Source organism: Callithrix jacchus, chromosome 2, assembly GCF_049354715.1.
Source record: "Callithrix jacchus isolate 240 chromosome 2, calJac240_pri, whole genome shotgun sequence".
Classification (NCBI taxonomy): Eukaryota; Metazoa; Chordata; class Mammalia; order Primates; family Cebidae; genus Callithrix; species Callithrix jacchus.
This window is the reverse complement of record NC_133503.1, coordinates 24917858-25062036: the sequence shown is the minus strand read 5'-3', so window position 1 is coordinate 25062036 and position 144179 is coordinate 24917858. Positions and strand designations below refer to the sequence as shown.

The 144179-nt window shown below is 35.2% G+C and overlaps 1 protein-coding gene across 4 annotated transcripts; it reads right to left on the bottom strand.

Annotated features, from left to right (window-relative positions):
• Nucleotides 1-34913: 34913 nt before the first annotated feature.
• Nucleotides 34914-134329, bottom strand: GABRG2 (gamma-aminobutyric acid type A receptor subunit gamma2). Of its 4 annotated transcripts, none has more exons than XM_078365740.1 (10): nt 134100-134329; nt 102010-102161; nt 99409-99476; nt 97100-97320; nt 93607-93689; nt 90936-91073; nt 47975-48127; nt 41253-41458; nt 38707-38730; nt 34914-37368 (listed from the first exon to the last, which is right to left on the bottom strand). In XM_078365740.1, the coding sequence occupies exons 3-10, from the start codon at nt 99448-99450 to the stop codon at nt 37093-37095; spliced, it is 1143 nt and encodes a 380-aa protein (XP_078221866.1). In that variant the 5' UTR covers nt 99451-99476; nt 102010-102161; nt 134100-134329; the 3' UTR covers nt 34914-37092. The 4 variants fall into 4 exon arrangements, with proteins under 4 accessions (XP_078221866.1, XP_002744181.1, XP_078221867.1 ...); XM_002744135.6 differs by lacking the exon at nt 134100-134329 and adding an exon at nt 127426-127760; XM_078365741.1 differs by lacking the exon at nt 38707-38730.
• Nucleotides 134330-144179: the final 9850 nt, after the last annotated feature.

Genomic DNA, 144179 nt, shown 5'->3' with positions numbered 1-144179 from the left:
CTAAGAAGGCATTTCACTCTTGTCTGAGAAGGCACCTCACTTTTCTCTGAGAACGCAAACAGCCATCTAGAAAAGTAGATTGGTAAAGAGAATGACCAGACTCTGAGGATCAGTGTGTAGTTAGTTACCTTTGAGCTCAGCTTTCTCTTGTAGTTTTGAAAGCCACATGATTGTTTTACCCACGGCTGATCAAAGACCAAGTCCAGCCTTAAGCTAACGATGGTGGGAGAGAGACCAGATCAGTGGAGTCTGCAAAATGTGTGGCTTCTGGAAACTACGGTGCGTTTCGTTACCAAGGAGTTGTCTGCCCATGGTATACAGCAGAAAAACTTTGACTCTTTAATGTTTCCTTAAAGCAATTTCAGAAATCATCTCAGTCATTCATCCACACCAGGCAGAAATTCTGTCAGAACTTGTCACTTTTATTTAAACAAGGCCCTGACATCGAGCAGCTTTATTCTAATGATGTTCACATTTGATTTGACAGTTTCAGGATATCTTCTGTGTCCATTGTACATGCTCAGACAGAGCATTTATCACCAAGCATTTCTCTTTTGGCAACTCTATAGCTTCTCACCTTCTTTTAGCCCAATTTTTGGGAAACAAAAAAGCCCATATTAAAAATATCACAGTTTTTGAGTTCTCCGGAGATAGTGTGAAAAACATATTACAGAAACAAATACAATGTATTATGAGGAGGGAGGAAAGTCAATGAAAAATATCATAAAAAGATAAAGAATCCACAGAGAATTGAATTTTAAATTTTCTCTTTGAATCCTATTTTCCCAAATAAACAGTTTACATTAACTCTGTTGGCTTTCTTGTAGTTTACACAAAGACCCTAAAATTCAAATTTAAAATTAGATTAATAATGATCTGCAAATGGAACCTTTTAAACATATCAAGCATACTTTAAAAAGTCTAAAAGTTATAGAACATTACTGAATAATCTGTTTTAACTGGTGATAAACCAAAAACATTGTCATACACTAGCATAATTTTTTTTTATTTCTTGAACATGGCTCAAACATTCTATTTGCTTTATGTACATTATTTCATATAATACTTTCATCCACTATATGAGACGTTATTATCTCTATTTTGCAACAAGAAGAATGAGCCTCAGAGCAGTCAAACATCTCATTTGAAGTTACTGTAAAGAAAGTTCATCTCAGAAAGATGGTCAACTATGAATTTCCAATGTAGACAATTAGATAACACTACGGCTATTTTTGGAGGTATAGATGCACAGATGTGCGCCTCTAATGGCCTGGAAGCCTGACCAAGGAAAATGATACAACTGGACTTTAACCAGAAGTCTCACAGGTTCCAATCAGCAACACACTTCCATAGATAAGGAAAGCTATAAATGGGCAATGCCTGAGGTATGGCAACACCCACTTTGCACAGGTTGTTGAATTTAGAGTCCTCTGATTTTACATATATCTCTGGAATCTCTGGAGAGATTAAGTATATTCAGTCATATACCTGTCTAAAAAATGTTAGGAAGCAGTCACTTGTTCTCACCAAGTATCCATGTCTTCTCAGTTTCTATTCTCCTTTGCAGTTGATTAGCGTTGTATAATGTGTTCTGGCCAATGACTCTGTGAAGTGACTTGTGTCACTTCCAGGCTGTGGCTGTCAGAGAAAAAGAAACACATTAGTGAACAAATAGGCAAAATTCTAACAAGACCCGTAGTTCCGTTAGTAATATATTACCACTGTAATTCATCTGTCTAAATTGTACTATGGGAGATGTTACCATTAGGGGAAGCTGAGTTAGAGATAAAGGGGACCCCTTTGTACTATTTTTATAATTTAGTTATAAGTCTGAAATTGGTTCAAAATGAAAAGGTTAAAAACAAGTAGTGTGTTTTCTCTATCTCTTCTCCTGTTTTTTAGCTCATGAAATTACAAGATGGAGAAAAAAATCACACCTGTCCATGTGAGAATTTAAGTGAAGAATAAATACCATTTTTATGAAGCTAAGTCTCTGATATTTGGGAGTTTGTCTGTTGTGAAAACAAATAATTAGATACTAGAGACAGTACTTAGAATACTATTGGTTCCTTACCCCACTGCCTTTCCTAAAAGGATCACAGTTGTGTTCAGGTTTCCATTCCCAATGCTTATGTGATTGAGGGTTTCCTCATGTAAATGTGATCCAATCCTTACCAAGAAAGCATGAGGAAGAGACTCATGCAGAACTCCTGGGAATAAAGGTGCTCTCTTCTCTTCCTCTTCCTCTGGGAATAAAGGTGGCTCTCAACTGAGGGCAATTTTGACCTCTCTTCCCACCAGAGTCCGTTTATCAATGTCTAGAGACATTTTGGGTTTCATAACCAGGGGATAATTTGGAAAGGGGCTAATGTATTCTACTGGGTAGACATCAGAGATTCTGCTGTACATATTACCATGTACAAGACAGGCCACACAACAAAGAATTTTGCAGAATATTGATAGTACTGAAGTTGAGAAACCTTACTGTTAATGCTGATATATGAAATACAGATCTTCTCGTTCCTATGACAAACAGCCCAAGAATGAAACCAAGATTAAGAATGACAGTGAGATAAAATAGAGGTCTTGGTTCTCGAAGGCAAAACCAAGCAGCCAAATGAATCAGGCCTGAACTCTCTTATAACTTAAGCTATCTTGATGTTTGCAGAAATCAATTTCCTTATTGTTTAAACACAGGCTGTGTCAGAGTTTCTCATATTTGCAGCAGAAAGGGTCTTAATGAAATAATAAAATTAGTTGAATCAATATTTACTTAACTAAATATCTATGTCTCATGACTTTTGTCACGGATCTCAATTTATAACTCTTGTAGTTTGTGATACAGTCACAAAGCTAGTAGACAGAAAGGCTGAAGCCCAATGTTTACTTACTCCATAGCTTTTTCAGATAACCATCACACTGAATATTATCTCAATTTTAAAATGCAGTATGCCTAATAGTGTCAGAATAATAGCAGTAATTAGTATTGATGGCATTGGCAGCAGCAACGTTAGTATTCACTCTTTCAGACACTGCCAAGCATGACACAAAAATCATATTTTTAAATTCCAGCTGTAATCTTTTTGAGGGAATGCAACTTTTAACAAGTGAGAATTTGCCTCTTAATTGTTCATGGTATTGAAACACTCTCAGTGGACCTACTCAGTTCTCTAAAAACACCAACAGATTTGGCTGGCACTAATACTCTTGGAGTTCATATAAATAGTGCAAGCATAGTATTATACCTTGTTCTTGCTTTCTGGAATTTGCTGGTTTGGATAAGACTCATCTTTCTTATTTGTGCAATGACGGAGTTAAATAACATATACAGTTATCTTCAGCACTGGGTTATTTAAGATTAATATTATACTGAACCATAAGTAATGATTGTTTTTTCTCTGTGTGTTCATGAGTGTGAATGAGAACTAGACCGATGGGCACAATCCTTTCCATATTAGGGGTTTACAACTGCAAACTAAGATAGGGGCTGTTGGTCAAGATTTCATATGCGAGTTCACAAAAATAATGACACAGAATAATAATACATAATCTGCCATGTCTAAGAGACTTTGACAATTGCCTGAGTCATACTGAAGTGAAAAACAGAAACGTTATTAAAATTAGTTTCTTGGTCAGGCGTGGTGACTCTGCCTGTAATCCCAGCACTTTGGGAGACCAAGTCGGGCTGATCATTGAGGCCAGGAGTTTTAGATCAGCCTGGCAAACATGATGAAACCCCATCTCTACTAAAAATACAAAAGCTAGCTGGGTGTAGTGGCATGAGCTTGTAATCCCAGCTACTTGAGAGGCTGAAGCAGGAGAATCATTTGAACCCAGGGGGAATGGTCTGCAGGGAGCTGAGATGCACCTCTGCACTCCAGCCTGGGCAACAGAGCAAGACTCCATCTAAAAATTTTTTTTTAAAGTTTCTTGATTAAGAATTATATCCTGCTTCATAATCCTACAGTCAGCAACATGTGACTCCTCTGAGTTGATGTGGCCTGGGAGTAAGTACTCAGGAAGAGATAGGAAGGAAATCCTGAACATCCACAGCCTGAGATAACATATAGGTGAATGCAATTTTCTGTGCCCTATTTATTCTTATTTTTAGGCCTTTTAACCTTAGAATTAAACCCTGCCTGTTGAGCAGGCTGCCATGGGACATCCCCTGTAGATTGGGCTCTGCCAAATGTATAGAGGTCCTTGTGGAATGAAGAGTCTTAGGCCACTTTTTTATATTGACTGTTGACAGACTTTGGCTCCACCATTCCTCTTCCTTCCTCTGCAATGCCTGAGAAAATTCATAAGAAAGGCTCAGTATTTTCTTCTTTGGTACCATCAGAAAGTTCAAGCCTTGGAATACTTAGACTGTGTATTGGAAAACACAACCCAGTCTCACCAACTAACCACCATTTAAACAAAGCCTTTCCCTACTCATTGGAGCCATTTCTGGACCAGCTTGAGAGCTAATCCCTGTTCTCTCCTAGAATGTCTCACTATGTAGGTAATAGCCATTTTCAAGACCTCTTGGTGTGTGTTTAAGTAGAATTATCAGTCTCAACATCCAAATCAAATTTTGGGTGAGGGATTCATCCTATCTCTGTAGGGTAACCAAAATATCATCTATGTTTCCTGTTATAAAATAGGGATAACAGTGACCACTTTTAAAGTTTGTCAAGAAGGTAAACAGTACTTTAGAAGAAGCTAATGCATTTGCTGAAATTTACATTTCTTACTGCAAAGGAACATAGGCGTATTTAAGATCCCTGGGCTTCTAGATGATACTCTCCTAAGGATAAATTTTAGTTGAGCATGGCGGATCGTGTCTGTAATCCCAGCACTTTGAGGGGCCAAGGTAGGTGGATTACAATGTCAGAAGTTGGAGACCAACCTGGGCAATATAGTGAAACTCATATCTACTAAAAATACAAATATTAGATGGGCATAGTGGTGGTCACCTGCAATCCCAGCTACTTGGGAGGCTGAGGCAGGAGAATCGCTTGAACCTGGGAGACAGAGGTTGCAGTGAGCCAAGATTGTGCCAATGCACTCCAGCCTGGATGACAGAGCAAAACGCCATCTCAAAAAAAAAAAAAAAAAAATGAGTAAATTTAAAAAGGACATTGAATATTTAGGAAAAGATTGGCAGGAGAAGATGGATAGCACATAGTAGGAGTCAACAATTAGACACTATTTTCATTTCTATTTAAGACCATAGAATAGAAGAATAGTAAGGATAATAGGCAAGTTTCCAAATTATGTCTGCACATTTGCCATTGATGAAGTCTTTAAAATTACTTTCCCAACTCCAGTGGTTAATTTTTACTTTCCATTTCATGTAAATTATATATGTATTATTGTGGTTTTTTCATGAATTTTGTTATGAGTATACATGAAACTCTCTTTCTAAGAAAAGCACTAGAATGAACCAAAGGAGAAACAACAAAGCCAGATTCCACACAGGTGGAAAGCTCAAATCTCTTTCTCAACACTCTTGAGAAAATTATTATAAGCAACTAATTATACAATGTCTTTTCACAATCATCTTTTTGGAAATATTGTACTAATGGCGCAAAATAGGTTATAATTAAATGAGGAAATTTACAACCATCCACTTCCAAAGTAGGCAGTGTGTGTTGTAATTATACAAGGAACAATTTGGAAATCTTTACAAATTTCACTCAATGGATCACCCTGTTATTGCATAATTTATGATGCTAGGTAATGTACGTCATGCTTAGTAGCTCTAAAAAGCTAGGAAAATAGCCAAATATGCGGGGAAACTATTTTAAAAAATGCAACATTCTTATGCTTATTTATCTTATTCAATTAATATACTCTGGTTTATTTGTAACAAAGATAAATGAAATGATTGGATATGTGGTTAAATTAAAGGGCAACAACATTGACTGTAATCTAATCAATTAAAATGTAGGTACTTTGTGTTCTCAAACTCCTATCTGAAATTGTTTGCCTCAATACAATTACATTTAATCAACCAGTTTGAGGAATTGCATTCTCTAGTGCTGCATTACTTATGGTGAAATGAATGCAATTGTCTTCTATAAACATAACCTTTGGTACTATACTTCTAAAAATAAAGCATAGTCGTCTAAAGTAGGTGGTTTCATGCAGGTAGTATACGAAATTTTAAAGTAAGCATGGCAGGACTAGAGTGCAGCTCTGACTCAGATGGACAGAGCAGTGCGTGGAGGCTTGCTCCATGAATTATTGCTCCTGAACTATAGGAAAAATCAAGAAACCTGAGAGGACCCACAGACCCCTTTAAGGATGTATATTGCTCCTGCAGAACTCAGGAGACACTCCAAATACTGTGAGTGCCCAAACTGTGGAAGTGGGAAACATCCTCCCCGCACATACATCCCTACTGAGGAAACTGAAGGCCTAAATCATGGAAGAGGATTTTGAACTTATCCAGAGCTGAGTCAATTTAGAGAGCCGAGCAGAATACAGGGGTAGAGGAAGCAGTGGGAAAAGGCTTAGGATCTCATTGGGTCCCCTATCAAGCTGCTTTTGCCCGGCCATACAGGGGTTCTTCAGGAGGATGTCCAGAGGCACTGGGAAAAGGCCACAGGGAAAAGGAAATCTCCAGCTGAACTTTATAACAATTTGAACTGATTAAGAAGACTCCTGGTCAGAATTCAGGGAAAGACATGAATCTGGTTTGCAGACTTCGCAGGCAGAGAATGAATGAAAGCCATATGTGCTTTTGCTGCTGGGAGGCAGGTAGTCTGGGGCAGTTCTCAGCCCTGCTTGCCCACTGCCTGGAAACAGACTCCACGCTGTTGTCAGGGGCACATTGGGAGTGAGACTGGCCCGTTGATCGCATGAGAACTAGGTAAGGCTTGTGACTGCCAACTCTCCAACACTTCCCTGATCACCTAAATGACACAGTAGAGGTAGTCATAATCCTCCTAGTTACCCAGCGCTATTGACATGGGAATCTCATCTCTATCCTCCACAGCAGCTGCAGTAAGACTCACCCAATGAGAGTCAGCTCAGAAACACCTAGCCCTGCCACCACCCAGTGGGTCTTCCCTACCTACCCTGGTACCTGAAGACAAAATGTATATACTCTTGGGAGTTCTAGGGCCCTGCCCGCTGCTTGTTCCTCCACATACTAATTATGCTGTCTGGAAAGCACCACCTCCTGATAGTAGGTAACCAGCACAAAAATAGTGCATTAAACCACCAAAGCCAAGAAGCCTCACAGAGTCCATTTCACCCACCTGCCACCTTCATCAGAACAAGTGCTGGTATCTATGGCTGAGAGACCCACAGACAGTTCACATTACAGGACTCTGTGCAGACAAACCCAGTATCACCTGAGAGCCTGGTAGACTTGCTGAGTGGCTAGATCCAGAAGAGAGATAACAAATTACAGCTTGGCTCTCAGGAAGCCACATCCATAGGAAAAGGTGTACAGCACTACATTAAGGGAACAACCTATGGGACAAAAGAATCTGAACAGCAGGCTTCAGCCTTAGATCTTCCCTCTGACAGAGCCTACCCAAATGAAAAGAAACCAGAAAATCAGCTCTGGTAGTATGACAAAACAGCATTCTTTAACACTGCCAATAAATCACACTACCTCATCAGCAATGGACACAAACCTAGAAGAAATCCCTGATTTACCTGAAAAAGAATTTGAGAAGTTAGTTATTAAGCTAATCAAGGCAGCACCAGAGAAAGGCAAAGCCCAATGTAAGGAAATTCAAAAAATGATACAAGAAGTGAGGGGATAAATATTCAAGGACATAAATAGCATAAATAAAAAGCATTCAACACTTCAGGAAACGCTGGACACACTTATAGAAATGCAAAATCCTCTGAAAAGTCTTAGCAATAGAATTAAACAAGTAGGATAAAGAAATCAGAGCCAGAAGACAAGATCTTTGAATTAAACCAATCTAACAAAGAAAAAATAATAAGAAAATTTGAACAAAGCCTCCAAGAAGTCTGGAAGTATGTTAAATGGCCAAATCTAAGAATAAATGGTGTTCCTGAGGAAGAAAAGAAATCTGAAAGTCTGAAAAATATATTAGGGGGATTAATCAAGGAAAACTTCCCAGCCTTGCTAGAGACCTAGACATCCAAATAGAAGAAGCTCAAAGAACACGTGGGAAATTCGTCACAAAAAGATGATCACATAGGCACATTGTCATCACGTTATCTTCAGTTAAAGTGAAAGAAAGAATCTTGAGAGCTGTGAGACAAAAGTACCAGTTAAGCTGTAAAGGAAAAGCTATTAGAATAACAGCAGATTTCTCAGCAGAAACCGTACAAGCTAGAAGGGATTGGGGCTTTGTCTTCAGCCACCTTAAACAAAACAATAATCAGTCAAGAATTTTGTGTCCAGTGAAACTAAGCTTCATATATGAAGGAAAGATACAGTCTTCTTCATATAAGCAAATGATAAAAGAATTCACCATTACCAAGCCACCACTACAAGAACTGCTAAAAGGAGCTCTGAATATTGAAACAAATCTGGAAACACATCAAAACAGAACCTCTTTAAAGCACAAATTTCATAAGACCTATAAAATAAAAATACAATTAAAAAAAACTAAAACAAAAACTAAAAAGCCAAAGGCATACAGGCAACAAATAGCATGATTAATGGAATGGTACCTCACATTTCAATTATAGCATTGAATGTAAATGGCCTAAATGCTCCCCTTAAAAGATACAGAATTGCTGAATGAATACAAATTCACAAACCATCTGCTGTCTTCAAGAGACTCAGCTAACACATAAGGACTCACACAAACTTAAGGTAAAGGGGTGGAGAAAGACATTTCATGTAAATGGACACCAAAAATGAGCAAGAGTAGCTATTCTGATATAATCAGACAAAGCAAACTTTAAAGCAACAGCAGCTAAAAAAGACAAAGAGGGACATTATATAATAATAAAAGGCCTTTTCCAACAGGAAACTATCACAATCCTAAACATATGTATCTAACACTGGAATTTCTAAATTTATAAAAGAATCATTACCATACCTAAGAAATGAGATAGACAGCAACACAATAATAGTGCGGACTTCAATACTCCACTGACAGCACTAGACAGGTTATCAAGACAGAAAGTCAGAAAAAAAATGGATTTAAACTATGTCCTGGAACAAATGGACTTAACAGATGTATACAGAACATTCCATCAAACAACTGCAGAATATACATTCTATTCAACAGTACATGGAACTTTCTCCAAGATAGATTATATGTTAGGCCACGAAATAACCCTTAAAATTTAAGATAATTGAAATTATATTAAGCAGTCTCTTAGACCACAGTGGAATAAAACTGGAACTCAATTCCAAAAGGAGTCTTCAAAGACATGCAAATACACGGAAATCAAATAACCTGTTCCTGATGAGCACTGGATTAAAAATGAAATCAAGATGGAAATTTTAAAAAATGTTGAACTGAATGACACAGTTTCACAACCTATCACAGTCTCTGGAACACAGCAAAGGTGGAGCTAAGAGGAAAGATCATAGCCCCAAGCACCTACATCAAAAAGTCTGAGAGAGCACAGACAATCTAAGGTCCCACCTCTAACGAACTACAGAAACAAAAACACACCACAACCAACCCCAGCAGAAGGAAGGAAATAACCAAGCTGGGAACAGAAATAAATGAAATTGAAACAAACAACCACAAAAATGAAACAAAAAGCTGGTTCTTTGAAAAGATAAATACTATTGATGGACCATTAGCAAGGTTAACAAGAAGAGAGAAAAATCCCAACAAGCTGAATAAGAAATGAAGTGAGAAATACTACAGCTAACACCATATAAACACAAAAGATCATTCAAGGTCACCATGTACACCTTTACATGCATAAGCTAGAAAACCGAGAAGAGATGGGTAAATTCCTGAAGAGATACAACCCTCCTAGCTTAAGTCAGGAAGAATTTGATACCTTGACGAGACCAGTAACAACCAGTGAGATTGAAATGATAATTAAAAAATTACCAACAAAAAAAAAAGTCCAGGACCAGACGGATTCCCAGAAGAATTTTAGCAGACATTCAAAGAAGAATTGGTAACAACCCTATTGACACTATTTCACATATAGAGAAAGAGTGAACCCTCCCTATATCATTCTATGAAGCCAATATCACCTTAATACCAAAACCAGGAAAGGATGTAACCAAAAAAGAAAGCCATAAGCCAATATCCCTGATGAACATAGATGCTAAAATCCTTAACAAAATACTAGCTAACTAAATCCAACAACATGTCAAAAAGATAATCCACCATGATCAAGTGGGTTTAATATCAAGGATGCAGGGATGGTTTAATATATGCACATTAATGAATGTGATACACCACATACACAGAATTAAAAACAAAATTTCCATGATCATCTCAATAGAATCAGAAAAAGCATTCGATGAAAATTCAGCATCCCTTTATGATTAAAACTCTCAGAAAATTTGGCATACAAATTTTATCTTATTGATATACCTCAATAAAATAAAAGCCATCTCGGAGAAACTCCCAGCCAACATAATACTGAATGAGAAAAAGTTGAAAGCATTCCCTCTGAGAACTGGAACAAGACAAGAAGTCCCACTCTCACCATTCAACACAGTACTGGAAGTCCTAGTCAGAGCAATCAAAGAAGAGGAAGAAAGGACATCCAAATTGGTAAAGAGTAAGTCACACTATCACTGTTTGCTGATGATATAATTGTTTACCTAGAAAACTCTAAGGACTCCTCCAGAAAGCTCATCCAAATGATAACAGAATTCAGCAAAGTTTCCAGATAAAAACTTAAGGCACACAATTTAGTAGCACTTTTATATACCAACAACAACCAAGCTGAGAATCAAATCCAGAACTCAACCTCTTTTACAATAGCTGCAAAAAAACAAAACAAAACTTAGAAATATACTAATGAAGGATGTAAAAGACCTCTACAAGGGAAACTACAAAACACTGATGAAAGAAATCTAGATGACACAAACAGATGGAAACACATTCCATGCCCATGGATGGGTAGCATCAATGTTGCAAAAATGACCACATGGCCAAAAGCAATCTACAAATTCAATACAATTTTCATAAAAATACCACCATCATTCTGAACAGAATTAGAATAAAGGAATCCTAAAATTCATATGGAACCAAAAAAGAGCCAATATAGCCAAAGCAAGACTAAGAAAAACAAACAAACAAACAAAAACAAATCTGGAGGCACCTGATTTCAAAATACACTATAAGGCTATAGTCACCAAAACAGCATGGTACTGGTATAAAAATAGGCACATAGACCAATGGAACAGAACAGAGAACCCAGAAATAAAGCCAAATACTTACAGACAACTGATCTTCGAGAAAACATAAAGTGGGGAAAGGACATCCTGTTTAACAAATAGTGTTGGGATAATTGGCTAGGCATGTATAGGAGAATGAAACTGGATCCTCGTGTCTCATCCTATACAAAAATCAATTCAAGATGGATTAAGGACTTAAATCTAAGATCTGAAACTTTAAAATTCTAAAAGATAACATTGGAAAAAACCCTTCTAGACACTGGCTTAGGCAAAAAGAACCTAAAAGCAAATGCAATAAAAGCAAAGATAAATTGCTGGGACTTAATTAAACTAAAGAGGTTTTGCACAGCAAAAGGAACAGTCACCAGAGTAAACAGACAACCAGCAGAGTGGGAGAAATACCTCACAATCTATACATCTGACAAAGGATTAATATCCAGTATCTACACTGAACTCAAACAAATAGACAAGAATAAAAAACAATCACATCAAAAAGTAGGCTAAGGACATGAATAGACAATTCCCAAAAGAAGATACACAAATGGCCAACAACCATATGAAAAAGAGGCTCAACATCACTAATGATCAACAAAATGCAAATCAAAACCACAATGTGATAACACCTTACTCCTGCAAGAATGGCCATAATAAAAAAATCAAAAAATAGATGTTGCTGTTGATGGCATGAACAGGGACCACTTCTACACCACTGGTGGGACTGTAAACTGATACAACCATTATGGGAAACAGTGCAGAGATTCCTTAAAACTAAGTTTTAGTTTCTTAAAACTAAAAGTAGAACTATAATTTGATCTAACAATCCCACTACTGGGTATCTACCCAGAGGAAAAGAAGTCATTATACGAAAAAAATACTTGCACATGCATGTTTATAGCAGCAGAATTTGCAATTGCAAAAAATGGAACCAACCCAAATGCCCATCAATCAACGAGTGGATAAATAAATTGTGAGATATATATATACATACATACTTTGGGGGACACATGAGGAAAGGACAGGAAGTAGGTGAGGGATAAAAGACTTCAAATAGGATACAGTGTATCCTATACAGTGTATACTAAATGCTCAGGTGATGGGTGCACCAAAATCTCACAAATCACCTCTAAAGAACTTACTCATGAAAATAAACATTAACTATTCCCCAGTTTTGTATGAAAACAAAACAAAAGAAAAAATTTTAAAGCCTGATAAATCTGAAGGAAAAAGTAGAGAAATTCATATCAGTTGGATTTCTAAAAAATTTATTTATTTTACGTTAGTTGCATACTATATCTAGCATTTCTCCCCATGTTATCCCTCCCCACCCTCCTCTCCCTCCCCACCTCCTGCTGTCTCTCCTCTACCACCCCCCAACTGCTCCCAGTGTGTGATATTCCTCTCCCTGAGTCCATATGTTCTCGTTGTTCAACACTCACCTATGAGTGAGAACATATGGTGTTTGGCTTTCGGTTCTTGTGTCAGTTTGCTGAGAATGATAGTTTCCACATACATCCAAGTCCTGACAAACGACACAAACTCATCATTTTTTATGGCTGTGCAGTATTCCATGGTGTATATGTACCACATTTTCTTTGTCCAGTCTAAACTTGATGGGCATTTGGGTTGGTTCCAGGTCTTTGCTATTGCACACAGGGCGGCAATGAACATACAGGTGCATGTGTCTTTATAGTAGAACGATTTATATTTCTTTGGGTGTATACCCAGTAATGGGATTGCTGGGTCAAATGGAATTTCTATTTTAGATCCTTGAGAAATCGCCACACTCTCTTCCACAATGGTTGAACTAATTCAGTTGGATATTTTAACATTTTTTCTATTATCAGTTGATAGTACCCACCCACTGTCCCCCTCAACAAAATGTAATCCAGCAGGCTACAGAAATGAACAATACTATTAATCAATTAGCTCTAAGTGACGTGTACAGAACACTATACCCAACAGCAGAATATACATTTTTATAAGTGCACATGGAATATTGACCAAGATAGATCACACCTAGGATTATAAAATAAATCTTGATACAACTCTAAAGAATAAACCTTTAAGAATACGTAATCTGACCACAATGGAGTTAAACTAAAAACAAAAAAAAATAACTAGAAAAAAATAACTATGCCATATTTCCCTGTTTCAATTTCACTTAAGTAATTTTAGAAAAAAAAGTAAATAAGCCGAGCATAATGAGAGACCCACCAGCATGATTAAATCTTGAAAAATGACAACAAATGTTTCATGGATCTAAAGCAACTGTAACTATCATACATTTTTGTATGTAAAGTATTGCAATATATTTAGAAAAAGTTCTGGTGGTTTCTTACAAGATTATACTTATATTGACCCTATGAGATAGCAATTCCATTATTAGTTTTTTTACCCAAGATACATGAAACCACATGTCCAAAGTGATTTGAAGCTTGTGGTGTGCATCTGTAGCTTGATGAGGCAGGAAGATTACTTGAAACCAGAAGTTTGAGTTCAGCCTGGTAAGCATAGTGAGCCCCTGTCTCAAAAAAAATTGGAAAAATAATATTCTTGGTGGCTTTATTTATAATAGTCTTAAAGTAGATAAAGGTTAATTTTTGTGGAAGAAAGATTTTAAAAAGCTTTGATATATTTATATGATAGTGTATATCTCAGAGATATAAACAACTACTCATAATGTGCAATAATGTGGAAAAATCTCTAAAACATCATCCTGGGTGAAACAAACCATACACCTAATAATATAGATAGTTTTTTTCCATTTAAATAACATATTAAATAAGTAAAACTCACCTATAGTGAAAAAAAAATCAAAAACAGCAGTGATTGCCTTTTGGGAGTTGACAGTAGGAATCTCCTAGGAAGGAATAGAAAGAAACTCTCTGGGGATAGTAATGTTATATCTTGAAATTAGTTTGCATTTTCCAGGTGTATGCATTTGTTGACATTTGGATAATGGCATATTTGGGATTTGTGCATTTCACTGTATAAACATTTTACTCCTAAAAATGAAGATGAATTAAAAGAGTGATGGATAGGTTAATACATATGTGATAAACAAATACAGCAGAATAAAAAATGTACTTAATTTATGGCTGTAACTGTACAGGACCAGTTTTTTACCACTATAAAGAAATACCTGAGACAGGGTAATTTATAAAGAAAAAGCAGTCTAATAGACTCAAAGATCCACATGGAGATTGTACAATTATGGAAGAAGGCGAAGAAGGAGCAAAGGCATGTCTGACATGACAGCTGGCAAAGGAGCCTGTACAGGGGAATTGCCCTTTATGAAATCATCAGGTCATGTGAGACTGGGTCCCCCCTATGACATATGGGGATTATGGGAGCTAAAATTAAAGATGAAACTTGGGCGTGGACATAGCCAAATCACATTAATTATATATTAATGAAGAAAATGACAAAAATGTTTTTAATATGAATTTAAGTAGAATTATTAAAAATTCTGTCTTTTGTGATTTAGGTATCATTTTTCAAATTAAAATTAAAGCCATATAATTTAAATTTATATTCTTTATTGAAAGTATAGGCCTGTGTGTTGATATAAGGGTTTTGAACCACTAACTTCATTTTATTTATATATTTTTAAGAGATGAGAGTCTCATTACATTATCCAAATGGACTCAAACTCCTGGGTTCTGGTGATCCTCTTGCCTCAGCCTCCTGAGTATCTGGGATTACAGGCATGCAGCATATCACCTGGTTTGAAGAACTAGGTCTAAAGCAGCAACAAATAAATAAATACATAAAATTTAGAAGAAAATTCTGATATTTCTAAAGATTTTGATGAGATTCACCCTCATAAAGAAAAGTTGAGAACAAAAGATACCATAACGGCATTACACCAATCATGGCAAGATAATTTTCTTTGAATTAATTACACCAGTTAAAAAAGAAAGTAAAAAAGGCTACATTGTATTTAAGTGTTTATTTAAAACTGAAAATCAGCCCACATTTTCATGTCTCTTGTACATGAGAACATCCTATTCCTCAATTGTACAAACTCATTTAACTTCTGATTCTGGCACAGTTCTGGCTACAAACATCTTGAAATTTTGAATAACACAATTTAAAATTATCCTGTAGACAAACTTAGGCTTACAAAAGAAAGAAAATCCACAGGTGCTAGAAATAGAGATTTAACAACACCCAAGTAGCAACAAGGGAGTATGAAAAAATTTACCATTTTAATCTTTAGGTTTTAACAGTGACCCAATTATAAGAGACAAATGTTACTGTAAATAGAAATTAGGCTGCCTGCTTAAAGCCATGTCACAAGATGAGTTATTTTATTGGCTGCTTTGGAAACCTATATGTAAATTGTGTGAGTCTCTGAGTGATCTCAGGCATCTTATCTTTCTCATTTGATTCTTGCTTTCCTTATTTACAAAGTGGAAATTATAGCTACCAACTGTTGAGTAGTTTTTACCAAAAGAAGAATCTTTTATATTGGAGAATGGAAATACACCAGGTTTAATGGGCAGATATAGAATGACAAATCAGTAAAAAATATATATATATATTTATTTATAAATATATACACATATGTAATATATACTTATATATATTTTAAATGTGTACACACATATATATTTAACTATATACATTGTAGTTAAGCTTACACTTTATATATAAATAATATTAAAACCATACTTTATATATATGCATTTCAGCACATGCATATTTCAGCCTATTTCCATGCTTAAATGATTACTTTAGGTGTTGGATAATGTACTTTACATATACATGCCATACTTACAATAATCAATCCGTTTTAATGTCTGTTCCCCAAATTACATTATTAGCAAAATTGTAGCAATGCATTTTTTTTACCTCTCCTTCAAGAACTTATGTGAACATTGTGTTATGCTGAAGTAGAAGACCAATAAATTAATGGATTAGAACATAAATTTTTGAAAGATATCTTTATATATATATATACTAAGTTATTATATGAGGGGAGTTGCATACACTTTAATAGGGAAATAATTAATGAATAATTTTTGCTGGATTAAATAATGGTACATATGGAATAAATTAAATTGGGTTCTACTTTTCAAACTTAGGAATATACCTAACCAACGACGTGAAAAATCTCTACAAGGAAAACTACAAATCACTGCTGAAAGAAATCATAGATGACACAAACAGATGGAAACACATCCTTTGCCCATGGATGGTTAGAATCAATGTTGTGGAATAACAATACCGCCAAAAGCAATCTAGAAATTCAATGCAATTTTCATCAGTATACACCATCTTTCTTCACATAATTAGAAAAAAGAATTGTTGGAAGCAAAAAAGAGCCAACATAGCCAAAGCAAGGCTAAGCCAAAAGAACAAAGATGGAGGAATCACATTACTCAACTTTAAACATTATAAGGCCATAGTCACCAAAATAGCATGGTACTGGTATAAAAATAGGCACATAGACCAATGCATCAGAATAGAGAACCCAGAAATAAAGCCAAATACTTACAGACAACTGATCTTTGACACAGCAAACAAAAACATAAAGTGGGGAAAGGACACCCTATTTAATGAATAGTACTGACATAATTGGCAAGCCGCATGTAGAAGAATAAAGCTAGATCCTCAGCTCTCACCTTATACAAAAGTCAACACAAGATGGATCAAAAACTTAAATCTGAGACCTGAAACTTTAAAATTCTAGAAGATAACATTGGAAAACCCCTCCCAGACATTGTTTTAGGTGAGGATTTTATGGCCAAGAACCCAAGGTAGATATGACTAAAATAAAGGTTTTAAATGCTCAATATCACTAATGATGAGGGAAATGTAAATCAAAACAACAATGTGATACCACCTCATTCCTGCAAAGATGGTCATAATAAAAAAAAATCCAAAAGTAATTTATGCTGTTGTGGATACTGTGATATGGGTTCATTTGTACACTGTCCATGGGAATGTAAACTAGTACAGGCATTATGGAAAACAGTGTGGAGATTCCTTAAGGAACTTAAGGATCTATCATTTGATCTGCAATCCCACTACTAAGTATCCACCCAGAGGAAAAGAAGTCATTATATAAAAGAGATACTTGCATGAACATGTTTATAACAGCAAAAATTTGGAATTGCAAAAATATGGAACCAATCCAAATGCCCATCAATCAACAAGTGGATAAAGAAAATGTGATATTTATAAGATCATTCTACTCAGCCATAACAAGAAATGAAATAATGGCATTTGCAGCAACCTGGATGGAATTGGAGACTATTATTGTTTAAGTGAAGTAACTCAGGAATGGAAACCCAAACATTGTATGTTCTCATTCATACGTGGGAGCTAAACTATAAGAACACAAAGACATAAGAATAATACATTGGACTTTGGGGACCCGGGGAAAGGATGAGGTGTGGCATGGGATGAAAGACTACATATTGGGTACAGTGTGTCCTGTTCGGGTGATGGGTGCATTGAAATCTCAGAAATCACCGTTAAAAAACTTATACAAATAATTAACACCACCTGTTCCCTAAACCTATTGAAATAAAAAAAATAACTTGTAAGAATGCAAAAATATATATGCAAATTAATTACATCTTGAAAATTACCTTAATATTAAAGCAATGAAAACTATAAAAGTGTTACAATAAAATATAGAGAGTTTTGTGTGAGAAAGACTTTCTGAAGGAAAAGCATATAAGTTCAACTACAATGAATTAAAAAATTCTGCATGCCATAGAAATCATAAAGTTTAAAAACAGCTGGGTAGACTAAGAGAAGATATTTAAACATCTATTCATCTCCAATACAAGTAAAATATGAAAAACATAAAACAAGCACCTATAGACGAATAGGACAAAAAAAAAACAAGAAGAAGAAGAAGAAGAAACAATCAAGGGTATGTGCAATCAATTCAAAGAAATAATCTGAATAATCACAAACATAAGAAAGGATTTTGAATCTCATAAATTTATAAAAATGCAATTTAAAACAAAGCAGCACAATTCAAATCCTATATTAAAAAGTTTTAAATAACATGCATCAGCAGGAGTATGGGAAACATTCACTTATATTTTTTCTGGTGGGAGTCTAAGCTGATGTAACTACTTTGAAATGTCAGTAGATAGGAAAATTAAGAGTAGGATGAACACGACCATTCAGCATTTCTTTCAAACTATGTGGACTATGGGTTCTCCTTTGATTTGAGCTGAAAACAAACACATAAATTTAGAGGACTACAGAATCCCTGAAATCTATCCATTCATATTCTAGAGTGTCCATTAGCTTCTGCACCAGTGATCCTTTGTAATAATTATGTCGTTTTCAAACTAGCATCATATAATGCATAGCTAATGACTAGTGGAGCATTCACAGGAGCTGAGAACAACTTGGACATCTCAAAACTACCTGTAAAGCAAGGAATGGACTTTTTTCTGTCACAAATTTCTCCCTTGGTGGAATTCAGGCTCAGAGGCAAATCACTGACAATATTAATAGTTTTGATATTGATTTGACTAAGTAAATTTATAGATTGAAAGATATCTAAAATTTCAATTAAGAAAATAAAATCTAATTGCAGGGAATTTTATATTGTGTGTAAGTATATATATATAAATAATATACATATATAATTATATATAATAATTAAGTATAACATATGATAATATATAATATAATAATATGAAATATTATTTATTATATTGTAACAGTATATAATTGTAATATGTAATATTTATTATTATATAAGATATGGTACATGTTATACAAAATTATGAATGCTTAATATAGACATAATAATGTAGTATATATTATATATTAATTATTAAGAATAATTATTATGCATTATACTGTATTATGTATAATATAATACATATAATGTATAATACATACACAAAGCACAATATACAATTACCTGGAATTAGGTTTTATTTTCTTAATTGACATTTGAGATATATATATATATATACATATATATGTATATATTTGTATATTGTATGGAATACATAATTAAGCTAACTAGAATAATATACAAAAAGCATGTACTACATTAGGCATGTGCAATACCAACCCCCCATCCTTGACTCCCCATCATTTCCCAGTCTCTCAGGTCACTTTATTAATTCAAGTACATTTCAAGGAATCATTTTTAACTTGCTAAAATTGGCACATAAGCTATGTAGTAGATTAAATGATGGCCCTATAAAACTAATGCAAAGTGGAAACAAGTGGAACTAATTTAACTTAGGACGGGTAAAATCTCCCAGAAACTCAGGTTACCAGGAAATCTGTCCCTTAGATGCTGATTAACTTTGCTTCATGCTCTAATAACTAATGCCATGCAACTGCAATCAACTAGCCTGGCAAACTTGACTACAATGCAAACTATCAGTCACAGCCAGAGAAGTTTCTATTCCGGAAATTGTGTATACATTAGCAAGATATTTTGGCAAGGAACCAATTTATTTTTTATTTTTGAGATGGAGTCTTGCTCTGTTGACCAGGTGGAGTGCAGTGGCGCAATCTCGGTTCACTACAGGCTCCGCTTCCTGGGTTCAAGCAATTCTCCTGCCACAGCCTCTGGAGTTGCTGGGATTACAAGTGTGTGCCACCATGTCCAGCTAGGTATTGTATTTTTAGTAGAGACAGGGTTTCATCATGTTGGCCAGGCTGGTCTCGAATTCCTGACCTTGTGATCTACCCAACTCCGCCTCCCAAAGTGCTGGGATGACAGGCATGAGCGACCGCACCCAGCCTAAGGACACGATATATATATATTTTTTCTTTTTATTGCATTTCAGGTTTTGGGGTACATGTGCAGAGCATGCAATACAGTTGCATAGGTACACACAGGGCAGTGTGTTTTGTTTGCTTTCTCCCCTTCACCCACATTTGGTATTTCTCCCCTGGCAATCCCTCCCCACCTCCCCCTCCCACTGGCCCTCCCCTTTTCCCCCTACAGACCCCAGTGTTTAGTACTCCCCTCTCTGTGAAGGACACGATATTAAAGGTGTCTTTCCTTCACCTATGTACTGGATCCCCTCACATTCAGTGTCCTTAAGGGTCGGAGGCATTTAATTCAATTTATTTTCTTTTTCTTAGCCTTTTCTTCTCTATTGACCTCTCTCAACAGTATTAAAACCAACAAGTTTCTCCCATCTTTAAAATACAAAAATTCTCCTTCACCTCTTTTGGACCCCCTGAAACTATTCTCATATCTCTCCTTCCCTTTACAACAAAGTGTCTTAAAGAAGTTGTCTGCAAAAAAAAAAAAATGGCTGTCTTCATTTTGCCACCCTCTGTTTGTGCTTCAGACAACTACAGTCTGGCTTCTGCCACTGCTGCTAGGCTGAAATTGTTGAAGATAAAATCACCATTGACTTCATTGTTACTCCATTGAATGGAAAGGTCTCAGCTCTAGTTTCAGTTAATCTCTGTTCAGAATTTGATGTGTTCATCCACCTTTCCTTACATTGTACTCTATTCTGGAGGGGGAAGGAGTATGTCACACCACATCCTTCTTATTGTGTCTTTCTGAGCCTCCTTACTAGAATTTTCTTTTGTTTTCCTCATGATCACAACTTCTTTTTATTCTAAACACTATTCCTCAGTGAACCTATTCATTCCCTGATTTTAAGGTACTGTTTTTTATTCTAATAATTTAAGCTATATTTCCAATGTAAGTTTTTCTCCTTATCTCCAGTCCACTTATCTATGTATCTATGGGATTATAGCCTGACGGTAACACTGTACTACTATTACATGTAAGAGCCATAATAATTGAGAACTCACTGTGGATGAGTCTCTCTGATAAACCCATTTGATGAATTATCAGCCTTAAAAGGTAGGTTCAAATATTAACTCCCTTTAAAGATAAGTAAACTGAAGATTAGATATTTAATAAAATTACTCAACACATACTATTAGAATTTAGATGCATCTTACAATTCCATGCTATTAGCCACTTTTCATTCCGCTTGTAGTGATTAATATGCAATGGCTTCTCCATAAAATCTCAAATCCAACATATCCTAAATTGGAATTTTCCGTTTGATTTACTATTGCAATCATTTGTAATAATTCATCAATTTATATACTCAAGAAATTGGACATTTTCTCTCACAGATCATATATAATAAATCATAAGTTTTGTAGCTTATCCTCTCTTAATACCTGAAACATACATCCCTACCTATCTATCCCACTGTTCAAAACACATTAACCTGCCCAATAATCACTTCAGCAGCTTCCTAACTGGTGTTCCTGTTTCAGTTCATGACTCCTCCAATCCGTTTTTCACAATGCCGTCTGAGTGATTTTCTGAAGTCAATTCTGATCATGTCACTTCCTTGCTTACTTACAGCCTGTCAGTGTCATTCCACTGCCTTCAGGATAAGATCCAAACTCCTTAGTAGGGCAAGCAAGGTCGTTCATGACCCAGCATTTGTCTAAATCTGTGGCTTCTTCTATCCAAACTACTCACTTCATTCTAAGTTCCAACCATTGGTTACTATTTGTGGATCCCCAAGCAGGCTGCACTTTATTTCACCTTTAAGATTTACAAAAAGATTCTCTTCTACTGCCTAACAATGTGACCTTCTCTCTCATTCGGGAGGCTAACTGCACGTCATCCTTCATGATTCAGCTTCGATGTTAACTTACTCTTGTAAGCCTTCTCTCGCTCCCCAAGGCTCCGCTGTGATCTCCCAGAGGATATAATTATTACCCTGATCATAGAATTCATCATACTGCATCTTTTTTTTTTTTGCATCTTAATTATCCACTTTTTTTTGCCTGTCACTGAATTTTATGTCCCTTCAAGGGTAGGCACCATGACTTTCTCTTAGCTTATTTTTCCCTAGAAGCGGAGTCTAAGAGAAAAATTCAAACGCAATAATTTTGAAGGTGATCTTTCTTACTGATGACAGGGTAAAAAGAGAGACAAGGGACGGAAAGTAATCAATAAACAGCTCATCGAGGACATTGCCACTCTGGGTTAGTGAAGATTAACATGCTTAGGCTTTCTGGGAGACAGTGTAAAATATGTGCCTCAGGGTTACTCCAGCCTAGGAAAGAGTTACCATACTCACACACTCACAGCAGAGTAGCTGTGACTAATTGGAGGAGGGCTACTATGAGCAACTAGCCTGATTGCAATGAAAGTTACAGGTTTATCACTGAAAGTGCTACATCCTGGATAACCCCTCAGTCCCAGGCAAACCAGAGTAATCACTTAGTACCAACTCCCATAAGTTATGGTTAAAGGCAGCTAAGGAGAAGACAGGTGATTGGAGGAGTGGGGGATTGTTATGAATTCCCTGACACTTTTAGCCTGTTGTGTAGACAACAGGATAAACTCCAAGGACCCAAAAACCCCCAGGCAAAAAAATAAAAAATGCAAAAGCTGACAGTTGAAGGTTGGCTCTTGTACGTCAGAGGGTGGATATGGGCCTCAACGACATTGGCTATTGCACAGGCTTATTTCCTGTTCTAGTCTTCATACATCGAAATGTCTCCTTCATAATAGATGTTCTAAACTATTCACTAGATAAGTGTTTTTAAAAAGAGAAAGTTTCTGACTTGTTCTTGTTCTAGTCTATCCAGAAGCATCATATTTTATCACTTAGTAAGTATTTCCTAGCTATTTTTGTAATGAATAAATGAATAGTAGAATAACAGCCTCACTGAGTGAAGTAGTGTCCTCTATTTTCTCATGCATGGGCGCTGTGGGCAAGCACACTATTTAATCATGCTTAATCAGTCCACATTAGGAGAGAGGAATGTTGCAACTTGCTTTCATCAGCCTCACAGTGGAGTAGCTGTGGCTAATTGGAGGAGGGCCACCATGACCCAGTTTTGGAGGCTTGGCACTTCTGCAACATTTAAAATCTCACTGTGGGATGGTGGCACACACATTGAGCATTGCCGCCTGACCTCCACTAATAATGGAAATTAGAGACAACTCCAGTCTCTAAAGCTATTCCTCTGTTGCTTCTCATGAGCACTTTCTGTATTTTTCAAAAAGAAAAGGAACTAAAAGTGAAGGTGTGGGTGTGGGAGGGGCTGAGCCTTCAAATAGCTCCCTGAAATGCCATCTGAAACAGGAAGGAAGGGTTTGGAGGAAAGGACAAAGGGAATGTGTTTAAACAACAACTGAAGGTAAACGCACTCAACTTCTGGTTTTAAGAACATTTGACATTTTTAAAAAAACTTTATTTTTTGTTGAATTATATACACAGCACTGTGGTCTACTTTGCTGGTAGTGACTTTTTTTGGGGTAGAATTTATGATTTGCTGAGAAAAATCTTTCCTACACTGACCACATATATTTTAAAAATCCAGATTTTTATCAGAGCAATTTTATAATTTAAGAACATATCCTTTTTCTGCTTATAAAGTTGATCTGTGTACACAACCAAAGATTTTAGAAAACTCAGAGGGATACTTTTAAAAATAAAAATCACTAATGGTCTCTAATGTTCCAAACAGCATAAATATTATTAGTATTTTTCTTCTCTCTGTCTGTCTGGCTCTATCATCTCTCTATTTAATCTATCCACCAAAATTGGAAATTTAGATTTCTAAGTGAAAATATGTTATGTCATCTACTCAAAATTTACTTTGGGGGACCCACAGTTAGGGTTCCAAAGAAGTTGCAGATAACGATTTGTTTTGAACATGAGTGATTTTTCAATATTTCATTCTCAGCTAGATAGTAAAGACTTGATGTTTTTCCTTGTAGTATTGTCTTTAGGAGTTGGCCTTCAAAGCAGCTAACATCCAGTTTAGCAGGCCATGTGACTCTGGTCAGGGAAGACAGGCTTACAAATAATGAGATGTGAATTCATAAACAGCAATTTCAGGTCCTCTGTCACAAATATAACCCATTTTTATGTGCCTAATTCTTGATTGGCCAATGTATATAACACAGATGAGTGTAAATAGCGTGAAGGATTTTCTTATTTGGTGAGGGTTAATAATTCTCCATGGATATACATATAGGCATAATTTTCACAACATTTCAGTTATTCCGTTTATACAACTTGCAGAATATTTTCCAACTACTGAAATAACAATGCAATGTATTTGACTTCTAGTTATATAGTTAAAACTTGTGGTCAACATGCATTTTGTAAAGTGAAAAAGTACAAATCTAAATGAACATAACAATGGTCTACTGATACTCTAGAAACTGTTCATTATCTTGACTCTCGAAGTCAGTATCAGTACCTGGAAGATTGATAAAACATTTCATGTATAGCTTATGGAATATAAGATACGAAAGTTAAACTTGGAGTTAATATAGTTCAAGCCCCTTGTGAGAAAACTCTGGACATGCTCTCTTTACTCTGAGATCATAGTGCTTTTTCTTGCAAAACTAGAACTTAAAGTAAAATTGATCTGATTTTCTTTAAGATCGCTTATATTATGCTTCATGGCTTCACAGACAAGGGATGTACTTTAATTTATTATAGATGTATATTGTTGATAGATATAAACAAATACAGAATATGTATATATGAAAACATACACCTTTACACATTTGTTTTTCTTTTGAGACAGAGTCTTGCTGTGTCACCTAAGCTGGAGTGTGGCAGCACAATCTCAACTCACTGCAACCTCTGCCTCCAAGGTTCAAGTGGTTCTCCTGCCTCAGCCTCCCCAGTAGCTGGGAATACAGACACCTGCCACCACACCCAGTTAATTTTTGTATTTTTTTTTTACTAAAGCCAGGATCTCATCATTTTGACTAGGCTGGTCTTGAACTCCTGACCTCAGGTGATTCAACCACCTGGGCCTCCCAAAGTGCTGGGATTACAGGAGTGAGCCACCATGCCTGACCACCTTTATGTATTTCTGAACTTTCTACTGAACTAAATTGAAAAGGGTACTAATCAAATATTTTTTCACAAAATACATGCAACCTATCCACCTAAGCAGAACCCAGATCAAGAAAGAATTTAATGATGTTATCAGTATTTGGTAATGAGGCTGTGCTTCACTGGGAGTCTCTTTCTTGTCAGGACCATTTGGACCCTCCAAAGCCTGCAGACTAGAATGGCTAAGTCATGCAAACAGCAAAGACGGTGGTCCATCCTCGCCTTGGAGACTGTGTCCCATCTCAGGTCTCAGGCTGACTGGAATTTAAGATAGTGGGTCTTATCTTGTGTGGTGCCATGGGAATGGGGCCTGCAGACCAATCTTGCCCAGCACCTGGACTTTCTGTCTTTTCTAGGAGTATGTACAGACGATGCAAGAGCTAGAAATTATTTAGCCAGATAGGAAGGGTAGAGTCCTCAGTAAGGTTTCTTTTAACAAAAAGCAGCTCCCAAATCATTTATTTTCTAACAAGAAGCAGCCTGAGAAAATCAAGCGGCAGGCATAGATATGCAAGCCAAAAGCTTGCATAGGTAAATGCCAGCAGCTGTACCAATAGAAAAGGGATATCTGGAAGCCAGATATATTCAACATGGAGATTTCTCTCCCCTTTGTTGCTATGTGTGCAGTTAAAAAGCAGGCAACATGGCACCAGCCAGGTAGAGACCCCCTCTGCATAATAAAAGATTGGGGTGAGATGGACAGCTTCTTCACGTGCTATGCAAATGGCATCCCCAGTCTCACCAATTTCTTTTGCCTATGTAAATCAAACAATGCCTCCTCAGGCTCATCTATAAAACCCTGTACCTTTCACCACCAAAAGACCCACTCAGGAACTTCTTTCCCTGCAGGAGAGAGAGCTTTTCTCTTTCTTTCGTCTATGAAACTTCTGCTCTTAAACGCACTCCTTGTGTTGTCCTTGTGTTATTGCTGAGTTTAGAATGAGGAAACTGAGACTAGCAGAAGAAAATTAAATGCCAATTTATTCAAAGCCCAGGCGAAGTTCCACGGTCTCCACAAAAGGGGCCAGGGAAGTTGCGCTCGACTTCCTGAGGCGGGGATTTTATAGTGAGTGAGTGTGTCCTGATTGGCTATGAGGGAACAGGACGTGGATGGGGCAAGCTGCCATTGGTAGGTAGGCAGGATTTCCGGTGAGCGAGCTGCCCAGGGGAAGCGGGACGTGGACTTGATAAACTGCTATTGGGTGGGTTTTGGCAGAGCTTCTTTTAACGTTTGGCGGGGTTTTTCAACAGCCGGCTAGGTGCTGAGTGCAGACCTTGGTGCCGGGCGTGGATTGGTGAGTAGTCTCTAGGCATGGAGAGGTATGGGAGTGTCTGAGCTCCTGGCAAGGTGACCAGCCTTACATCTGCATCCTTCATTTTCTTGGAGTGAGGCCATGAACCTCTAATATTACCCCAGACAACACCGCTCCACAGATCTCCCACCTTGCCCGAGATGCAGTCACCTTTGTTGGAATCCTAGGGCCAGAGTATGGAAAGTTCCTGGGTCTCTGTGCATGCCTGAGCAGCTGCTCTGCTGAGACTCCACACAAGGCCCTGGTGGAGTGGCTCACGAGGTCATCTCCTAATGCAAGGGTTGCAAAGATCCAGGGGAGAAGGTTGCACATTCACTCACCATTTCCCTTGGCAGTAGGTAGGGGTTCACTTGGCTGCATGATGCTCCCAGGCAGGTCATTACCATGCCCTGCTTTTCTTCATTCTCCATGGGTCAAGTTGTTTCCTCGATCAGTCCCAGTAAGAGTACCTGGATATCTCAGTTGAAGGTGCTGTATCTACTTGCCCTTTTTATTCTGCTCCATAAGTGGTATGCACTTAGCTGCCTCTAATTGGTCATCTTTCCCCCTTCCTTGCCACATCTTTCTTATCATATAATTTTGTCATTATTGCTATTAAAGGAGACATTTGTTGAGTACCAGTGATGAGTAGCATGTTGCGATTAAACTTTGTCATAAACGACAGAATATTTGGAAAATTATAAATAGTATTTTCTACTAAATGTACAAATATAAATATAAGTGCTCAAAGTGTTAGTAATGATAATATGAAGGCTCCTGTAACTTTTGCAAATGAAAAATCATATCCCAATATGAAGAAATTATTGCATTTGGGATTCTAGTTAAATTATTCCTAATAGTAATGAATTAATGGTAGAAGAAGTGTAAATTCTTATATCCCTTCCCCATTGTGTTATTTATTCCTCATTATCTCATCTTGCTCTTGGTCTGGGTCTTACTCTCACTCTATAACACCATCAAAATAAGCTTTGAAAGATGTAGACATTAAACTGAATAACCAGGAAATCATTATCTCTTTATTTTTCTACCTTGGATTAAGTATTTTAAAATTATACAAAAAATACAATCAGCTCTCAAAGTTGGGTTCGGTGTGGACGTAAAGAAGTTCAGACAATTATAAATAATTGCTGCCTTATTGTATGAGTCCATTTTGTGTTGCTATAAAGGAATGCCTGAGGCTAGGTAATATATGAAGAAAAGAAGTTTAATTGGCTCATAGTTCTGCAGGCTGTATAGGAAGCATGGCACTGACATCTGCTTGGCTTCTGGTGAGGCCTCAGGGAGCTTTTACTCATAGAAGAAGGTGAAGCAGGAGCAGCATGTCACATGATAAGAAAAGGAGCAAGATACAGAAGGGGGAGGCCTCAGAATCTTTAAAACAACCAGACATCCTATACTAACTGAGTGAGAACTCACTTATCATTAAGATGATGGTGCTAAACCATTCATGAGACATCTGCCTTATAATCCAATAATCTCCTACCAGGCCCCATCTCCAACATTGGGGATCACATTTCAACATGAGGTTTGTAGAAAGCAAACATCCAAACCGGTGAGCCGAGATTGTGCCATTGCACTACAGCCTGGGTAACAAGAGCAAAACTCTGTCTCAAAAAAATAAAACAAAATATCCAAACCATATCACTTTTTAAAAAGAAAGAATTTTAGTCTTGACCCTTGTTAGATTGAGTTTACCTGACAAAATCTCATTTGAGGAAATTTGTTTCTTGTTTCTCACCAAAACTAATTGAGTCTATTGGATGCCATTGATGGCTAATTGCTAAATAACAAATCTCAGTAAGTTGTCTTCAGTTTTATGGTGACTTTCAGTAGATATTGTCTTTGACAGTAGTAGTCTCACATTAACATCTAAGGATTAATTTTGATTATGTTCATCAAGTTAGTGGTACTTTTTGGAGGAAGGTTTGTGAAAGGGTGCTTTAGAATGTTGTGGTGACTATATATATGTGTGTGTATATAGATACACATATATGTGTATATATATTTATGTATATTCCTCCCTAAAAATCAAAAATAGAATGGGTATATTAAACAAAAACTTCACAAATAATAGTTGAGTAGCATCAGTTTTACAGATTGTATTTTAAAACCTTCATCTCTCAAGTCGCTATTAGGGTCAGCCACTGTGCTAGGCAATAAAGATTCAGATATTTAAACTTGGGCCTCACTTTGAGGCGCTATAACTTTATAAGGAAGGTTGCATTGAGTATATATATTGCAAATGAATGGATATGCATAGTGTGTGTATATCAGTTTAGGATATAAAATTATTGCTTATTATAGGTCAATACAAGTTTGAAAGCCCCAACTTTCATGGTACCAGCAGGAATTTATTACTTTAATAACCACTGCTAATTCTTCAGTGCCAAACTAGGGAGGTCAACTATTTAATATAAAACATCATTGAGAGCACGCACTTTAAGATTTAGTATTGTTTAGTCCCTTGGCAAAAAATCACAATGAAAAACATTGTGTTTTCAAAAGAAATACATGTTGCCTGTGTAATTTCATATACATGCCAGAAAAGACATTTATAATGAAAAAAATACTGATTCAATACTCTAGTAGATACTAGCAATTTTCAAAAATGAAAAAATGTATTATCCTAAGGAAACCCCATGATCCACTACTTTCCAGGTTTATTTTCTATGTATAAGATATGCATCTATTAATATTAATTGGCAAATATCAGCTTAAGGCTACCCCTTACATTTATATATGTAGGATTTGGGAAGGGGTGAGGCTTTTGTGATAAGATGTTTACCTCTACATTAATAATACTAACCAGCCACTGAATTCAATTTCTTACCTCTTTTTGCATTATATTGTAAATTCCATAAGGATAGGGCCCAAGCCAATATTTTTTTGTGAAGATATCCCCAATGCATAGTGCAGTTCTTGGCATATGATAGGCACACAACATACTTATTGAATTGGATCACCTCTTCATTATGTCATAATCATCAAGTCTTTTTGAAGAAAAAAAAAGAGATGGAAACAGTGAAAGGGAAGAAACAGAGGTTTAGAAGAGCAGAGCTAGATTTAAGTGCAAAATAAACCTGTCCTTTTTTGTTCAAGAGGGTTCACAATCTGGCCCTAATGAGGACTCAGTTTCTCCCATGATTCCAAGAAGTTAGGAAGGCTGTCAGTGAGAAAAATCACAGTCTTGTACACTGTGAGAGGCTAGGTTCAGAGTGTCAGTACTAAGCTGCTCTGTTTTCCGAATGGTTTGCTGTAATCACTTTAGGTTAAATTGCGCAAATTAGGTTTTAATTGTCCTTATCCTCATTGTGTTTACAGAAATAGGTCTGTGGCTTTGCTATTTTCAGCCTTGAACTCAGTGTAGAATTGTACCCTTGGGCTCTCAGTGACTCAGAAGGCCTGTCCCTTTTTAAGTTCTACAATAACAGATGAGAAATATTGGCTCAGAAGGTCCACCCTTTGTTAAAATACCTCAAGGGTGCTGTGGCCTGCAAAGACTAACTTGGCATCCTTGCCACAGGACTCACCCGAGAGGCCTGCCTATTAACCCACATTAACTCCCAGAAAGCAGTTGTATAAAGGCATTTGCTTGATCATTTTCAAGCCTATTGAAAAGTTGTTCAGGTTGAACAGATTACCCAATATAAAATATTTGGGTCTGTAATATTCCAGTGTAATAACTTTCAAAGACTACTTTTTCCATGGCATAGAAATCAATTTGAAAACCCTAAATGTCTCCTTTACTTTTGAAGAGGTTTTCTGGATCATTTCTACTCATTTCTCTGGATTCATTCTTGAAAGTTTTTCACCATATGATATGCCCCATGAGGGTGACCTCTGGTCTACCCTATCTGTATTTCCATGTCTGCTAGTTTCCATTTGATTTGACCAGTTAGGTGTACTTTAGGTAGGAGAGGAGATAATTCTGAGTACTTATTCCTACTCTCCCTCCTTGACTGGCCACTGTTTGGCTGTGGCTGTATTAGTTTAAAGTCACAGCTCCTGTGGAGTGGAGCTGTTCTACAGCTCTTTCTAGGTCCTGTAACTGTTCCTTTCTTTTGTGTCTTAATGACTTAGGTGGTGTGGTAGGCAAAAATGTCCTTGTTCGAATCTCTGCCAACTATAAATATGATATCTTATGTGGTAAAAGGAAGTTTGCAGGCATTAAGGATCTGGAGATGAGATTATCTTGGATTATCTAGGTGGATACAAGGTATGTAGGTCCTTGTAAGTAAGAGGCTTGAGGTCATAACCAGAGGAAAGATGAAGGAAATGGACATTTGAGTGATGCAGTTACTAGCTTTGAAGGTGAATATGAGCCACAAGCCAAGCAATTCAAGAGATCTATAGACATTAGAAAAGACAAGAAATCAATTCTCTCCTAGATTCTCCAGAAGGAATGCAGCCTTGCTCACATCTTGACCTCAGCCACTGAAATTTCTGACCTTCAGATATGATAATGAATTTGTGTTGTTCTAAGTCACTGAGTTCATAGTAATTCGTACAATGGACAAAGGTAACTAGTTCAGTTGATAACTGCTAGACCCACTGTACTAAATTATCGTTTAATTGGTAGACTTTAACCTTGTGTATATCTTTGTGAGTAACCCTTCATTAATTTTTCTTCAATTACTCCTTGGCGTATACAATTGTTTTTCTGCCAGGATTCTAATTGCTAAATGCCTATACATTTTAATTCAACAAAGCCCATGTTCAGGGATTTATTCTATAAAAATAGAGGGATATATATATATATATTTTATATATGTGTGTATATTATACATAGATGTATACATATGTGTATATATATATATTGCCTGTGACAAAAATATTTTTTTAATATTACTTATAGCAACAAAAATAAGAATGCAAATTGTCAGAAATAAAGGATAGGGTAAATAAATTATGACACAGCCCTGTGATATAATAATAGAATGCCAGAAAATGTTATGTTAAATATACTCACTGACACACATATAATTGTGTGGAAAACTCCGACTTCAAAGCAGATACATAGCCATATGTATACCTCTATTCATCTGTCTAATCTAATCTATGTGTTTAAATATATGTGGGAAATAAACCCTCAGCTGTAAATATATATGGAGGAAAACAAAAATAAAATGATAAATACTATTTTAGTGATTAACTCTTGCTAACATATTAAGAACAGTATTGTTATGTACTTGTACATAGTTTTCAAATAGTCCATAGGATTTTTATTAGTAATTTTAGAAAGGTGGCCTTTGAGCAGTGATGGGACCTCCTCACATGTAGTGGAATGCTCTTTATGCAGAGAAACCCTTTTCTGATTTCACTAACATTAGAATAATGACTTATTCTATCTACAATTACTTGTGTGCAGCTCTATTATAGTTATGTGTATTCTCGTCTGACTCTTCTATCATATTATGGACATTTCAGGCCTGAGCTTACCTGAAATTTATCTCTTCTGGCACTCACAGGGCCCTATATTAGGCCCACGGCATGAATTTACTGAAAACTTTATATTAAACTGAACATATAGATGCTTAATGAAAACTTATTTGATGAGGAACTTAATTTCACACTCATAAAAAATACAAGTCACAGAAAAAAAACTATAAGTCAAATTTATAGAGCATGGAGATAGAAGATAAACAACCTGATTTAAGATGCAAATTGATAGTGAATTATTTATAACATATTCTTGTCACAGCATTGTTCATTCGATTTTATTTACTAAGAGGATTGGATGAATGTATTTAGCTAAGACAAACATTAAGATTAGGCCATTCAAAAGTCACATCAAGTACTGGAAGAGATAAAAGAAAATAGCATATTGAACTTTAGCGAAACTGGGAAGACTTTACAGACCAGGTAGAGTCTTTAATTAGAGACTGCTGAATCTATTGAGCAGAGAAAGACATTCTAGGAATATTGTACTTTCTTGGAGAAGTCTCAAGGAGGAAATAAGATAAATGAGCCAAGATAGCTGTGTGGAGACAGACGAGTTTAATAGAGTTGAAATGTTAGATGGCAATCAATACCATCAGGCCATAGCAAAGAGCAGAGAAGTGATCAAACAAAAGTCTGTTGGAGAAAAGGGGGCCAAATTCTTTCATTTACCTGAGAAACTGAATGTCCTCAAGATAGGAATATTTGGAAATCTCCGGATGTTAACTGAAATTTCTATCCCTGGTCCAGTGACATATTTTTTTTTTAATGAGAAAGGAGAGTTCTCACAAATGATGATCAATATTTTTAAGCAAAGTAGATATGGTCTTTGTACCCTGTACTTTCTGAAACTTCATATCTATACTGAGGAAAATTACTAGCATCCAGGCATTCTTTGGTATTAACTGTTTCTTCTTATAATAAAGTCTGAGATATACACCAATATTATCTCCATTTTTTCAGGTGAGAAAACTAAGGCAGACAAAAGTTGACAGGGCTGAGATTCGAACCTAGTTAATCTGGAGCAAGAACCTCTGCTTTTCCAATTAGTTATACAAACTATAATTAGAAAAAATGATTTCTTTATTATTCAAAATATGGCAAAGAAAGTTACAACTGGATTTTGCAATTGCCCTATAATCTCTAACCTTAGAATCCTAAGAGTTAGATCACTCCTGACCACTTTGCTCAAATAGTAGAAAGAATGAGCCTGCAAACATGAGCCACGAAAAATTTTCGGTTGTCTACTGACTCATACCCTAAAGGACAAAGGCAAACTCTAGGTCTGGGATTGTTAAGATATTTCTTTGAAACATCATTCTGAAAGCAATCTGGGTAATATTAAATATCAATTGGTCATTATGCATGAGAGGGAATAAAAGAAATACAAAATCCATTGACTTCCCTCTGTTACTAGGTATTCTAAAATTTCTGTCTGATTGCAATAGAATGAGTCAAAGTGAGGTTTAGATCAAAGAAAGCAAGCATCCTGCAGTATGGCAGATCCTAAAAGAGTAACAGAAAGATAAACTATTCCAGAATTTTACTTACAAATTCCGAAACACTATGAGGCACAGTGGAGAGAGCAATACTCAGATGAACCCCCGATCTGCCATTAACTAGCTGTGTGACCTTGGCAGTTCACTGAGCACAGAAAATATGGCTGAGTTCTTGGCCTAGGTCATTCCCCCATATTCTACACCTTTGACAAAGATTCATAGTGACAAAGCATAGAGATAGCAAATTTTGACATAATCCCTGAAGACGACATCATTTGGTTAACTTAATTTGACCTTCATTGCAGACAAAAATTGTTGCTGCTAGTTAGAATAATATTGAGACTTAATATTAGGAAGGAAGGCAATGTAATAAATATACACTCAGCTAAAGTTAAAGGATTGAGTTAGCAGACAACATCTAAGTTAAAACTGTATTTTTATATGTCTGGAAGGTGGGAAATAGATGTTTAAATTAGATGCAGGGAGACCAGAGGGGTCAAGAGAATGGGGCAGAGGATGGTTAGGGCAGCTGTGTTGTGAAGTTTACATTATATTCCTGAAAGAATTTCAAAAGACTTCAGGAAAACATGACCTTGTCTCTGGAGTAGGTCTACGCAACTTCATATATTTGTAAATTTGGGGGATACAAATAACAGTTCTTTGGCCTTAAAAATAAATAACATAATGTGTAGGGTTTTTTTTTTTTCCACTGAGACATGAATTTCCAACATATAGTTTAAAATGTTTGCAATGCAAATATCCCCTAAAAATAAAACAGAGTGAGGTAGAGTCACTTGAAGGCTTATATGCCTAATGCTGGATTCTATTAGGGAAGCTAGCTTGATAGGGTGAAGGAAGCATGACAGCAGTGCACGGAAGGCATTGGAAGTGAGGGAGAGAGCTTTTGACCATTTGTTGAGTGTCACCACATAGGTTAGCATTATTACGTCTAATTCATAGCTGCTGAAATGGAGACTTCTAGCTGGGCATGGTGGCATGCGTCGGTATTTCCAGCTATTCAGGAGGCTGAGGCAGAAAGAAAATCTAAGCTCAGAAGTTTGGGGCTTAGTGTGCTATGATTGTAACACTGCATTTCAGTCTGAGTGATGGAGGAAGACCCCATCCCTAAACAAATGAACAAATACATAATTTTTAATGGAGGATTCTAAAGGCTGAATTGACAATTGTCAAACAACTGGTAAATAGTAAAGCTGGGATCCCAACTTTGTCCAGTACTGGAGTTAATGTTAAACCGCACTGAAATTCTTGAGGTAGAGAAGGCTTGAAGTTTTACTTTATTACATATCTGCCTTTCTTCTTCACTCTGTAACCCACACACCTCTCTTAATTGTTTTGAGGTGAAGAATACCACCATACAAAACACAGTCACACAGCTCACAAGTAAAGCCCACTGACAGGGGAGTTGGGGAAATGAGAGGAAAGACATAAACAGTCCAACCAGACTACTGAGATGCCACCATGGATTAGAATGCAGCATTTTTATTGTAAAAGTCCACATGTTAGGCAATTCCCTTTGTGAAAAGGTTTCCAAATACATAGACAGGGAGCAGCTTATAATAGGCCTTAGATTATATATAATATATATTCATATTGCCAATACTATGCACACATTGAAAAGCTAGCTTTTTTTAGTGTCCCCATGACGGACCACATTTCAAGTTGACAATAACATGTTTCTCACCATTGAAACTTGCCAACAACTCTCTCAAAGAGTCAACATTTTATATATTGACAATTCAAAACAAGAAAATAATTCGTTCTATTTACATTTGTTTGAGGTTATATACTGGAGCACTGATATATTAAAGGTTTGTAAAACTGGCAGCTAAATGTGTTTCAAGATTCATCCAGATGACTTGATGATGACTTTACGTGGTTTTATATTGACAAAGCTGCTCTCTCTTTCTTTTTACTCTTTTCAGGTTATCTGTAAAGTTACACTCGCTATAATTTAATTATAACAGAGAGCAATAATTTCCATAAAAATAATTAACAAAGGCTGCTATTTTAGAAAAATAAGGATTCAAATTCAGAATGAGTACATGAAGATAGAGCTCAACTCACCATGTTTTAAGTCTGGAGAAACTGCTTTATTTGATTACAATATAATCTAATGAGACCACAATCATAGGCGCAACCTATGCCTAGGCAAGTCATTCATTTTTTTTTCAGTTTTTAAAAGCTAATCTTCGGTACTTATTTTTCTTCACAGAGCACAGAATACTACATTCTGAACACTAGTCGGGTATGAATTTTGCTTATTCCTGTTTTAAGTTCACAAACAAAATTGTGGATGGGTAAGGACTGACTCATCCCCAAACCTGGAAAAATAATACACAAACTCTAATTATGCCCTAGTAGAGTCATTTCTATACATAAACATAGGACATAAATATTGTTTTTAAAAGAGTATGGACTTTGCCTCAAATAAATTTTTGAAGATGAACATAAATAGCTAAAGTTCTTTGGATCTTTCTGGTTATTTTTACAAAATCAAATATCACTTGACAACACCTATGAGAAAAGATGAATCACTGGTTTCAGGCCAGCACAGAGATTTGTCAGAAGCATGTGAGGGCAATTCACTTCAAACCATATTTATTGAGCACCAACTATGTGCCAGGCACTATGCAAGGTGCTATGGACCCAAAGAGGAAATGACAAGGATTCTGCCCACAAGGCACTCACAATCACTAGAAGCAGATCTTGAGATGGAGAATAAGTTCTGTTATGATCTATCATCCTAAAAAAAAGAAAAAAATAGCGGCAAGCACATACAATTACTTATACTCTAGTTATGAAATTGGGCATATTTAGAGGTGGCAAATGTTGATTATTCCATCTATATTTTACTTAAAGTGTTGTAATATGTCATACAAGGAAAAAAATAAGCTGTTCGAATCTTCATGCATGAGGGAGAAGGCAATGGAAATTCCTCCCTCCATTTCCAAACCCAAATCCTTATAATTGCATTCAGGATTCTTTTATAGCCCAAGGACACAAAATAAAAGACAATAGGATGATAACTTCAATCCATTTATTTGGGATCTAAAGATGCATGCACTAAACTTGAAGCATTCTAGGTTATTGAAATATTTACATCATTGTACATGAATGTGGAGTAAATTTTCTGTCTCTCTTGAGATAAAGGCATAATAGATCTCTGGACTAGTCTTTCATATTTAGAGTGAGTTGTGATTTTTCTCAAATGAGGGAGGTATTCTCTTGGGATCAAATGTATGACAACTTGACCCTAAATGAACACAGGGTACAGTTTTGGACCTTTTCTATCTAATTGCATTACTTGTCTAGTAAGGATACCACCACTGTAAATAGTCAGGGCTTTCACTGTTTCAGTTGCTGTAGCTGAAAAATATCTTATTTGGTTTGAATGTTCTTGCTGTAATTTTACTTTGCCTTGCAGGTTTGAAACGCAGCAAACATCGAAGTTCAAAGTACATGAACCAAAGGAGGGTTGGGCACAAACAATATGACATTATAAAATTTACCAGGTTTGGACATCGAAACAAATTCAGATCATTATCAACCACATAGAGGATTATTTAAGTGGACTTAGAACAGACATCTCTCCATGAGACTCAGTGAATAAGACCCATATCAATAAAACCCATACCTCTTCACAGGTAGAGGTAGGAGACCCAATAAACCAGATTAAACAGGCAGAAGGCAGTGGGGAAGAAGATCCGAGCATAGGAGTCCATTTTGGCAATGCGAATATGTATCCTCCCATGTCTCCAAGCTCCTGTTCGACAATCTTCGAAACAGCAGAAAAAACTGGCACAGTCCTTGCCATCCAGACACTCATAGCCATACTCTTCATCTCTCTCTTGAAGGTGTGTAGCATTGTTCATTTGAATTGTTGCTGACCTTGGGCGGATATCAATGGTAGGGGCCTGGGATGAGGGTAGGGAAGGAGAGGGATCAGTTAGTTACACTTGAGAGATCCTAGACTGTTTTCCCACAATGTCACCAATGTGATGATGAATCTGAAAATGGGTACTCAGGAAATTGCTATGACATCATGATCTACAATGGTAAAATTGAACTTAGAAAGATAGCACATTTGCAGATTTCAAATTTTGAGCTTAAGCAGTGCAGCTGAAAATAATATCATCAAGCTAATAGCTATAGCAAGGAGATTGAACACCAAAATAACTCAAAGTTAAAGATTTAAATCAAACTACATGGAATCTTATTCTAGCAACTATTAGATGTGAAGTAGGTTACATGAAGGCATTTAATGGTGCTGCATGTGAGTGGAACAGATAAATAAAAATGCATCAATTCTGAAATCAAATATTGTGTCATGCTTAGTTATAGGCAAATAGAAAACCCATTACACTGAGCAAATGTATTAAATGCTGTTAATAGAAAATGTTAAAATCTATATGAATATAGAATTTTCCTGGTTTTATACCACAAAAGTATGCCTTATGTTTTAAAGAACTATGATAATTTGCTAGCATTCACTGTCTATAAGCTTAAGAATGTCAACAATGTGTACCCACATATGAATGGAAATTTAGAAGAGAATGTTACTACTTGGTAAATTTCCTGCTACACCAATTATTAAATTTCTATAGAACTAAATGATATGTTCAATGTTAATTTGGAGGATTTAGTTTTAGGATTACATAAACAGAAATTCTAACATCTCAGAATCAGCTATTATAATTGAATAGAAATCTCACTGTAATATATTATAGTAGAGCCAACAGGCCCAGGGATCACTCTGGAAATAAGGAATGGATATTTTAACTCAAAGCCTTTCAAAAAGAACATTCTTCTTATAGAACTTACAGGTAGAATTAAGAAAAACAGAAATCATTAAGTTTACAAAACAATAATGAACCAATCCATTCTGAACTAGGATTTACAGTTAAATTTTAGTTTTAAAAGAGTACAAACTTGGTGGATATAGTGAGTAAGACTTGATCCCGCTTTTATTTAAAGAGAAGGAGCTCATTTTGGCTTTCATGGATAAAGCAGCCTCCTTTACCTGCGAAGTTGCATAGGGATTGTAACTTTTGAGCTTGGTGTGAGATTAAAACCTATGTGAATTAGAGCATAGCTGCTGAATCAACTCCAGAAGTCTATAGAACTTTCTCCAACCTTATCCCTAGTAGAATGCTTAAATGTCTACTCATGAAATAAAATAAAACACCATGTAAGCATTAATAGTTAAATTCAGCAGTTGCATGCAGTGAATTTCCATTCCAAAAACATTATACCTTGAAGGAAAACATCCGAAGAAGCTTTGGGTTTGTAGACAGAAAAGAGAATTGCATTTGTTTTTAATAAAAAGGAGAAAAAAAAAGAAAAGAAAAAAGAGAGAGACAAGATAAATTAAAAATACATTTTGAAAACATAGTAAGTGAAATGAACCAAAATTATAAACACAGAAGGACAGTTTCAAGCTTGGAATAAAGTATTTGCTTAAAGTTGAAAAATGGGATTTTGTAATTACCTAAGAACATTTTAAATAAATTAATCTATGATTATTTGACTGAAGAGGCCAGAGTTGTTCCATTGTGAGGAAGTTTCCTATTGCCTAGTTCCCCTGTTTAAAAATACCATAATTTTATTTTCTAATTATCATCACGGATAGCTTAATAGGTGAGTCTTGAAACAATTATCCCGAAGACATATTATGCAGGAACAAACTTTCAGCTTCTCATTCCCAGTTTACTTTCTTGGTAGCGCTGATAAATCATCTAATTGCCTTGAAAAGAGACGTGCATGAAATTCTCAGGTAATTTCATTTTCTCATTTTATTTTAATCTTGTTCTCCTCTGCCTTTTCTTCTTCTGCCATTTCTATGACCCTGAATTAAGGAATCTGCTTCTATCTCTGCAACAAAATTCACTCTGGCATAGCTGACAGAGAGGGCCAAAGGACTTTTTCCAAAGTCCTCATCAGAACTTGTTTGAAAGCCAGTCCTCACATCCTTGTTATAGCTGGCAGGTAATATGCCAGCTCTCAATAGAACTACCTTCTTGAGGGAGAGTGAAATGGAAAGTGAACAGGAGGGAGCAAACAGAAACAACACAATAAGGAAAATAAAACAAGGATAGAGAAAATAGAAAGTCAGAGAGAGGCAAAATAGACAGGGAAGGGAAGGACTTCATAAAGCATTATAAATATTTGAGCAATTAAAGACAAGCATTTTTTAAAATCAAGAATAATGATGCTTCTTTCTTTTTGTTTCTTTATATACAAAGTCTTATATTCAAACAGACACATTACTCTTGTAGTATTTCACTTGGGTTTCTAGAGAGGTATCAGAATACAACCTAGAATCAGCTAAATTCCCTCCTTACAATTCAAAGTCTGTGGGTTGGATAGCTAGAGACTATTATGGTCCTAAAAGAAGAAGGCCAGGGAAGGTTGTAAATCCGGGATGGTAAGGTGATTTGCTTTGCCCATGTCTTGGGAGGGAATGAACCTTAACTTCGTCAGCACTTCTAGGAGCCAGCCACTTTGTTCAGGTGTGTAAGTGGGTAACTGTGTGCTCTCCTCAACACCCACAATAAAAAACAGTTGCTTTAGGCTTTTGGGGTTGTGCCTCATCCTCACCATTTTAAGTTTACTGGCAAATATAAGTCATCCTCCCTGTTTGCAAATCACATGACACTAAAATCAATCCAGGCTGGTAACTGTATAAGTCATTAACATCAACAGTCATCACCAACTACTAATGTTAAGTACATTCATGTATAGAGTACTATGTGTATTTTGGGGTGTTTTTGCCCTTCATTGACACATTTATTTCTCATGGCAGCCCCATAAGACAAGTGTCTTTAAATAATACACCTTATATACATAAAAAACAAAAACTTAAGGAGGCTAAGTAACTTGCCCATATAATACTAAATCATTTGTTTTAAAAACAAAAAGATACATTTTGAGAATGAAATCAATTGAAATTATCTAGTGACAATACACACACCACACTTCCACACACACACACCAAACCTTTTGCAGAAATGTAGTCATCTTTGAAACTTCAAGGACCTAATAGCTTCCTAGTGGAATGCCTTAGATGGAGGTTGTAATTTAAAACATCAGTAATTTAAAAATATTATTATGGTAGGGCACAGTGGCCATGCCTGTGATACCAGCACTTCAGAAGGCTGAGTGGGTGGATCACCTGAGGTCAGGAGTTCGAGACCAGGCTGGCCAATATGGTGAAACCCCATGTATACTAAAAATACAAAAATTAGCTAGGCTTGGTGGCATGCACCTACAGTCCCAGCTACTCAGTAGGCTGAAGCAGGAGAATTTCTTGAACCCAGGAGGCAGATGTTGCAGGAGGCGGAAGAGCCGAGAGCATGCCACTGCACTCCAGCCTGGGCGACAGAGTGACACTGTACCTCAAAATATATATATACACACATACACACACACACACACACATATATATATATATATATATATATATATAATTGTAAGAGGGCAGAAAAATCAGTGAAACCTGGAATAATAGCAAATAGAAGATGAATATATTTCTCAACAATGGTTTTAGTCTCCACAAAATAGAGCAGGTAATTATATCTGTATAAGAATTCTGACATAGAGAGAAAAATAGAATCAGACCCGAGTCTCTCTCAAGTAATTAATGATCATTAATGAATCCTTACGGCCTGGCTGCACTCATACATTCTGTTTTCATCTTGGAGCCCAAACCGCTGAACCTTAGCCCGTAGATAAGCTAATGAAAACAAAGTAAACCAAAATGATAAAAATTTCAATGGTCCCAATAGGAAATGATACATACAGGATTTTTCTTCTTTTTATCTTTATCCTTGCTTGGTTTCCGGTTGCTGACAAAATAATGCAAGGTGCCATACTCCACCAAAGCAGAGAAGACAAAGATGAAACAAACAGATACAAAGAGATCCATCGCTGTGACATAGGAGACTTTGGGGAGTGATTTCCGGGCAATGGTGCTGAGGGTGGTCATTGTCAGGACAGTGGTGATACCTGAAGAGAGGAGCAATGAAACAGGTCACGTGACTGCATAAGCAAATTGGGTTACTGAGTCATTTGTGAGATTGCACTTGTTTCATGACCTCTGATAGTTTCTGCAATGGGAAAGGAGGTATAAGTGGAATTAACTCACATTATTTACAAATATTTATTGCCTGTCTACTATACATCAGTCGAAATGACAAACACTGATGAATAGATTTGCTCTGGCCTTTATGTACCTTATATTTTAGTGAGAGAGATACATTGTGAATCAAGTCAACAAAGAAAAGTATAATGTCACATTTTGGTATGTGCCATGGAGAATACAGGGATGTGAGGATCTAGTGAGATGGAATGCTCAAAGAAGACTTTTTTGAGGAGTCGGTGTTTAAAGTAAAGCTTAAATCTAAGAAGAAACTAACTTTTTGATTATTATTAAATTAAGGGAGGGTTCTGAGAAAGAGAAATCTTGTCTGTTTTTAAATTTTTAGAAGACCTGGCACCTGGAGAGGGACAAGAAGATTAAGGCTATTTTGGTTAAAAAAAAAAAAAGTTATAAAATGTGGCACATCCAAACAGTTTACATTTTATTCAAAGTACAAAGAGAAATTATTCAAAGATGCTAAGTAGAGGAGGTGGGTTATGTGTAAGTGATATCCTCTGATTGATGAATTCTTTTAGACTATTATAGGATTAAAATAAGTATCTCCCAGAAGTAGCATAATAAGTAATATTTACTGAAAACTTCCTTCCGCCAAGAGCAATGATAAGTATTTTATGTACACTGTTTTGTTGAATCTTTACAGCAGGTGTTTTCATTCTAATTTTATAGATGAGAAGAACAAGGCTAAAGGACCAGCGCCACATCCAATAGTTAGTAAGTATCAGACAGAACCGAACACAGAAATTACATGTTTGATTTCAAAGCTCTTATTTTACTAATTATACAACAGCACCTAAGCAAACCTGTCCTCTCCAGTTGTTGTTTAGTGACCGAGAACAATATCAAGGCAACCGATATTCATCAACCAGAGAAGGATAAGGAGCATTCCCGAGTAAAAGTTGTGTTATTGGCCAGGTGTGGTGGCTCATGCCTGTCATCCCAGCACTTTGGGAATCCAAGGTGGGTGGAACACCTGAGGTCAGAATTCGAGACTAGCTTGGCCAACATGGCAAAACTGTCTCTCTACTAAAAATATAAAAAAGTAGCTGGGCTTGGTGGTGCTAGCCTGCAATCCCAGCTACTAGTAGGGACTGAGTCAGGAGAATTGCTTGAATCGAGGAGGCAGAAGTTGCACAATAAGCCGAGATTGTGCCACTGCGCTCCAGCCTGAGTGTCAGAGCCAGACTCCATCTAAAAAAAAAGTTGTGTTATTTATATTAAAGGCAACATGGATTCAGTATTCAAATAGGTTCTAGTATTCAGTATTTAAATACTGGATTCAAATACATGGATTCAGTATTCAAATAGGTTCTAGTATTCAGTATTCAAATAGGCCACAGGAATATAAATCATCTTAACAGTCTAGCCCTCAGTTTTCTCATCTGTTGGACTAAGTCTTTGAAGGTCCACCCAGCTTACCAATCAACAATTCTAGTTCAGAATTTCTAATTCTGAGTGGAAGCATCTTTCTGTACTCTAAAAGCAGTAATCCCACACTTTATCATCTCCAGGTTTGTGATTTATATTTCTTACGGGGGACAGAAAAGAAAAAAAGAACGAAGTTTCCATTATTTAATGATGGCAATTATAACTATTACTGCTAACCAAGAAACTTCTAGGGGACAGTCAGATTCTCCTGTCTCAAACAGCAGTGCTAGGGAAACTAGGATGAAACAGGTAGAGAGACTTGGAGAGCAAGAGAAGAGGATGATACAGAGAAAAGCCCCAGTAACATACAGGAAAAGAAAAAACACTTTTATTCTCTAAGAAGTAGGTAACTGGTAGAATATGCTTAGAAGAAAATTGAGAGAAGCAAAACACTCTTGAAGAAAGGATGAGTAAGAGGAGATAAAATTGCCATTGTCTTCCTAATCATTTTCAAGTCTTTGTCAGAGTCATTTTTGAAGAGGTTAGGTACATTTCCAAGAATTATGTGGTTCTCTTGGGTCATTTAATTGTAGCTTAATGTGAAAGTTTCCTAAATACATATTGTGTTATGAAATTCCAGAGAGTGGAAACACTAATGTTGGCTGAAATAACTATGGAGAAAGGGTAGCCTTTAATAGAGGAAAGAGGTGATCAAGGGAACTACGTTTATAAGTACCATTGTCCTTTTTCTGTACTGTTACCAATTATGTAATAACCGATCTCCCTTTCTAGTCTGTATACTCTATGACAACGGAATCTGTCTTGATGACTATTATAACCCTACAGTGGAGCAGCATGCTGGGACTCAGTAAAGATTTGTTCAATGAATGTGTGAAACAGTGAATCAATACATAGTATATACACGAGAGATCAAAGATGCTCAATCTACATTTGAGAATAGGAATCCGTAATTATGATTACGGATTTGGGAGATAGTTTTAATTGCAAATAACAGTAGCTAACATTTACTGATCTTTTCCTTTGGCCAGGTACTGTGTCAAGCAGTTTATCTCACAAGAGCCTCACAATGATTCTATAATGTAATTATTATTATTATTATTATTACATGTGACAAACACTGAGCATTGGAAGAATAAAAACTTGCTCAAGTTAGTAAGTGATGGGAGATGAGATACAAACCTAGGCAGCCTGGCTTCAAATGCTGTGCTTGGAAACACAGTGTTTTAGCCCCATAAGTAGATGAAAAATATGCAGCATGAAGTGCTAGACAGATGGGATCTATTATAGATTCCTGACTGGGGAGGTGATATAGGTCTGGGGTCTTCCATGTTGTCAGGGTAGAACATTAAGGAGGTTTGAGATCCTCATCTATAAACTAGGGGTGATGGCGGTAGTGATGGGGAACCTTATAAGTCTCTTGGGAAGATTAAATTTAAAAATGAGCACAGGGTACCAATACCTACTAATATCCCAATAAATATTAGGTATTGGAAAGTGTTATTTCTTAAACTAAAAATATTTAATTAGGTCATCTTTGCACTAATTCATGTAAAAGTTTCTCATTGTACCTATTAACAACTGATATTTTTGCAGAGGATTGAAAGACTAAATTGGCACCTTGACCTTCATTTTACAATCAGGCTTGAGGCCATACTTGACCCTTGACAAGTGGACCTATCAGTATTTGTGGTACATATCATAGATGAGTTCATTTATTAAAAATGTGGTATGTGATAATTTGGGAGAAACAAATTCTGACATGAAGTTAAACACTGATCCGGCAAATTGGGAAAATGTTATTTAGGCTACACAGACATTCATCACAGCCATGTAAAATTAGACTCTTGAAGAACTGCCTCATGATATTTTCAGGGCTGCTCCTGGAGCCACAGGAAAGAGAACTGCAATGACATCAATAATGAGAGGCAGAGCAGTGATGGTTTTAACTGACTTCTCAACCAACAATAAGACAGTTTTAATTCTCATAAGTAAATAAGACTTTTCTTAGCTGGGTAAATGAAATATATCCATAGCTTTTACCAGTTCCTCTGCTCCTGGCATGAAGTAAGCTCTTCAGGGATGTTACTTCACCTCAAATCAGTTGGGTTAAAAATACCAAATGGTATTTTCATTTCATTCATTGTTTCTAAGCCAGGAATATGCCTCACCAACTACCACCTGGGCACCAAACTACATTCACTCTTACGTGCTCCAAGATGATGGCTGCCCATACCCTAGGACTCTGTGAAAACAGCCAGTATCTCTGAGTCACGTGGATAAATTTATCTCATTCATCAAACAACTTGGCCTAACTGTTCTGTGGCAAGAAGCTTAAAGTCTACAGGTGTTTAAGGTCATCTCATTCAACTGGATTGTAAACACTGGAAAAAGTAACAGGACTCAATGAAATCTAGAGCAGTATTCTAAAAGGTGACTGCACATATGAATCACCTGGGGATTTTGTTGTTGTTTTTCTTTTTCTAAAAAATTTATTTATTATACTTTAAGTTCTGGGATATATGTGCAGATCATGCAGGTTTGTTACATAGGTATGCACATGCCATGGTGATGGTTTGCTGTATCCATCACCCCGTCATCTACATTAGGTAGTTCTCCCAATGCTATCCTTCCCCAATCCCCCAACCCCTGCTATTCCTCCCCTAGCTCCCCACCTGTCAGGCCTTGGTGTGTGATGTTCCCCTCCCTATGTCCATGTGTTCTCATTGTTCAGCACCCACTTATGAGTGAGAACATGTGGTGTTTGGTTTTCTGTTCTTGTGTCAGTTTGCTGAGAATGATGGTTTCCAGTTGTTGTTTTTCAGTCCTAACACCTAAGTCATGTTCTAGACACATTAGATAAGCATTTCTTGGGGTTGAACTAAATCATGTACATTTTAAAAAGTCCTCTAGTGACTTAAATGTGCAATTAAATTCAAAGAGCACTGATCTATAAAAGTGAGACAGCAAAGTTAAAATAGAGAAACTGGCTCAGCTCAGCTTCTCACCTGTATCCACAATTGGCCTTCAACGAGACCTCCCACCCAGAGCAAACCTATGTCCCATGAGCTGAGGTCCAGATCTACCACCTCCTTATGTTGTGATCTTGTGTCCTTGCAGCACCTCTACTTCCTTAGCTCAGCTCTAAAAACTGTGAGAACGATGATCAGTACAGAAACTTCTACATGCAGGTGTTGTGAAGAATAGAAAAGACATAGAGACCATATTGAACATTTCTGACTTACAAATTACAAACTAACAGAAGCACCTATCTGCTATTTGCTCAAGGGCCTTTATCTCATTCCTTAAGTCACTCACCTTGATCTCTTCTTCCACCATGATCTCTTGCCAGTGAATACTTATTTACTGAGTGTGTTAAATGAGCTACCCAAGCAATCATAAGAGAGATTTTGGCCAGCAAGAATCCAGGCTTCAAGAGGAGAGATTCATTGGAAATCTCTTCCTTAAAATGTTTTTGGGAAAAGGATGATTGGCATATGTCAATGTATTTGTTCCATCCCTTCATAAGTGTATACATCAATCAAACAATTATTTGAGGTACCAGCCATGTTCCAGGCACCGTACTAGAGAGGTACAAGACTGACATTCTGATGAGAGAGACATAGAAGCATGTGATGCAGTACATTTCACTCACAGTGACAAGTAATAATCCTAAAGTAATAGGCTTAACATATTTGGGGTTTGTTTCAGCATGTAGCATTAGACAAGATATTTTAATTTTTGAGAAGGACTTGTAACACAAAGTACCACATATAACAGAAAAAAATCAAAATAACTTCCTTTTGAAACAGATGGGAAACTAAATTAGGTTTGGAAGAGGACAGATATGCAAATAATGTCTTTTTTCCTCCAGTAATCACTTCTGCCCTCAGTTTAATAACTTAGTACATACTATTCTGTCAGAAAATGACTATAGTAGCTAATATTTCTGAGGCTTTACTATGTTACATGCACTTTGCATCGAATAACTTATTTAACCCTAGTAGAACCCAGTAAGTTAGGTACAAGAAATGATGCATGTTTTATATGTGAGGAAACTGTGAATTGGAGATTAAACAACATTCCAAAGTTATACTAAATGTGTTATGTCAAACCCAGACTTGTCGGACTTCAAAACCCAATTTCCCAGCTATTATACACTACTGCCTCTTTAGACAGAGTTAGCAAGAGATGTGGTTCTAGGTTTCACATAGCTGATGAAAGGGTGTTGAATTTATTAATCTCTCACTAGCTTTATTTTTAGTTAAGGTTTAAAAAATTTCATGTGTTGGGCTTTGTTTTAGTCTGTGGGAGACGTCTTCCCCATGGGAAGAAAAAAATGTGAAAAGTCAAGGCAAAGATCACCATGCATGTTAGATTGAGCAAAGTTAAAAGTCTCATTTCCCATAAAAATTTCAAAGGTAAATATGTTTTCTCAAAAATGCTTTTTTCAATGGTTGTTCTATAAAGGGCCAGTTACTTCAAATGTGATCCCAGCAATTACGCATGTAGGAAATAGCCAACAGCCAATGGTGTGCTGGTAAATGTGTGACAATTAACTCTAGAAAAAAAAAAAGGCCCTGATTTTTATTGGTTCCATATTAATATTTCCACCTTGGCTGATTACCAATCTGACATCACAGAATACAAAGCTGGTGTGAGTAGCTTCAATGTATTACCCAGAGACCTAAACAAACAAATAGATTAGTGTTAAAAGGGTTTTTTAAAAATAGCTAAACTTTTTTAAGAAAAGTTACTCAAGAAAACCTGTCAAGGTAATTAAGGAGAGCCAAACTACAGAAGTAGAAAACATTAAACACTATTTTTAAAAAATTCCAATTCTCTTGAATATAAAACAAATGATATTTCTAAGTAATTGCTGACTAAATTTAAAGCAGATCAACATAGAAAAAGAAATAAAAATTACTTGTATTTGGTACTTATCTTAAGAAACTGCAACGTAAACCAAGATGTCTCACCTAAAGATGTTCTGGCTGGAACAGCATCTTTATTGATCCAGAAAGACACCCAGGATAAGACGACAATGAGTGTGCAGGGGATATAGGTCTGGATGGTAAAGTATCCCATTCTTCTGCTCAGATCAAAGTAGACACACATGACCACATAATCTCCTGGGACAGAACAAAGATAGCACCATACAAGCTCTTATCAATCACTGGAAAACATTTAAAAATAAGCATGTATTCAATAATCTTGCACACACACATATTTAAACTGAGAATTTTCTACAAGTGATATGTTAAAAACTATTTTTGCCCACTTGGGTTAAAAACCAAAAACGAAACACAACCTGAACTGAATCCTGACCCTTTTAGAAGCAATTTGTCTACTCAATGGAAGGAAACATTTTTAGCATATTGACCTTATTTTCTTCTTTCAGATGATTTCTGATGTGTTCTCTTCCCACTTCACAAACATTGTAAAAATGTTTGTCTGCTGAAGACGGCAGGAAACAGTATTTCTACACTGTGCATATCTTGTCTGCATTCATTCTAGGTTTTGTAACAATTTCCTCATATTTCTTAGGACAAAATCTTATCTATAAAAACCAGAGAGGAATATCCTGGTGCTTGTCACAAATAAATAAATATTTTACTCAGAATTTATGACTAAATTCTTTTGATGAGACATTTTTCACATGGTCATTGAATCAAATGGCTTTCCTTTACAGCAGTTACTTTAAATTTTAAGTGTTCATTCATGTGGTGATTTTTGCAGTATCTGTCCCCCTACTGGACTCCATCTGCGTGAGTCCACAAACAGTGCCCATTTAAACCTACCATTACAAGCCAGTACTTAGCATTCTGCATGACTCCAGACAGGCATTAAGTAACATTTGTCAAATAATTGTGCAAATGAGTGAATGCCTTTTTAAATTTTACACATAAAAAGCCTCTAAAAATAAAGATGATATATTATGGAACATTTGAATCAAAAAGAGAAATTTATGTAAATAATCCAGAGACTACGTTAAGACAAAGTACTAAAGGAATAAAGGAATAACCATATAGCAAGGTATGAGAACAATTCATTGTGACAGAATTTGAAGTCTCTGGTTTCTTTTTTTTTTTTTTTTGAGACGCAGTTTCGCTCTTGTTACCTAGGCTGGAGTGCAATGGCGCAATCTTGGCTCACTGCGACCTCCGCCTCCTGGGTTCAGGCAATTCTCCTGTCTCAGCCTCCTGAGTAGCTGGGATTACAGGCACGCGCCCCCATGCCCAGCTAATTTTTTGTATTTTTAGTAGAGACGGGGTTTCACCATGTTGACCAGGATGGTCTCCATCTCTTGACCTTGTGATCCACCCACCTCGGCCTCCCAAAGTGCTGGGATTACAGGCGTGAGCCACCGCGCCCTGCCAAAGTCTCTGATTTCCTAAAATCACGATGCATATGCTGCTTTTAAAATTTCATGTCCTTCACTTGGAATAATTCCAAGCAAAGTTTTAAAGCATTTGAATTTTAAAAACAGATAATACACTACAGAAACACATCCCAGTTACTATACATCTTTTAATACTCAGAGAACCTACATTTCAAATATTGTATCTGCACTCCCAATGTGAGGTGAATAAATGAGATGGCTTTTCAAACGTTGCTCCTTTTTTTTTTTTTGGCTAAATTATATTTTGCCCTAAAATACATAGATAATTAAATTCAAATCATATCTTTTAGCTTAATTACTTGACTTTGTGCCTGCATTTCTCTACTTATTTGGCTAATTTAATCTGATTTGAAAATAAGGTGCCCTAGAAGCCTCAAGCAGAGAAGATTGACTTAGCAGGGTGAGTTATTACTACTCAGTCTAGTTTTCATTTTCCACTCTCAAGCTTCACCCCATGCCCCTCAAAGCTGCTGAAATAGCCCTTTATTGGCTGCTCTTTGAGGGAGTAGACTGTCCTCTAACCTTGCAATGTTTCCTAAATGGGGTTTTGAGTGCTCCTTAACAGTGCCTTTTGGAAGACTGGCATATAGTTACTTGTTTAAGTCTGACCTGGTTGAGGTAGTGATCATGACCTAGCACTGATCGGGGAATCAGGCTTCCAATGGGACATCAGTTTAATCTCAGAGATCAATAATTAGCAATTATCTAGCAATTATGCCGAAAGACTTGAAGGCAGAAATTTAATTTTTTATCAATGATAATAGATTTCAGTTAATTCCCACAGCATATGCTCCTCTGTGTTAATTTATTGAACATAAGCTATTTACAGCCACAGCATTTCATAAATCAGTTTGGTCTCTGCTTTTGTCCTAATTTAGAATATAACAGATACAGGCTATGATTGAAGAGCAAAAGGATTTAATTTGAGATGACCTCTATTAACATCCACCTTTTTCTTTCTCATTTCTTTGATCAGAATACTAAAGGCAAATGCATCCTCTCTTATTCCAGATAGAAAAAGCAAAGTAATAAAGGAAGGTTTTCTATTTAAATAATAACATTTAGGGGTACCTTTTCTCTTATTTTCCAAGTTCTTGAGCTTTCTGCACATTTTAAATGCGTTTAAATAAAAAATTGTGATTTATAATGTTTTAAATAAAGCTGGACAATTTTAGTAACTTCTTTTCACCTTCCATTTGAGTGAATGAGGATCAGCACTTTGGCATTAATGATCTGACACTTTTAAAGGTAAACTTTAATTTTGCCCAAAGTTAAAAAGATAATTATCTCAATTAAATTCTCCACTTCCCTTTAGGTCAGAGTCTAAACTTCTATGGTCTACTTATCTATCAATTTTCCATTATAAGGTAATGGCTTCTGAGCATCTTTCATCTTTGCAATCAAGTCTAAAGCTTTTCTACCAGTGGATTATGGATTCAAACTTGAGAACAAGCCATTTAAAAACAAACAGCTTCACAGTGACAGCGTGATGCCTGTCTTATCTCCAAGGCCACGCCACTTTTGGTATTCCTAAAAACTCTTGGGCTAAAGAGCCTATAAAATCAAATCCCCTTAAAGTGCCACATCAGTGATTCCCCAAGCCCAAAAGTTTTAAATGCCAAGAAAGTCAAAGGTGGTTATTTCTGCCACTTTGAATTTATTTCTTCTATTGATTTATCCTAACATATGACATTAAAGTCATAGTATTTTATACATTTATTTCATTCCTGCTTTGGTCTTAATTTAGAATCTATAAATGTAGGCTATGATTGAAGAGTAGAGACATATAATTTGAAATAACACCAATTAATATTTATCTTTTTTGATTTTTTGTGAGATTCTTGTCTAGTTTTAGGAAGAGACTATCAATGTCAGTTGTTTTTAAGCTGTAGTGGTAAATAATCATGATAATTTTAAAATTTAATATGTAGTAGAGTGTTTAGGTTTTTATTTCCTACATGAAACTATCTCATCTTAGAAACTTGAAGATTCCATGGTAAAGAAATCTTTCCCTCTATTAAATCCTTGAACTAATAGGAAATAATTTTCTAATTACCAATCATGAAAACCTACTATGTGTAGACACTGGGCTGAATGGTTTGCATATATTATCTATAAACATCCTAAATGCTTTGTCAGGACGGTGAAAAAACCAAGTATGAAATATATCTTCACTTTGTTCCTCTCTCATCTTCACTTTGTTCCTCGACTTAAACATAGTTGAATAAAGTATATCTTACTCTGCTTGGTTAACTTTGAAGGCATAAATAGTGTTGTACTCTTCTTTACATTCCTTTCTCTAGCTCCTGTTTTAAGCCCACAGATATTTTTAATCACTGCTATGCATAGAGCAGTATATTAGGTAATGTGGAGAATAAAACCTAGGGGGCCTCATTACTGATTTTAAATTAAATGTGTTAAAAGGAAAAATGATGGTTTTCTTTCAATAACCCAGATAAAGAGAGATGTTTTAGGACAATGCGTTAGATCTAGCTTTTAGGATCCCTCATTAAACACTTGAATTGGGAGCAAAATTCCATGAGGCTGATTTTGACCAAGGGCAGGCAGGAGAGTTGATTGACTGAGTTTTCATTTGGGAAAAATGTTTTCTGAGATTAGATCTGTACTCACTCTAAGACACAAAATAAATTTAAGATGGACCAAAGAAACAAATTTATGAGCAAATATAAATACTATGGAATGAAAACAATAGAATAGCTACATAATCTTAGTGTGGAAAATGCTTTGTCAAGTATAACATAAAATTTAAAAGGCATAAAGAAAAAAATATAGGTTGATTGTGTAAAATTAACTGGAATGTTGTCTAACTACAACATTCAAAAGGAGTCTACTCTTCATCTTGTGTTGAGACCCCATTGTGGTGCTAAGAAAATGAAGAAGTCTTTCACCATTCCCAAGAAGAATAAACACAAGAGAAAGGTTAGGCTGGCTGTCCTGAAATATTATAAAGTGGATGAGAATGGCAAAATTAGTTGCCTTGGTCCAGAGTGCCCTTCTGATGAATGCAGTGCTGGAGTTTTTATGGAAAGCCACTTTGACAGACATTATTGTGGCAAATGTTGTATGACTTACTGCTTCAACAAACCAGAAGATAAGTATAAGATAATAAAAAAATATGAACTAACAACAACAACAAAAAGACTTCTGTATTATCAAGACTGCTGGCTGGGTGTGGTGGCTCACACCTGTAATCCCTGCACTTGGGGAGCACAAGTCACATGGATTGCTTGCGTCCAGAAGTTCAATAAAAGCCTGGGCAACATAGTGAAACCCATCTCTGCAAAAAATTAGCCAGGCATGGCAGCATGCGCCTGTATTCCCATCTACTCCAGGTACTGAGGTGGGAGGATCCCTTGAGCCTGTGGGGTGGAGTTTGCAGTGAGTGGAGACCCTTCCACAGCACCTCAGACTCCCACATTCCAGCGTCAGGGACACAGTGAGAATCTGTTTCTAAAAAAAGAAAGAAAAAGAAAAAAGGAAAGAAGGAAGGAAGGAGGGAAGGAAAGAAAGAAAGAAAGAAAGAAAGAAAGAAAGAAAGAAAGAAAGAAAGAAAGGAAGGAAGAAAGAAAGAAGAAAGAGAGAGAAAGAAAGAAAGTAAGAAAGAAAGGAAGAGAAAGAAAGAAAGAGAGAGAAACACTGCTGTAACTAGTTTTAACAGGCAAAACACCACATTTGAGTGTGGTGAGATAGTTCCAAAATAAATAAGAATTCAAAGGCTAATATCACCAAATGCATCAAGAATTCCCATTTGTCACTGAGTAAAAAATGCTAAATTTTTAACTAAGCTAAAAGAAAATGAAAAACTTATGCATACAAAATGTATGGAAACTCAGCTTTAGAAGCGATTAGTGAAATCCAACATCAAATAATAGTATTTCCTTTTTAGCCTGGCAGACTGAGGAAAAACTAAACGTGTTGGTGATGTTGGTCCTGAAAAGATGTGGACAGGGAGCAGAGGTGCACACTGGTGGTGGGATACATGGTGATGTGGACTTTCAGGAAGATAATCTGGAAGTATATAAAAACATATATATTTTTTAATCCTTGGATAAACACTACAGAAACAAAACGTTTTCAAATATTGCTGTTCAATTGGCACCAAAATTTTCTCATGGTTTGTTATGTGCCCAGAAGTCTAAGTAGAATACCCAATCTTTGGGCAGAATCCCAATCCCTGAGCTTAAAGGATCCAGAACATTGTTGTGAAGAAAATATTTCCAAATTAATCAGTTGCTAACTTCTAAAAACGCGACTCTCAAGCAGTTTCTGCATCCATCACCTGCCCACCATTCTCAGGGGTTGTTGATTCTCTCATTAACTCTTCTGGAATACATTCAACATCTCCTGCCACCAGGTCCTGTGCGGTCAAGAGAGGGGAAAGTATATATAGCTAAGCTCTAGTTTTGCCATCAAGGAGTTGTCAGGCTAAGAAAGTCATATCAATACATTATCACTACATAATGACACAATAGCTCTAATATAACAGATACATCCTAATTTTTCTTACACACCGTAATGAAACTTTCTGACAGGCACATTTTTGAAAATTCTGAGTAAATAAGTCTATCTTCACTAAACTTAAATAGGTCCATGCTCCTCTTCAGAAAATGTCCAGGCTTCTAAACCTGGCATTAAGGCTGTCTATCTAAATTTAACCTGAGTCTTTCTCTCTCATTATTCTCTTTGTGTCCTCTAAGCCCTAGACAAATAAATTAAATATTTTTTATTTCATGCCTCTATAATTTTTCCATTTTTATTCTTCCTGCCATCATCTCTCCCCTAGATTGCTGAATAATCTCTCTACTCCTTTTCTTCATTCCAACTTTCTGACCCCCATGTCACCACCACCACACACATATACTCCACGATGCATCTAGACCTGTGCTGTCTAAAATGCTAGCCTGCTTAAACATACTTTAATATTAAAAAAAATAAATTTAATTTCTTAGTTGCACAAGTTACATTTCAAGTGCGCAAGAGCTACACATAGCTAGTGACTAGTACATTGGAAAGTACAGATGACAGAGCAGTTTCTTCATCATAGAAAGTTTAATTAGTGGGAAACCAAGCTTTTCTGTCTAGAATACATATTTGTTCAGGTCATTCACCTCGAGCATCTCAGTATGAAATTCACGCTGCTTAACATGTGATTCTGGCCCGGTTTGCTCTGCTACATCCTGAAGCATCGCAGCTTTATAATGGCCCACCTTTTAGTCCAGCTATATGATTTACTTTCTGCTTTTCCAAGGGTAAACTTGTCATTATTTTGCCCCTGTTTGCAATATGTTGCTCTCAACTTCTGAAATGTTCTCTACCACTCCAATCGTGCCATATACATACAAATACCTGCAAACTCTTCAATAATTGCCCGCTGATACCAGGACACACTAAAATTCTTTAACTTGTTCTCTAAGGCTTCACAGGTTGTTTTGTTTTGTTTGTTTTTCCCTCACTATATTTCCAGACTCACATCAAATAATGTTTCTTCACTTATTGGGGTTCTTGTAGTTCTTTACATGCCTTCCTTACCCTGCTTCCTCTTTCCACAGGGTTCTTTCACCTGCTGCCTCCTCTGGCTCAAACTCTAGTATCTCATTTTTCTTTACTCAACTAACTCCATTCATTTCCCAAATGTCAATTAATGTGTCTCATCATGAAAGAAGCCTTTACTACATCAAATGTCCTCAGTAAGACATCATAGTAAAAACTCAGTAAGATCAAAATAAAAATATATCATTGTGAATAGTGGATTATATTCTAGATTATAATTATTTTATGGGCGCTATGAGAGATATAGCTGTAACTATTTTGCTCACTGTTTTCTTCTCAGCATCTAATACAGTGCCTTGGACATAGATGGGAATTCAACCATTATTTGTTAAATAAATAAACGCTTTAGCTCAGAATGACATGAAGAAAATTCTAGATGAGCTATGCACCAGAAGTCTTTAAGACCGAGGTGGAGATTAACATGGGCTTTTAAGATATTAAACTTTACATTACGAATTACTGCATCTGGAAAAATTTTTGCTGAACTGAATGTCAATGGATATAAGGTCACAATGAGCTGTTAGCAATCCTAACTGCTTGCCAACAAAAAAATAGAAAAGGGAAATCAGCTTTATTAGAGCGGCTGCATAAAGTTTAGTAAACAATCATTTAGTGATTTGAGTTTCTCAGCCAGATCCATTAGTGAAAGAAGAGAACAAAGGGGTTTGGCTGCTAAAACACCAGCGTCACTTTCTGCCAAGTCTACTAGGTGTGTTTTCATTTAAAAACTTTGCCATTTTGATTTTATCTGTTAAGTGCATGAAGAAGAACAAAATAGCAATGGAGGGAAATATAATAAAAATTAAAAAGTGCATTAAGGTAATTTTTCTGGTTTAAGTTTATCTTTTTTTTTTTTGAGACGGAGTTTTGCTCTTGTTACCCGGCTGGAGTGCAATGGCGCGATCTCGGCTCACCGCAACCTCCGCCTGCTGGGTTCAGGCAATTCTCCTGCCTTAGCCTCCTGAGTAGCTGGGATTAATTTTTCGTATTTTTAGTAGAGACGGGGTTTCACCATGTTGACCAGGATGGTCTCTATCTGAATCTCCACTGAGGGCAGAGATTGGGAACTATAGTGAAGAATGGGAACTGCTTTGAATCCCTTGCCCTAGAAGGGGAGCTGTCATTCGTTCCCTGCAGGCTGCTGAGGAGGAATGGTCTTAGTCTCTTAGCTTAGATGGCTGTATTTTGGACAAAGGTATTTCTCTGGAAAAAGTGGCAAGTAGTGGGCTCTCGGCAGTCAACCCTTAAGCATCTGGGAGATGGGTGTGTGAGTTCAAGGAAGGTGAGAGGGTGGCAGGGGCATCAACACTATCTACTGCAAGGGCAGATATCAGATCAACTGCGTTCAAAATTGGAATGCTGTCACTAACTGGTTGTGTAATTTCAGGCAACTTTCTTAAGTCTCTGAGTCTCAACTTCTTTATCTATAAAGTAAGAGTAATAATAGAATCCACTTCACAGCAGTATTGTGAACATAAAAAGAATTAATATATATGCCATTCTTGGTACAATTTCTGGCACATAGGACAGTACAGTAATGTCAGTTATGACAAAGCAGAGTAATCTATGTAATACGATTAAACACTGTTTTGACCCATAATAAACATGGAAGAGACTTACTAAATATTCAAAAGAGAATTAGAGTTAGAAAGCGTCTTAGAATTTACCTACATTAACCAATTCTATCCTCTTGAAGATTAAGCAGTTGAGGTTCATCAAAGAAAGATGCTTTATCCAAAGCGGACCCAAGATTCCTGCCTCACAAACACATTCTCCTGTAAAAAATAGCCCCTGCATTCTATATCAGTGGTTAGGACCATGATGATAAATCCAAAAAACAAACAAAAACAATGTGAAAGGCTAATTGTTAATGTCATTAATGTGGTTAATATAGAAAGCTGGTTTGGATAATTGGGGCCCTCAACCTCAAACTGAGTCTTCATTTCATATTGAACCTTATATAATCTACATATTACCTTTTGGAAGCTGAAAACTCATTTGTCTGGAATGCGTCTGACTCAACAATAGCAGAAATTTTCTCCTGGTGGATAGCTTTAGATGAAAGAAAGCTCAGTATCTGCAAAGCCTCGAAACGTAGTGGTTTTCTAGTCTCACAGAGCAAGGTCTTTGTAAATATCGCAGTTTTCTGCCTGCCTTTACTAGAAAATTATCTTTATGCAAGAAGTTATATTTCTCATTCTTCAAAGAGCTACCACAGATGCCTAGCCCAATGTGGACTTTTGTAATGCAATTCATTTGTCTGAGTCTATAATGAAATTCCAAAAATGCAGCACATATGTTCACCTTGGGATATACATTAATAAAACAACTCCAGCTCAGACATCTAAAACTGCAGATACAAATGAATACATTTGCTACTTTGATCCATCAAAAGAGACTGCAATTTCCCAGTATAATTAACTGTAACTCCTGCAAACATCTAACTAGATATTAAAACATGTATTACATAAATGCAGGGCAAGTCACAGTGGCAGATCTAGTCCCAGGATTCAAGTACATGCAATGTTGATAATAAGATACAGAAATATGAGTAAGTTGTTTCAATTGTCGCACTTAATGTAGGAATAAACAAACATTGCTAAGACTATTGTGATGGTAGGGAAAGTGTTTTCCTAATGGTAAGGAAAGTGTTTTGTCGTCTTTCGAACACAGGGTATAGATAAAGTGTTTCGAACACAGCGTATAGATAACTTCTGTGACATTGGTAGGTAATTTTCCTGTTGAGTGATTTTTTTTTTTTTTTTGCCTTTGTTAAAAGACTACCTTCAGCCTTGGAGTGATAGTAAAGTAGCCAATCTTATTCTTGTTTCTATTAATATGAATACATCCATGAAAGCCAGTCATACATTCCTACAATATTAGAGTTCACATACTTGCATTAGTAAAATTATGCTCTTCTGTTCAACTAAGATTCTGAAAAACAGACTAGTTGCATACCCAACAGGTTTTGTCAGGAGAAGGTAATAAGATATTCTTTTATGTGCCTTTACTGTTTGTGTGGAATATGATTGTGACACTAAAAGATCTAATTTACCTTTTGCAGAAGTCCTATTTTAGAAGAAATTTTAAAATGTGATTGCATATTCCATTCTTAGCTCTCATGGTTCACTGGAAATATTTTCAGCACTTGAGAAGAGAGGTGCCAATAAGACACAGATACAATAGTTGCATATTAACTTTGATAAGAAAATTTGACTTTAATAAAGAAAATGGGATCTACAGTGGTATCAGTCAAGATGTGATAAATTCTGAGAAACGTTGCAGTTATTTACTTTTAGTTAACCATACATAGTTAGGTAAGTGGTAGATATGCTCTCTTGTCTGAATGGTAGCCCCAGAGCCACAGAGGTGGGGTCGATCTGTTACATTTTGCCTTTCTGACATGGAAATGTTGAAACTGCATTTCACAGAGAAAATGAGTAGAAATTTTCTTTATGATGTGTGGAAAGAATCAGGAATTCTCGACAGAAAAATGTCTGGTCCACAGATCTGTCCTAGAAAACGGATACCTTGGCCAAGGGGAACCACTTTTTCCATCTATTCTGGAGACAGAATCTTGTTCTCCTGAAAAATTGCTTGGTATCCATCAATTTATAAAAACAGGACAGTATCTCTAGTAAGAACCAAGTTCTTTTCCCAAATTAATCAAGAACTAATTTGTGATAATAGGAGGTTATTTTAATGAAGCAATCTGAGGTTCAGTTTCCTATTTTGTAAAATACAAATGACAAAATGCTCCATACCAACCTGACCTGTTCAATACTTGTTGCAATAACTTGTTGTAAAATTACCACCAGTTTTGATCCTCTCCTAGGTGCTGAAGGCTCTACTTAGAACTCTGAATACCACCCAAAACCTATGTTTTACTATTAGAAACATTTCAGTGAGTAGCATACAAAGATTTCAGATTTGTTGTAACTTCCTCATAGCTACTAATATTGGAGTAGGCATGGAACCAAGTTTTGACCCTAAATCCAAGCCTTATCAATTAATTTTTAAATAATTACAATAAAGTAACAGCTGCAAAGTTTAGAAGAGCAGTACGAACATTGAGGGATATTTGAATCATGGCATACAGGTTCAGACTATAATTAGATAGATGCTGTCTTGTGGATTTGAAAGTATGCATGTTAAAAGTCTTTATAAATATGTATTTTATATAAGTTTTACCTATAAATAATTTGTATTCTTTAAAAATTATAAATTCTTACAAATATTTGTTCTTTCTTTTAGGTCATAGTTTATTTAATTCCTCATTTAATATTCCTCCCAAAGTTTGAGAACCACCAGATATTAAAATATTTAAAAAAGAAGGAAGAGAATACCGTGGAGGAGAAAGAAGAAGAGAGTAGTTGGGAATACTTTCAAAACGATGCTTCTAAAAAATACATTTAATTGAGCATTGGGGCCATAATACGCTAAAAATAATGACTTCTTCAATAAGGAACATTTGATTTTGTGAAACCACATGCAATACCACTGGAAGTTCACCATGCACATTAGCACGTAAGTGCTTTTGCACTAGGAGATGTTTGCCTTTAACTTAGCATTTTCCAAAGATATGTTTTCACAAATCTAGGCTTACAGTACCCATATTCAGCAGGACTTGCTGTGGGGAACACTCCTCTTTAGGAGTCATAATGTCCTTTGTCTTCCCTCATTTTTTTTCTGACCTGTGAACAGAAATGTATGGCCTTTTAGAAGTATTGGAAAGAAAAGATTCTACTCTTTCTGCTTTCACTTTATTCACTTTGTGTTATCTAATTGATGAAATTAAGACACTTCACCACTTAGGTGTTTTCTTACTGAATGAATCTCGTAATTCGTTGCATTTTTCCTTCATTTGATAAGGTCTCTTGAGTCAAGGCATGAATTACTGTTTAGATGATGACCTTGTGGTCTCCCTCCATGCCTACTATGGGGGCTCAGTGGGTGTCAGCCAGCTATTCTAAGCAAGTGTATGGTCTTCCCTACCCACATCTTTCTTGAGATGGTTAATACCAAATATTAGCCCTGGAGTATAAATCTAAGAATCCCAGCTGTAAATAAAAACTAATCCTACAAACCAAGACTACCTGCAATCGAGATGGTATTTAAATTCTCTGTTCAATTTATAGCTATATCTCACAAATGGGTCAAAATCAAGAGACAAAGAGAGAAATGTTATTAATAAATATAACCCCAAACCCAGAAACCTCTTTTGGAGAAATTTATTTTGTCATTTTCACCCTTTTGATGAGCCTGGGTAACTTTGCATTTGAAGCCAAACCTGATTAATCTAACACTGGCACTGACATTTTCTTAAAGAAAAGGCTCCACAGAGGTAGAGAAACCTAATGTTATCAGAATACCAAGCTTTCTAAAATGGCTTTGAAAGCAGCTGGAAAAAAAAAAGAATGTTCAAATTCAGGCAACTGCAGGCAGTGGTTGCAAAAGGGCAAATCACAAAATGTTCCTCAAGATGTCAAACCACTCCTGGGGATACTCTGCAAAATTATAGGTTTAAAAATTTGACCTTACTTGCTCTTTATTCCCAAGCACTCAATTTTAAACTACCACAGCCATTTCCCTATGGAATTCTTTCACCCAGGAACTTTCTCGTTTTATGATATTCAAGGATATTTTTAAGATACTGTTAAAAATCATTGCCAATATATATTTTAAAACCTCTGTAAATTTTACCATACTATACAGAATTGGTTCAAAAAACCTCAACTTCTCTGAACAAGGAAACGTTCTGCTTTGGTGGGGAAAACACTGGATTCAAAGTCAGCACACCTTACCTCTAATTCCTGCCTACATGTGACCCTGTTGTATAATCCTGGATGAATTCCATCTCTTTCTGACTCTCTCTTCCCTATAAATTACAACAAATTCAATTAAATAATAGATCAGTAAAAACCCTATATAACTGTTAAATGTAATTTTAATATTTAAAAAATTATAGTGTTGTTTTTGAAATTTACATATGTAATATATATGTCAAATTTTAACAATGGAGTTCTAAAATTTATTTTTGAAACATTAAGGAATACAAGATTTGATGAAATATTTTAAAAAACTGTATTATTTCTTCGTTTGACTTCAGTTGCTTTATAATGTGGAGCAAGAAACCTTACCTTATTTTTCTGGTCTGTTTTTTCACAGATGAAAATGGAAAAAATTATCATCTGTACCTCATAGATTTGTTAAACCGATTAAATAAATGATTCCTATGGTGTATTTAGCACAGGGATTGAGACATGATAGGTGCTTAACAAATGCTATTGAATGCTATTACCATTTTTTTTCTCTTTTTAAATGTCTTCATATAATTCATAGGGCCTTATAATCTTGAGAATCTAGCTGTATATCACAGTTGTTTGTTTGGGTTTGCATTTACAAAAAATGCCTTTCAGTTCTTCTGTACCTGTCAGGAAATCACATGCTTAGTCCCTTTCTTTCCTCTTCCAATTTTAAATCTAAAAATTCTATAGCTGTATATCTAACAGAATCTTTTCTCTTGCATTGTAATGCCTACTTGGAGTCAAAGACAAGAAAGCAGAACCATTCATTTTTCTTCTTTTCCTGACAAGACTCTACTACAGCCCCAGTAATGTGAGAAGGCAGCAACCCAGCCATAATGTAAGAATGCTGCCCAACAGAAGGTGGCAGGCCTTTACTCTACATGAAATCTGCAGATTAAAGGGTCCCCCTCAAGACCATCTTGCCTCTACTCCACTCTTACGCATAATCACCTCTGTACATCAAAATACTTTGCTGTGACTTGATTGTGTCATTAAGTAAAATAATATGATGACTTTGGAAAAAGCAGGCAACCATATGCATTTTCAGATTATATTTGGACTTTAGAATCAAGTTTGTCTTGGTTTTCAATTTACATGCCAAAGAATAATTTAAAAAAAAAATTTATATTGAGTCTCACCCTGTCACCCAAGCTGGAGTGTAGTGGCATGATCTTGGCTCACCACAGCCCCCACCTCCCAGGTTTAAGTGATTCTTTTGCCTCAGCCTCCTGAGTAGCCAGAATTACAGGTGCCCGCCACTATGGTCGCCTAATTTTGTATTCAAATAATGAATTATGGTCTCAAGCTGTTTGCCACGTAAGGCATTGAGTCTCTTTCATTTTATAAAGGACAAACCAGAGTGGGGGTTAGTGTCAAGGATTTTCTGACCACAGGGAAGATTTTAGTTATACTCTTATGCAGGATAAACTTCTAGGAGCCACTGATCTGAGAGAAAGATCCTGTGAATCCAGGTATGTAGGCATCTGCCCCATATCTGACTTCTGCTACTATAGGATTGATTTAGGGGATTACCAAAGGCTCTGTAACTCCATTCTTTTGGGTTGGTACTTGCTTTATTTTCACAAGTTGTAACCCATTACTAATCAGCATCAAAAACAATTGTACAGTGCTCTGCTCACCAAAACCGAAACTGTTTCTGTCCTCATTACAAAGAGTTTTCAGTGCCAGTGCTTTCATTGCTGATTTAGAATTTGCATTTGATCATGCAGTGTCGAGCTAAAAGATATTTAACAGATCAGACCAGTTTCTTCAAGTGAATAAGAGGAACCCTGAAAGGGACAGGAGCTTGTCAAAGGTCACTGTTCACACCCCAGAACCTGCATGTGAAACCAGGTCCTTCAGTTTTCACTGGGTGCCTTTAATATTCTCATCATTACTGTCATTTTAATAACTAAACTATGAGTTATGAATCTGAACTACAATTTTATCATGAAATATTTAATAGATTTTTCTCTCTCCTTTGTCATGCTTGAGTTCCTGAATAAACTTCAGAGGTAAACTATCCTCATTATGGAGTAACTGCTTTAATAATTTGCAAATAATAATAAGAGAAAAATAATAATCCTCAATTTTAAAGAGCTATGTCATTGCTAAGACTCTACTATTCTCTCAGCATTGAAGCAACAACTTAGCCCAACTAATCAAGAGAGATTTTTCAAGGAAGGTTTCATGTTGGCATTAATGAATTTGTAGCCTACTTCCAATTTAGTGTTTATATAATAGTTACCTTCTTCTTATCTGTAGTTTTCCCTACAGTGTAAAAAAAAATCTATTTCTTTTCCTGCAGTTTCCATAGAATGTACACTTTGTAGAATTTATTCACATTACCATATAGCTCTTTCACTCCAACCAATTCCTTAGCAACATATTGAATTTGGTGGTAAAAAGGTAACAGGAATAATTTGTGAAAACTGGTTTGCTAACTATAGCAATTATAGAATAGAAAATAGTTGTTTTGAGTTAAACATTATTGTCTTTATTCCTTTTCATATTAGGAAAGATACTCTTAATGTTTTAAGATTTGTATTCTGAATGAGGAGAAGACAAACCTTTCTTTACTTGTTGGCCATGTATCTACTTTTGTGGAAAATTGGTAACCTAACCCAGTGTCAAATTCAACAAGATTTCATGTAGCTTGTCTTCTGTAGAAAGGCAAAGAAAATCTGGTGACATAAACATTGCTTACAGACTTTCTTGCTTTCCTATGCCAGTTTGGCTATTGTTCTTGTTAAAAAAAAAAAAACTAAGAAACTTAGTTGATCAACAACTAAGAAAGTATGAACAGGCTCCCCGTGTTTTTAGCTCCAAAATTATTTGTTTTAAATATTAACACTTTAATGTAAATAAAAGATACACCAATTAGAAAAAAAGAAAGCATATAACAGACTATTTGCAGTTAGAAAGACAATCAAAGATCACCTAATCCAGCTATAACTGTAGCTCAGACAGTTGAAAATATAACCAGGGTCACATAATTAGTTAGCACCAGATCTAGCTATAGCATTTTAGCTGCTTGATTCTCAATTTAAAGATTTCTGGCCGAGGGCAATGGCTTATGCTTCTAATTTCAGCACTTTGGGAGGCCAGGGTGGGTGGAACACAATGTCAAGAGATCGAGGCCATCCTGGCTTACATGGCGAATCCTCATCTCTACTAAAAATACAAAAATTAGCTATGCATGGTGGCATGCACCTGTAGTCCTAGCTACTGGGGAAGCTGAGCAGGAAAATCGCTTGAACACGAGAGGCGTAGGTTGCAGTGAGTGGAGATCATGCCACTATACTCTAGCCTGGCGACAGAGCAAGAATCTGTCTCAAAAGAAAAAGAAATTTTAACAATGACATTCCATTAAAAGACACACACAGAAGATTTGGTTCATGTTACTGAAATAATAACAGGTTAACCATGACCATCTTCGAAATGAGGAAACTGAAGACTCTTGCTCTTCATCCTGATTTCTCAAGAAGTGGAAGTACAGAGTCAGTGCTTCACTGTCTTAGATAACCATGTAATGTGGCAGAAGAGGGAGAGGAGAGGAGAGGAAGGAGCTCAGCATGAAGGAATATTGATTATCTGCCTGCTGAGAGCTGAGTTTGGAGCAACAGTGTTTTGCAAATGCTCATGTTTCCCTCCTACATGTCAGGAGAAAGGAAGCCAGGGCCCTTTCCAGCATTGTTCCTTGAGGAGCTGTGGCATGCTGTTATGTAAAACAAACCCAGACAAGGGAAGGGATGCCAGCAAACAGTCTTACTACACTTAGTCAACTGTCCTCCAGGGAGAGACTGACAGTGTCTCTCTGCCTCCAGCAGTGAAAGAATGCCACTTGCTGAATGCGGGTTGAATGACCCAGATGAGAATCTGAGCTGAAATCAATACACTTCCTCACTGTATCTCAGCCAGAAAAGAGAACTGGGGAAAACTTAAGCAGAAGAGATGTGTGGCTTGGCATGTAGCCACCTTCTGTGATCTCCAGGAAAGTGAGGATGTTCAGGAAATTGAGCCAGCAGGTAAAATAAAAGAGTTTCCCTTCTTCTGAATAATTTGAATAACCTAAGTAAAAGCATGATAAATACTGAATTTATGTATCACATATGCTTTCTGTTTCTCTGGGAAATGGTCTCTTGATGCTGTCTGTCCCATGTGACCAAAGATCTGCTTTCCACCTTCTCCTGCCTAACTTCACACAAGGCACCTGCCAGACCATTTACCCTGAGTAGCACTCTTTGCTCTCACTAAGTCCATGGGGCTTTGAGACCAAATTTGGATTCACACCCTGACTCTGGTTCTTACCAAAGTATGACTTTAAGTTACTGAAATCCTTGGATCGTCAGTTTCTTCATGTCTATGCTCAAATCTTTTTGTGTTGTATTCCCTCCCTTTGATCTAATAGAAAGAAAGCATAATATACTAGGTGTCTAATGATTGCCTTTCTTGGGTATTTGCATTTTACAGGGGACTCCTGAAGACACAATGTTGTGAACTCAGGAGACAAGATACTAATAACGGGGTTCTGATATCATGGTGCATAGGAGGATAGAATCATATCCAGAGCTCCCAAATTCATCATTATTCATTCGTTCAGTGACAAAACAGACTCTCTAATCTGCCGTAAAGACCCACCTCAATGTTGCTCAAATATGGAGATATGCAATATAAGATATGAGATATGACCTTCCACTGATGGCTGAACTAGGTTATAAATAAAGATACCCCCAATTTTATAACCTTACAAAAATCTTAGATTTAGTCATATACTAGAGCATACAAATAGGTGATTAGGTGAAGAGAATAAACTAGAACAACCCAATATAAACCTAGAACAATCTTAGATTTTTCTAGCATACTTTTAATTTCCTGGAAAAGCCATTAGCCACAAATATCTAAAGTTATAGGCACTAGTGAAAAGACAATTTTCATGAAAAAATTACATTTATATTCAAAACACATATGTGTGCAAAGATTCAATAACTTTGCTTTAAACATTCTTAACAAGAGTTATGAGCTCCAGGCAATGCTGCTATCTTAATCTCCATTACTTATGTGTCTGTACTTAAGACTTTTTTATCTTTCTTTTCATCCTTAAGAGTGCCACTGTTGAATTCTAATGATGGTAGGTTTGCAGAGGTAATGGTGCCTGGAAATTACCTCTGGAATTTTCTAATTGTAAATTTGAAAATGTTCAGGATGATTAATTACTATGGGAAATTAACTTATAACAACCAGATTTTGCTGATCACCTGCTATCAGCCACTCCCAGTGGTAAGAAACATAGATACAGGGTAAACGAGAGAGTTCCAGATTGCAAAGTGCTTTCTGTGTACAGTGAGAGACTTCAGATAAACAAGCAATTCAAAGCATTGATATAGCTGCCATGAACAAGAACAACAAAGGAAGAGAAATGCAAGCATATTTTCCAAAATTTCCACATCACAACTTAATAATAAAGGACATATAGGAGTTGTCAAGTGAAGAATGTTTCAGGCAGAGGAAACAAGTGAAGAGTCCCTGGGGCATGTGGAAGCCTGACATATTTGAAAAACTACAAGTAGTTCATGTGGCTATAATGTTGATTGCTAGAGTTAGGTGAAGGGAAACTTGGGGAAAGATGAGCTCGGAGAATTGAGTATGAAGTATCACGTATGTCATGCTAAGGTATTTGGAATTGCTGCTGGGAATGATGTGAAGCATTTCTTAGGCCATCTACCACCATTCGTGTGCAGAGAGAAACCTCATTCTAAGGATAATATCTGCCTTTCCCCAAGTTTTAACTCTGACTAAAGATGTCAAATAGAGCCTCACGCTTCATACAGTCCCATCCTCCCACAATAGAGGTGAATAGCAAGTTCACACACTAGCCTAGGACAATGATTTCCATAGGATTTTCAATTTATCAGGGATCCAATGGGAGTGGAGGGCTGAACTGCACAGTGGGGTAAACCTCCAATACTCTAGAATGCCTTTCCTCATGTGCAGGAGTGAAGATTAAACCACAAGTGCCACTTCTTCAGCCATACTCTCAATAGCTACACCAACACTAGCTGACTATCATGTCTAATCTAATATGAAATGTCATTACCCTCTCATTTCTTGAAGACTTTAAATATTGGCTCACTATCACATACTCTTAACATTTTTGTATTAATTCTTGAGTTTTCAAAAATATGAGCCACAAATCTCTGTCTTCCATGTTTCAAACATTTCTTTAGATTGATGGTGTATGAGGTTGATCTCCATACTATTTTATTCACCCTCTTCAGTGGCATACTCATGACATTAATATTTTTAAATTAACGACTGTAACCTTTCCATAATGGCTATTTCCTGAATGTTGCTATGGAACAACGTCTTATTTGTTTCTAATAGACTCCCTCTTATACTCTAGCATTCCAAATCCTTTTATTTTATGGAGATCTTCAATCTATTGATTCTATGACCTTATAACCCTCCCTCATCTCCTCAGTGGCCTCCCCTTCCTTACTCTGTGTAAGTTCTTTGGTTGATGACTACAACTCCCTCATCCCCTCAGTGGCCTCTCTCAATTCTCTTGTCTTTCAATATGTTTATCTGACAAAACCACCGCTTTGATTAAATCTAAACTTTCTCCTGCTTGATGCCTACTCTCAACCAACCTGACCTTGCTGTCCTTTGGACTATTGAGGTGTTTTCTTGCCTAATAACTTTGCAGCAATTAAAAAGCAGTGTTTAAAAACTGGGAATCCTAACTATCAAAAATGGTACAGGACCTCAAACCTTATGCATCATGCCTTACCGTGAAGCTGCTACCAAAATTTGCCCTGAGACCTCAATAATTATATTGCCCACAATCTTGGTGAGAAATGCCTCAGTCACTAGAATCCAGACACTCTTTGATTATATTTCATAATAAAATGTTAAAGCATATTTTAAAATCAGACATTCACAATAGAAAGGATAGATGAGGAAACAATAGGGTAAAAATGAATATCCAGAAGATTAAAAAGGACTCTCACACCAAAGAAAGTTTGCCCAAAGATTCAACTGGAAATAAATAAATATAAATTTTGGAAATTAAGAGAAAAAAATATAGGCAATAGATTTCTCTAGTTGCTTTTCTACCAGAAAGTGAAAGTTTCTATTTTCTCAGGATATAGCATATTTGTCCCAAGGTTTTTTTTCAGACAAAATTATTGAATTATTGAACTCCGATAAAGTATGGTCAAAAAGACATCACCTAAACTGAGAAACCTTTCATTCTACTCTGTTTTTGATATGCCTAGTTGCAAATATACCACCCTCCATCCACCCACACACATCTCTTTACGCCAGAAAGAACAGCAAAAACTGCATCTTATTCATTTTGAGATTGCTCTTATGTGTAGGCAATGCCCTTTATTGGTGACTTACGAGATTCCTTGCATCATTTTGCAGAGGCATATTTCAATTCTTGGGTTTAACTGGTATTAGGAATATTTAGAAAGAGCTAGGAAAAAAGGACTGGATCTCTAGTACTGTGTTTCATGTAGCACATTAAGAAATAGCCCATTCTTGAGATTCTACATGCAGATTTTCAAGTCTGGCCTAGGTGGAGGGATGTTTTTTCTTCACTTCTCATGTTTCCTTCCCTGGGAAGGTGCTCTATGAGAATAACATTGCCAGCCTCTGTCTGTCCTTCTCCTCCCTGGAGGGGAGAAAAAACACAAAACTGGATATGCATTGGCACATTCCTTCCTATTTGTTTTTCTTGGCAGGGGCTCTCAGAAAGGCATGCTCTTCTATGCTGTTTTTCCAGGGGTGAGTAACTCTGATTCTGCTAGGTAGGTAATTCTCATTCTGGGCTGTAATACTAAAAAGCAATTTCTCTCATAGGTATATGCAAAACGTTTCAATATCAGGAATATCAGTAATTAAGATGATGCTTTGGTCACTTTCTTTTCATTTTATTTGTTGTATTTTTCCATTGTTTCAGAACATGGGAGGCAGGAAGATCATGTCACTAATTGAACTCTTAAACAAAAACATTCACAACCATTTGAAAACATTTGCTCATTCTGACATATCAGCCTTTATTTATACTATTATCCTGGCCTAAATGCCCCTTTTCTCTCTTTAGTCAGTTGAAATCTCATAAGACCCAGCTCAAACACCTTGTCTTTAAGGAATGTTCTTTGGTTCCTCGTGCCTCCCAGCCCTCTACTGAGCATCACTTTAACCCTACTTATCCCCGACCTTGATTCATCATTCATTCATTGCTGCATTTTGCTTATATGGATAAAAGAGAATCATTTTTCTCCCAGCTTTCCTGAAGACCAGTCATTTAAAGGGATTACTTTTATAGTACCATTATTTTAAATGTTTCACACAAAAACAAAAGCATTAACACAATGGTTATGGACACATTCTTTGGAGGTAGACAAGCCCTTTTACGAGTCTTGGCTTTGCTACACACTATGTGACCCACTGGCAAATTTCTTAACTTCTCTAAGTCGGTTTCTCTCCTGTAGAATAATAATAATAATACAAGTCCTCATAGTTACTATAATAATCAATTGAATAATGTCATAAAACACTTAGCTCAACTCCTGACACACAGTACATACCCAATAAAAAGAAGCTACTGTCAGTCTTTATAAATACATAATGTGTTTATATGTAAACAGACACACGCACATGTATGTCCTTTTCCTTTTTGCGATGACTCCTAAGAGAGATTGAGCTCAACCAAAGTTTTTAATTTGAGAATGCATAATTATTTTGTATTGGTTAATGCCCATCAAGTTCCACAGGAAAATTTGTTTAAATATAGATGTATCATATGACAATACCATCACCATACAAAAATAATTCTATAAATAATACTCATTAAAGGAAAGATTCATATACATAGAACATTATTAGAGTCCAATAAAGATGAATATAGCTTATCCATGACTAATTCCAAGCAAACACATTGTTGACTTTTAATGTCTGAAGTGTGAAGAAATAGAATGTAGAAAAAAATAACATTAGGAGGATGATTTTCAGATTTTATTAATAGAAAATAAATAATACATATGCCTCACATTTTTCTCAAATATAATTAGTTAACTCTTTGTAGAATATTAAAACATTTAAGTAGTTATTTTTTAATTATGATTAAACACTTTGTTTTCAAATATACAATGATCTTCATGTTGAATATATTCTAAGGTATTTTCATATTGGTACTTTCTTGACTGTGCCGGAAGCTACTTCCCAGACATATAGTGCAAGATATTATAGTATTGATTTCAAAATGTCTAAATATTAAAGGTATAAAAATAAAAAATAAATAAAAACTTTAGAATCAACAAAATAAGGTTATTTTAATGTTTTCTTTCTTTTCCTTCCTTTTTAAAATTTTCTTATTTGCCTTACAAAGTCTTTGATTATTATGTCAGGTTTTAATGGTCTCAAAATTCATGTTCTATCTTTTCCATTCTCAAATAGTTCATATAAGAATAGTATTTTTCTTTAATGTTTAAATATATTCACTGATGAAGCCATTTATCTAGATGTATCTTTGTGAAAGTCTTTCTTTTTTGCTTTATTTGATCTTTCCTTTTTTTCTTTCTCTCTTTTTAAAATAATATTTCAAGACAACTAAAATACAATGGGCCATTTGTCATGGAGATAAAATAACATTAAATATTCTGAAGTATAAAACAGATTATTTGTGACATGTCTGTATACTAGTGATGAAACCCTTCAATAGTACATATGACCGACGAATGGATTATATAGATTACCAATTCTCTTTTTAATATATTCAGTGTAAGCAAATTCTGTAATCATTTAATTTTTTAAAAGTCTTGAATTATTTTTGTCTGTTTTAAAATTTGTGTATGTGTATATTTGTCCAGTTTGTTTATTTTTGGTTTGTTTTGGTGTGCTTTTTTTTAATGTTTAACATATTTTTAAAAAATTCTTTATTGCTTTTTAGGTTTTGGGGTACATGTGCAGAACATGCAAGACAGTTGCATAGGTACACACATGGCAGTGTGTTTTGCTTCCTTTCTCCCCTTCACCCACATTTGGCATTGGTGTGCTTTTAAGAGAGGCAACACTGCAGCAGAGGTCTAACTCATGGTTATTAGGATATAGGATCTGTGAATTGCATTTAAGTATTCAATTTCCTCCCTACGTTTAGCCAATGAAATTTTATTTTGGTTCTAAATAATTTAAAATTACTTCCATTTACATAAATATATACCTTGTCAAATTTTAAAATAAGCATTTACTTTTATGTGTTTGTGTGTATTCTAGAGGAATTAAGAAAGATATATTTGAAACTCATCCAATTTCACAAATTTTGTTGTACATTTCATGTAATTGAAAGTTAAGAATGTTTTTAAACCTGACTTTTGCCCTCAGTGACACTAAGACATTGGAAAGTTAATGACAGCTCTAATTTATTCACACATGCATAGTGTCTATATGACCCTTTGACTGCCAGCTATTCTACATTTTATAGATGTAGAAATTCAAATGCCTTAAATTACATTAAACCATAATCCCTTGATCTCAAGAGGACATATTGATGCTCTTTCTGTTCTGTTCACATCACTATCAAACCCAATTTCTCCCTATTTGCAAAATTCATTTCAAATGCTTCCATTTCATGATTTTTCTTCTAGTTACCTACTTCAATTCCACCATACCTTTAAAGAGCACCTAGTATATGCCAGGCACTAAGTATTGACTAAGGAGATAAAAATAAAATTGTATGTTTGTGGCATTGTATCTATATTCAGTCTTATAGAGGAGAAATCCTCTTATCAAATACAAAAAGAGCTTGTACTAGGTCAGTTGGTGAAAGGAATCTAAGTTATTAATGAGTATTATTGATACTATGTTTCAACATGCATTTTTAACTAAAATTCTACAAAATATACACTTTGTTCACCATTAAAAAAAATAAAGATCCAAAGCTCTTTTGCTTTGAGCAAGAGTCTACCAACTGGTTATCCAAATGTCATCTTTCATATACAAATCATATCCAAATTCATCAATTTAAAAAATATCAAGTGTAAAAATTATTTCTAATATGTATTGTTTTATAAACATTTACCATTCATTAGCTCACATCTAATTAAGTAATATGGAAATTGTATCATTAAAATAATAGTTCAGCATTCATTAACACGTTTGGGCGGAAACACAACTGACGCTGAATGAACATTAAATTCAACAGAAGTATGTGGACATGCAATGGAATGACCCACAAGCATCTAGTGTTCAAATTGCCACAGACATTGGTCCATACTTTTGACAGAGGGAAGTTTCAGTAAAAAGCATACTCCTTCTACAGTTTTATAATAATTGAGATGAATGACTAAAACTTTAAGCTTATTGAAACTGGAATCCTTGCCTTAACTTTGAATCTAATTGTCCTTGATACAGTGTTTTTTGTTTTTTGGTTTTTTTTTTTTTTTTTTGAGACTGAGTTTCGCTCTTGTTACCCAGGAGTGCAATGGCGCGACCTCAGCTCACCGCAACCTCCGCCTCCTGGGTTCAGGCAATTCTCCTGCCTCAGCCTCCTGAGTAGCTGGGATTACAGGCACGCGTCACCATGCCCAGCTAATTTTTTTAATTTTATTTTAATAGAGACGGGGTTTCACCATGTTGACCAGGATGGTCTCAATCTGTTGACCTCGTGATCCACCCGCCTCGGCCTCCCAAAGTGCTGGGATTACAGGCGTGAGCCATCACGCCCGGCCTGATAACAGTGTTTTATGTACAATACGTGCTCAGCAAATACTAAACAAATAATGAACAAGGTATCTATTTGAATAATATCTTGGTTAAAGATAACAATGCTGGCTTTTTACTACCAGGTTTTAATGGGAATTCTTAATCTAAACGGGCTAGATCTGTTCTTGTATGATACAGCTTAAATGGTCCTGTAAAGTTACGCTGTGCTTTGCAGTTACAGAGCAATTTTCATATAGTTTAATCTCATTTAATAATTGCAAGGATCCTATATGGTCAGATAAATTGAGTATTTAGTTCCTATTTATAGGCATGGAAACTGTGATTAAGGTAGATTAGAAACTGCCCGAGTTCATGCAGCTTGCAGAGATGGTGTGAGAGCTCACATGCCATCTCTATTGTCTGATACCTCATCCAGGATCCTCCCAAGTCTATATCTTATATTGAAAGATGAATAGCCAAGCAAAAGCTACAGTTCTGGAGTCCTAACTGCAAATCTCTATTATCTCCACTGTACAGAGAACTCAAGTAGGCATAACGTCATATTTAGACAAGAAACTTCAATGCTAGAGTAATAATCTCAAAAAGAGCTTAATACTCCCTTTGAGTGTGATCTATTATATTATATTCTGCTAGACCTGAGAAAGAACCCCTAAGGGACTGAGGGTGGATGGAAATGTTGGACACAATGTCAAATGACTATCATATATAGAATTACCGGCAGATCACATATGTATGTGTGCAAAGGTCATGCCTGGTACTTTCATGGGCCCAAAATTGAATGTAAAAGACAGGGAAAGTCCAGTATAAACCATCTAGTACCTGACTTAGTGTTAAGTTCGCACAGCTATGGAAACATCACCTTTGTTACTGTCTAAGGTTTTAGCAAAGTCTTCTCAAGTAAACCCCAGTTATTTCTGTGCAGGGCTGGCAGATGGACTGTGCAGATACATCTCTCCCACCAGCCTCTGTCTGAGAGGCACCAGGCACGGCAAGCATGGGGGCGATCATTCCAAATGCCAGGAAGAGGAGTGGGTGGAAGTGGGCAACTTGCTAAAAATAAGCCCCTAGAGCCGTCACAATTAAGAACTACAATAGCTCTTAAACAGCATTATGACTGTACCAATACCTTCAAATTATATTCCAAACATATCCTAAGGTATTTTAAGAATTTAAGGTATATTTAGGATAATGATATCTTCATTCAAAAAAATAAAAATGAGAATGACATGCTTTTGAAGCACGTAGGCATTGATGTGCTTGGTTGTAGTAAAAACCATAGATTTTTGTGTATGGTAAGTGCTTCAACAGGCTTAGCACATAGAGATTCATGTAAAAATAATGTAATGTTCAGTTACATCTGTCTCATTGTCATTTCGTTGGACTGTGGGCTGCTCAAGAAAAATTTACCGTCTTGAATCCTATTTGGGAACATAGGAGGCTGAGAATAAATAACCAATGAACTGATCTCTGAAAGTAGGGTAGTAATCATATATCTACTTCAAAGTTCTTATAAGAATTATGAGATGCTATAAACAAAGTGCTATGGGTAGTTTGCTGCACATAGTAGTTTTCAACAAATAAAACATGTTAGTAATTATTACAATATTGGGTAACTATGAACTCGTGAAGTAAACAGCAATTATCCTGATAGAAATTTGGAAAGTTGAAAATAGGTCATTAGTTTTTAGGAGGAAATAACATTTGCTTCTCTCATCCCCAGACAGAATACGGACTAGCACTAATGCTAAGTTTTGTAATTTTCCTTGTGTCCCCACTTACAGGCAAGAGAATGCATTGAGCATTTTGATATGAAAGAATAATTCTCTTAAATATCTCCCTGTATCTCTCTGTGGAGTCTAATTTCAAATTGTTTTCCATCCTACATTTCTTATCTGAGAGTTTAATTTTCAATTCCCAAAAGAGTTAAAGGACTGCATTTAACTGGGTCCAGCATTCTCAAATGCCCCTGGGGACCTCAAATGTGTCCAATGCTACCAGTCCCTTTTTCACTTTAGGTTAAAGTGTATTAATCCTAGGGGACATTCCAATACCACCTTCCTCTGTTTTCCTCTGAGTGTAGCTTTTTTTATCCTTTATTTCCATATTTAGCCTTGATCTTTTAATAGCAATTTTCCACCAAAGTGGCAGAAAAGTCAGAATTTTGCCTTTCGTGTTGCTTTAATAACACCCTGGATTGTTATCAGCTTGTCATCCTTCTTATGACAAAATCTGATCACAGGAACCCAAAAGTGAGAAGCAGGAACTTGAGTCATACTCTCAGCATTGCTCCCTGTAGAGTTGAGACATGAAATGATTCATTTATTTCATGTCTCAATTTGCTTACTGGCATATGTGTGTGTGTGTGTGTGTGTGTGTGTGTGTGTGTGTGTGTGTGTATAGACCTGCAGGTGTCTTACAGATGACTATTACAGCAATGATCATGATTCCGATCTGCCTATATGCTGCTTTCCCAACATGTCACAAAACATTTTTGCATTCCTTATTTCATTTGATCCTTTCTACACTTCTCTGAGAAAGGCAACCTGCTAATATGCACATCAAACTGATAGGAAACTGAAGCACAAACAGATGAAAGGATTTGATCAAGGCAATGCAGTAAGTTAGAAGCAGTCCTAGTTGTAGAACCCGGGTTGAAAGACTCATCCTCTAGTGTTTCATTCACCACTCCATGATATTCCACCTAATAATTAATAATTACAAACACTATCAAAAATACTGTTATTCCTCAGAAATCATTGAAAGCTGACATGTCTCAGCAAATGTAAATATTGGTCATCTTGTTAATTCAGTCATTTTTTCTCTTGATTTTCATTTTTCTTTATTCTGTTTTACTTTAATATCTACTGCATGAGAGAGGACCTGTCAAAGTAAAATTTTGAATTATGTAACTTACCAGGGAATCTTGAGAGAGGGCTATTGAAATGAGATATGGAAACCAATGTTTACATGATTGCTTTCTATGAAACTAGAAGCTGAGAGACCTTAAGTGTACCATTTCACTTCTCTGTACCTTATATATACCCCATATATTTTATTTTATATATATATTATTTCAGATATATATTTATGTCTGTGTATATATATCTGAAATAATATATATATAAAATAAAATATATGGGGTATATATAAGGTACAGAGAAGTGAATATATACATACATATATATGAATATATATATACATACATACATATACATATATATTTATTTCACATATATGTGTGTATATACATATACACATATATATGTATTTTACATATATATGTATGTGTGTATATGTATATATATATGTGTGTGTATATATTATACATATATATATATATATATATGAAATAAAGGAACTTGACTAGGCAAGCCCAGCATTTCTCTGGGTTGCATGATTTGTCTTTATTATATAACTATGGCATATAGCACTGTTATTTATGTGAAATGGAAAATAATTAACTTCTCTGATAGCAAATATGTGCTTGCATGCATGAATATGGGTGTTGTGTTGTGTACACTACAAGCTATTCATGATTTACCAACAAATCAACTAGTACTTATTTTCCAAGTTCTCGGGTACTTTTCTTCCAAAGCCACTTTTGGGGACAGCTATTAAAAGACAGCTTCCTGTATGCAAACAGCCTGTTCCATGGTAAAAGTGACACCGTGTTGAAGCAAATCCATCACAATCTGTGATTCCTGAATACCAAAGTATTCTCACAGCAAATATAACCCCTCATAAAGATGTTTATCTAACCTCCCCAGTGGTCAAAAGCTTTGCAAGAAAGTCTGAGACATGACTACCTGTGCATGTTTAGCCAAAAAGCTTGATACATATAAAAGATATTTTTTGGAAGGCAGATTCAGGAATCTACCATCTTGTGACTACCTTAGACATTGCTTCTGTCTGTAAGTCTCTATTAAATGTATCTTTCTGAGAAATTGGATTTGACACCCTTTTTCTTCAGCCTCTCAGATCCCGCCACTTTTGGGGGTAGGTTTCCATAGACCTGCTCACCAAGGAAAACTTCTGTAGTCTATAGTCTGAATGGAAGGTTGCAGAGTGAACTGGAGTGCACCATTGCATCAAGCATCAAGCACTAGGCTTTACTAACTTAAAAAAAAATTATAAATCACTTATTTTCTTAGAGCCCTTAAATATGCCTGGAAGTTTTTAAAGAAGTTGTCATGAAGAAACATTTTTATTTCAAGGGTAAAATTAAGGGATGAAAAAGATGGGGGAAAAATGATACTGCGATCACATTATCACCTATTTTCAAAGCTAGCCACAATTTCCTAAGCATTTTCAAATACATACCTCAGTCTTCTAGCAACTTTGGCAGAGCAAGTATACTTTTTTTTTCCATTTTACAGAGAAGCAAAGTGAAATGTAAGAGGCTACGTGAGTTGCTCAAATATACTCACATATTCATAAGTTTAGCTGGAACTTAAAGCCAGATCTTCTCATTTCTAGCCTAGTTTTGCTATTATAGTATCCATGTAATTATACAGAGTTTTCCTTGGAGATACAGATAATATGTCAGGTCATGGGAAGCATTTTAACTGTCAAGATTCTCCTGTTACTTCCTCATTATTATTTTTATAAAAAGAAAACTAGATATCATAGAGTTAATTATCAAAACCTTATTGCCATTAGCTGCAGTTAATAAAACTAATCAGGCTGTTATACTACAAAATTGGCATGAGTACCTTGAAAATATGTGTTTTTATTAGGTTTATTACAGATACACACACACGCACACAAACCTCTGTGAACATCAACATTTTTTTATTCTTGAAAACTACTATGGATGGCAGAAAAAGATTTGAGGAGAAAAAATAAACAAAACTGCTATACCAAATCACTACTACCTACAAATAAGATCCAACAAAAATTCTAGGGCTGACTCCCAGATTAAATCCTGACTCAGGATTTGAATCTATAATTCAAAAACCTGCAAAAAATTGTCTCAGGTTCACAGTTCTTGTGAAGTGCGTAGCAGGGTGTCTTTCATATGTGGGATGCCCAATCAAAGTCGACTTTAGCGTCTGCATCATCATCATCATCATCATCATATCATTACCGACACTACTTATCTGCGCATATATTAATGGCGGCAGATTTTTAGGACCAAAAGATCTCTCACTACTCAATTATTCAATGTCAACCAATGAAGTGGCGATTCTGTTTTATATTAATTCAGTCTTGGGTAGAGGAGAGAACAGTTGCTTGGAGTCCCCTATGCTTGTTAATGAGCTCTACTTCTAATAATAACTAGCCGTATGGCAATGTTTTAAATTATTGGTAGCACTATGCTTCATGTACTTTATCTATAAAACAGAGGAGCGTGATTATTTTTAAGAATGCTTCATAAAAGGAAAGGTTAAATCACACCTCAATTGTTAAGATTAAATACAGGAAAACATTTTAAAAGTTGCTTAAAACTTCTCTTTTTGACAATATCTTCCTCTTACACAGGACTGTTAGAGACATTAAAGATATTTTTCCATGCAAAGAGTAAGAACAACCAAGACAATTACATTATTTTGTCGTTGTTCTTTATTAAATCATGTTCAATTACTTCCTCCTACTGACAAGAGATGATTCTGGTTTATTGTTTTTTAGAAGTTACCACTGACTAATAACTATAAAATTGAATTTAGTACAGGACCAATATTTTGGACTTATAATTAATAAAGCTGTCTCAGCAGTACAGCAAAAAAAAATTGCTTATGTTTATAAAATGTGATAGTTCCCATCACCCTATGATCATTTTCATGTTAATATCACGTGTTCTTACTTGCCCTTCTGAAACCAACTTTTGCAAAACAGGAAATCATGCTATAGGTCACTGAAAAAGTGAGACAGACTTGACCCAAAACAGTCTCTTTTAAGTGGATAATTCTCAGAGAGACATTTGCATACTTGGGCTGTACTTTCTCTGAGAGTATGGTATCTCTTTCTAAAAGTGACTTATCCTGCAACATGATCTTAAGGTCTGAAAACCAACAGAAACTAAAACTGGCAAATCACCTGCCTAGGACTCTATTCTCCATTCACATGACTAGGAATTCCTTTCAAACTCTCTAAGAAGACGGGATCTTGGTCAAAGTTATAGTCTCATACTGCAGAATTGAATCGCACAGAGTATTGCCTGCCCCACTGCTTCTAGAGAAGACTTCATGAGAACTGGTGACTGGGCCCCTCTGATACGGCCAGGTAGGTGAGACACGTGTAGTATAAAGGATTATATTATTATTAATTGTTGGTGATAGTTTTGTAATTCAGATATTTGCTGCCCCTTTTTATGAAATTCATCCCTATGGAAGCCTTCCCTGTGGCCATTTGTGTGAAAGCAGTGTGCATCTTATTCCATGAACATTAGGTTTGTTCAAGGGATTTGCTTTGGTCACTAGACTGCGAGTCAAAATTACTTATGACCCACAAAGCAGAAGCTTTAAGGACCACTTGCTTTTCTATTATTTCCCCTTTTGGCTATGAGAATGATGTGCCACAGAATGTAGAAACACAGGAGGGAGAACAATATGCGCAATGTAAACTTTTTTTCTTACTTTAAACCACTAAGGTTTTGAGGATTATTTGCTACCATAGCATAATCTAGATTAAGCTAACAAATACAGACTGATTCTACCATGCTTATATGCAATCACCTTTAGATAAATTGATAAAGAATAGATAATAGGTAGATAGATAGATAGATACCAAAACAAGAACAGGAACACAAATTACACACTAGATAGAGAAATAAGGACAAGAGTAAGTCTTTCTGGAAACACACACACACACACACACACACACACACATGCACAACTTGGTGTTTAATTCATCATTGGATTGCAATCAGATTGTCAGTCAGGAAAGATGAGTGTTTATTCAGTAACTTACACCATGATATTGAACAAGGTTTTTACCCTCTGTCAACTTTTCTATAAGTTTGGTTTTACCTGATAATTTCATCTGGAAAATGAGAATCACATTATAGAATGGCTGTGAAAAACGAATGAGATGATGTGTAGAAAGAGCTTCAAAATGTTAGCATATCTTATTACTATCATTATTATTATTGTAGAGGTAGCAGTGTCATTATTATTTTGACTGCCAATTCACAGAACTATACATATTCAGCCAATTTATAAAATTAAGATAGTAAAAACATAATAATAAGCTAATACATTAAGGTCCTTTTATGCACTCTTGATTGCAAGTCTTCTTGTTTGAAGACCTGAGTGCCTATTCCTTGCTCTCTGAAGGCCTTGTCACAACCACCATCCTACCTTCATCCCATCTCCAGTTTCTTTCTTTCTTTTTTTTTTTTTTTTTGAGTCAGAGTTTCACTCTTGTTACCCAGGCTGGAGTGCAATGGTGCAACCTCAGCTTACCGCAACCTCCTCCTCATGGGTTCAGGCAATTCTCCTGCCTCAGCCTCCTGAGCTGGGATTACAGGCACGCGCCACCATGCCCAGCTAATTTTTTGTATTTTTAGTAGAGATGGGGTTTCACCATGTTCACCAGGATGGTCTCAATCTCTTGACCTCGTGATCCACCCCCCATCTCCAATTTCTCTCATTCACAGTAAATTCAATTAGTATCCACCCTTGTTTCTCCCACTCACAGCAGATCTGTGTTTCCATGCTGAATTCACTTTATTAGACCTTAGCTAATTTATCAGCCATCTCCACGGCAACACCCTGGGCCCCTCCCTTCACTTAAGATCTCCACATGTGACTGACAAAGTAGATCTGTTAATTTCTGAATGTGACATAATAAGAAAACATGATAAAAGTTTCATTAGGAATTCTGGGGGACACAGAGAACACAAACACCCACCAGACGTTTGCTTCATCACAGAGATGGAAAACAGGAGGAAATATGACACAGTGTTTTAAGAGTGAAGTAGACCTTCAAAATAAGTCTAGTATGATTTTTATATATTTTGAGATGAAGAAATTACAGGTTCAAAGAGAAATGACTTCCTTGAGGTCATTCAGCTGCATGATAACAGAACCAAAATGGAAACCTTTAAATAGGAATCATACAGTACGTAGAGCTCTATATGCAGCTGCCTCATTTTATTAAAGTAAGTGAAGAATAGGGTTTTATTGCAGAACATAAACTGGGTAGATCTTCAGAAAATCACAAAAGGACAAAGCATCAATTTGATTGACAATGCAAGACTGCTAATGTGCAATAAAATGGCAACAAAGCAAAATAGCAACAAAACAAAGAGGCAACAAAGCAAAATCGCAACAAAGTTTTTAGCTGCTTACATGTGAGTTGAAAAACTAACTAAAAGACAGCAAAGACTACAGGCACAGATGTCTGTATATAGAACTTCACAGTTTTATTTTTATTCAAAATCCATCTTCCATGAAGGTGGCTAGTAGAGATAAACTGAATAAACTTGAATTTACTTATGTTAGATATTTATGATACATAAGCCCAGTAGCAGAATGTCAAAAGAAGGTAAGACCTAGACTGACAAGATTCTGGCACTTCTTTGCAATTCACCTAATATTTTTTTTTTCAGGCAAACCTTGAGTCATGGTTTTAACATTCATTTTTTAGAGTGTCATTTTGTGATAGAAAAATCCTGTTTGCCTCTAAAAGATAAAATAATATTCTTCATCTCTACAGGTACATATTGCTCTCGTTTTGAGACTGATCTTTTATTTTCCCCATTTTCATTGAGATACACATACACATTGCTTTCCAAAATATGAAAACAGTGGCTCAAGTAGTAAACACAACTCTGAAAATTGAACAGGGAGTGATAGAGACTTTGGTAAACTGGAGATTGTATGACTCACATGTTGAGACAGACAACATAAATATTTTTTACATGGAAATGAGAGCTTTCCCAGATATTTAAGATATAAAAATGCTTTACATTTCCACGAAAATTCTCAGTTGTTTAATATGAGCTGATAAATAAAATAAAATTTAACTCTGACCATCCTAAAAAACCCATTCTATAGGCAGGAGTCAGATAATAGGTGACCAATTCAGAAGCTCTGACTTTACCTCTTTGGAGTAATTTCCCAGTAAGTGAAATTACAACTCAGCTTGATCTTTATTTAGCCCTAAACTTTTATTTTTGTACCAATCCTACTTCACACTTAGTCACCAATACTGGTAACAGGAAACCACCCATAAGGGAATGTGATCATTAAGTGATTACAATTGGTGTCCATGATTGCATTACCTCTTTAACTAGGAGCAATTACACAGTTCATGAATTACACATTGTCTTTTATACTACATAGCTCTTCACCACTTAGCAGTTAACAATAGATGTAACGATGAAAATCAAGGTACATGGTGCTATTAGTCACGTGAGTATAATGAAATTAGAAATCATGTTTGGCAACTAATCCAGTAAACTCAATTGTCTAAACTGAAGCTTTCATCTTTGATTCTTGTCAGCAATGTAACTTATTTGTTGTACTTCAGTGTTTCTAAAGAAAGATATCATCTTATAAAGCTGGTAGCGAAGTGCTTATGGGCAAACGATTAGGTTTGTGGTGGACATGGAAGAACTAATTTTAAGAAAATATAACTTTTTAGTGTATTTTCTTGTCATCATTCTGAAACATGGTGTACCACAGAGTAGTTAATTTTGGTGTAGATAAACTGGAAAACAGAGAAATGTGAAAAATTAGACATCTATGATGTGTTTTCTATGTTAAATGTAAAGCACTTGTCAATTTTTTGAACAGCAGAGATATCCATATATAAAAGCAGGTCGGGCACGGTAGCTCACACGTGTAATCCTACCACTTTGGGAGGTGAAGGCAGGCAGATCACAAGATCAGGAGTTCAGGACTCCTGATCTTGTCAACATGGTGAAAGCCTGTCTCTACTAAAAAATGCAAAAATTAGCTGGCATGGTGGCAGGCACCCGTAGTTTCAGCTACACAGGAGGCTGAGGCAGGAGAATCACTTGAACCTTGGTGGTGGAGTTTGCAGTGAGCTGAGACCATGCCATTGTACTCCAGCCTGAGCAACAGAGCAAGAATCAGTCAAAAAGAAAGAAAGAAAGAAAGAAAGAAAGAAAGAAAGAAAGAAAGAAAGAAAGAAAGAAAGAAAGAAAGAAAGAAAGAAAGAAAGAAAGAAAGAAAGAAAGAAAGAAAGAAGAGAAGAGAAGAGAAGAGAAGAGAAGAGAAAAGAAAAGAAAAGAAAAGAAAAGAAAAGAAAAGAAAAGAAAAGAAAAGAAAAGAAAAGAAAAGAAAAGAAAAGAAAAACCCCGCAAACCAGGCTGGGCACGCTGGTTCATGCCTGTAGTCCCTGGCAGGTGGATCACTTGAGGTCAGGAGTTTGAGACCAGTGTGGTCAATATGGTGAAACCCCATCTCTACTAAAAATACAAAAACTAGCCAGGCATGGTGGCTGTGCATCTGTAACCCCAGCTACTCTAGAGGCTGAGGATTAATCTCTTGAACCCAGGAGGCAGAGGTTGCAGTGAGCTGAGATCTTGGCACTGCACTCCAGCCTGGGCTACAGAGCAAGACTTTGTCTCAATAAACAAACAAACAAATAAATAAATAAAAGCAAACAAAAAAATGACATTATAAATCATGTTTAACATATTGGTTAATCCTTTTTCCTTAGGGTTTTACTGTCTGTTTCTGTTTTGCTGGATGTACTACTAAAATTAGATGTTCTTGGTCTTTTAAATGAAATACACTGAGTGGCAGGTGAGAACTGTAAGTAAGCTCTAGTCAGCCCCTAATCTGTATGCCCCACAAATTCTTTTCTAGAATATTGTGCAACACAATGCTGTGGCCTTCATAAAAATCTCCTTTTTAAAAAAAGAAGGTAAAATACTGTAAAAAGAATATATTGTTTTTCTCATAGCTATTTGCTGTACTTTCCAGTTAGTGATATGCTTAAAAGTGCATATCTGCAATGCTGAGTAGCATTATTTTCTGAAACTGGAAAAATAAGATGAAGGAATCACTCTCTTACATCAAATAGGGCAAAAGCAATCTTCAATGAGTTTGTGTGTAGAGTATCATCTCTGTAGGCTCAGTCTTCATTCTCTCACTCACATTTTTGCATTTTCAAAAAAAATTGTTTTAAATTTATTTTGGGGCAGCAGCTTTTTTGGAGAGATAGATTAGTTATATCAGTCACACTGATTTAAGTGTCTCTTAAATATAGCTAAATAGGATTTTCAGTTGAGTTAGAAAATACCAACAACTTGGATTTAAAAAATGCTTTTAGACATGGTTGTTGTTAAAAATATTAATTTTTAAATTTATTATAAATAGTAGCCATGCAAACCATTTATTATATATTCTCTCAAATGGAATTTTTTTCAAAGAACACGTTTTCACAAATACACTAGATTCAGCAGTTTCTGAGTTAAAGCCAGATTGAAATGGTCATGTGTAGGTCCACTTCACTAGTAACTAATACTCACATCCCATAAACAGTAAGTAACTTTTATGAAAAATGAAAGGATGTAATTGCTAAATTAAGTTTCTCACTTGATACCTCTGCTATATCTAAATATAATTGCTATTCCTGCAGGTTAACATATTGTTGATTCATATATATGGCTATCATATGAAGTGCTAATCCTTCATTGTTGCATGTTTCTGTGAAAGTAACTATTATAAAGCTTAGGAATAGTTTTTATTCTAATTCCTCTTTATGGAGTAAATTTCTGGATCTGTATAAAAAAACTCTACCCACTGAATAACCTTAAACAAATAACTTAGCCCATCTAAACTTTAGTTTCCTCCTCTGTCTTGCAAAATAACAGTCTGTTTCTCAGAAGCTTCATGTGAGAAATAAAATACCACTGTGCATATGGCATAGTTGCTAGAAAGTCATAAAACCCACTGTTCCTTCCTAACCCAAAATTGAGCTACATTTCCCAGCCTCAATTTATCTCTATGGGAATATGCAACTAGTTCTTGCCAATAGAATGTAAGCAGAAATGACGTGTGTCACCTTCAAACCAAACAATTTTCCTTTGATTTCACAGAACTTCTCTATGTCATCATCTCCTGCCACACCTTAAAAACTATCTCCCCGCTAGGTAATGTGAACACAACCTTGGAATTTAAAACCCGAATATGTGATTTTCAACATAATATACTAATATTCCAGAATCACAATGGAAAGAAAATAGCTTATCATTTTTGGTTAACATTTTTCTTTAATGTGTGTGGTATCATATTACTAAGAACAAAACAGATGGAGGGGGAGAACTGTTTCCTCTAAATTAAAAACCTAAATGCCAAGGAGTTCACTTTTGCACTTGTTTTTAAAATATATTGAAAACTTGATTAAGAAAAAACATTCTAGAAAAATATTCATTTATAAAGAAAATGGCTTTTACATTAGGATACTGACAATGTAACCTTGGTTGTATCAGGGATTACGAATAAATGCTGAGGACAAGGACTTTAAAGAAGCATCTAATCAAATGCACTCCTTTTACAGATAAGGAAATTTCATCCCAGGGAAGGTAAGTGACTTCCCCATGGCTGCTCCAGGCCCAGCTCGATTTACATAATTTATACATTTTCCTCTCCTGAGACCAAAGTTAACTTTCTAAATTGAAGCTTAAAATTAAAATTAAAATCTATTACCGTGCAATCATCACTGGTTTATTTTTAGATATTACGCTGCTTCAAGTAGTTCGAAAAATTTAGTATTGACTAAAATAGGCTCACAACTCACTGAGACTCAGGAGTAAGAGGAGACTGGAGGATTGGTGCCGTAGTTATTTATTTCTCTTATTTCATTTAGGTTTTTTTGTCTCCTGCTTTCAATGTCTTTAATTAAATCAATAGCATTAACTTGTATTTTTTTTTTACTTTCCTTTTTTTCTGCCAAAGTAGATCACCTAAGTGATGAGTCAAGTTTTATGCATGTTTCCTTAGTTTACCAAGGACATTTAAATTAAAACATCCTGAAAGGTGGAAGCCATTGTTCTTTATTTAAAGAAGCATTTTATTCGTATGTAAATATTGATGTAGGCAGAGAAGGTTACACTTGAGCTTGGTATTGAATAATAAAATAAATAGGAGCAGAGACTTTGGGATAGGCGTAACATATCAAGAAAATCTCAGGGAGAGAAACAGTATGATGGGAAATGAGGCACAACGTTTAAAGATGTAGAGTAGATTGTAAATATTTTAGAAACCAGGCAACAAGCATGAACTTCATGAGCTGGTGTTTCTAAAATTGTGATCTGCGTGTCACTGGTGTAAAGGAAGATAAATTTAGTGGTACACAGATTTTTCATTTTCCTAGTTATGTATTCCTTGTGATAAAAATCAGGAAAATATAACTAAAACGGGAAATCTAAGGAAAAAAGTGGCATTAAAAACAACAAAAACAAAACAATTTGCATGGTTATGCCGAAAATAATTATGAAGACGTTTCATGAACACTGATGTTTTGGATGCATTGCTAAAGACGACACGGCAAATGTAATGGTATTCTGATTTGGGAGAAAGGTGTTCTATTTCTTGGTGATTCATTATAATGGCATGAGGATCCCAACAATGTAGGTTCCCCTAAGAAACTCATTTGTCCACTTTTCTAGCCCATATCTCAGAGTGACAACGGGAAGAACAAAGAGTCAAAAATTATGGATAAAATTTGAAGACCTGGTCATGGGTATATGACAGAAAGAATAAACTCTTCTGGTTTAAAGTACACAATGAGCAATGGAACATAAATACAATGGCATTCTGCATTATGTATGTCATTGATGAACAATATATCGTTTTATCAATATAATTGTTACGAGTGATTAATTCAATAATTACCTGTAATTATCTCTAAGCCAGCCACCAGACTAATAGTCCATGATGACTATTAGTCTGGTGGCTGGCTTAGAGATGATTAAAATAAGGTTTCTGCTGTGAAGATTATGTAGTGGAGTAATGGGTCAGGGACTGAGAGTAAAACAAGTGCCAAAGCAACACGAGGCAGAAATCATGTTTTCTTGAGGTGGGTGCAAATGCTCTTGGAGGAGTTAATGAAATAATAATAATAGTGATAATAATCGTTATAATGTTGCCTTCCATTTGTCAAGTGCTTCCCATTTGTCAGCACATTTTTAATGCAGTATCTTTCTTAATCCTTGGAGCAACCCTGTTGATACTGGTGATATTGGGCTTAGATATATTAAAGGATTTATACGAAGTCATGCCACTAGTAAGTGGCAAAGCTGGTGTTAAAACCTGAGCTGTCGAACTCAAATGGTGAACATTCTTAAAAACTGTTTTAGTTGTTTTGGTGTTAAGATCAGTGAAGGCACTGTTGAAGAGATGCCATTGATTTAAGCCCTAAAGTCATAGACGGTAGTGATGCATTAAGAAGCCACTCAAAACAGAAAGAGATTAGGATTCCACGTGAGTGTAAGACTGGTTAGTTAATCACAGAAAAATATTAACAGATCAGTTCTTTCACAAGCTGGGGAATTATATAAAACAATGTCGGAAAGTTCCTGAGATCAGATTCTTACGTACTAGAAACAGTTATGCTTAATTGAACCCACTGGATTATTGAGACATGATGCAAGGGGTATATCAGGGGCTCACTGGGCCATGATGGGAGTCAAATAGTGAGATTAAGAGCATGAATCTCAGAGCAGACCATTTGAGTTTCTGTCTCTGTACATGCACTTGTTCCCTGCAGGTAAATGAACCCTTCGAAGTCTCAATTTTCTCATCTGCAGTGATACCATCTGTGTTAATAATAGTAAGTGTGACTATGGTTATGATAAAGTAGATCATTCACACATAGTCCTTGCTATGGTGCATGTAGTTAGTGCTTAGTAAGTGCTAGCTTTCATAATTAAGGTGAAAAGCATAGACTGGAGATAAGAGAGACTGACAGCAGGCACATAACTTAATAAGCTACTGACACATTCCAGATGAGAACAGACAAAATCATGAACTGGGACAGTGGCAATGGCAACTGAAAAGAGGACAGTTACACAAGGTATTTCAGAAGCATAAGTGCCTTCATGATTCATTAGATGTGGGAGGCAGAGACATGACTCTGAGTGTTCACGCCTGGCTCACTGGGGCAATGGTGGTTCTTTTACCAGATATAGAACAATCAGGAAGGAATTACAGTCTGAAGAAGAACTCATGGATCCAGAATCTGTTCTAGCATATTGACAATAAATTAAAAATATTCTTCAAATCTTATCAATCTACTGCAGGGTAAATATTTTTTTCACCTGTAGTACAGATAAAACTAATAATAAAAGAGATGATCCGGATGGTGGACGCAAGGACTCTCACCTAGCATTCAATCACCTGGCATGCAAATTCTTTCATATGAAATGCTTCTTCTATTCTTCTGTTTATATCAAAGAGAACGTTTTGATTTGGTACAAATTGCACTTTACTCAAGCTCTAATATCTTTTACTCTCTCTTTCTCTGATTTTCAACATATTCAAAGTCTAGGGAACACAAATATATGCACTTAAATTATAAGAGTATTCACTTGTTTTTAAATCATATTTTTGCATCACTTATATTTTTATCAAATGTCCTGGTTTTCCAGTGATAGTCCTTATACAAATTTCCTTTAAAAGTTAATTTCACTAAAAATACCATGTATCAAGGAATACTATGCAGCCATATATAATGAAAACATGTTCTTTGAAGGAACATGGTAAAGTTGGAAACCAGTATCCTTATCAAACTAACACAGGAAAAGAAAACCAAATACTGCATGTTCTCACTTATAAGTGGGAGTTAAATATGATAACACATGGACACCTAGAAGGGAACAACAGATACTGGGGCCTTTGAGAAGGTAGAGGTAGGGAGGAGGAAGAGGATCAGGAAAACTAATGGGTACTAGGCTTAATACCTAGGTGATGAAATAATCCATACAACAAACCCCAGTGACACAAGTTTACCTATAAAACAAACCTGTACATGTACTCTTGAACTTAAAATAAAAGTTAAAACAAAATGATAAAATTCATTTTACTTTCAATAAACCCCTCATGAATCAATTTAAAGAAAAAATAATTAGGAATTAGAAGTACAGTCACTACTTGGATATAACAAAGCTTGAATGAATAAAGGTTGAAAAAATCCTTCATTAAGTTATGTCAAAATTTGGCAATATTCCTGCCCAGTTACAAAAGAGGCATCTTAAAGGGAGATACATTTACCACAAGTCTAAAAGAAAATCACATTATAATTGACTAAGATTGAGCTCCTGATAACTTCCCAAGAAAGTTGTGAATGTAACTTCCCTGTAGATATTCATTAGTTACAGAGCTATGCTTTGAAGATAAGAACAGCATCAGAAATCAACCAAATATCAAGCAAAAACTTCTAGTTATAAAAAAAATCAACTGTCACAGAAATCAGGCTGTTTTTTGATTATCAACACTAATTTTCAGTTCCGCCCTTTCTCTTCAAGGTGCGCATTGAAGTAGTACAACACACAAAATACCAACCAGCAGGAACTAGGAGTGGAAGAGAAGGCCAACTGTGAAGGCTATCCACAATATTAAGACTCACAAAGGAGTTGAGATCAGTTACATGATCGTACTCAATGTGAAATGTAGTATCTTCTCAATACTGTTTTGCTGTGATTTCCTTGGGAAGATTAACAGCCTTGTGGGACCTGGTTAATTCTTTTTGCTGTGATTAAGGTAAGTAGATGATTTTCTCCCACAAGTGTCTCTTAATAGGTAGTAAATTCCCTGGATCATTCCCCACATGAGAGGCATTGGGGAGGGGTAAGGTTAGGCTCTGTGATGTAAAATCAAAGCTTCCGTCTCCGCCATTAGGCCTTCATACCACTCTTTGGCTCAAAACAACTAAACAAGAAATCATCAAGTCATGAGTTTGTGGGTTCTGTTTTAGAGTGCTGGAATAATTATAGAAATATGAATATACAACAGAACTTTATGCCCAATCTCTCATTCTGGAAGCATGAAGAATTGGAGATTAATTTTACATGTGTTTTTTTTTTCTTTCACAGATGGAAGACTTCAGTTCTAAGGCAATTCTGAACTTTTTTTGAACCAAATGAAAGATTGTTTAGTATGTGATGGTCAAGTTTCTTGTAAATAAGGGAACAAAAGGCCATTTTAAAAGAATATACTCAAGCATTACTAGGATATTTTTTCAGATTATTGTTTTCAAAAGAAAAGAGCCTTCCCTTATGAGACAGCTGCAAATGCTGAAAACAGTGTTATAGCCAGATAACTCTTTGATTTGGAGGATGATTTCTTTTAAAAGTAGAATCATAAATTTCCATCTTTGTGTAGGTCCTTTATTTGCTTCTCTCTATAAGGTAGAACAAAGCCTGATTCCAAATTATTGTGTACAAAAAAATATGTCCTGTGAATTCTAGAAAATAATCAGATGTAAGTGAATAAATCAACAGAAAACAGCTCAACTCTTGAAAATATGTTTCAAATGATATCTTAATAAGTGGTAAGCTGAGAACAATGTTTGTATTTGAAATTTGAACATATGTAAATTAACAAAAATTTAAAAGGAATAGTGGAGTAATTTGCCTGGAGAATATATGCAGCATTGCTGAGAGTTCGAACAGGCCACCCACGAGACAGATCTGGTCTGGAAACATATCTAACTGCCTGGCATAGGGTTTTATGTCAATTAATTGATATTATTACAAATCTCAAGATTCCATATAAAAATATTTACTTTATTCCTGACCATATTATGCCTCCTTCACATCCCATAATAATAATTAATATTAGTAAGAGCTACTATTGACCAAGTGCTCACTACATGCCAGCTATCATTCTAAGTATTTTATTTTATTCATATTTTGCATACAGACAGTCTCCTTGTGATGCAATTTTTAAAATGCATATTAGGTATCTGGAAAAGCTGATCTCAGAGATCCAATACATTTGCCCAATGTTATAAGCTGTAGCTCATAAATGATACAGTTGGGATTTGAACCCAGGCCTCGCTGATACTCAACGCTTGGTCTGCTATCCACGGATGGACAAGTTTAAAATACTAAACTACTAAATGGAGACTGAATCCATTTCCACTATGCTCACTTGTAAAAAAATCATTCTGACTGTGTGAAATGTGGTGATTTCACTCTATTATAAAACATACTTTCTAAAAAAAAAAAGTACATCTAATAAATATTTTCTTTTTCCATAATTGATATTCATTTTTCTTTAAATAAATCAGGGAATAATTTACTAATCCAATTTGAATCCAATTTGCTTAAATTGATAGAATATATTTATATTTATTCTACTTGAATTTCAATTACAATTTTCTCTAGAAAATTGAAACACTTCATTTAATTTTCTGATTATCATTCGTAGAAAGAAACCTTCCAAATCATGTATATCACAATTTCAACTCTGGAAGGGTCACTTGAAATTCTTTGCAAGTGCATCTTACCAGAAGTTGTCTTCACTACTTCAGTCGTATTTCTTAGACCAACAAAAGAAAATTGATAAAGCCTCCAGGATCTTGTGTCACCTACTTCAACAGAACTTCGCTTCCATTGATAAACAATTTCTTCTCGTGGATAGCCATCTGCCGTGAGATAGGAAAGCTCACATTAAAAATTATTATAAATTAGCATATATGGCAACCATCATCTATTAACAGGACATGAGGTAAAGGCTGTTAGTGATAGTTACAAGCTTGGTGAAGATCTTGGACCAAAGCGCATTGCAGTGGGGACGTAAATTACAATGACATCCCATCCTAATGGGAAGTAATATTTTAAAGTACAAAGGTCAAATTGACTCTTGAAAATCATTTAAATGATATAGAAAGAATACTACATGTGGCTTTATATATGGCATATGCATAGTTTACATCATCTGGAATAGTGCATACAAAGTGACCAGTCTAGAATAAATAGTAGAAATATGAATAATAAAAGGCAGTCCACAGAGCAAGATTTCAGTCACATAGAAACAGAAAATAATAAGATCAGAATAGACTTCAAATTCTCCAAAGAATACATTTGAAGTAGAGGATAGTTGGAGAAAATAACCTCAATTATTTATTATCTTTCTTTCTCAACTTGTCAGGATTCCATTTTAATATACACAGAAATACACAATTAAAGGCAGCAGTAAGTAGAAATGCTAAGAGGAAGATATCAATGAGTTTGTACTAATTGGATAGAAAATATTTATTGAAAACATAATACTGGGAGGCGAGATAAAGTCGTGGTTATGAGTACCATTTCCCAGGACAAGTGTATATTTTTCCTCCTAAAGTGTCTGTTCCCTTATAGGGAGGATAATAGCACTTATCTCATGGAATTGATGGCCAATGTATATTTGTTGAATGGACAAACATTATTATGAAGTCAACTGTAGAATTAGCTTTTTCAAGAAAATAAATAAAAAACCAGAAATAATTTTAACAATTGGTATACTAATAATGATAATAATTATGTAATAATAAATAATACTAATCAAAGATTAGTTTGATTATGAACACTGATTGAGTACATGGAATAGAATCTCACATATTTCCTCCTTTCTGTTCCTTTGGATGCAGCTTTATCTATTATATGTTTACATTAATTAAAGAGGGGAAAAAAGGAGTCCCTAGAGAAATGCTGCAGGGGATAGAGAGGGCTACGGTAGGATGTGATGAAAATTGAGGAGAACAATGATGGTGTACACCCTGGGCAACATGATGAAGCCCCATCTCTTCAAAAAATACAAAAATCAGCTGAATATGGTGGTATGTGCCTGAAATCCCAGCTGCTCTGGAGGCTGAGGTGGGAGGATCACTTGAGCCCCAGAAGTGAAGGCTGCAGTGAGCTGGGATCACACCACTGCACACCCCAGCCTAGGCAACAGAACAAGACCCTGTCTCAAAACAAAACAAAACAAAACAAAAAAACAATGATAATATGAGACAACGTTCTGCAGAGAATGTGCTGGTAACTGAATTATTCTGATAGCAATAAGTAACACTAAATTTTGTAAATCGTGTTTGTTTGGGTTCAGAGGACAGTTTTCAACTGGCCACCTGATGGCACAGGAATCAACAGTTTTTTGAGTTTTAGCTGATGCAAGAAAGAAGTAGTCTCACTTGGAAAATTAAAAGAAAGGAAGGCTAACCTCTCTAAATTTTGGGGAAGCCTTAATTTTATAATTAAATATATTTCATTCTTGGATTTGGTAAAACATGGAATAAGTTTTATAATGAGAATTTTTCTGGATAAATATGATGTACAGTGACAATATTCCTCTGGTTGCCTCTGGTATTGATGAAGTGATAAATAGGTGATTACTTCTCTGGTCATCAACTTTGGCAGACACCCTTGTGGAGAAATTACATTTCTACAAACATAATTTTAAAACCTCAAATCAGATTTTTATTTTGCCCAATATGCACAACTGGCAGACAAAAAATGCAAAAGGGTGATTGACCTTTCACAGATGCTGAACAAATAGTAAAGAAAATGTGTAGGGAAATTTAGGTTTGCTTGGCTTTGGTTCAGGCAGGATATATCTGTAAAGGTTACTAAAGCATAATCTGTGTTAGATCATCATGGATCCCCTTGCCACATTCTATTATCTATCTGACAAAAATAATCATTTAACAATAATGGTTTCATATTTGATCTTATTGTGTGTCAGGTAGCAGTTCACATATATTTTATCAATGAAATAATTTTGCTGTGGGGTAGGCCTTAACTAGCAGTGTGCTGCTATCGCCCCTTCCTAGGCCCATAGGAGAAAAAGGAAGAGGATATAAATTAACGACTGCACCCTCTCTATTGAGTCCAGACTTGGACTTACAATTCATTACAAAAAAAAAAAAAAAAGCCTCTAGGCAACCACTGCCACTTTATTAAAAGTTCGCAATTCAATGAAAACTATTTGTAATTCTTAATAAAATAAGTCCTTTTGCCGGAATCGTCTTAATCAGAGCGACCTGGGATTATGATTAGATAGATGGTCAAAATCATCAAAGTCAACAACATAGTTTAATATGACTTTGCAATTCTTTATGCTTCTTTTAATTAATTAACACTGCGATCAGAAAGACTGTAGGTGAGGGAGGACGCAAACATAGAGGAAATGTTACTTACAACTGGAGAACTCCAAGGGGCAGGAGTGTTCATCCATTGGAAAGTTGTGCAATTGTAATTGGCACTCAGCATCAATTGTCAACCTAAGTAGAAAGATATCAAACATAAAATGGATTTTAGACATAATTTTAAATTGTAAATTTGCACAATTTTAAATGATAATTTGTTTTTGTTTTCTAGAGAAAACCTCACATTCTGATTGAAAACACAAAGTATTCCCCGATGAAGAAATCCACCAAGTCCAGGGAAAAAATTACATAAGACTTAATGTAATCTGTTCATTTTCACAGACCAAATAATAGCATCTTATTTACCTCAACTATATTTATTAAAAATGTATGATCACTGAAGTTTTTGGTTTTGGTTTTTCTCTTTGCAAATTAGTTGCTCAGGTGAGGCTGCTCAGTGAATATATTTAATTGAACAGAACCAACTGTTTCAAGAACTTAAGCTCATTTACTGTTTGCTTGTAAATGAATGTTGATAATTCTAAGATCTTATTTACTAATTAAATCAGGACCTTCTGTTTGTAAGAACTTGTTAGCTATTAGCTTTAATTGCTAAAGGTGAGTTTAAAAATACCTGTGTTACACAATGGCATGGCATACATTCTACACTACACTGTCACTAAATAAGATATTCTAGAGGATGTCATTAAATAGGATATTATAGGGTAGAAGAATACCTAATAGCAAACAAGAAATGTTAAATGCACATACGCAGATACATTTGAAAAATGTTTGCCAATGAGTCTTAATTAGTTTATGTATGCAGGGCTTACTAAAGCATACAGATTTTCTGAGTCTCAAGTCTTGGGCTGGAACTCCAGGAAAGAGAATTGAAAGTCAGATGTCTTGACCACATTTGGATAAGTATGAATATAATCTCAAATTATAATGGCAATGGGTTGATTATTTTAAAATGTCATATTTTAGCTATATTTCTTACATTGTACAGATACTACTGTTGATGCAGTGAAATTATTTTATGAAAATCTATTTTTAAGAGTTTATCCAATTAGTATAATTTTTAATTGAAAAGAATTAAGAATGTATTATTTTATGATACAGTGGAGCAATTACTGATGTTAAAATATATCTAATAATTACTAATCCCTTAATTATGGAGCACTGGATAGAGTGAATTGCTTCCTCATTTAATAAGTATTATTATGTATTTATTCTTCTTGAACTTTTCCAAAGTCATATAACTGGAGGCACAGTTGAAATTTGGACCAAGGAATATCTACCTTCAAAGATGGAGATTTTAATAATTGTTACTGTATATTTATATGCTCTTCAAAGGGAAGATTAGTTTTACTCAAAAAGGAAGTTATAATTAAATTTGATATTTTAATAGTATTACTCCAAATTAAACTGGAATTATTCAAATTGCAAATAATATAATTGCAGATACAAACATACATACAGTTCTAAATGTCTTTGGGCATGCGCAAAAACACACAAACACACTCATAGCTCATTTTAGATAGCCAGAACAAAATCGTCTATATATATAGGCTAGTAACCATTCAAGCTTTGATTGAATCTCCATTAGTGACACTTTTGAGATGGCTTTAATAATTAACTAATGGGCGATTCCACAAATTAACAAAAGTCCAAAAATGACTACAATGTTTTGAGAACAATAAAGTCATTTGAGATAGTATGATTGACTTCATATTTAAAAAGCTGAACTGGGCTCTGATGTATCAGGGGAATTTTGTACCCACTAGATTCTGAATTCAGGCATTGGCCAGAAACCATGGCTGATGCTTATAATCCCCAGACTTTGGGAAGCTGAGGTGCTTGAAGCCAGGAGTAAGAGACCACATGGACAACATAGTGAGCCCATATCTACAAAAAATACAAAAAAGTCTTAGCAGGGCATAGTGGCATGTGCCTGTGGTCCCAGCTACTCAGGAGGCTGAGGTGGGAAGATCACTTGAACCTCTGGAGGGCAGAGGTTGCAGTGTGCTAAGATCATGCCACTGCACTCCAGTCTGAGTGACAGAGTGAGACCCTGTCTAAATAAAAATATATAAAAATAAATTCAGTTATTACTATATCTCTAAGTTGATGAAAGCCATGATGAATATAAAAGGCATGGAATGAATTTATTTTGGAATTGTGGCTATTTTTTTCCTGGTAACTGATATAACTGATAAAGGTTTTGGAGCCATTTTCAAGTATTATATTTTGTATGTTGAGCAATCACATTTAACATGAATCATTTTGAAGCTAGATGTTCTCAGATACGAAGATTTAGAATTGTAGTATTCTTATTTTGATTGAAAATATATACAAATAATTTTAATATTTTCTATATTTACTATGTATCAGGCTCTACACTAGTCACTTTACTTATTAACCTATTTTGTCCTTATAGCAAATCTGTAACATCAGAATAAATATCTCTGTTTTATAGAAATTAAAGAAATGAAAGATAAGAGTCTGCTCAGTTGTGGTGTCAAGGTAGAAGGAGAGACAGTACAGAGTGGGACAGCGTGGTTGTGCTTTCCTTCCCAATAATTTCCATCAGTTCTCACTTAATTTTTCTAAATAAAAATGTAACTATGTAAAAACATCATACTTACTATGTAAACAAAGCTTCGAACGCTGAATGTCCTGCTACCAGACAGCTGTCCCTAAGCCCCTTTACATAGAAATGCTGGAGAGTTGCCTTAGTTCATACAGATAGTAAGACAGAGCTAAGAACCAAAGTCGATGTCTGATTCCTAAGCCTATGTACTTATCTATTATTCTGTCTAATAATGTACTCCCACCAATGAGAAACTTCCATGTAAAATGTTTTAAATGCAATTTATCAAGTGCTAAGATAATGGCATAAAATCATTATTTTATTAAAGTAGCATTTTACTCTAATTTTTAAATTTAATTTCAGAGACTGAAAGATAGCTCCTTCAACTTTCTCCCAAGATAGACAATAAATTAAGTTAAACAGCCTATTAACATAATGGGAAGAGGGGTGCCAGGAGATGAAATACAATAGATTCTAGGTGCTTGCTATTGAGAAGCTAAAAAGAGAAGGATGCATGGAGACATACACATCAAAACTTCTCTTTTAGCAACTATGTCATTCAAAATAAGGATATTTCCAAGCGTAAGAGCTGGCAGTCCCAAGGATGACTAGTTGTGTTTTAATTTTTGTGTTCTAAAGTACCAGGACATGCATACACAGAAAAACCAGAACAGATACAAAGGTCAGATGATCTTGAAAGGCAAAGGAAATTTTAGGTCAGTTTTGAGAAAAAGTAGTTTTCACAGCAGTCATGGAAATAAGCTCTGCCTATAATTAGTGCTTTGATAACAGAAAGAAGAAAACTAATGTGGTGATGTCATATACTATTTGATCCAACATGCCAACTCTGATGTAGTCTTAAAGTTTCTGTTTTTAGAGACTTATCATTGATTTTTGCATTTTTTGTTTGTTTTCTTCTAACAATTACTCCTTTCCTTTCACAACAGAATACCTTAGGGTGTAGAGCACTCGACCATCATTCCAAATTCTCAGCATCCTGTTGGGGGTGGTGATCCAGTGGGCATCAGCCTTTTTGGAGTTTCTGAAGAAAGTGTCTGGAATCCAGATTTTCCCTACCATGTTGCTGTTCAATCGGAGAACTTTAATGGTGCTGTTAAATTTCAAACGTCTGTCATACCACGTTTGTGCAAAAAATATATCAATAGTGTATTCCTGTTTTTTTAAAAAAACGATAAAACAGAAAATGTGTACACAGTAAGATCATATTGTTAAATATCAGTATATTTCACTCCTTCTCTTTGCCAGTATGAAGCAAAGCTATCTTGGCTTCGAATAGTCCAAAAGAAAGCTGGAGTTTTGCTGAGGAGTCTACCATCTCACCCATCTTTTGCAGCTATGTTTGATACTTATATGAAAAAGTAGACCTGTCAAAGTGATTTCTGGCAAAAGGGCGTAGCCTTGATACAATCGTTACTTTCCATGTCTATAGAGCAGTGTTGTTTTGGGCCAGCTAATTAAGCCATGAGGGCTGTTCTGTGCATTGTGGGATGTTTAGAAGCAACTCTGGCCTTTACTCTTTAGATGACAGTAGCAACCTCCAAACCCACCCTCAATCCTGCCAAGTAATGGCAACTAGAATTGCCTCCAGAGACAGTCAAATGTCTCCTGAGAGGGAAAAAAAGTCCAGATTCAGAACCACTGCTGTAGAGTGAAACAAAGTTCAGAATATGAAAAAAGTCCTAAGCAGGAAATCTGGAAGTTCAATTGGGCCTATATTAACATGGGGATCCTGAAGAACCTAACTGAATAGTCCTTGTTAGGATAGAAAAGCGGAATCAACAAAAGGTGCTTTGCATCATGCCTGGTAGATAGCAAACACCCAAGAAAAGAGAGGGTGTTTTTTTCACTATTTATTTATAATATTCTTTTCTCTAAACAAGAGGAAATTAACCAATTAAAAATGATTTCTAATACTGTGCTAATCTCTATCACAAAATGCATTCTTAAATGCTATAGTGACAAATTACTATAATTATTTCCATCAAGTATACATATCACTAAGCCGGAGAGAGCTTGACTTCAGCAAAAGAAAAGCAGATACAGTGTGAAATTCAGACCATTAGGGCTGAGTCTTTTGCCTCATTCACATTGTTCTGTTTTCTTTCCTTGCACCACCTCCCACTGGGTGTCCTTGCGATTAACTACACTTCTACTCCGGTAAGCCATTTCACCCTTGTTCACCATTTAGTTTCATTTTTACAGTGTGCAAGTAATGAGAAAAGAGCCTGTTTTATGAAATCCCTTATCAACCAATTAGTGATGTGCCAGGAGAAAGAATAATTAATTCATTTCTGTTCTACATTTTGGCCAGAAAAGCCATGAATAAAAACCTTTGATTTTGAAAACCAATATTTCACAAACTGTGATGGTAGAACAGTGCTGGGGACTGTTATTCCTAAAACAAAAGACAGTTCTGCATTTAAATAAACTACCTATATAGCTTCTACTTCTTAGATATTTATAATTTATATAAGAACTCTAAAGATTCTGCGAATGATAGCTACAAAGAAGTTCGAATTTGTTTAATGATTAAGCAAGCAAACTTAATTAGCTTGGAGTATGCAGGTGATGGTGTGTCACCTCAACTGGCATAGCAATCTCTTTCTGACTCAGCAGAGTATCTTTATTGCTACTTGCTAAATGCCATTTTAAAGTTAGAGTATCACTATAATATATCGTTGTACTAATATTGTATAATATGGAATATTATGTTACATTATATTATATTGTACTCCATTGGGCTCTACTATATTTTACATTCTCTATTATATCATGGACTCCAGTCTAGTTTTGTATTTCACATTTGGGTAGAAAGTGTTACATCAGGAACAGAATTACATTCGTTATTACATCTGACACACGATTTTATCTGAGAAACAGTTCTGATTTGAAGCAAACTATGCTATTTTCACACCGTTAATATTCTAATAAGTAGTGGAGTACTATATCTTATTTTGTAGAAAGTAGAACTTGGAAAGTAAACACCAATTGTTGAATTTCAACAGCATAACATATTTACACAAATTAATTATATATGTATGATCCTATTTAATTCTGATGACAAAAATACTTAAAATTTAATTATATTACAATAAAAAAGGGATCTGGAAGACTATATTTCACTTCAAAAGTTTTAAACTTAAATTTTTTTGCTGGCATGTTCCTTACTATTTCCAAGACACCACATTTTCTCTCAAACATGCTAATAATATAGACAAAGAATTTTATTTGCAAACTCACCATATTGATAGCATTCACTGGACCAATGCTATTCACATACATGTCTGTGTGAATTAATGTTGGTTTCACTGTAAAGAGAAACACAGAAATGTTTGCACATAGAAGGGTACAAGATTTTAACGTTTTAATCTTTGTTTTCTAGAATAGATTTATTTAGCTACATTAGAGGTAATTTATTCATAACTAATTTGTACTAATTCATACTAATTTGCCACATTTGAATAACTATTTTGTTTTAAAAAAATCTTTTTAAAGCATGCACATGCAATAAGCAAGCATAGTAGAGTTTTGAAACCAATTGTCCTTTTAAAACTAACATAAAAATGAATAAATTAGAAAATGTTACCCTTAGCATTTCTCCACCTTTCTCTCAGATATTTTGAATTTTACCATGATTCCTTCAAGCTCTGAAATTGACTTGGACATGTCCCTGACTTGACCCATATAGAAATATAATTTCTTAATGACTCAGAAAAAAATATGCATTAGGAACATGAAGTGGACATAAAGATCAAATGGGTAATATAAATTGTTTTTGGATCACAGTTCCCTGTTAATTTCTTTTATGACCACATTATCCTCATATATGTCTCACCAACACAAAATTAATCTTCCTTAATGATTTGTTGTACACTTTGATATCATAGATAATATGAGAAAATCATATGGAAACCCATTATACACCTATTGGACAGAGACGAATGATATTTAAAATCTGTACTATGATATCCATGACCAAATGGATGGCCTCCATTTTTATTTAACATTTAATGAACAACCAGAGTGTTAGTCTCTTCTTTATTTATTTTCCTTGAAAGTATCATGTCCTAACTCTCTGTGGTGATTGAATTCTTCTCTATAACTGGTATTCACATTCTTGCCTTCTCCTGGGTGAGGCTATTCCTCCCCCTCTGGACTTTGGGCTTCACCATCTGATTGGCTTTGGCTAATAATATATAGACAAAAGTGAGTGTGCCAGTGCTACGACTAAGCATTCAGCATTATGAGCTTCTACTTACTCTGCTATGAGAAGTGGTTTCCTAGCTAGTCACTGGTCCCAGGAGTAGAACAAGAAACATGTACAGTATAGTTGCCCTAAATAAGCAGCTCCAGCTTGCTTTAGCCCAGATTAGTATATCCCCCAGGGGAGTGTAACAGAAATGTTTATTTTCATATGCCATTGAGATTTTGTGGTTGTTTGTTACACAGCAACAAGCAAACAACATATCCTCTCTTTACTGTTACTGTTTTGTTTAATTATATATATATATATATTATATATTTTTATTGCACTTTAGGTTCTGTGGTACATGTGGAGAACATGCAGGATTGTTGCATAGGTACATACATGGCAATGTGGTTTGCTGCCTCCATTCCTCCATCACCTATATCTGGCATTTCTCCCTATGTTATCCCTCCCCAACTGCCTTACCCCACAGTCCCTCCTGTATCCCCCCCAACAGACCCCAGTGTGTGATGCTCCCCTCCCTGTGTCCATGTGTTCTCATTGTTCAACACCTGCCTATGAGTGAGAACATGTGGTGTTTGATTTTCTGTTCTTATGTCAGTTTGCTGAGAATGATGGTTTTCAGGTTCATCCATGTCCCTACAAAGGACATGAACACATCGTTTTTTATGGCTGCATAGTATTCCATGGTGTATATGTGCCACATTTTCCTTGTCCAGTCTGTCATCGATGAGCATTTGGGTTGGTTCCAAGTCTTTGGTATTGTATATAGTGCTGCAATAAACATATGTGTGCATGTGTCTTTATAATAGAATGATTTATAATCCTTTGGCTATATACATAGTAATGGGATTGCTGGGTCAAATGGAATTTCTATTTCTAGGTCCTTGAGGAATTGCCACACTGTCTTCCACAATGGTTGAACTAATTTACACTCCCACCAACAGTGTAAAAGTGTTCCTATTTCTCCACATCCTCTCCAGCATCTGTTGTCTCCTGATTTCTTAATGACCGCCATTCTAACTGGTATGAGATGGTATCTCAATGTGGTTTAGATTTGCATTTCTCTAATGACCTGTGATGATGAGCATTTTTTCATACGTTTGTTGGCCTCATATATGTCTTCTTTTGAAAAGTGGCTGTTCAGATCCTTTGCCCACTTTTGAATGGTTTTATTTTTTTTTTCTTGTAAATCTGTTTTAGTTCTTTGTAGATTCTGGATAATAGCCCTTTGTCGGATGGGTAGATTGCGAAAAATTTTTTTCATTCTGTTGGTTGCTGATTCACTCTAATGATTGTTTCTTTTGCTGTGCAGAAGCTCTGGAGATTTTTTTACCTTGCTTCATAAAGGGATCATTGCTTTTTTTCCTACAGCCTCAGTCTGAGATATCTAGGAATATTTGAATTTCTAGCTCTAGCTCTCAAGCTTCACTTGAAAATAATATTTCTTCATTTTAAACTTACTGACACCCTCCCATTCCTAGGCCTGTATACTATTTAAACACTACTTTTACAACACACAAAAATGTATAGTTTAAGTCTTCCTTGCTCTTGAAGTACACTGATTTTTTTTCTAATAAAATAGATAATTTTATATGACCCTATCTATAGCGCAACACAAAAGACTAACACACCTCCTATATCAGGCCGAAGTTTATTGTCATATCCTTCCAGCAGGTTGTTTAAGATGACAGTGACATCACCCTCAGGAACTTTTGGAGTCAACACCCATGTTTTGTTAGAAGCATAATCTTCGTAGTCATCATCAGATTTCTGGCTAGTGAAGCTAAGAAAAAAACATTGGTCAAAAAACACATAGTTTACACTCAAGTTGACTTTTATCCACAGACCACCAGTGGAAAAGAATAAATAAAACAGGATTGAAACAATGTTTACATTGAAAATCTCATCTGAGGGTTATTCTAATAAAACTGCATAGACAGAGACTAAATCTATTCAAGTGCCCACTTTAGTTTTTCAGAATTCTTTGCCCTCCCATGTACAAATACACCATATTTCACTAGCTATGTTTACTTTTCCCATATTTGATGTTCTTTCTGCCTACTTCCAGCCTCCTGAAGTAATTATAAAAAAAACTATTTGTGTGAAAGTGATGGCTAAACCATCATATGTAGTCTAAGAATTCAGGTATAATGTCTCCTCTTTCCTCCTTTGAGGAGTTCACTTGTTGCAACTTATTAATAAAGTAAGAGACTGAAAATTAGATTCCCTCCCATGAACTGTCAGACATGTCTCTCCCCACTAAATTGAACACTAAGGAGAGAGCTCAGTCTCTCTGCCTTTGCTTCCCCCAGGGTGTGTTTATGCATATTTTTTCCCCTCACTTGCACTGAAGGCAAGGGCAGTTCATTTATCTTTGGTTGTTAAGAACCTGGTACTATGAAGAAAAATGTGGTTACAGACTTTAAACCACCCTTTGTCATAGCAAAGTTTTCTAGGCTGGAAACTCATACCGATGGTTAATGTACCACAATCATAGAAATGAAATGACCTGTTATAACTGATCAAAAAGCCACATAATATTCTTTGATTATATTTACTATGCCCAAACCTATCAGAAACCCCTTTAGCAACTGGGCTGGAAGCCACCTGAGAATGACTCTGGAAAGGGATTAGAATTCTTATAGCTTACCTCTCCCCCTAACTCAAGTCCCAAGATAACCCTGCCAAGATGATGATATTTTCCAGACGAGGGGCAACACAAACCCTTGCAAAAGCTATCATTTCATTTTTATAAGCACTCAATAAATATTGGCTACTTCTACAGTTTAAAGTAAAATAAAAAAAAATACAAACTTGAAATATAATATTTCCCACCCTGCTCCTATCTTCACCTTGTTTTTCTAAACAACAGTATAAAATGAATTTTGTCACCTATCACATAACTGCCACCTTTACCTTGAATAAATAAATGTATATATTCATATATTCTCCAACCAGATTTATTACCTTTCTTCACTTATTCTCAGTCATCAAGTATCTATATACACATACAATGTAGCTAAATATGCATACCTATGTCTGTATGTATGTGTGTACACAAACACATACATGTTTTCTGTGCATAGGCATATATAGATCTTGAGTTAATATTGCAGAAGTAAGATGTTTATGTGATTAATCTGGTTTGAGATTAAAGATAGAGGTTGACATCTGAAGAGTAATTATTGCCATGGGTCAACTTAATAAGTGATTATAGTAACATCTTTTTTCATTCTTTTTAAGCTTTGTGACTAGGAAACACTATAAAAATACATCTGCAAAAGGCCCAACATACCCAGTGTCTTACATCTTGTACTTTAGTGAGCATAGGAAGTTTAAACGATCTTTAATTTCACAGAATGCCCATAGTGAGTATGATGGGCTGAGCAATGCTTCTATCAGCTCTCAGAGAGAAAAGCCTCCATTCAAGCAGAGGCCAGTTTGCTGCTAGAAAAATCCCTCTTGGGCCTCAATTCATCATTTCTCCAGAGTACTGCTGAACTCTGCCTAATAGAGCTTTAATCCTCTGACCCAAATCTTACTGGTTGAGGAAAAAAAAAAGCTCTCTGGAAAAGTAATTTTCAAATCCCTCTAATAATTCATGAGAAAACAATATGGTTGGTTCATCAGATGCCATAATATAATTTATTACCATTTAAATCGTTCATGCAAAAGTGCCATTTCAAAAAAATCTCTCTCTCTTTTAGGTCTATCAGACACATGCACCCTATTAAATTTTCTTCAAGGAAAGAGGATATGTACTAATTGTTCAGTTTGTTTGTTTATGGCACCTCCTCATACCAACAAATAAATGAATCAGGTATAACCATGCTGTATTACCATTATTATGATTATCTGGCAGACCAGGAGGGAAAATACATAAAGTGAAAACATAAGGGATACTTTTTTAGAGGTAAGCCTGCTTTTCCCGAATTGCTCCAACAATTCCCTCAGAGTCATCACCAACTTTTATTTAACACTTCAGGATGTCTACTTAGCCATCAAGAGGTAAAATACTTAAAAGTATATACTTGGGAATTAGGAAAGGCCAGCTCTGCTTTCTCAATTTGTGTCTAGCCTGGCACTTACTGTTAATGACTTTGAGCAAGTTATTTAACCTTGCTAAGCCTGAAAGTTTTCAGCTTTAAAAGAGGTTTAATATTAGTTCTCACATTACATTCTTATGTAAGGTTAAGGCGATGCTTAAGTGCTTAGCACAGTGCGTAGCACACAGTACTGAAAATAAGTCCATAACAATTATTATATTGTTAATTAATCAATAGCATAATTTTATAATAATTTTATCAAGTGACCACTGCTAGATTTATAACACCAGCTCCAAACATGGAACAAAAACCTACATCTACGTATGCTGCATCAAGACTTTTAATACAATAAGGGCTGAGAAGAACTAAAAACAAATGTTTTTCAGGAAAAAAATTATGGCCATCTACATTATAAATGAATGAAGTTGTTCTTTTCCACAGCTTTTCTAGCTGAGGTCTAAATTAAAAGAGCTGATGCATAAATCTGGGATTGTTTCCAGATTTGTCTCAAAAAAAAAAAAGGAACTTCTTTTATTAAAGTTATGCAGCTCATTTCTCTAGAGTGCTTTGGACATAAAAAAAAAAACCTCTGCATTTGCAGGTAAGCTATCTAGGAATAACGAAGTCTGACCATCAGATGAGACATGCTGTGGAATTGTGGACCCCGTAAGAGTACCTGGGCAGAACAGATTGATAGTGATTTAAGGAGTTCACTCAACATTTGAGCAGATAGAGAGCACACATACTTGAATTTCTGGCTAAAGGAACCTACCTGCATGAAACAGTCTTTAGAGGTTATTACTTCTCTTGGTAACTTATAATCAGAAAATATTTGTATAGAGGGAAATAACTGAAATTAAAATTCCCCTTCAATTAACTAACCATAATAAAGACATTTTTGTCAACTGAATGATAGTTTATGAGTCATAGTGTCAGAAAAGAATGCAAAGATTTCATCTTTGAAAACATTCAAAAAATTATTAGAAAGCCACCTTAGTGAGAGCCTGGGGCCACAGCAGCAGCATCGCCTGGGAGCTTGCCAGAAATGCAGGACTCTAGGACACACGAAGACCCCGGGATAAGAATTGCTATTTTAACAAGTTTCTCAAATGATTCACATACATACTAATATTTGAGAATCTCAGTAATAAAATGGTTAGATCAATGGTACTTATTCTTGGCTCTGTACGTATGTGTATGTGTATGTGTTGGGGTGGGATTTTTTAAAAATGCGAAGTCTCAGGTTACTACTTTAGATCTAAATCTGAATCTTCATGTTGTATATTAGATTATTCATTACAGTTTTATGCATAATTTGAATTTAGGCATGATTACAAACATGAATTCATATTTGTAATTAGAAGTAGAAATCAATCCTATTTAGAAGAACAAAAGTGGCTTATAAAACAGAACAAATACTGCATAGAGATTGTTCGATGAGAGGTTGCTCACAATTGTGTACAGGATTCAAGACATTTTAATTTTGGTACATATTCTGGATGTTTGCCATTGTGAAGATTAATCATGCAGTTTCTGAAATTTTAAATTTCCACCTAGGTATTTCAGATTTCCATATATTTAATAAAGTTCTAAGTTTAGGGGTGAGAAGGAAAATCTAGTCATTACCCAGGATAGTAGAACAGCAAACATTTGGATGAGAAATAAAGGCATTTGTCTTTTTGTTCAGGTATCTTTAAACCTATAGGTGCTTGGCATAATAAGACTGAATGTATATTTATCTTTCTTTAACACCAGTAAGCAGTGGAATTTAAAAAATTAATTATTTGTATTCTTCAATTATTTTTACATTTTCAGCATTTCTTTCTTTTATAACATTGGTTTCACTAATATTTTCTTGGTACAAGTTTTGGCTTACTATTTTAGAAGTGCAATGAGTTCATATGCAAAGTATTTTATAGGTCAAAATAAATCTCTCAAGACATATACTTGGGAAAATGATACCTTAGACCTTTTCTATTAAAAATTCCCATGCGTTGGATTTTCTGCTCCACTGTTAACTCTAAATTTTGAATAGCCACTTCTTATATCTCATAAATCTCTATCCCTTCCTTTGCCACATGCAGAAGGACCCGCAGCTACTCCAGATTCTGTAAAGCCTCCAGAGGCTGTAAAGTTTAGTGGGAATCCCATGCCTTAAAGTAATCATTAATACAGAAATCTGTTGTTACTTATATCATCATGTTACCTGAGTTAGTTGAGTTCTGAAAATCAAGCCAAACTCCAGAACCTTTGCATGAATCTATCCTTTCTGCCTTCAAACTTTCCTTTGCTCCACTCCTCAATCTACTACTTAGCATGTTTCAATACAAACATCATATCATAGAGACCATTTCTGACTCTTATCTACATTTGTTGCCCACCCACCCACCCATCATGTGTTCTACCAGGAGACTGTTTCGTAGAATTTATCACAATGTGCATTTATTGACTGGTCTATTGCCTGTTTTCATTACTAAACTATAAATTTCATGAGTGTATGCTAAATGGAGATCTGTGGAAATAAATTTTTTGCTCACCAGTTTTCCTAGGAGAAATAATAATATTGAAAATAGGTACTGTTAAATATTCATTGTGTTCTACATATAACTTTAAAGATTTCACACACATTCCTCAAAACACTTAATTCTTAAAACACTGATATTCCTGTAATTATTCCTGTTTTGCAGATATAGAAACACTGTTACAATCATAATAGTCATAATAGTCACTGTTAGTTGGCCAAAACTAAACATTTAATTGTTACTTTTCATGGTTTTGAGAAAGAAATTGGGACCAAAGAATCTACGGCTATACATTCATCCAACAATGAGATCATCCAAAATAAATGATTGTTCCAGCCCATTTTCCCTTAAAACAATAAATTAGTTTATGCCTGAGTCCAATAAAAGACATGATGTGTTTAGCACAAAGTTAATAACATTCGGATTTCATAAACTTGTCATTGCAGATAGTGATGATTGGATCTCCCCACTCTGAGGAATAAAAGCAAAGCTTGCCATTTAACTTAATGGATGTGATCATCTGCCTCATTTAAACTCTTTCCTCTGTTTGGAAAGCAGTGTATTTAGCAGGGGCAAGGTACATGTATAAGCTAGTTCAATTTAAAGGATGTCCTCTAGCCACTGCAAAAGGTGGGCTTTGGTAAACAGCATAGGAACAGGCAGAGTAGGTGAGTGTACATCCTCAGAAGGCATAGGGAACTCAGCATATGATCATGGGAAGGGGGACTCCACTCAGTACTATCCAGGAGGGCTGGCTACTCTTTAAAGACATGGTGGTGTTCAATGGACAGGGCCATTGGGGCACTAGTTGCTTCATATAGGTCTTTCAATGGCCCATGGGATTTTATTCCTTCCAGTGAGGACATGTCCATTTCCTGTGCAGAACCTGTTCGGACAGTGCTCTGTGCATGAATGTGTGCACATGAGTGCATACATGCAAAGAGGGTAGAATTAGGGCAGAAAAATAAACCATTCTGCTAACAAATTGTCCTACTTAAAATGGCTTTCTCACCTCAAGTCCTGTTTATTTTTTTTATATTAGGCTAACAGCTGTTGGTATGTTTGACTGAATCAATTATCAGACATTTAGTTTCCAATATATAAAATGCAAATTGTTTACTTTATTAACAGCCTCAAATGATGCATATCAAATAAATGTCTGTGGGATTTTATTAGCTAAGATGAATTTGGTTGTAAGTATCACAACATTCAAACTAAATTGGGAGACACTGGCAGGTATAATTATAAATTCTAAGGTAGTATGAGCTTCAGGGAGATTTGACTCAATTATTTATGTATTCAAAATCTTAGATTTTTTTTCTGTCTTTCTCTTCTATTCTTCACGGTGTCAACTTCAACCCAGAGAAGTATCTATGTCGCCACAAGACTCTGGGTACAACTTTTCACCTCTATGCTTCTTTGTATATATCCATAAAAACAGAGATAAACTTTTTCAAAAGCTCTCTCAAAAAGAGGAAAATAGTTACTTTTCTAAAACCCCTCCAAAAGCCTCCTTTTTCTTTTTCTGTTTTCTGTATCACTAGGCTGAATGGGATCAGACACATGAAACTGTTATCAGTGGCTAGAGACTGAGGAAATGATAAATATTTAACCTTAATTATATAAACCCACCACTGGCGTAAAATATGAAAATGGCTTCCCTGAAAGTTCGTGAGCTTCACAGATACCAAATTAAAATTGTAGTAGTTCAGAAGGTGAGGAGGGGAAGTGTGAAGAGGCAAGGGCTATGCTCATTGCGGTGAGTGGAACAGAAAACAAGAATCAATGTCAGATTACATTATAAAATCATTATAGTCAATTTTCTCTGGATTACACCTCCCTCTCATAGTTTACTGTTTTTATCCTTTGTTTTAACCCTTCTTAAACAAAAGTGAAAAGACATAGAGTACCTAGGACTTAGCACTGCTGGAGGGAAGATATTTTGGCATTATCTGCTAATAATGAACATTGTGTGTGTTCTATAACCCAGAAATTTAATCTCCTGATTATTTCCAAAAGGAAATATATTCACGCATCTATTAAAAGACATGGACAAGAAAGTAAACAGTTGCATTATTTGTCACATACAGAATTAAGGAAACCCAAACCAATAGTAAAATGTATAAATAAAATATGGCTTGTACACATAATCAATTATTGTACAACAATGCGAATTTGTGAAATATTGCTACATGCAGCAAGATAAATTCGAAAAATAAAAATCTGAGCAAAAGATGTCAATACATTCATATGCACGAATATATAATACTTCTGTTATATAAAGTGTAGTGGCAAAAAAATGTATCTATAGTGTTCTAAGTCAGGACAGCAGTTATTTGAGGTAAGAGAAACAGGACAGAAACTAAGAAAGAAAGATGTTTCCTGGGGCATTGACAATATTTTATTTTCAGACATAGTTGATAAATTATATGGGTTTTTATTTCAATTTGTGATAATGCATTGGGCTATATTTTAAACTTATATGCTTTTTATACATTAATACTGCATAGAAAACAAAATAATCAAGTTTAGCTATGAAGGTTAAAAGCAGAGCATTAGACACCTAAGGGCAAAAACTGCTTCTGTCTTCAGAGGTGGTTTTTTCTAAAACTTTACAAGTGCCTGGCATTTGGCAAGGCACCCGATGAATAGGTTTCAAAACATGAGTATGGATTTTTTGAATGAAGATTCAATATTTGTGGAATTAACTTAGTAAGTGTCTCACTCTCTTTATATATGTGCCCATGTAACAATTAGAATTAATACTAAAAGGAGCTGCCTATATAACATGCTATTGTGTGGTTGCCATTGCTCTATTCCTCAAGTGCTGTTGATTCTCTGCATGGGAAAACTCAAATGACATACATTTAAAATACTTTTTAGACTATAATGAAACAAAGGCATGCACTGGTATGTTTATTACAGCAGTACTCACAATGGCAAAGCCATCGAATCAACCTAAATGCCTATCAAAGATAGACTGGATAAAGAAAATGTGGTACATATACACCATGGAATACTAAGCAGCCACAAAAAAGAATGAGATCATGTCCATTGCAGAGACGTGGATGGAGCTGGAGACCAGTATCCTTATCAAACTGACACAGGAACAGAAAACCAAATACTGCATGTTCTCACTTACAACTGGGAGCTAAATGATGAGGACACATGAACAAATAGAGGAGAGCAACACACACTGGGGCCTCTCAGAGGGTGGAGGGTGGCTTGCAGGAGGGAGAGGATCAGGAAAAATAACTGATGGGCACTAGGCTAAATACCAGTGTGATGTACAAAAACCCCCGTAACACAAGTTTATAAATACAAGAAGCCTGCACTTGTACTGCTGAACTTAAAATAAAAGTTAAAAAGAAAAAGTAATTTAAAAAAAGAGCCAAGGTTAACGCAAGAACAAATCCTAAAATCATGTCATATGTCCATGGCTGCTGGGTAGAATAGAAAGAAAAATGTGCAGGCTAAATTGTGGTTAGAAAGAAATGTTAACAAATGATTATTAAAATGGAATATTTCTCATTTATCTCCTTATTTATAAAGCTCTTCAGTGTAATTATTTACAACATGTTAAAAGTAGTATTTTCACTTTCTCATTTGTGCATACCTGGCTGCAGAATAAAAGCTATGACTTTGTTTCACTTAATATATGTACAGGAAAGTTCACAGTTGCATTATTTGTCACATACAGAAATAAACAGAACTCAAATCAACAGTAAAGCTGATAAATAAAATATGGCATGTACATATAATGAAATATTGGATAACAATGCAAATTTGTGAAATATTGCTACATACAATATTGGTGACCTCATACCCTGCATGACCATGGGAAAACTGGGACAGCTTGTCTTGCACACTACACACTAACATGGAAGGTTTTAAAGGCAGTAACCTGAAATGAGTTCATAAATATTCTGGCCTAATGTAGCATTTGTTTTATCATACGGCAGAACTTACACTCTGTACTTGACTTCTTACTGGACTATAATGGTAACATGGTGACAAAGTCAGTGTAACTAGGAAGGCTTCCTCTCCTTCACTCCAGAAACATATATGGACTGCATTACTTGCCATGTTCTAGGAAAATACAAGACCAATTTTAACCACAGAAGATATGCAAACCAAAAAAGAGAAGGATGTAATTATTTAACATCAAGAAACATATCAAGTAAGAAATACTTCTTATTTCTTAATTAATATAATGACGAATATGTTAAAAATGTGTGAGGTGCTGCATATTACTATTTTCAAAATAGGACATATACCAGTCATTCTTAACCCTGACTGTGTTCATATTAAGTGGAGGGCTTTCAGCAAACACCAGTGCTGAAGGCCTACCTCTTGTACTGCTTTAATTGGTCTCTATGAGACCCAGACTTTAGTATCGAAATAATTCTAAGGTGCAGCTGTAAACGAGCTACTGCAAGAGAGTATGACAGAACCACCTAGACTTTCTTTTTTGAGTAAATAATTACTTTGGTAACTGCTTTTAGGAAAGTCAGATGTCACTTACTATAGTGTTTCATGGTAAACTGAAAATTCAAAATACCATCATCCTCGGTATTTATGTACTAAGATAGGTCCAAATTAGTGTTTCCTAAAGCTTGGGACACCTGCCCTAGTACACAGGCAATTTTAATTAAGTGTCACATAGGTACACTATTAAAAGATATTGAAACATATAATTAGAAAGATTTTGCCTCTTTAATTTTCTTTCAGCATATCTAATTATATTGAGGACAAAGTCTCAGTTTATTTCTCATTTGTCTTTAGCCACTCCTTTTAATTTGCTAATCTGCCTTCTAAAGAGAACAAGAGCTAGCTTGGCATATCTGGCAGACAAAATACATAATTAAAATTTGATAATATTGTTCTGGTATATTGAATTTACTTTGCAGTTGTCTTTTAGTGTGAAAGCTGACACTGATTTCCAGTTTGTATTGTATTTATTAAATGCATTAAATAAAATTATTTTATTGAAAGGTACTTTGTTTTCTAAAAAAAAGTTCAGTCATGAATGACCATGTATTACTTAGATGTGGCAGAAAACATTGAATTTGGGAAACATTGACACAGATTTAGATTTCTTTGTTCGTCATTAATCGGCTTATATTTGAGACTCTTTTTTTGTAAGACACAGTTGCAGATGGAAAGAAGTACAAAATATGATGTTGATATCAAAACACTCCTCATCTATTTAAGTAGATAACTACTCAACAGTTAGAAAAAAAAAACACCTAAATAACAATGCAAGACAATACCAAAAACATTCTCACACTGTAGAACATGATTTAGCTCTGCCTGTCAGCACCTCCAATTAGGTATTGAGGTTATTTCTATCATTATTCTACCGTGTTTGCTTTCAAATCTCAATTTATGTAAGACGAAAATTTTCTTCTAGAATACAAACTAGTTTGAGGAACTAATAAAACTTTTGATTCTTTCTGTAGCAATAACATTCATATATAAAAACATGCATAATTTTTTACATATTTGCAGAGGCCACAGATGGATAGGAGAACTTCTATGCACTTTCACATGACACATGAACAAAAGATTAAACTCTCTCAGATTTAGGATCATTTAAAGGTCACTGAGAACAGGTGTATGAAAATGAAAGCTGGTTCTATATTTAGGCACATAAATGTATCGAATGTATTTGAAAATTCATATTGCTCTATGGTAACAGGAAATGAAACAGTCCAATTTCATTTTAGTATTTAGATATTTGAAACAATGGACCAATTTTTTTAGATAGTTGATTAAATTTTCATTTTCATAAACTTAACAACATGTGTACATACATCTGAATGATCATAATTCTGGAATTTTTTTTAACTCATCTTTCTTATACTTTGATGTTTGTTTCTTTCTTTTCTAAAATTGTGCTAAAACTTCATCTTCACATTCAAGGTAAACGAAAGCCAAATCTGTCCTCATGGTCATGGTCAATTCTAGAAGACTACTACTAAGTTTTCTTCGATTCTTTATAGATAAAATACTTCCTTAAAATCAAGGTTTTATTGTTCGCTTTAAAAAGTTAATCAAGTCTTTTCTTATCTTTCAGTCTTGTTGTTAGTACTGTTCTCGTTCCTCGTTCCTCCTACTCTCGTTATATAAATAGCTTATTTTTATCTCCATATAATATGAATTTACATAACTAGGAATTATGAATACTCCAGATTATAGAAATTTGTGTTCATTCACTCCTTTGTGTTTATTCACTGACATCTCTTATGAGCGAAGCACTATTCTTAGCACTTAGAATTATTACTTTTTTTAAAAGTTCCATATTGAGAGTGAACAAATTAGTTCCTCATGAACCCATTTTGGAAAGTCCAAAATTACATTTGTTCCTGGAATTCTGGAACAACATACCAAAATCCCCAATAAAATATGAAACCATCCTAACTTCACCCCAATTTTAAGCATATGTTGAGTCAAAAAGGCTTGTATAATAAAAAGCGCTGTTTGTGTAATTTACAGATTTATTTTTATATCTTTTGACACGCAATATGGCTAAAAGCCTTACATTATTATGAATTCATATTACAAAATGAGAGTACCTTAATGAAATAACAAGATAACTTACTGTCTTTTTTCGCAGTATATTATCATCTCTTACAAAAGGCTGCAACACTAATGTACATATTGTAAAATTAGGCTTTTATAGAATTCATGCTCTTCCCCCATCTTTCCAATTATTACTTTCTCTAGTCTTTCTAATAATATCAGGTCCATAATCACCAGTAGTCTCAACACAGAACACATAGCCATTTAAAAGTTCATAATTAATCCAATAAAAAATGTACTCTCAAAGAAAAAAATAACCCTCCATTTTGCCTAGAAAACTGAATGTGATCATTTTTTTATGTAAGTTTCTGAAAAAAAAAAAAACTTAGTCACTGTGTTTTAAAATCTGCTATTCTGTAACATAAGTTTTTAATTATCCCATGTAAATATTTAGGAGTAGAATTACTGTGTAATATGTTGGGTGTATGTTTAACTTATAAGAAATTGCCAAATTGGTTTTCCTGAGTAGCTATACCATTTTCATTCACACTACCTTTGTAATTCCCATTGCTCCACATCCTTACCACACTTTGTCTTGCCAGAGTGGTTTTTATTTGGCCAATTCTAGTAGGTATGTAGTGATATCATATTATGATTTTAATTTGCATTTGCCTAATGGGTAATGGCTAATGATGTTGAACCTCTTTTCCTGTGCTTGTCTGACACCTCAAAAAGTTAGATCCATCTCTAAAGTATTATGCTAAATGAACTGTATATGTCTCTAATTATATTCTTGAAAGAAAAATCTTCAATGATGAATAACAGATCACTTTTAAGGAGTAGAGGGTTTTGTTGTGGTGGTGATGGTTTGCTTTTTGTTTTGTTCTTGTGAGTACCATGAGTACCATTCAAACTAAGAATACTGATTTGGGTAGCACTTGTGGTACTTGAGAGAACTAACATGTATGTTAAAACGTATATAAATATACACTTGAAAAGGTCCATTATACTGTATGATAACTTAAAAACAAAACTATCATTCTGTAACCTAATCATTACATTTAAAAGATATTCCCTGCCATTAGATATTTGTGGAAATTTCCTTATAATAAAGTATAAGATAATTGGGCTTAAAATTTCAAAAATTTTATGGGGAGAAATAAAATTTCATATATGAACTAATACTCTGACTTCTTGTTAATTTTGTATACAATTTTTAATCTCTGTTTCACTATTTGCCTGGATTTATACACAGATTAGGTTAAATAAAAAACCTTATGGGCAGTATAATTTCCTTATAATAGGAAATTAGTACACTTTTATCAATGCTCTCTATGAGAATTCCTTCAAATTTTAAACATTCAATTAATGACCAAATCATAATAATTAACCTGTAATTCAGCAAGAGTCTTTGCCATTTATTAGATGGAAAGCATTTAGTTCTATGAAAACAAATCTATTTATATACATTAGTTAAATATAATGCAATAATTTTATTACAATGCCATGAGTATGTTTTAAATCACTGACCTAATAGCAGAATCAGTAACTGGTTCTTAATATTGCTAAGATTTTGCAATAGGCTGGAGAACAACATGTTATATAACTTAGAGGAAGCTGAAAGTAGCACTAGAGTTAATTGTCAAGTAACTGGAAACTGGTAGGTAAAATGCAATCCTCATCATTCCCCAGAGCATATAAGTACACTTTCCCCTAAGAATGAAACTCGTGATACTAGTATATAAAGTTTTTCCCCGATCTAAACTCCTTACCTGAAATACAATTCAGATTACTTACAATGGTTTTGAGGTAATGCATTAGGAAATAGCTTTCTGCCTTCTAATTTCTTCCCCCTTTTTCATTCTCAATCAGTCTTCTAGCCACCTGGACCTTCTATTCATTCTTAAATTAAATTAAGCTCTTTTTTCATTGGGGAATCCTTGTACCTGCTTTTACCTATGATGATAATGGTCTTCCTTCAAACTTTTCATTGGTGGGTTATTTTCCTCCTCTCATAGTCTCAACTTCTTATCCATTATTCATAATTGCCTTTCCTGGCCAGTATATGCAAAGTAAAATTTCCTTGATTATTTTCATCATGCCACACTTGTAAGTTATATCATCAACCCTATTACAATTTGATGTTTATTTAATTTGTTTGTTTACTGTCTGCTTTCCCACAGACAGCAAGGTCTATTTCCTAGTATACTGCCAAGCAAGTATTAGAAACTCAATACAGGAAGGCAGGAAGCAGGCAGGAAGGAATTTGTCCACCTTGCATTTATATTCATTCTACATTTAACACAGTACCTCAGAGCTCAACAAGGGTCAAATGGCATCCTATGTTAGCTTATTACAAGAGAAAAGTAAACTGAATCGTGTGGATTTATGGGTTAAAAATGTAAAAGTTAGCCGAGCATGGTGGTGTGCCCCTGGAATCTCAGCACTCGAGAGGCTGAGGTGAGAGATTTGCTTGAACCCAGGAGTCAGAGGCTGCAGTGAGCTGAGATCGAGCCACTGAACTCCAGCGTGGGTGACAGAGTGAGACCTCATCTCAATAAAAATAAATAAATAAATAAAATAAAAATAAAAAAACAATGTTTGAGTATAAGATGTGTTTCTGAGTACACAACTACCTTGTATCAGAGTCAATAAGTAAAATAAATCAATATATAGGCATGATATTGTCTCTAAGTTAATTTATAAAAGCAGTGTTATATATCATTACATTATATATAATATATTATATTTTAAAAATTATGTCCTTATTTTAGAAAATAGGCTTTACAAGAGCAAGGACTATGTTTGACTTCTCAGTGCCATATCTTTAGCAGCTGGCATGGTGCTAAGAACATAGTGGATAGGACTTCATAAAAATGTCATTAACAAAATAGATAGGAATTCTGGAGGGTATAGTTTTGGTCACCTGAAACAGAGTATACAACGCCTACTTCTAATCTTGTGCTTTACGTGCATTTGCCCTTTTCTGATATATTTTATTGCAAATTAAACAACTGTGAAGAATCTGCTAAGAGTAATAATCAAGACAAGAGTAATAATCAAGAGTAATAACACTTGGTATATCACTTACAACCTGAAAAGTAAAAGAGACTAAAATTGAATCAAGAAATCTCTCCATACTCATATGACTTTCTAGAGTTTACTGTGATGCTAAGAAACTGAGAGGCACATGCAAAGGGAAGTTGGTCTCCCAAGAGAACTCCCAACATGAACTATGGAAACTGTGTAAATGGCCTGTTGACTGCAACAGTACCTGGAAAATTACAATCAACTGTGATAGAAGTTTTGAGGAGTATGTGAGTATGCACATATTTTTGGTTTTATGGGACTGAGTTAATATTTTTGCATTTTTAAAATTATTAATTAATATGTTTAATTTAAACAAATTAAATACATTTATTAATATATAAAAGATTTTGAGGTGACTGAAAGGTTGTGGATTTTGTTTATGTAGACAAAGTCACTTTTAGTATTTCAGGCTTTAAAAAACAATAATTAGCTTAGTTAAATATTATTCCATGTATGACCTCACTTTTTAAACTTTAAATGGAAAATATTTATAACAAAATTATATCTCAAATCCTGAGCCATCATTCTGTTGAAAATTCTGTATTGAAGATGACATGCTTAGAAAAAATGGATAAGGGGTAAGATGCTGTGAAAGTAGTGCCCATAAAGGTGATAGGAAAATAATCACCTTTAAAATGATATAATTAAGTTTAGCATGGCATAACAGTATTTGTGAGGATACAATGAGAAGAACAGTTTGCAACTCAGAAGAAGGCCCTCACCAGAACCCAGTCATGCTGGCATCCTGATCTCAGACTTCTAGTCTCCAGAACTGTGAGAAAAATATTTCTGTTGTTAAGCCACATATTCTATGGTGCTTTATTTTAGCAGCAGAAGCTGACTAAGGAATCAGCTTCAAGTAGACCCTTCCCATTATGCATCAGGATGGGTCTGTATCACTAACAGAATGACAGAAGCTATAGTGTATAATTTTTGACAATTTATTGTAAAAACCATGGCTTTCATCTTGAAGACTCTCTCTCCCTCTCCCTTTCTCTCTCCTTCTTTCTTCCCCCAATCCACTCTTGTCTCCTCTCTTTCTCCAGTTCTCCAACCCCATGGAGAGCTCATAAGGCAAGAAACTGGAGCTTTCTATTAGTAGCCATATTGGAGTGAGCATGAAAGTTGATTTTTTAGCACCTTAAGATGTCCAGCATCCTGTTTAACATCTTGACTGCAATCTTATGGGGGATCTGAAACTACAATCACCAAGTTACTCATTCTTGAATTCCTGCTCCTCAGAAACTGCAAAAGTAAGTGTTTCTTATTGGAAACTGCTAACTTTTGGAGAAGTGGTTATGTAGACATAGAAAACTAATGCAAAGATGGATAATATCTAAGGCTGAAATGACTTAAAATAACATACACTGTCATACACTGAAATAGTGTTTTGCTAATTTCTTATAGTAATAATAAAATACATTCATGCTATGCCCTAGAAATTTCAAGAGTAGTAACAGATGTCTATAGCAACATTTGTACAATAACATTCATGACAGTTTTTTAAATTAGTCTCAAACTAGAAGCAGCAAGGGGATAATGGGTGAATATCTTGTAATCCATACCATGGAATTAATAATAATAATAATAATAATAATAAAAAGGAACTCATGATATATGCAAAAGCATATATCTCAAAACATCATGATGAGCAGAATTCAGGCACAAAAAGTATGCACATTGTTAATTCCATTATTATAAAGTTAAAGTTATGCAACAGAAAAAATGTAATCTATGAGAAAAGAAATAGGAAAAGAGACTACCAGGGGCAAGCAGGGATTAGAGAGTAGAAGAATGATGGTAATTAAAGGAATACAATAAAGCATGCTGTTGTGATGGAAACATCACACACACACACACACACACACACACACACACACACACAAACACAGTGGTGGCAGTCATACTGCTGCATACATTTGGAAAAAACTCATCTATCTATTAAATTCTGAATAATTTATTGAATCTAAATTATGTCTTTAAGAAATAGCTGTGGAGAAAAGTCTATTATGTGATGAGGGAATTGGAAGAGAGCAAAAAGATATTCAGAAGGGTATTTTGGGTACAGTGACCCAGGTGACAGATGATGTGGAATTTTGTTCTACGATCAGATGTATGAGGCACAAAGAAAAATGAAGTCAGTCATGACCCTGAATAGCAAAATATCAGCTTGGATTGTTTAATTCCTTGTTATTCCCCAGATTCCTTAACCACTGCTTCCATTTCATGTTGTCCAATACAGACTTGACCATCAAGAGTAGCAACTCGAGTTTGCTCTGAATAAAGAGTTGAATAAATTTGCATAGCAACTAAGGGATAATGGTTTACAATATCTTTGGGAAAATATCCTTCTTTATATACAGTGGCAAAATTATCTCCAGGAAGCAGTCTTGTATGACAAGATATATTTTCTCATTTAAGTAGGAACTATTCCACATTGTTAGAGATACTATTAAGTTCAGTGTTTATATAGGCATTCTCAAAACTTAAGGACTTCTACCCAATTTGCTTATCTCATACAAGTCAAAGCAAGAAACCGGAGAATTATAAAAGTTGTATTTAAAAAATCACTCTTCTACACTCCCTCAAAGTTCAGAGTTTCACAGGGGTGTGGAGACTACCTGTGCTTCCAGGGATATATCAGGAGATAAATAATGACTTGTATTAGTAACAAAAACAACAATAACAATAACTAACAAAAATAACACCATGTAAAGGTCACTTACCATGTGTCCCTTACTGTCAATTCCTATTCAAAATAAACTTATAGAATATTATTATCTTTCTTTTTATTTGAGACATGGTCTCACTGTGTCACCCAGGCATGAGTACAGTGGTGCAAATATGGCTCACTGCAGCCCTGAACTCCTGGGCTGAAGTGATCCTCCTGCCTTAGCCTCCCAAGAAGTTAGGACCACAAGTATGCACTACCATGCCCAGCTACTTTTTTGCTTTTTTCAAATAGGGTCTCGCCATGTTGCCCAAGCCAGTTTGGAACTCGTTGGCTCAAGCAATGTTCCCAAGTCAGCTTCCCAAGTCTTCTTCTTTTTATATGAAGAGATAGAAGCTAACTGAAACGAGTTGACTGAGGGCATCAAATTGAACCCTGATCAAGCACATCTCCATTGCTTATGCTATTTAAAGTATATTATGCTGTGGAACCTGCTTGCTTATTTTCTTTTATTTTTTTTTCCTGACAGCTACATATACTGAATTAGAGTGAGATGCTATAAAAAGGTTGAAAATATTTCCTTTTTTTGAAAAGAATACAAATTTGGGGGGAAATGAGTTCAATTTTTGTTAAGTAATTAAGCATATAATTATTGAACATCTATTATAGGCTAGGCATGCTATGAAAGGTGGGTTATATCAATGGCCTCTCTGCCCTTATGCGTCCTGGCTTCTAGCTTAGAGAGATAGAAAATAAAAAAGTAAAAATAGCAAACCAAAAATAACATATTTTTTTGAATTAATCACTAAAGGCTATAAGTAAGTACTAAGGCAAAGTAAAGCAGAGAGGATTAGAGGACTTGGGAGTACAAGGTGGAGTGGAGTTTGCAATGTTACATTGAGTGGTAAGTGCAGGCCTTGTTGAGAAGGTGAGGATTTTGATCAAAACTTAAAAGAAATGAGTTAATCAGTGGATATGTGACAGAAATTCATTGCACAGGGAACAGAATAGTATACAAAATTTTTCATGTGTTATCATGACAAATTTCCTGAGAAAAGTAGATAAAATTTCCTGAGAAAAGTAGATGACAAACGTCATATTCTTATTTAATGTACATATGGTAGACTGCTAAGAAGAAACAGAACTTTCTGGAAAAGATTAATAAAACAGCCCTGGGTTATTTTTCTTTCCCCCACCTTGCAGCTATGTGATAGGAGTTTAGGGATTAAACAAGAGAGGAGTATTTGTGGAAGAGAGTTACTGGCCTAGAGTAGAAGGAGCTGTTCAATTTCGTATCTCCTGCCATAGTGGGAGGTAGCTCCACTTCGGCCTTGAGGTAAGTGAAAAGGAAGTCAGGAAATGTACTCATAAATGTCCACCATAAAAAAAGACTAAGAGACCAATTCTTATCTCTAATTCAAACACAAAAATGTTTACAACCTCTTAGCATTCTCGGAACAAAGAGTGGCTAAATAATTCTTAGGGAAATTTGGCCTGTATTCTCTATAATGGAGAAATCCCAGAATTGGCTTAAATACAATTCCTTTCATAAATTAAGAAAGTGTACATTCATTTCTACTTTCATTTTTAGAGTTGCTTTCCTCAATTATGTATCTCAAGTGTGTTTCCAAAAAACAATTTATAAAAACATCTGATTAACAACAAATAAAGAACACGTGAAGGCATCAATCATTTATTTTTTCCCATCATGATTATATTGACATATTATATTCATTTTATTTATATAAATATACAGTAAGTTCTGTAATTTATTTAGGCGTGTTTAAGTAAATACACATTGTTTATTTGTATTTCTACATAGACTTTGGTTTTACAGCAACACTTGGGTTCATGGCAGGGTTTCAGTTACTACAAAGGATCTTTGCTTTAAAACATCCTATGTTTTCCCCAGGATTATGTTATTTGGTACTTATGTGGTTTCCTTTATGAACAGGTGGAGAGTGAAGTATTAGTGCTACTTATTTAGCATTTACATGGTATTTTATCTATGCAGAGTTATACAATGATTTTTATAATAATATAGAATTATTACCATAGTTTGTGCTCTTATATCATAATACTGTAGGGATTAATATGATTTGGAGTTAAGTTTTATTTTTACCCTAAACCACTAATGTGTAATGTAAAAGAAGCTTTTTATTTCCTTTTTAAAGGATATTTATTCTCTAGTGTGTGGAACAAATGAATAGGAAATAACCCTCCTGAGTAATGCAAGGTAGAGGAGACTTTTACATCTCTAAACAACCAAAGTATTTTCTTACATTTTGAAAGAAAGGGTGTGACTATACTTGTGCAATGTGTTTATTGCGCTATGAATTCAAGGAGGAAGTCTTAATTCTGTCCTACAGGAAATATTAAAGGATCCTTGGACAAGTCCCTTTGTCTCTCAATATCTCATTTTCTACAGTTGTCAGAAGAAAATATTATCTTTTTCATCTAACTCATGAGTCTACTGAGAGACTAAAACTGTGAATGCAAACATCCTGGAAAAATGTAAAACCCCTATTGCTTTCTAGAAATTATAACTTCTTATTCCTCTAGATATGGAAACTTAAGAGCCTTCATGTTGTTACCACATAGCAAAGTTAATTAAGCAGTTGCTAGTATGATTGGGTTGATTAAAATATGTCATCCTTCAATATCTACATATTAAAACTATACATATCTATATATGAAGTTGTAAAGTTATTTCCACTTTAATATTGAGTATAGTTGCTTCACTTTTGTCTTTCACTTTTCTAAGAAATTTTGTAAGAAAACTGGAGGACAACATTGAGCAAGTTTCCTATAAATTTGCTCAATAGAAGGCCAGGTCTCCTCATTAAAAATGGAAAGACATGCTATCGTTAATTTTCTGGATGAATAATTAAGTGCAGGTTAAACTACGCTTTACTTACATAGACACGACCAACGGGGAAAGTGATATTCTAAATATAATTTTGGTGCAGCTCTAAATAATTTCATTTAATATGTTCTCAAATTAAAAAACAATGGACTTTCAGACTATTGCTAAGCATTTCTGTCTAGACCTTCCAATCAAAATAATAAAATGTAATGCAATATTTATGTCATTGGTGGAGATTGAGTATCTTAAACCATGCCCTTATATAAATTCTATTTTGATTTATTCAGTGGACTGAATGGATGTAAAGTATCTGTTATAGATTCTATAATCTGAAGATAGAATCAGAGAATCATAAATATTAAAACTAGTAAATATCTTACAGATAATCCAATCCACCTATTACACTTGTAGGAACACTGTTGATGGATTGAGACACCAAATTGAGTAAGAAAACACAGAAGATAATATTGACAGATCTAAAAAAAAACAGCTATTGTAATTCATATATACACACACATATATAAACATCATTTTATATATATGCATATGTGTTTACTTATATTTATATATATCCACATTCACGTTTATTATATTATGCTACTTCTAATTTTCTATTGTGTTTAAGCAAGTCATTTAATCTGTCTATAATCTTGGTTTTCTAATCTTTCAAATGTGGTTGATGATAAATACTTTGTGGAGTCATAATGAGGATTAAGTGTGTGTATGGGTGTGTGTGCATGTGTATATTACTTGATTCAGTGTATGTATAACACGACACAAGCAGGGCATGAAATTGATATTATCTTGTGACTATTTGGTTTCTGATTTTGAAGATGTCACATAGGTATCTGATAACCCAGAAGCAGAAAGCCTCATTTTCTTCTGCATGTGTACCTGAAGAAAGTATCACATCTGGCATATCTATCTCAACTGAAATCGTAAATCTGTAAGCCTTTGAATTGTGCTGACACTCAAGTGGTCAAACAATTTCTAAACTGCTCTAATTATAACTTTGATTATAATTCGATCTTCTATAATCAGCCAATTTGGCAGAATTATTTAAAGAACGATAAGTATGTATAATTCCAGTAAAGCCTACTTGTACTTAAACCAAAAAGCCTGTCTTGGAATGGCTGGAAAATTGTAGTAGAGAGGTAGCCAGGACCCTAGTAACATATTTATAGCAAAGAGATACAGTATCTAAAGTTAGTCTTAACTCCCTTCCAATTTGAGCGGAAATCCTTGGCATGAAACAATTTTTTAAAGTATAGAGCGGAGTCCTCTATCATTAAAACAAATATGCTTTAAATCAATTATTTTGAGGAGAATAGCTGTTCTAAATGAATCTGGGCTATGAAAGAGACATTTATATGACAAATTATTTAAATTACTAGCCAATTTTTAACTTCTGCCTATAGTTCAGGTGTTTTGTTTAGATAGTAGCAGGCAACTGGATTCTGGGAAACACTGGGTGATAAGCTTCTATTTTCTTTCTGTTTTTCTTAAACTTTTTTGGTTAATGGTTGCCTCAGGGTAACCTCTCAAATGTGAAAGGTAGGGTAGCCCTGCCTTTCAAATAGTCTACCTAGTCTACTTCAGGATAGATTATTTGAAATGTTTTGGTTCTAACTAAAGCAATTCAGTATGCTGAGGAAATAAATTTTTTTTCTTGATGATACCAGATGAAGCATTTAGAAAAATAGGGAATAGCAAGCTTGTCTGTAGAGATTAATTCTGTAATCAAATAGGGGTATATTGAAGAATCAAAATATTTCTTCTACATGTATAGTCAGCCTGTTAAAGAACTATGTGAAATAAAATTATGGAATATAAACACTTTAGCAGCTCATAAGAAACATCACTGAAAGCATCTTTGTTTAAGCAACAGCTAAAAATAGAAAATATTTATAAACCTTTAACTGTATTTTGTTTTCAAAACTTCAGAATGAGCTCTTCAAAGTAAGGTTTAGATGGATCATCAAAAATTCAATCCAATTTATTTCTGCTCAATCTATCCTTGAAAAATGATTCTTTATTACTCTAAGCATATTACAAAATCTTGTTTTATTTTAATAAAATAAAAACATTTCTTGTTTCACTTATTCTTATTTACTCTAAATTATTCTCTATGTTTTCCTATTTTGTTTCTTTCCTTTAGGATATTTTTACTTTGAAATGGAGTAAAGTTACATTGAAACAGTTTATAGAATTGTAAGATTTGTTTTAAAATCCATGTGCATATATATGTGGAGTACATACAGTTTTTGAATAAAAGCACATACACATTTATATATGTATATGTTTTATTTTTTGCAGCCAATATCTTCTCATACTTATTGTGGGTGTATTATTTATACTATTTATTATGTTTTATTATATGTATGATATTCTCAATGATTTATATATATATAAAATTCTTGATGTTAAATTGATTCATCATTCTCAGCTGAACAATAAAGTATGAGTAATCAGAACAGCTTTCAATATTAAAGATGTTGATAAACTACTTTTCAAAATAATCAATATATGGGCTACTTTTCTTCAAAGTGAGGTCTAGGGTACTTGTTGAAAATATTCTTATCGAATATTCCTGTTCTCCACCCAAGACATAATGATTCAAAATCATTTAGTGTATAGTGTAGGAATCTCCATGTTGTAAGTTCCCTATGACAGCACAAGATATGTGAATGTTTCAAAAATTTTGAATTTCAGAAATTATTTCACTTATAAGAGGAGATATTAGCTATTAGTAGTCTCACTTTGGTGCTTTATTTTTCTCCTTGTTTTACTTTTGTAAAGACACAGACTAATAAACTTTGTTATTAACGATGGGGCAAACATCCTTTTGAGTTATATAAATAAAAAATCATTTTTAAAAATTTTTCTTCAACTTTCTAGGTGGTTCTGCTACTACTGTTTACCACAGAAGTATTATTCCATAGGTACTATTCTTTATGAGCTCCTAGTGTCTCAAATATTTTCCAGTTATTTATTGTCCTTCCTCAGGATAAGCTTTAGAGAGCAAAGCTTCCATTTACTTCCAGTCCTAATCAACAATTCAAATGACTTTTATTATGGGATTGTAGGAGACTGAAACTCTGATGATATTCTCTGCAACAAACAACAATGACTCCATTCCCTGTCACTACTGAGAAAATGTAAAAATTACCACTTTGGGGAGTTGCCTTTACAAATAGCTCATATTTTTTAGAGCTCTTTTAAAAAACTCATCTAACACAGTCTGTTACAAATTGAAAATTAAAATGTATCATCAAATTTACTTTTTATATGACATTGAAATGAAAAAGATGGCACTGTGGCAATAAGAACACATCTTAAATAGTATATTATTATGAACTAGAGTAAATTTAAACATGTTTTGGTTAAAATAGGGCTACTGGAGATAAAACACATAATATTATTAACTATATAGTTAGACAGTTGTTTACAAAGATGGAGATGAGTCAAAAAGAAAGACATTCCCTCGTGTCTTGTCTAGATTTTAATCCACAGGTTTCATTAATGGTAGAAATAGGGAAAAGATATTTTTCATTAGTAAGTAAATTAGAAAATAGACATTTTCTAATTTCTGAAACAAATTAAGTTTAACAGCAATCCACAAACTTAAATATAAAAATGGGTTCAAATTTTGAATCAAAAAAGGATTTTTTCAGGATTTCACGAAATTGTATTACATGTAAAACTGTTTCCAGTAAAAGGGCCTCTCCTATTTTGAGAGAGCTACTGAAATTTTATACTTCTAATGAAAATACATTGTATTTTTACAGTAAATTAGGAATTTATAAAAACTGCTGGAAGAGTTAAGCAGACTCTCTCTGCTTAGAAACTCCAAAGCGAGGCTTTCACTCCTTGTTTTGCTTGGGTCTCTTTATCATAAATCTTTATGTCTTATTACCCATCCTAGAGAAGAGGGGGCCAGAGAAGTTGACTAGATAGTTTCAACAATATGTTTTTTTAAGTTTAACCTCCATCTCTTTCAACTCCTTTTGTTACAACTACAATGTAAGATTGTTAACTCACAAAAAATGTTAGGAAAATGTCTTGATATTTTCTATAGCTAGTTTTTGTTTGGTTGTTTCTTTATATTGGTAGAATGTGAGAGGTATATTTATAGAACTTTATTTCAAAATGAAAGCATAGAAGAATGCAAGTAATGTAAATGTGGACCTCTGACATGCCTTTGGTCCTAGTTAGAAAGCTTGGAGCGTAGGGGAGGTGTTTAGGTAGGTAGACGACTAGTCAACTAAGCTGCATGGATGGTGACTCCTGTAATACTTTTGGCTCAAGGAAGTTCAAGGAAATTTAAATACCAGGCACTTCAGAGCACACACATTTTCAGGGTTTTCAGAGTCCAGTCTCCAGCCTTTCCTTTTTATCTATTTCGTGCAGCAAGGTTTTAAAGCATTAATGCATACTTCACAATTTTGGCATCACATTCACCTGGTTCAGCGTATTTTCCAACACTGCAGCAAGATCAACTCTTTTCCAGGCATACATTCCCCTATGCAATCATTTAACTACATTCTCCACCCTACGCCAAATAGTTCTCCTCCCATATCAAGGAGGAGGTAGAGGTAATCAGATCAGGGTCTTTAGATTTTATTAGTGCCCCGTGGCTTCATTGGCCTTCTGTCTGACTGTGTGGATACCCTATGTATATATAGAGACATTCTATCAGGTTAAACAAGCCTCTCTCCCTTTGGCCCCAACCAGGACTGCTGTCCCTGGTGCTGAACCATGTTTGCACAAGGGGAGTTGGTTGTCTGGTCAGTGGGGCTGGATGTAAAACCTGGCTGAGTGACCTTAAGAATGCCCGGTTCAAAAGCAAAGGATGCCTTAGTACACAGACACAGGGCCGCTCGCCGCCCCCTCCCCCAGCTCCCTCACACATATCCCTCGGGTGTGCGCCGGGACCCCATTTGTAAATTTCTTCTTCAGACCCCCACCCACAACGCTTGCAACATGGCCTCAAATGCTGGCGTGTATCAGCACAGCCCACTCCGACATCAGATTGCAGTAATGTCAAAATGCTACTCCTCAGATATTAAGTCATTATGAGGTTACCTTTTCCACTCTAAAGCCAAACAACAACAACAAAAAAAATCCAAAAAATTAATACATTAACAAAAGTGACCTTCCACTTTTCTCCTTCCAGTCCCCGCCCCATGTATTCACTCTCCCCTAAATTATAAAGCCTCACGTCCTAGAAGAGTGTTTTAAATCTGGGTGGTCTCCCGAGTTCCCCCTCCCCACCCCTTCCCCCCACCTCTTTAGAGCAAAACGACGCCAAAAAGGGCACATCTTACCCAGGATATAGCGACAGCAGGAGCAGAATCCACACCGTCATTTTCTGTGAAAATACAGGAGTCGAGTAGACTGAGCTTCCTGTGCTCCATATATTTGGCGAACTCATCGCTTTTTTTTTTTTTCTCCTCTCGCCTCTTGCCTCTTGGTTGCAGAAGAATCCCTCCCCTTTGTATTATTCTTATGCTTATGATCTGATGGTGGCTCCCCCCATCTGCTTCTAGTAGGTCCCGTCACTGGGGAGATGGATTGCTACCAGCTTTGGGAATTAATATTCAGGGGGCAGAGATAAGATCAGCACAAACGCTTGCAGATGCCATCAAAGCGTCACTCTGGCAGCGGCTTCCAAGTCTGGGGGAGTAATATCATCGAGGCAGGGGGAGGGTACAGGGAGAGACTCACACGGAGACAAATAAGGGAGAGGGAAAGACGCGCACACTCCTGTATACTCATACCCCTCACACATACACGTTCTCCCCCAGGTCCATCGCTTTGGGTTTATCTAGCTGTTTGTTATGATTGTTTTTCCTTTTAGAGGGGGCAGTTCCCTGTGCGTGTGGGCGTATTTAAAATAAGCAGGAAAAAATCATTAAAGACTCTGCGTGATTAACTATCACGCCGATTAACTATGAGGTCAAAGTGGAAGTGATGCACGCTGCTGCAGCACGAATTAACACATGCGTGTTGTCTTTCCAAAGCTTTTTAACCCTTTACTGCACACACAAGCATGCGGGGACTGGCATTCATGGGGACAAGAGATGCTTTAGCAAGCCCAGAAACTACATCACCAATGACAGAAGGTTTTTAGTCGTCAGATCTGCCAAGAATCCTTATTTTAAACTCGTACAGTCTTAGAAATCATGGTTGCATTGTTAGAGCTGGGGGAACAGACAGTGGGGGAAGTGTGAGTGTCTCAGTAAGCCATCCTGTAGGCAGACAGATTGGTGAATTCAATTTGAATGAGGGAAGAAAACATTGATAGAGTTAAAAGACATGGAGAAATTCTATGCTACTCAGAATTCATTCCTCCCTTGTCCATCCTCCAACCCCAGTAATAATGTAAACACACAAAACTGCTTGAAGTTTGACAAATGTAATTGCATGGGGATAGCTGCTTGAGTAAAAATTACATACCACAATCTTTGTGGTAGAATGTGAAAGGGGGGTGCTTTTTGAAGGAAGGGTGGGCTAAGGGGTATAATCGGGGATCATTTAACAATGCAAAGGGATTTGTTTGTTAGGGGGTGGGTTGACTTTTTGCTCTTCTTTGTAATAATCCTGAAAGTTTATATGTTGGATGAATGATATTAGCATGCTTCTTTCTTGCCTAGAATGTTACCATGGATACTAATATATAGAAGATACCCCTTTATATCAAACTGGTTCATTCACCACAGAGGAAATCATTTTCATTAGTCATGGAAAAGAAAGAGGGAGAGTGTTTCATGGTTCCTTAAATGCAAGATACCACCATGAAGGCGTGCAGGAAGCAGTACTGGTGATGAGGTCTAATCTGAGCCCTTTGTGCAAAGTGACAAGGAGTTGTCTCAAAATAAGTACCTTTCCTGCAAGAAAAAGGTCTTCCAAGAATGGAACTTGAGTAAGGAGTCCAGGAGACATAGGAATAAACATGAGAAAATCAGGTCTACACTCCATCACTAATACTAAAATATACTCAAAGAATGTAGGAAGAATTACCAGTGGCTGATGCTCATCACATGGACTGAGGAGATGCATTCTGACAACGAAGCAAAAACATCCTGACAGACCCACCTGGAATTCTGCATGGCTTTATAACTCTGCCTTAGGCAGAGTTATCCTTAAGACATTTAGACAAAAAATCCAATGAAAACCACAGTGCAGTGGTTTTTTTCAAGTGTAGTTTTCAAGTGGTTTTTTATTCAAGTGCAGTTTTGACTTTTTTTCTATTGGGATTAAAATGGAGGCAGAGTAAACATAAATCCCCTTTCTATGTAAATCTCTTTTTCTCTGCTGCACTGTGAAGGCATTTTCCTATTCTTTAATTTTTATTTGTTTAATTTAGAGGCAAAGTCTTGTTTTGACAGCCAGCCTGGAATACAGTGGGATGATCACAGCTCACTGTAACCTAAAACTCGTGAGCTCAAGCAATCTTCCTGCCTCAATCTCCTAAGAAGCTGGGACTATAGAACTACGTCAATATGCCTGGCTAATATCATGCCCCTTCTTATATTCACAATTTTTTTAGTGTCTCTTTTTTTTTAAGTTATACTTTAAGTTCTGGGGTACATTTGCAGATCTTGCAGGATTGTTACATAAGTATACACATGCCATGGTGATTTGCTGCCTCCATCCCCCCATCACCTACATTAGGTATTTCTAGCAATGTCATCCCTCCCCACTCCCCACTATTTCTTTCCTAGCCCCCTGCCCCCCAACAGACCCCAGTGCATGATGTTCCCTTCCTTATGTTCATATGTTCTCATTGTTCAACACTCACCTATGAGTGAGAACATACGGTGTTTGGTTTTCTGTTCTTGTGTCAGTTTGCTTGGAAAGATGGTTTCCAGCTTCATCCATGTCCCTGCAAAGGACATGAACTCATCCTTTTAATGGTATGCACAGTATTCCATGGTGTATATGTGCCACATTTTCATATTTTTTTAAAAAAAAGAGCCTCGTTTGTTTATAGCTGTATATATTTTCTTACTGAAATTATTGAATCACACTTTTGTAGGCTAAGATATGTGTGCATGTATTTACTTAAGTCCCAACAAAACCCAAGAAAGTGAGATAAATGGAAAAGATTGGCAGGTTATGAATCAGTAAAGCGGTGGAAACCACGCACACTGAAGTGCCGATACTTCATCCAAATGGAGTTGCCACTGTTCAGTTCCAATCAGAATTGCCAGAAGAAATGGAAATTGATTTGCAGGGTAAAATGTTCTAATTTTTAAAATGCAAAGGAGGCCAAAATAAGCAGGCAGGCAGGCCATAAAGCTGCAATTTTTATAGATTATATAAAATATCTATATATGACAATTCTGTTACCATACATGACATTTCCAAATTTTTGTGTAAATTTCTCAAGTGAGTTTATTTATTGTCAACCATAACGAAGTTGTGAAAATGAATGCCATCACATTCACAAAGAAGTGATTCATGTACTAATCCCTTATCTTTATAAATTAGAAGCTATTGAACGTTGGAATTTTGCTCAGCATATTAAGAGAAACCACAGAGGAAATTTTACTATTTATAGTATCTGAGTACAAATGTAATTGTGCCATTCATAGCTAGTAAGCATCAGCATGCCCATCTTTCTTATCTGCTGACTGCTCTTTTAAAAAAGTATTTTAATATATTTTCTAATATATTACAACACATGTTATATTCAATGGTGTTTATAAGAGACCTAGCAGTTTCTTCTGTTATCACGTTTGAGCTATATTCTTGCCCATTTTTAAGATTGTAGTTCTAATAAATAAAATAACCATTATTCAATATACATGATGCTTATCTTCTAATTGCAAATTATATATATATATATATATAATAGAGGAAGTACATAATAGAAGAAATATATATAATAGAGGAAATATATATTTTCCTCCCCATTACAAAGTTTATGTCTGAGATCCCAATGACAAAAGTTAGATTAACAATAGAAGGCATAAATATTTATTTCATTTAAGTTTTATGTGACATGGGAGCCTTTAGAAATGAAAGTTCAAAAGAAACAGGAAAAATTCTATTTTATGCTAAGTCAGATGAAGAAGTGGGTAGTTGTGTAGAAACATTATTGGACAAAAACAGATATGATCTAAAGGTCATAAGCGTGGGAACTCAGAGAGGCCTCCTAATTCAGATTCATCTCCATGTCTCTGTGTCTTCAGAGAAAAAGACATTGCTTTTCTCCAGGCACAGGGAGGACATCCCTGGGATTAGGACCTTATGACCTAATTTCAGGAGACAGTCAACTAGGTTTAATAGCCCACTGCTGGGGAAAAGGAGCGAAGGAAATTCTCTAAAGTTTTCTGTGACCTGATTCAGGAGAGAAGCAGGGCACAAGAAAGCCAGAAAGACATTCCTGCTTCTGTGGTCTTCTCAATGTCCTTCAGCTTAAAATCCTCACTATGCCAAGTTGCCATATATATATATATGTGTGTGTGTCTGTGTGTGTGTGTGTGTATTTATTTACTTATATTAACATTTGAAAAACATTGGAAAGCAAAAAGAAGAAAATTACCACCACATCTACTAATCCAAACAAGTCTTGCCAATATGTTGGAACATTGTTTTGCAAGTTAATTTTCTACGAATAAAGTTTTATTTTTGATTACAATTTGACATTGTATTATTACTACTATCTTGTGATAGTTTCTACACCCAGAAGTGAATTTTGAGGTTATAAGTTGGACAAGTTTTGTTGTTATCAAATCTCTCATTACTTAGAAAAGTAAAACATATTATTTATATTCTACTTCTTGTAGCAACAAAGTAGACTATTTATAGGTAATAATTATTACTGCTGGACAAAATATTAAATAAGCAAATATGTCAAGCAGTAGGATGCTGCTGAAAGGAGGCAGAAAGTGAAAAGATATGGGCAATAAGAGAGGAAATTGAGGCCAGGTGAGGTGGCTCACGCCTGTAACCCCCACACTTTGGGAGGCTAAGGAGGGCAGATCACCTGACATCAGAAGTTCAAGACCAGCCTGACCAACATGGTGAAACCTTGTCTATACTAAAAATACAAAAAATTAGCTGGGCATGGTGGTGCGCACCTCTAATCCCAGCTACTCAGGAGACTGAGGAAAGAGCATCGCTTGAACCTGGGATGGGGAGGTTCCAGTGAACCGAGATTGCGCCATTGCCCTCCAGCCTGGGCAACAAGAGTGAAACTCTGTCTCGAGAGAGATAGGAAATTGAATTGGATGAGATCTAAGATTTTGTGGCTTTTCCCCTGTGGAAACTTCCTGGTTTTAGCACAGGAAGTCCAACATCCAGGAAGTCCTTCCATCCTGGAAATGCAGGATGGTTACAATCAGCAGAAGGCAGCAATCTTACTGGCTTGAGGTTTAAGAGGAAACTTTGGGCTGCCAGAGCAGCTCACATGAGGAGGGAAATCACAGACAGAAAGATAAGACTCCACATGTGTATGTAAATTGCCCTTAAATTTCATTTGTTTTTACGTGGAAATGGAGAAAAGACAACAAGAATCCCAGATGAAAGCAAAAATTGAGAGACTGAAAAAGTTGAGCAAATATTTCAGCTGCCACTCGCTGCAGGAGATACAGGATTGGAAGTTTAAATTCCAATAAGTTAAAAGATCTTCTTAAACCTCTCTGACATTCCTTCAAAACCCAGAAGGACCGTAACCTTTATCTGTTCTAAAAGTTAAAACAGATTAATTTATTCTAAGCCTAAAGACAAAACCGAGATTCACCAACCTGAAAAGAGTATAAAACAAATTTTCAGAAAGATTAAGGTAATTTATCAATGATTTAACTGGTACTATATACAATAAAAATTAATAGGAATCAATCTGAGGAATATAACAAATCAGAATGTAATTAATGTAGAAAATGTCTGGTACATTGTTTAAAAAATGTCACAAAACAGTATATGATAATAGGATACACACACACACATATATATGTATATATATATATGTATATATATATAGATGGATGGATGGGTGTGTGAGCATATATATATTTTTAATGGGCACAGGCAAAACCTGAGACACTCCAGATACTACAGTTAACAGATAAGGATATTCAAGCAACCACCATAAAGTAGTTTAAGAACTTAAAGAAAAAATTGGTAATGATGTTTATATGGTCAAATAAGTTAGCAGTATTAAATCTCAGCAGGTAAATCAAAATTATTTATATTATCGAGACAGAGTGTCACTGTGTCATACAAATTGAAGTGCAGTGGCATGATCTCAGCTCGCTGCAACCTCCATCTCCCAGGTTCAAGCAATTCTCCTGCTTTAGCCTCCCAATTGGGATTGCAGGCGCCCACCACCACACCCGGCTAATTTTTGTAGTTTTAGTAGAGACAGGGTTTCATTATTTTGGCCAGACTGGTCTCAAACTGCTGACTTCATGTGATCTGCCAGTCTCAGCCTCCCAGAATGCTGGGATTACAGAAATTAGCCACTGTGACTGGCTGGGATGATTGTTCTTTTAAAAAGCAAAATGGAAATTGTAGAACTGAAATTTTTAATGCCTGAAAAGAACAAATCACTGCATAATTTTTAATAGTGGATTGCCAATTGCAGAATAGCATGTAAAGAAATTATCAGCAAAACTCGAATACAGATTAATAAAAATTATCCAATATTTTAAAAATCAGAAAAACATTAAAAACAAAAATAAAAGAGACAGTAGTTAACTGTGATATGACATCAAACATCCTAATAAAGTTGTGTAGAGGGAGAAGAAAGAAAGAACTAAGCAGAAAAATACTTAATAATGGGCAACATTTTTCCAAAATTGCTGGAAAATATTAACATATAGATCCAAGAAGCTTAGTAGACCCAAAGCAGAGTAAACACCATAAAAATGACATGTAGGGACTTTATAGTCACACATCCAGAAACTAAAGATACTTTGAAATTTGGAAAGCACCCAGAGAAAGATGAACTATTACAATTGCTATAAAGGTCAATAATAAAGGGACTTACCAAAACAAGTGAGGCCAGGAAATAGTGGATGACAACTTTTTTCTTCTTTCTCTTTTGTTTTTTAAGAGACAAGGTCTTGCTATGTTTTCCAGGCTGGAGCACAGTGGCTATTCTTAGGCACAATCATTGCACATGACAGCTTGGAACTCCTGGGCTCCAGCGATTCTGCCTCAGCTTCCCGAGTAGTAGAGACGACACACATGCACCACCATGCTGGCTTTTTGGATGACAACATCTTTAGAGTGCTGAAATAAAATGTATACATAGAATTCTATATCTAGTAAATAAATCCTTCAAAAATAAAAGCAAAATAAAGACATTTTCAAATAAATGAAGGCTGAGAGAATTTGTCACCAGTGAAACTGAACTAAAAATAATGCTACAGAAATTCTTTATGCAGAAAGTGACACCAGATGGAAACCCAGATCTAGAAAAAGGAGTGAGGAGCACTGAAAATGGTTAATATGTGAGAAAACAGAAAAGAGGATATATTTTATCTTGATATCTTTAAAAGGCACCTGACTTTTTAATGCAAAAACTGTAACAGTGAATTTTTTAGTTTATCACACATATAAAATATATGTTAACAATAGCACAAAGCAGTGCCACAGCATGAAATTACAATGAATTTAAATATCTCAATTGGCTTTATTGTGATTCTACAGTTGGGCAATGCTTCATTTCATGAAAAAGAATCTGTTCCAATGAGCTGAGCAGAAGAGATTGATTTCATAGAGAAGGACTGAAGGAAGCAGAAGCAAGCCATCAGTACGATTGTCCTTTCAAAGTTACTTTTCTCTAAAGATGGGGACAGGGAGAAAAAATAGAAAAATAACATTATTTAACATTGATTTACTTCAAGCTATTTTATTTTATTTTTTAGAAAAAAATGTCTAACTTTGTTGTCCAGACTGCAATGCATGGAATAATCATATCTCACTGCAACCTAGAACTCCTGGGCTCAAATATCTTCCCACTTCAGCTTCCCAAGTAGCTAGGACTACAGATATGTACCATCACACCTGGCTAATTTTTAATTTTTTTTAAGAGATGCAGTCTCACTATGTCACCCAGGCTGGTCTCATACTCCTGGCCTCAAGCAATCCTCCTGCTTAAGCCTCCCGAAGTGCTGGAATTACAGGCATGAGTCAACATGCCCTGCCTTGGTCATTCTTTTTTTTGTGTGTAAGGATTAAAGCAGAGAAAATTTCATTATCATGTCACCTGAAGATTTCAATTGGCCTGTTTGGGAAATTGGCTGTTATCTGTCTCTTCTGATTTCTCTGAAGGTCAGATAACAACTTAATTAAGGTTTGGTAATCTGGAACTTTAGCATAAATTACTCTAATATGATTTTTAGTCTGGTCTGTTAGGGCCTAATGTAGTTGCTTAGTCCAAAATAATGGCCTCCTATAACTTGTACTTAACATTTTCTGGAGCTGGAGATAAATAAAATTCTACTGTTATAAGTTTCTTGCTTATCTCATGAAGTCATATAATGGTAACTATAAATAGACTTTGATACATTAAATGTGAAAGTGGCAATCCGTAAAGTATCAATAAAAAATAACACAAAAGGCTGGGCACAGTGGCTCACGCCTATAATGCCAACACTTTGGGAGGCCGAGGCAAATAGATCACGAGGTCAAGAGATCGAGACCATCCTGGTCAACATGGTGAAACCCGTCTCTACTAAAAATACAAAAATTAGCTGGGCATGGTGGTGCGCACCTGTAGTCCCAGCTACTCAGGAGGCTGAGGCAGGAGAATTGCTTGAACCCAGAAGGTGGAGGTTGCGGTGAGCTGAGATCGTGTCATTGCACTCCAGTCTGGGTAACAACAGCGAAACTCCTTCTCAAAAAAACAAAAACAAAAACAAAAAAACACAAAAATAATATACTTAAAAAACACAGAAATTAAAACAAATAAGCTAAAAAGTAGTTTAACAAATGCAAAAGAAAGCAGAAAGTACACAGCAGAGAAGGAAAATAATGGGACAAACAGAATCCAAATAGCAAAATGGTGACTGAAAGTGGATATGAATCCAAGGAGTATTATGAAAGATAATGAGAGGGGCCGGGCGCGGTGGCTCAAGCCTGTAATCCCAGCACTTTGGGAGGCCGAGACGGGTGGATCACGAGGTCAAAAGATCGAGACCATCCTGGTCAACATGGTGAAACCCCGTCTCTACCAAAAATACAAAAAATTAGCTGGGCATGGTGGCGCGTGCCTGTAATCCCAGCTACTCAGGAGGCTGAGGCAGGAGAATTGCCTGTACCCAGGAGGCGGAGGTTGCGGTGAGCCGAGATCGTGCCATTGCACTGCAGCCTGGGTAACAAGAGCGAAACTCCGCCTCAAAAAAAAATAAAAATAAATAAAAATAAAAAGAAAGATAATCAGAGGTTTATTATAATGATAAAAAGATTAACTCACCAAGGAGACATACAAAGTTTAAGAAATTATGTGTCTGATGTTAGAGCTCCAAAGCAAATGTAGTAAAAGCAGAGAGAACTGGAGAAATAAATCCCATAATCATACTCTGAAATATTAACAGAAGGTTTCTGACTTGACATGTATAGAATACTATATCCAATAGTTGCAGAATAAACTATAATATGTTCATTCGTTTCAACTTCTTGCAAAATAAGCCCCAATAAGTTACAAAATTTTTAAAGCTTAACACATCAGAATTCAATCAAATAAATACAATAAAATGTGTTTGTTTTATGGTAATAAATGATAAGAAAATGTCCAAAACTTTTTAAAATTAAACAGCATACTTCTAAATAATACATGAGTCAAATAGAAACCATGAGAAAATATGAAGACGTTTCAAAGCAAATGAAAATAAGAAACAACACATCGAAATGTACAGCGCTAAAACACAATTTAGAGGAAAACATACAGTTATAAATACATAGAAAAGAATAAAGTTTAGAATCAATGATATAAGCTTCCAGCTAATGTATGGCACTAAAACACAAATTAGAGGAAAGTATACAGCTATAAAAACATAGAAAAGAATAAAGTGTAGAATTAATGATATAAGCTTCCAGCTTTAAAAGCTAGAAAAGAGAATTAATACACCAAACGTAAGTAGAAAGAAAAAAAAAATAAAGGCAAGAGCAGAAATTAATAAAATAGAAATAGACAAGTTATAGACAAAATTAATCAAGACAAAAGTTGATTATATTTGAAAAGCAAAATAAAATTGATTAATCAATAGCTAGACTAATCAGATAAAAAGCAGAAAAGATAGACAAACAAACCAAATAAAAAATTATGTAAGTAGTAAGTATGTAAACAAGTGCTCATCATGAACAGTCAGTGACAAAATAGAAATGAAACCACAATAATACATGTTTATGCTCACTACAATAGTTACAATGAACAAAACTGGTAATGTCATTTTAATTTTGAGGATATAGAGTAACTAAAACTGAAACATTTCTGGTGAAAATGTAAAATGGTACAACTACTTGCAAAATGTTTTGGAGCTCCCAGCAATGTTAAACATTCATTTATCATAAAACCAAGTTATTCCACATCAAGATATTTATTTTTAAGTCAAAATTTATAACTCTAATAAAACCCTTCTAATAAGAATTATATAGATATATGCAAATTAAAAACAGTCCAAGTGGCATCAACAGGAAACTGGATAATCAGATTCCAGTATACATATACTATGGAATACCATTCAGCAATAATCTTATGAAAAATTCATTAATATTTTATATATATACATATACATACATAGACATTCAACCACATCGTTCAATATAAAAATATTATAGGAACAAAAGCAGTACATATTGCCTAATTCCATTTATGTAATCTTCAAGAGTAGCAAAATAAGTCTATGTGATTAAAATCAGAATGGAAGTTGCCTATAATATGTAGCAATTCACTGGTTGAGGCATAAGAGAAACTTTTTGAGTGATAGAATAGTTCACATTTTACAGGAAGTAATAGATTTATATGCTCCTAAACTCATTGAATCATACATTTAAGATCTAAGCATTTCACTGTATGTCAATTTAATCTTAAAATTTGATTAATAATATCCTAATCAATAAGCATTTTCTATGCCAGGCTGTGTGCTAGGTGACAGACCTTATTTGATCCTTATTTTAAAACTCCTACAAAGCAGTTGCTATTATTATTAAATAATAATAGAAAGGATTAAAGTTTATGAAGGTTAAATTCTTGCTGGTAGAGTTCATATAGCCCATGATAGAGCAAGTTTTAAACCCAGATAACCTGATTTTAAAATGTGCCCTCTTAAGCATAAATGTATAGTTTTTTAATAACATGATTGTAATAAATAGCATTTTTATGAATTCATTTCTCTAAGTGTCAGCTATAACAAAACTTTAGTAACAACATGCTATGACACAGAGAGTATGTAATTCAGAGTCAGGAATCTTGATTCTGTCATTAACTCTGTAATGTTGAAAGATTACTGTATTTTTCAGTTGTTATTTTCTCATCAATAAAAGGAGGAGATGGTATAGGAAATAGACACAAATCTTAAAGTTATAGCATTCACTGACCTATAATTTCAATAGCATGTTTTTTTTGAACTGGGTTGGGACAAAATATCTATAGCTCCTCCAAATAAATTAGCTCCTTTAATTAGACTATGACATTAATTGGGTCACTGTCCATTTTATTGCACTAAAATAAAAACTAGAAAACATGCTTAACCACACCAACACTTTACAGTATAAAAGGCTTTTCTTACCTTGACTCATATTTTTGTCTCTGCTTTATAATGTTTTACTATTTGCCTGGTTATCTCCTACACATTATGCAAATGTTATCTTAAACATATTTTCTTCAGTATAGCCTTTCCTCACACACGAATCAGGTAAAGTCTCCATTAAACATGTTCCATATCACCCTGGATTTATCATCATTTCAAATATAAATGATTATAATTCCATACTTAAATGTTTATTTAATGCTTGTCTTTCCAGTTAAACCATGTGTTCTGCAAATATGGTCTAGTACTGTTTGCTTAGCAGACTAATAGTTAATGACTGAGTGACTCATGTCCAAATCCCACTGCTGGGGTTTTCCCCCATTTCTTGATTTTCTGCTCTTATCAGCACATTAAATAAACTGAAAGTTGATTGCATTTAAAAGATAATGACAAAATATTGCACGATCTATGAATAGTTATATAAAATAATCTTAAAGCATGAAACATTTTAAATCAAGGAAAATTACATATCATATTGTTATTATATGTTTTGTAATAAAATAATAGAAACAATTTTAATGTTCAATTTCTAATAGAAAGCCTTTTCTAACCTAGTTCTCCAAAAACCTGGGGAAACCTGTATGCTTTCAAGTCAGGTTATCATTCATTCATTCATTTAATAAATACTGTTAATTGTCATTAAGATGTCAGACACTATCAGGTGCCGGAGAATGCAGAGGTGAGTAAGTCATGATATTTTCCCTCAAGTCCCTTTTTTAGGGCACTGTATTTTATAATAATGACTTAAGAAGATGAAATATTTGTCATCATTCTAAGAGATTATTCACAGCTGATTGTGGGGATTAGATATTAAATAGAATAGCAACTAAAACTTTAAAAAAATTACTGGAGTCCATTGATGTCATTTCTATAGAATTAGATAGTTTATCAACTTTCTTACTTTCTGTGCATTTTCCTTAATATCAAATGATTATTAAGCATGAAATTTATCAAATATAATTCCAGACCTGAATATGACTTTAGACAAATGCCTGACCAAAGTTTCTCTGTGTACAAAAAATATATATATTTGGCCCAGAGGGAATAAATGAATGATTGAAAGTTACCCAGATGACTAATAACATAATTGAGATAGGAAATGCAAATTTACCACCAGGCCTCCTCTGGTAGTTATTTACAGTATAAAAGGCTTTTTTAGCTTCTGTTTTCAAGATCCATCCATGAAAACAGCTTAAATTTATAGTTTAAGACAAAGGTGAAGATTATAGTCATAAAGTATTTATGTTTCAATCCTTCTTACTAGTTACTCTGTTATACATAAAATTGTTTATTTAATCCAGCCTTTAAAGAATGACGTGCTTTTAGTTAAGTCATGATATTTAATTATTCAATATATCAGTACTCCATTTATCATTTTCCAGTACTGGGGATGAAGACAAAAGGATGCGTATTATTGTAATGCATAGGCAGGGACATTCAGTTAGGAAGTTCTGCTGGGTTAAGAGTTGAATTTAATGATCGAATTGGTTTGAACCCTTGAGCTGGTGGCATTCTTTTACTGTTCTCAGGAAGATAGTCTTCATTCTGTTTCCCATTCTTGGAATGTTGATTGCATTTCTTGGAATCTTACCCACATGACAACCATTTTATTTTAGTTACATTTTAAAAAGTACTTTATATTGAAGTGTATGAAAATATAAGTGGTGATTATAAGGTTTATTTTTATTTGAGAAAAAATTTGCTTGTTTCAATTAGGTTGGCATAAAGCATTTAGTATTATGAGCCAAAAGAAAAGAAGAAAGAAAGAAAGAAAGAAAAACAAAATGTTCCCTTTTAACATAAGAATTTATTTTTCTATACATTTTTCATTTTCGTTTAGACCACATTAGCCTTGTGATCTCCAGTTGCCTTAGGGAGAACCCATTTAGTCATTTAGCATTTTATTTCAGACTTTTGGCTTCAGTCTTCAAATGAACAAAAATTTGCTGGAAAATTCAAACTCCAAAGTGATATGAAGCTAATTGGGTTTTTAAATAATGATTAACTCATGAATATATAATTAAATTCAGGGCCGTATTTGTCTTATTTATTGAAATATTCTTGAATAAAATGCCATTTTTCTAGGGTATTTTTTGGAAGCTAAAACATTCAATTGTGTTAAGGTATACATAAGTAGCGAAGATAAAAATTCCTTGTAAAGAAGGAGGTAGATAGTGTTAAAAACAGAGGGTAGTATATGTGTCATTAAGACAATATTAAAATACTTAGAATATGTTGATAGTATACTGCTAAATAAGTAAGCAGGATTTAGAATATGATGTAGAATATGTTGGTAGTACATTGTGAAATAAGTAAGCAGGATTTAGAAGATATGTCTTATATGATTTTCATTAAGCTATAGTTTATAGATAGATGGACTGATGGAGACATGAAGAACAGATGGATGGATGGATGGGTAGATTGTTAGGTGGATGGATAGTAGACAGATTGATACTTAGAAAGAATAAGTTGTAGCTGCCAGAATTACACTGATAGTTTGAATATTGGCCAAATATGTACTAGTTCTATGTTAATTAATCATGTTTTGTAATAGCATAAATTCTCTCTGAGCCTTAATTTTCCCATTTGTAAAATGTAGGTAATACCAATAACTAGTTCATAGGTTATTATGAATAAAATAAGGTAATTCTAGACAAATGCTTAGCATTCTGTCAGGTACATAACTAGCTGTATCTTAGCAGTAAGTGTTCACTTGTGTATTATTGCCATCTATATGTACATATGTATAGACATTTTATATATGATTTATATACACATTTTTATATTGCATATTTAATTGAGCCTCATTGTAAACATAAAACTTTAAATTTGATTGTTGCATTTATTAATCCCCAACTATGTGTAGATTTGTGAGAGAGATACAGACATCTGCATATATCATGATACTATAAAGTCACAGAGGAAGGCAAGTTTAATTACACTAGGTGAAAAGTGCAAACCAGAGAGAGTGAGTACAAATTCAAGAGCCAGATAGTGAGAGATCTAAGAAGAGAAACTAGAATCCAAGAGATTCTTCTCTTGATCTCTCACATTGATTCCAAGGGAAGCAGAGAACGAATAAGTGAATTGTTTACTGCCTTATTTATCTTTATTTCCCTCATGCTGCTTACAATGTGAGCATTCTACTTAATTTAATGTCATCATATTATTTAAATTTCAAGACCAATTTTGGTATTTTTAAGGTTATTTTGGCTATTCTTAAATTTTATCTTACATGGAAAATTGAAAATCTATTATCCCTACAATTAAAGAAAATAAATTATAAAATATATAATTTTTTCTTGAATATAGCCTTACACGATTGTTGATGAAAACTTGGTGACAGATAATTTGACTCAATGTCTTTTATTTTACTAGGAAACGGTTTGAATTCTGGAAATGCTAAATAATTTGCCAAATACCATACAATAAAAGCGTGATAGAAGCAAGCAACAACCTTCAGATTTTTCTCTAATACCATGCTTTGAGTACCTCTTCCTTGACGTCATGCCCACTTTCTTGTCATAATTTAAAATGTTGCCTCTTCTGGGACTATACTACACCATGGAAGATACCATTCTAATTCCTTTTCTGTCTTTCTTTCTCATTTTTTGGTAGCAAAAAATAAATATTTCCGGACCCTACAGAAAATTATATTTTACGCCTGTTTAAATACTTCAGTCTGTAAATCTTCAAGCAGTAGTATCAAAAATAACTATAAAATGTTACTAATATTAAAACATAATGTGAGGCCTAGCATGGTGGCTCACACCTGTAATCCAACACTTTGGGAGGCTGAGGTGGGCGGTTCAATTGAGGTTAGGAGTTCGAGACCAGCCTGACCAACATGGTGAAACCATGTCTCTACTAAAAATACAAAATTAGCCGGGCATGGTGGTGCATGCCTGTAATCCCAGCTTCCTGAGAGGCTGAGTCAGAAGAATCACTTGAACTCAGGAAGTGAAGGTTGCTGTGAGTCAAGATTGTGTAATTGCATTCCAGCCTGGGCAACAAGAATGAAACTCTGTCTCAAAATAAACAAATAAATAATGTGTTTCTCTAACTAGAGAGTTATGTGTGTGTGTACATCTGTGTACACATATGCATGTGTATGTGAAATCTGAATACACTGTTGAAATTACTTTTTTAAGAAATGCTACTGCATCAATTTAGTTTCTCAACTTACCAAGGAAACTTTAAGCTCCTTAAAAATATGGATTGTACTTTATGCTTTTTAACAATTTTCCTTGTGATAAGAATATAACTATCCTCCCTCTATTCAATATATTTTATCTGAGGTAGCCACCTTGCCAGTTATAAACAAATAGTTCATTATGATACCTTGCTTGTGACCTCACCTATTCACAAGCAATTGTTGCCTTTTAATTGAGAGTATTAAGCTGAAAAACAAACTAAAAATAATAATTAAATAAAAGTAGTTAACATAAATAATGATACTCCTAATCAACTACCACTTATAAAAAGCAAGAAACAGGATGACTCTATATTATACTTACATATATTTTTGGAAAACAATGAATATTATGAAATTTGTTGCTCCTAGTGTTGTTGGACAAACCGATGAGAGAAAGGATGAGTTCAGGTATTCAATTTCTCTGCCTGAGTGCCACATAAATAACCTGAAAAATTCTCTGAGTGCTCTAGAGGAGATCCTCATCTTCTGTAGACACAAGTCTGAGATGACTGACAATGACATGCAGCATCCCATACTGTGGGTGGCACAATTACAACCCTAAAGAATCTATTAACTCTCCAACCCTATGTCATAATTTAGTTCGTAGAGATGTTGGTCACCTTTTCCTTCCATAAGATATCACACTGGTTCCTTATATTGATAACACTATGATGACCGGACCTGGAGCAACTATTCTGGACTTACTGGACTTATCTACATGTGAAAGAGTAGAAAATAAATCAGACAAAACTTCAGGGGCCTCTACCTCAGTGAAATATATTGGGGTACAATGATACTGGACATGCTGAGATATCCATTCTAAGGTAAAGGAAAAGTTGTTGTATGTGGCCCTTCCTACAACTAAAAAAAAAAAAAAAAGGCACAATGCCTAGGGACCTCTTTGAATTTTTGAACACATCCTTCATTTGAGTGTATTATTCTGGTCAATTTACTGAGTAACCCAAAAAGTGCTAGTTTTTAATGGAGCCCAGAAGAAGAAAAGGCTCAGTATGAGATGATATCTCAATGTGGTTTTGATTTGCATTTCTCTAATGACCAGTGATGATGAGGTTTTTTTTCATATGTTTGTTGGTTACATAAATGTCTTCTTTTGATA

What these genes read in the sequence shown, in the direction of transcription:
- GABRG2 (XM_002744135.6), bottom strand. Translation starts at nt 127,532, where the DNA reads ATGAGTTCGCCAAATATATGGAGCACAGGAAGCTCAGTCTACTCGACT. An exon ending in CCCCTTGGAGTTCTCCAGTT is followed by an intron (nt 91,074 to 93,606) that starts GTAAGTAACATT and finishes ATCTCACGGCAG; the next exon opens with ATGGCTATCCACGAGAAGAA. An exon ending in ATAAAAAGAAGAAAAATCCT is followed by an intron (nt 38,731 to 41,252) that starts GTATGTATCATT and finishes ACAAACCCAAAG; the next exon opens with CTTCTTCGGATGTTTTCCTT.